The sequence below is a fragment of the Eptesicus fuscus genome, chromosome 1 (assembly GCF_027574615.1).
Source record: "Eptesicus fuscus isolate TK198812 chromosome 1, DD_ASM_mEF_20220401, whole genome shotgun sequence".
NCBI classification, from domain to species: domain Eukaryota; kingdom Metazoa; phylum Chordata; class Mammalia; order Chiroptera; family Vespertilionidae; genus Eptesicus; species Eptesicus fuscus.
The window spans coordinates 107,362,763-107,484,658 of record NC_072473.1 but is presented as its reverse complement, the minus strand read 5'-3'; the positions used below and the strand labels follow the sequence as shown (position 1 = coordinate 107,484,658).

Below are 121,896 nucleotides of genomic sequence, written 5' to 3'. Positions count from 1 at the left end.
CATGTATCTAAGTCCCCTCGTTCCGCACTCCAGCGCAGCAAACACTGATTGCTGGGCGCACCTCTGCAAGAGTCCCGCCTCTCCCCGCAGGCATCTGGGTCTCCCGGGGTTCACCAGAAGATGGGTTTCAGGGTGATGGAGAGCTAATCTCCCTTAGGTTTGGAACAAAAGCCCCTTTCCCCCGCCACCAGCCAGACCCATGCACCTCCACACCTCATCCCCTCCGATTTCACTGGGTGCGAGGCAACAGAACAGCCTTTAACCTCCGCCGCCATCTTTTTCAAACTTCTCAATTTGTACTTCTTAATCCCTTCATTTCAGTCAACTCTACTGAAGTCTAGTGCCGCCGGGAGGTGCACGGAAAGGGTTCCCGGGCCTCCATCCGGTGCGCGGTGCGCGCGTCCCGCGGAACCAGGCGCGCGAGGGCCGCGCGGCTGGGACGGGCGCTGGGTGGCCGCCGAGCTCCAGGCACCGCCATCGCCGTGTTCCGGACGTCGCCGCCGCGGCATCCCCCCAATTTATACTTCTTAATCCCTTGAATTCAGTCAACTCTACTTAAGTCTAGCGCCGCCGGGAGGTGCACGGAGAGGGCGCCTGGGCCACCGTCGGTGTGCGGGGCGCGCGGCCCGCGGCACCAGGCGCGCAGGGGCTGCGTGGCGGGGACGGGTGCTGGGAGGCCGCCGGGCTCCGAGCGCCGCCGCTGCGGCGGCGTCCCCAGCGTCCCGGGCCGGGCGGCCTGCGGGGGCGGCGGAGTTGCGAAAGTGAGTGAGTTTCCCAGGGTTTCGCCCGGAATGGGGTTCAGTGCAATCGGAGCCGGCGCTCAGCACACTCCGGAGCCTTTATCTCCTTCCTGCCAGTGAACGCCGGCCAGGTCATCAGCCGCCCCTTCCTCTCCGGTTCCATCCTCCCCGCAGGCACGTGTGCTCGTGTCTCCGCCCGTTTCTCCATACCTCAGGCTTTTACGGCTTCCCCGACTGTCCCCGTGGCCTTCTCCTTCCCCCCAGCTGTGGGCATTTCAGTCCACCAACTTTCCTGTGGTTCTGGACGATGTCCGTTCTGACCTCTAGTTGTATTTTTGAAATTGTTGTGCCCGGCTGCAGGTTAGGTGTTTAACCTATGCCGCCATCTTGGTTTCTCCTCCAATAGAAATTTTAGTTAATACTTTAGAAACAGCTTTTTGTCCAATTAAATTTTCTTGAATATTCACTTATTTCAATTAGCCAATATAAATTAATCTGAAAACTTGACTATTTTACTGTCAAATTTAATACTCTAACAACAATCTTCATTTACCCTGTAAATATTAATGCAAAGGATTATTTGCATCCTTGAGAAGGCTCTAAGCATTCCTGGTATTAGACTGGATTTAGATATAGGGCTGCTGCTGTCAGCCAAGTCTCTGTTGCCTGGGTCCCGATCGGAGCTGGACAAGTCTTTGTCGGCCACCTGGGTCCTGATCTGAGCTGGACATGGGAAGCGCGAAGCAGCCATGGGGCAGGAGACCTCCCTCAGAAGGGGCGAGTGTTCAAGCCCCTGCAATGTTGGGGGGGTGAGGATCTGTGCCCCACCTCTGTTGACCCCCAATTTCTCTCCTGATGGCCCCTCTGCGACTGTGCCTGTCTTAGGTTGTTCCTCCCTTGAGGAATCTTACCCGTCTTTGACTAACCAGCCATCCTCCAGAGCCAAGCAGGGTGATGTGAGGTTTAGTTTTATCTCCTTGGTAGCCTATGCCCCTATGGCCTCCATGCCCAGCACCTGCCTTGGGATCCCCTCGCCTGCTGGCGGGGTCCTAGCATTGATCACATATCTTGGGGAACCCAGGTTTCTTCTCCAGGGAGGGCCCAGCTCACGCCATTGTGCGAGAGACAGATCTATGGTACCAGCCACTATGAGGCTTCAACCTCAGCAGGAACACAGAGCTCAGGCAACAGCTGTGGGCAATTGGATGGTGAGAAGAGGGTCCCTCTTGGCAAAAAGAGCAAGAAGGGCTAATATAGAATGCTCAAGTGCCTTCCCAGGGGGCCTTACACACCGTGGGAGGGATTAAATCCTTTCATGTGCTTTTAAATTGCTGCCAAACATTCAAAGAATTAGTTTATAAGTTTGTTTGGTATATGCTGTTGTAAAATATCAACATTTATAATGACATTGTAGAATAATATCATGTAAGGATATTCTTTGCTCTAGGCCATGGCAATTCAATTTCAAACTGGAAGAAATAGTTACTTCGTTTTGCCCTTTTTGGGGCCAAAACCATCATAACATTTAAAGTATATTTATTAATTTTTATTTGATAAGGCTTTCCATGCAATTTCAAGTATATTAGATCTTTTTAAAAAAGATTTCCTTTAAGAAGAGAGGATAAATTTCTTGTATTACTCTGGGCCCTTGGAGTTTTCCAAGAATCATCTCTGTTAAGACCTTGAAATTTTAACATGGTAAAAAAACCATCAAATATATATCTCCATATATGATTAAAAGATTATAATACTTTTTATAATTATCCTAAGGTATCAATTAGATTTTAAACTAGTTTTTGCATAGAAAAATTTTGGTTGGGAATCACAAAATTAATCCTCTTTTTTAATTAGACCAATAATAAGCAACTTATTTTTAATTCCTAATTATTAGAGAAAACACAACATTTTATTTTCTCAAGAATAAGTTCTTATACTTTTAGGCATTTAATTACCACAACTATATTTTCTCCCAATTTAATTTGCACTTTAAACTTTTAAAGCTGGCAAGTCAAATATTTTTAGCATGTCCTAGATTAATAACACAATAACACTTCATATTTCTAAGAATAAATACAAGACATAATCAATTAAGAGCTTCAATTCTGTCCTCTAGGTTTTTTATGAGGCAAATTTAAACTTTACTTTTCATTTGCCAGTGGCTCTGGAAAACCAGGTTTGGTTTATTTGAATGTAAATTACCACATTTCTTAGCATACTAAGAAATGGGAGAGTGGGCTTCCATATAGGATCTCCACTTGTTTCCCTTCCTTCCCCACTCCCTGCTTACTTTGGGTGAAGTTTCAGGAACAGATCTGGCCAAATTTCTTTTTACGCTTAAAAGATAAAGACAAATCTCAAATTTTTTCTTTCTTTTTCGCTTTCCAAAATAAAAACTAGCACCCAATTTGGCCAAGATTTGCATTTCTCTGCTAGTTCTTTTATAATTTTTAAATAAAACTTTGAGTAACCTTACTGCGGGAAAGCAGCTAGCCTTGCCCTATCCTGCCACCTTTGAATTTCTCCGCACCAGAGGCAGCTTCAGCAGTGGAGTTTCACTTCTTATTACAGATTTTAAATTCCAAATACAAACTAAGATTTTAATTTGAACAAGAAACCACATTCTTTAAGCATGCTAACCAAAGGTCTATAATAAAGTTTACTTTATATTTATAACCTAATTCTTACCCATTAGCCTGGCTGAAAAAGACTTTCCCACCCTACTTACAGTTCGTGACTCTGCAGCTGGCCGTGGGCTTTTGTGTGCGGTGAACTTCCCTCACCTTTTTCTGGTGAATTTTCCACACCTTTCCACACTTTTCCTTCTTTCGCTCTTAGGCAAAAAATACCTTCTCCTCCAGAAGTTCCTGTTCGGGTGCCAGAATGTAGGAATCCCTTTCCACGTCCTGCGTAGTTCAGGGTTCCAGTTCAGGGTTCGAGTTCTGGAGAAGGGCCACACACAAATGAAAGGAGACTTGAAGAAATTCAATTTGGCGATATGGGGGGCCAGGCGGTAGTCCAACTCTAGTGGGAGAACTACTACTTGCTCTGGCCCTGCCATCCCTTTTATTGAGGCTTTGGGGAAAACATCTTAGCCAGGATAAACAGAAATTTACATGGGAAAAACAAAGGTGGAGGCTGCTTCAGCTAACAATGTCTCAACTAAAGGGTGAGTGGGACCAGCCCACCACCGCGCACCGGGCACACCAGAGCTTCGCCGAGCCCGCTGCCCAACGAATTCCGTGGCAGCCGCCCTGGAGCTTTGAGAAAATGGCCGAAGGAATTGCTGAGAGGGAATTGACCGACAGGAATTGGGATCAAGAAGACGAAGCCCTGCTGGGTCCTGGGTCCAGGTGAGGCCGCGCGCCCTGGGTCCGGGCGAGGCTGGGACCCGGAGGGTGAGGCTGAATCCCAGGTCTGGGTGAAGCTGCGCACCCCGGGGTCCAGGCGAGGCCACGCGCCCCTGGATTCAGGTGAGGCCGCACGCCCCTGGGTCCTGGTGAGGCTGGGTCCCGGGTCCAGGTGAGGCCGCACACCCCTGGGTCCGGGTGAGGCCGCGCCCCTGGTTCCGGGAGAGGCCACGCGCCCCTGGGTCCGGGTGAGGCCATGTGCCCCTGGGTCCAGGTGTAGCTGGAGCATGGGTCCGGGTGAGGCCGTGTGCCCCTGGATCCAGGTGAGGCTGGGTCCCGGGTCCGGGAGAGGCCATGTGCCCCTGGGTCCGGGTGAGGCCACGCACCCCTGGGTCTGGGTGAGGCCACGCACCCCTGGGTCTGGGTGAGGCCACGCGCCCCTGAGTCTGGGTGAAGCTGGATCCTGGGTCCGGGTGAGGCTGTGCACCCCTGGATCCGGGTCAGGCTAGGTCCCGGGTCTGGGTGAGGCCGTGCGCCCCTGAATCCGGGTGAGGCTGGGTCCCGGGTCCGGGTGAGGCCGCGCGCCCCTGGGTCTGGGTGAGGCCGCGTGCCCCTGGGTCCGGGTGAGGCCACGCACCCCTGAGTCCGGGTGAAGCCATGCCCCTGGGTCCGGGCAAGACCAAACCAGAGGGAGTCGGACCTGCATTACCACCATTTGTCCACCATCCAGAGCTGAAAAGTCAGTGCTGACATGTACACATAAGGAACTGGTGGACATTGAAATTGGGTCTCAAAAGAACTGTTGGTCCAGAAAGAAACTCACTACAGACTGATTCATTTGCCTGTCAGCATAACTATTATTGCTTGTCTCACATTCAGTTCTTACAAGTATATTTCTAGTAACACATTATCTCACTCATCTAGGGGAAATGATGAACAACATAGACTGATGAACAAGAACAGACCCAGAAACAAGGAGGCATCGATCGGACTGTCGGGCCTCAGAGGGAGGGTAGGGGAGGGTGGGGGTAGCGGGGAGAGATCAACCAAAGGACTTGTGTGCATGCATACGAGCCTAACCAATGGTTAAGGACAACAAGGGGGTGGGGGCATCCGTGGGGAGGGGTGTGGGATGGGAATGGGGGGATGAGGACAAATATGTGACACCTTAATCAATAAAGAAATAAAAAAAAGAGATATAATGTAAGTCACATATTTAAGTTTTCAAGTAATCACTTTTAAAAAATAAACAGGTGAAACTGAAAAAAACACACAAAAACAAACAAACAAACAAAAAAAAGCAACATGGCTTGTATGAAAACTCTAAGCAATTTAAGTGTATGTCATTACCTGTAGTGTTCTGTGTAGTAGGTATCTTATTGCTTAATCTGTACAAAATAATGATTTAGATGTCTGATTTGCTTTCACTTAAACATCACCATAGGATGTCTATAAAATCAGATATTGTTACATTAGACTAGGATTTAATAAAAATTGTGAAAGCTTACTGGCCTAACATTTCATTTTATAACATTAAGTATGGATTATGTACAGCCAGAGATATCACTGAGCTTTACTGTTATAGTAGGTAATGTAATCAGTTTTTAGGGGAAAGAGCATATACTTGTGTTTTTTGGCCTTTGCTTCAGTAAGCTTGGGTCTTTTGCAGTTAATCTACTAGATTTAAATGTTACTAAGTTTTAGCAGAGACTCTGATATGATTTTCATTGAACCATGATGACAAAGCAGACACAGATTAAGGCACAAGCTTCAGGGGCTTAGCAGCAATAGACAGGGCATGGTGTGCCTTAGGAAAAAAATGTAAAGGAACTATTAGCAGTTAAAGAACGCAGCAAAGAAAAAGTAATTCTCTTCAAACTAAATTATATTTTGATCACATGGATAGGACACTTCTAGATAGAATAGCAAAAATGTGTAAAGATATGTAAATAATCCTTTTTGACAAATTATTTTGGATAGCTAAAATAAAATAAAAATGGCTACTGCCATATCAGACTTGAACTATTATACTAAGTTGGATTGCTAACTATATCTAAAACTAGATGCCTGGTGCACAACATTCGTGCATGGAGCGGGGGGTGTCCCACAGCCCAGCATGCACCCTCTCCAATCTGGGACATCCCTCTCACAATCCAGGACTGCTGGCTCCCAACCACTCGCCTGCCTGCCAGCCTGATCACCCCTTAAACACACCCCTGCCAGCCTGATCGATGCTTAACTGCCCTCCCCTGCTGGCCCAATTGCCCCTAACTGTCCTCCCCTACAGGCCTGGTCACCCCCACCTGCCCTCCCCTGCAGGCCTGATACCCCCAACTGCCCTCCCCAGCGGCCTGGCTCCCAAAAACTTCCCTCCCCTGCAGGCCTGGTCCCTCCCAACTTCCCTCCCATGCAGGCCTGGTCCCCCAACTGCCCTCCCCTGTAGGCCTTGTCCCTCCCAACTCCCCTCCCTTTCAGGCCTGGCCCCTCCCCTGCAGGCCTGGCTCCTCCCAACTGCCCGCCCCTGCAGGCCTGGTCCATCCCATCTGCCTTCCCTTTAAGGCCTGGTCACCCTAACTGCCCTCCCTTTCAGGCCTGGTCCCTCCCAACTGCCCTCCCCTGCTGGCCCGGTCACCCCCAACAGCCCTCCCCTGCAGGTCTGGTCGCCCCAACTGCCCTCCCCTGCAGGTCCAGTCACCTCCAACAGCCCTCCCTTTCCAGCCTGGTCCCCCCCAACTGCCCTCCCCTGCAGGCCTGGTCCCCCCAACTGCTGTCCCCTGCAGGCCTGGTCCCCCCAACTGCCCTCCCCTGCAGGCCTGGTCCCCCCAACTGCTGTCCCCTGCAGGCCTGGTCCCACGCAACTGCCTGCCCCAGCTGGCCTGGTTCCCAACAACTGCCCTCCCCTGCAGGCCTGGTCCTCCCCAACTGCCGTCCCCTGCAGGCCTGGTCCCACGCAACTGCCTGCCCCAGCTGGCCTGGTTCCCAACAACTGCCCTCCCCTCCAGGTCTGGTCCTCCCCAACTGTCCTCCCTTTCAGGCCTGGTCCCCCCCACCTGTTCTCCCCTGCAGGCCTGGTCCCCCAACTGCCCTCCCCTGCTGGCCTGGTCACTCCTAACTGTCCTCCCCTGTAGGCCTGGTTCCCCCCAACTGCCCTCCCTTTCAGGCATGGTCACTCCAACTGCCCTCCCCTGCAGGCCTGATCCCCCCAACTGCCCTCCCCTGCTGGCCTGGTCACCACCAATTGTCCTCCCCTGCAGGCCTGGTCCCCCCCAACTACTCTCCTCTGCAGGCCTGGTCCTCCCCAACTACCCTCCCCTGAAGGCTGGTCCCCCCCAACTGCCCTCCCCAGCTGGCCTGGTTCCCAACAACTGCCCTCCCCTGCAGGCCTGGTCCCTCGCAACTGCCCTCCCCTGCAGGCCTGGTCCCTCCCAACTGCCCTCCCCTGCAGGCCTGGTCCCTCGCAACTGCCCTCCCCTGCAGGCCTGGTCCCTCCCAACTGCCCTCCCCTGCAGGCCTGGTCCCTCCCAACTGCCCTCCCCTGCAGGCCTGGTCCCTCCCAACTGCCCTCCCATGAAGGCCTGGTCCCCCCCAACGGCTCTCCCCTGCAGGCCTGGTCCCCCCACAACTGCCATCCCCTGCATTCCTGATGGCCCACAACTGCCCTCTCCTGCTGGCCATCTTGTGTCCACATGGGGACGGCCATCTTTGACCACATGAGGGTGGCCATCTTGTGTTGGGGTGACAATTTTCATATTACCTCTTTATTAGACAGGACATCTATATTTATAATAGGGTAATATACAAATTGGCCCGGTATGCCGTCACATAATGACTGAACAGCAGGAGGGTGGGGCAGCACGCTACAAGTGGTGGAGAGCTACAGGAGGGTGGGCAGTGGGCGGAAAGCTACAGGATGGCAGGGCAGCGAGCTACCTGTTGCGGAGAGCTACAAGCAGCGGTGGGTGGGACCACCAGCTGAGGCAAGTGGCAGTGAGCTACTTGTGCATGGATTTGTGCGCAGGGCCACTAGTTTTACAGAATTGTCAAAGACTTGATTTCAAAACCATCTGCTAGGCCACATATAGTTATCAATTTATCTGGCAGCTATTCTACCTCATTTTTTTACATTTTAGATTTTTTTTTTCTTAGTGTTTTCAGCAGTAACCCTAATCAGTGTGTAATTGGGGAAATAAAGAAATCCTCTTCTGGTATTTTACCCTTCATCAATTAATAGGTACCAAAGTGTTCAAATAATGTTTTAGACAAATCATACTTGTTAACTTCCCCTTTTTTGTAAACATTTTTATCCTGTTAACTTAATTGGGGAGATTTGTATTCCTTATATATACAGAAGGGGTAGTTAGAACACATAACTTTGATTTTGGTGTATATGGAGAGGGGATAATGGTTGAATTTCCTAGGTTTATATGAATTTAAGGAGTGTATGTATTTTGAAACATCTGCCGAGAGATGGTGCTGAAATCTATTATTATCTAGGCATTTTCTAGCTATTTAGCTTAGGTCATAAGTTAAACCTTTATATAAGGAAGGCAAAGTTTGTTTACTGCTAAACTCATTTAAATAATGTTACTAGATATGCAGTATATAGAAATTATTAATGTTTTGGTGTGTAGGAAAGGATGAAAACTGGGTTAAAATAAGAGCCAAATTAACTTGTACTGAAAGGGCACTTTTGTTTTCTGTTTAAACTTTATCTTCTTAAGATTTCTTCAGGAAGAAAGCTTGGCACTTGGGGGCAGCCATTTCTTCTACTGTAATGCCAAAATGAATTTAATTAATACCAACCCTTGAATGTACTCAGCAGCAGGACTTTCCTAATTGGGTTTTACTCTTTGTCTTTTAAAGTACAAGCAGCATTTGACCTATTTCCAATGCTCTTGGCATTTTATTGAAATAACCACTAAAAAACTATGTATAATTTAATTATTCTCTTTTGTTTTGCTTCATAAATACTTAAGAATGTCTTTTAAAGACTGTTCCTACCTCGTTAGCTAGTCAAGATCCTATGATGATCAACCTATTCTAAATAATGTTTTTGGAAAAAAAAAGACTTGAAAATAAAAAATATGTACATCTTGGGCCTTGGCTACTGAGGAGAAAAGAAAAAAAATTGAGAATTAAGTGTTCCTGACATGGGTATGTTAGAAAAGTACTATAAAAGTTTGAAATATTCAAAAAGTTCTGGCTAGCCTTGGCTGGTGTGGCTTAGTTGGTTGGGCATCATCCTGTGTGCCAGGAGGTTGCTGGTTTGATTCCTGGTCAGGGCAGATGCCCATGTTGTGCCCAAAATTCCCAGTAGCGGGTGTGCAAGAGGCAGCCAATCGATGTTGCACTCTCATATTGATGTTTCTATCACTTTCCCCCTCTTTTCCTCTCTCTCTCTAAAAAAAATAAACTATTATTTTAAAAAATTAAAAAAAATTACAGCCCTAACTGGTTTGGCTCAGTGGACAGAGTGTCGGCCTGCGGACTGAAAGGTCCCAGGTTTGATTCCGGTCAAAGGCACGTACCTTGGTTGCGGGCACATCCCCCGTAGGAGGTGTGCAAGAGGCAGCTGTTCGATGTTTCTCTCTCATCGATGTTTCTAACTCTCTTTCTCTCTTCCTCTCTGTAAAAAATCAATAAAAAATATTTTTTAAAAATTTAAAAAAATTAGAAGTACTGGCTATTATTTAGGAATCTCTCCTGATATTCTTTGCTATTTACTTTTTATGGAAATTAATTCAGTGAAACACTCAAAACTTTTTAGTGTTTCTTAGTGGTGTTTTTCCAGATAAATTCTAGGGGTAAATATTTCCAGCCACAAATAAGTAATTCTGTAACTGTGGAATACCTGTATGCTTTGTTTGTTATATCTTCCATGGAGATATGAATGAATATACTACTCCATCTGTGAACATTTTAAATGCTGAAATAAAAAATAAGAAATGTACCCCCCAAAAAGAACTTATCTACTTGTTGTTAACAGAGTGGGTTGTAGAGCCCAACTGCTGGGGTTCAAATCCTGGCTGCCTTGCCATTTTAAAGTTATGAGCCCTTGGGCCAGTTACTTAACCTAGCTGAGCTTTTTTCTTCAACTGTAAAATCAGACTTAGAATCCCTACCTTGCAGAATTACATGCAGATTTCATAATGCAAATGCTCAGCAGGGTGACTGATAATCAGTAAAAGCACTCAATAAACTTTAAGCATGTATTTTATCTCCATGACCAGAGATCGTATATTAACTACCATGCAAGCCACCGGACACTGTTCTCACTCCCCAAGCAGTATGGGTGTTGGCTTTATAATCAGACTTAGGATTGATCAGCTCTGCCTTTCTGGTTGAGTGACTACCAATCTCCACAAACCTCAGTGTCATCCTAGGTAAAAATGAGTAAGGGTTTGAAGTGATGCCTATAAAGTACCTGGCATACAGGATGTGCAAACTTTACAGTTATTATAACACTAGAGGCCTGATGCACGAAATTCGTGCACGAGTAGGCCTTCCTTCCCCCGGCTTCCCTCTGGCACCTGGGACCCAGGCTTCCCTCACAGCCCCAGCTTTGCCTGCTAGGTCATCTGATCTAATTAACACATTACACTTTTATTATCACTAGAGGCCCGGTGCACAAAATTCATGCACCGGGGGGCGGGGGAGGGAGTCCCCTCAGCCCAGCCTGCACCCTCTCCAATCCAGGACATCCCTCTCACAATCCGGGACCACTGGCTCCTAACTACTCACCTGCCTGCCTGCCTGCCTGATCTCACCTAACTGCCCCACCTGGTGGCCTGGTCACCCCCAACTGCCCCCCTGCAGGCGTAGTCACCCCCAACTGCCCCCCCTGCTGGCATGGTCACCCCCAACTGCCCCCCCTGCCAACCTGGTCGCCCCTCACTGCACCCCCCTGCCGGCCTGGTTGCCCCCAACTGCCCCTCCTGCTGGCTTGGTAGCCCCATGCAGCCTGATGCTCAGTCGTTTGGTCGCCCCTCACTAACCCTGCTGCCAGCCTGGTCGCCCCACATAGCCTGTTCAGTCATCCATTTGGTTGTTTCGGATGTGATGGTCGCTTAGCCTTTTATATATAGATAGTTGGGGAAATTATTAGACACTGGAATTGGATTGGTGGGGAGACCAAGGACAAAAATAACCTTTCTGGGGCCTGCTTCAACAAACCAGACCTGGGGAAGGGGGGGGGAGGGCACTAAAAGTTACACAGGGAATTGACCTGATAAAACGTGACAGTATGCCTCCATGCTTTTGCTTCTTGACACTTGCTACTGTTTTATTAGTCCCAAACCTCCAGCTCTTGCCAAAATGAGTGACTCTTCAGTATGAGAATGAAAGGGTCTACAGATATTGTACTGCAGCCCCCCTCTCTTGCCTGATAAAAGGGTTCAGAAGGGCCATAATGTACACAATCACATGGCCATAACTTATGCACACACAGGCACCTTGGCTAAGATTCAGGTCTTTAGATCCCATTCTAGTGTCCCTTACATTATTCCATACCGCACTTTGTGGTTGTCAGGGATTAGAGGGAGCCTTTAAAAGGCTTTACAGTGTTCATGACATAGGTGGAAGAAATGTGCTCATCCTCAAAATCCACAGGGGAGAGGACACCTAGAGAATATCCAGAGAGGAAGGGAAACTGGAGGCAACCAATGTGTCCCCTAACAAGTTCAAGGGCACCAGCCCAGGGCAGGCGGGGGAAATCTAGATCATGTCCATCACTTCACAGCTATAAACAAGGTGCTTTGATTGCATTTCAAGTTGTGTGCACACCAGGAGATATCCTAGTTCAACAGCTCCAACAGAAAGACCAACAGAATGGAATGCCAAGTGGGGAATAGCTGCTACCATTCTCATAAGCACCAGACCTCAAAGACTGAGGATAAACAGGACCTTACCTTATAGAATACAATAACTAGTGGAGTAGAACATGTTTCGAGATTGAAAACAACCTTTATAGGCAGATCAGAACACTGGTCTCACCACGCACAGTAAGTGATGTCATGGAGAGATGGGTATATAACAGTATAATCACTGCCTGAACACACTCAGACTTAAAAATCAAGTGTTTTCTCCTCATTCATGGCAAGCACCAAAGGTGAGCTTTGCAAGGGCCAGGAGAGGAGGAATGAGGAATGACTGTATAAAGGGTCCAGGGTTTCTTTGTAGGGTGATGAAAATGTTCTGGAACTAGATGGTGGTGATGGCTGCACAACACTGAAAGTACTAAATGCCACTAAATAGTGACTTATGTGAATTTCACCACAGTAAAAAGAAAGGTACTTTATTCACTGGCTTCAAGTATAAGTCAGACCATCACGGGGAAGAGTAACACAGGAAAGAGTAACAAGCATTGGAATAGGTGCAGGAAGACCAGTGTTTTGAAATTCACATCTTAATATCGCACAGGGGGAACTCTGCCAAATCCCTGAGTAGCTGGAGAGAAGCATCAGGGGATTTGTTTACTGAACTTGCTGGTTGCCTGTATTCATGGCTTGGTTAACAACTGGTGTCACCTCTATACTTCCACCAGTACATTTTGTGTTATTATAATGAAAAGAAAACTTGGCTTTATGTGCAAAGTTTATTTCACAGAGCACACATTTATATGGAGGTATAACAGAGTGTTTCAATATGTAACATTCGTGCGGAAAAATATCAGAAATATTGTTAGGATGATTGTCTGCCTCCTATATAAAAGAACTAGTGTTTGAAAATAGTTTTAAAATCTAAGGCATCAAGCTCTAATCTGTAACAAAAGGTATAGTACTCTGAATAGCAAAGAACTAAGAAACAAGAAAGAATAATTACTTCCTTTTACTAATCCAAGACTGGTGACTAGAAAGAAACATGGGCCTGTTTCAAACTATTTGTGATTCGCCAGAAAACTCACTAGCATTAGGACAACTAAATTGCATTCAAGTTTTAGTCAATAGTTTTTTGTTGTTTCTTTTTTAATCCTCACCTGAAGATATTTTTTTCCATTGCTTAAGAGAGAGAGATTGAGAAACATCGATGTGAGAGAGATATATCGACTGGTTGCCTCCTGCAGGTGCCCCGACCAGGGACGGGGTGCCAACCTGCAACCCAGGTACATGCCCTAGACCGGGAATCGAATCTGCAACCCCTCCGGTGCTCGGGCTGAAGCCCTAACCACTTAGCAACCGGCCAGGGCAAGTTTTAGTAAATTCTTTTAATCAGGACTCAGTGCATTTCAGCAAATATACATCTTGTGTGTGTGCATGTATGTGTACCTATCTATCACACGGACTAAAGAATAACACTGTTCCTGTACTCACTTGCAGCCACTGGTTAGAAAAAGGCAAGGAAATTTTTGTTCCATATCCCAAGCCTGGGTGTATACTGAAGGGCAGGACTGGAGGGTATAAACAGAAAAAGATTATATACACAGTAAACATTTAGAGGAATTAAATATTCCCCACCAGACAACAGCCAAATGCTGCTTTATGTACACAATAAAAACAATACATGTTTTTGTAGATAAACCTTAGTATGTACTCCAAAATGAAATACTGCTAAGAGCACAAAATATCCTAATTGTTCCAAGATCACATCTTCTAGGACTCTTAGCATTTGGGGGCATCACTGCTTGTGTACTCAGCTGGCAAGGTTAAAAATAGACATATATAATGGTAACATATGCTTTACTCTATTTTGCAACCTTTGGTATTGGTATATTAGAAATAATCCAACATAGCTCTTGTGAGCAATCTTGAGTCCTTCACATAACCTATTATGTTCTCTACAAGATCAAACAGGAGTTTTTAATTGTTAAACAGAAAAACATTATTTTAAGATTTCAAACATGTACTGAGAGAATATTACTCTTTCCGTAGAAATTCTTTTAGAAGTACAAGAGTTACTAGTTTATAAACACAGCCTCAATGCACACTCAAACACGTGTTGGTAGGAAAATACAATGAGATACAATGGAGATTTTTACGGGAAAACAAAACTTTTTACTAAGAACCCTTCCTTGTGGACGTCAAGATGACATGAGTGAGCGAGCATCTTCTGAGACTTGTTAAGATGACTTTTTGATGTTTTCCCGGTTTTTTAGATTGTTCTTTTCTTTGCTTGGTTCAAGTCGGAGGTGGACCTAGAAGTTGAAACCCAGAGTGGAGGATAAATTCTCTTCTAGGCTGCATGAGGTTTACATGTCCGACCACAGGGAAAAAGAAAAGAAGATTAGTAGAGAAGATGTTGTGAGCAGCAACTGGGCCCTGGTCTTCCTTCCTTCCTTCAGGGTGGGTCCGGTACCCTCAGCAGCCCCCTTGGAGTTGCTGACACACTGGTACTCTTATAAATGCTCTCAACATCCCCAACCCCCAAACAAGCCCATGCTGCCTATCAACTTCAAAGAGAGCTTCTCAAGGAAAGAAAAACAAAGGCCTTTTGGTTTTGGAAACAGGTTGAGAGGCAAATTCCATAGACCTCATAAACACTCTGCCCTAAATGATAATCTGCGTGCTGTAAAGCAGCTAGTGCGAAAAGAACCTACTTTGTATTATCTGGCAGGAAATGCAGGACATTAAACTAGAATTAAGTCATTTAATTTACTCTAAAAACGAATTAAATAGAAGAGTCTTCAGCATTAATGTAACTTTTAGACCCACCACTATTTTCTCCCTCACCTCCCAAGTTACATGGTGCCAAAGTGGCCCTGGAACAGCAGGAAGCAGGATTGTTCAATGTTAATGGTCTTGGAAACAAAATGAAGATGGGATAAAAAAAAAAAAAAAGCCTTACCTGATCAAGCAGAATCAGATTTTTCTATTTTTGTCTGGGGACTTTGGTGGAATGTTTTGGAACCTTTCAGATGGTGTTTTTGGCTATCAGGAAGGTTGCTAGAAATGAGTGGATCGATCTTGCGAGTGCTATCTAGTATCTGGTCACACACACATTCCTGTGACACTGAATGTAAATCTTCAGATGGTACCATGGTGTTGCTGGTTTCGACTATCTTTTCAGTTTTTGTTACTTGGTTGGTCATTCTTTTGATGGACAGCCTGGAAAGAGATGTTTTGGTTAGAATCTTGATTATCCCCAAGCTAGGGCTTCATCTTGAAAGCAGCTACATATTTTAACAAACTTTTAAGAAATGCCTTGGAAGTAAATGAACTTTCAGAATGATAAAATGGGAAGGCTGGAAGGGGCCCTGGATATCGCAGAACACACTGGTTTTCAAATTGTGTCCTATAAAGTCCTAGGTTCCATGGGCATGCTAATGGACTGGGAGCAGTTAAATGTGAAGGCTGCAGGAACCCTGTCCCTACTTCAAGCTGATCCATGACATGGCTAGTAAGGTGAAGTGAGGACTAATGTGGATTTTCTAGCTCCAGTGCTCTTTCCAAACCATCGCTATGTCTCTTAGCAGAGTGTTTCCATGGGCCTTGTAGGTAATGTCTTTCAAGTAATCGCCCAAAGATCCTTCCTTTCTAGACTCTGTTCCCACTCTTCTGACCTAATCTGTGACCCTCAGTTTCCCCATATATAAAATGAGGTCATTAATATCAAACTCAGAAGTGCAATGATAATTAAAATAGGTTATGTAAAATAACTGGCATACAGCAGCCACTCAATCAATGACCCCTTCCCAGATTTTATGAGACAACATTAACTAGTGTGAACAAAAGCACAGTTTGGAATCAGATGTATGTGGGTGTGGATTTGGGCTCTGCACTGGAACAGTGGGATGTTGGGCAAATAAGACCCATAATCTCTCCATGCCTAAGTTTCCTGATTTGTAAAGATGGGAATGCTAACACTACATAACAAGACTGCTGTGGATTAGTTTGTTTCTGTAAAACAAGTGCTTAAAATAGTGTTTGGTACAAGTTAAGAGCTCAGTCAATAATCTCATGTATCATTCTAAGAATGTCAATCATAATAACACCAAGTTTATTCTGAAAAGCTCGCCGAGTGACTAACCTGATACCCTTGGCCTGAGCCAAAGGGTCTTTCACTTTTTGTCTGACGTTTTTCATGTCACTTTTTAAAGATGCTCTTGTCTTTGTATAGACTTTGTCAGAATTGACTTCTAAAGACAGCAGCCTGGGGGTGCTTTTCACATTTCTAAAACTTTTCTTGAGTTTTCTGGATGAATTCATGCCATTTGTAAAGGCTAGAAAAAAAGGAGTAAGATTGAAACCGGAGCTTCAACAACAAAGACAAGAAGAACAAAGGCTGTGATGTTGATAGGCTGGGGGAGGGACCATCTGTCTGATGGCAGGAAGAATCATGGGAGTACGCTGGAGAGGCAGGCCCAGCAGCCACCAAACTACTTTTCTCAAACATGGTCCAGGCTGCTGCCTAGCACACCTGTCCCAACTTTCCTTAGAGTATAAAGGGGCCACCTTTAAGGAACTTGCCCTTTCTCCTTTGGCAGGAAACAATGCCAGGCCAGAGGATAGGACTAAACCATGCTTCTTATCCTCCTCCTGATTACCCACCTACCCAATTCTGCCTCCACCTCTTATTTTAGTCTCACTTCCAATGCCACCTCCTACCCTTTCCAGTGCCCTAAGGCAGACCCTATACCTACCTTGCTCCTACTGCTGTGTTCTCATTGCATTTTCCCAAACTTCTTTTAATGCAACCTGCTTGTGGTGGAATCATTATTTGCTCATATGTCTACCTCCCCATTGGCTATGGTTCCTCAAGGCTAAGGGCCGTGCTCTTCATCTCTGTATCCCTGTACCTAGTAGAGGGCCTGACTTTTGGGATAAAGGGTGGACAAACTGTTTTTTCAGATGCCAATTACTTTTGCCATAAAATGGTTCCTACTCATAAGGGAACCAATAATACATTTTAGAGGGCACTCATAATCATGATATGATTTTAATTTTTCTCAATGAATTAGAAAGTAGTATTCCACCTGTGGTCAATCATAGATGTCAGAGGAGGCCCTGAGCTATGAAATGTTAGTAAGCCTCATATTCAGCTGAGAAAGAGCTGCCATCTATAGTCTTTTAGCACAACCTGTAAAATAACAACAGCCGCTGCAGCAGCAGTTAATATTTATTGAGAGTTTACTACGTGTCAGGCACTATTCTCTTAGCATTACACAGATTACCTCATTGTAATCTTATACCCACCCTAGAAGAACAATAGCTTCTCCTTTTTCAGACGGGAAAACTGAGCATACAGAGAGATTAAGTAACTTGCCCTTAGCCACACAGCTTAGAAGCAGAGGAGTACCTGGATGAACCTATGCAGTCTACCTCTTAAATAGCGACTAACATAACTCAAAAGGTGCCCAGCGGTGTGGCTCAGTAGTTGAGTGACCACCCATGAACGAGGAGGTCATGCCCGGGTTGTGGGCTCGATCCCCAGCAGGGGGCGTGCAGGATGCAGCCGATTGATGTTTCTCTCTCATCAATGTTTCTCTCTCTCTCTCTCTCTCTCTCTCTCTCTCTCTCTCTCTCTCTTCCTTCCCCTCTCTCTCTAAAAAACAATAAAAATATATAAAAAAACAACAACAACTGCCCAGCCATTGTGGCTTAGTGGTTGAGCATCAACCTATGAACCAGGAGGTCACAGTTTGATCCCTGGTCAGGGCACATGCCTGGGTTGTGGGCTCGATCCCCAGTGTGAGTGTGTGTAAGAAGCAGCTGATCAATGATTCTCTCTCATCATTGATGCTTCTATCTCTCTCTCCTTCTCCCTTCTTCTCTGAAATCAATAAAAATACTAAAAAAATAACAACAACTCAAAAAGCAACCAAACCTGATGGATGCAAGTCATCAGAAGAATCTGCATCATCACTTTCGGGCTCATCCTCATCGTCTGCCTCATGCTCCTCGTATGTGTCACTACTGGATGTTTGTGCATCCTATGATGAAAAAAGAAACTTATGGTTATATCTAAATATTCAATCATCCTGACATAGTTACTTCAAAGACAGATGTCAAGGCTGGACTGATGGCTAATTTTCATCATTTCAAAGTAAAGATTTTAAAAATTTAAACTCTTTGGTCCCAAGAATCTACAGGAAATAGGACAGATGGCCCGAGTTTTGTCTTTAAGTTAGGGGAGGACACTCAAGAATGAAAGACTTCCCTGAGTGGGAACCAACAGACAAGAGCTTTGGGTTAGCATGCGGTCTCTTCCTGCTCCGAGTCTGAACTAAGCCAAGGTGGGGGCAACTGGTGAGTAGCTCAAAAAGTTCTTGGCTGCTGCTTGAGGTAAATTTCTCAGACCAATGGACTAAATGATCTTTGAGATAGTGACCCCAGAACTTTCCAAAATTATATTTCTATTCTAAATTTTCATAATTATATCAACTGGTCAAGTGTAAACAGACAAAACATTACTTTTATAGCACAGAGGATAAACAGCATAGAATCTGGAGGAAAAAGGCCTTGCATGCATGTGATCCATCAAAAGACAGGACTCTGAGGTAGGCAAATACTTATGAGACAGACCTCCAAAGCAGTAACCATACATGAAGAAACTGGTAAATTTGAGTTCATCACAGGATATTATGAGAGTGGGAAGCAAACTATACCATCGGGGCTGATATCTGCAATACATATATTCAAAGGGCTCATAACCAAAGTCGGTAAAAACTCCTACAATCAAAAGGCAGGCAACCCAATAAAAACACGGGAAAGGACTTGAAAAGGCACTTCTCGCTCTGGCTAATGTGGCTCAGATGGTTGGAGCATTGTCCCATACACCAAAGAGTCGCAGGTTGGATTCCTGATTGGGGCAGGTACAGGGAGCAGCAGATCAATGTTTATCTCTCACATCAATCTCTCTCTCTAGAAATATCAATTAAAAAAAGAAAAAGAAAAAGGCACTTCACAAAATCAAATATCCAAATGACCAATAAGCATATGTAAATCCATTAGTCATAAAAAATATTGGTAAATTCAACAATGTAAAAATGAAGACAACATTAACAAAAGACAGCCATAAAGTGGGAGAAGTTATCTGTAATACATATAACCAAGAAAGAAGTAGAATCTAGAACATTTACAGAACTATAAATTAGTAAGAAAAAGACAAATTAGCCCCAAAGATCTGGGCAAAAGACCTAAATAAGCATTTTCACACAAGAAAAAAAAAAACATGAAAGATAACTAAAGATCTAAGAAATATGCGAAACCTTTTTATCAAGGAAAATGCAATGTGCAATGTGATACTTTATTTCATTACCACCAAATTGGCAAAACTTAAAAAGAATGTGCGGCCTACCAATGTGGCTCAGTGGTTGAGCATCAACCTATGAACCAGGAGTTCATGGTTCAATTCCTGATCAGGGAACATGCCTGGGTTGTGGGCTCAATCCCCAGTAGGGAGCATGCAGGAGGCAGACAATCAATGATTCTTTCTCATCACTGATGTTTCTATCTCTCTCCATCTCCCTTCGTCTCTCATAAATCAATAAAAAACACTAAAAAAAAGAATGTGAAGCAACAGGAATTTGTATATACTGCCAGTAGGAGCACAGAGACTACCTTTGAGGTATCTGAATCCGTCTTTCTTGTCCGCTTCATAATTTCTGCAATTCTCTAAAGGAAAATAAAATTTCAAACATGAAAACAGATTAAATGCAAAAGAGTGATGATTACTCCCATTTTCCAGAAGTGGATAATATCAGTGACTGCTCCAAAGCCACACACTTAACCGACACAAGACGTTGGGTGGTAGTTGATTCTTTCCTCCAGTCTTGGTCTCAGTCACCTTTGAGTTGTGATAACTGTACTTGTTTTGGTAACACAGAAATCCAAATGATTCCTCACTCCTAATTTTGCAGACTTTCTAATGCATTACTTAGACTAAGCACATACTACTGCAAACCAATTAGAACTTTTACTGGTAAACATAATTGTAGTCTGAACAGACCATGACTGAGGCCAATGTTAATGACAAGAATGTACCACAATGATGCGACACTGTCAGAGAGTTTGTTACTAGAAAGAGAACACACATAGGAGAGCTAAGAATTCTTTTCCCAGTATACACTTCTTTCCCTGTAAGTGAGGAGAAATGCAGCTCTCTGGCCTCCTCAAGGTGATGGATCTGACAGAGGCCTTGCAGCACCTCAGCCAGGACTGGAGCCCTTCCTTGCTCTCAGATGAGGCACATGAATTACACAGAGTGAGCTCCTACTATACAAAAAGCCTGCACCTTGGCCTCTCAGAGATCTGCACTTTCTAGCCCAGGTTAGAAGAAAACCTTATTTCCACCAACCCCTACCATGACCTGACTAATTCTGTTCAAAGGAGCTTTGCTGTAATTGCCACCACTGGTCAATGAGGGATAGATACGGTCAATCAAAGGAGACCCTTTTAGGTAGGAGAGGTCAGATCCTTGGCTAAGGAAGAAAAGAGGAGAATGGGAAAACAACCATTGTCACTAATTTGTGATTTTCATATCATATGCCCAACATTGTTTTAAACAAAGAATCAAATCCCCAAAACACACACACACACACACACACACACACACACACACACACACACACAGAGAGAGAGAGAGAGAGAGAGAGAGAGAGAGAGAGAGAGAGAGATTACCTTTTTTCTTTCTAATCTTTCTTGTAAATTCTGCAACATAATTTTTTCCTGCTCCTTCTTGCGTTTGTCGGCTTCCTCCTTAGCTTTTATTTTGGCGTCCCCTTTCTAGGAAATTTATATAAAAATGTTTCATGTCAATATATCTGAATTACATCAGGCAACACTAGTTTAAAAAGTTAAAAAGTTAAATGTTATCCAGCTAAAATAATGTCACCTTTTAATTAAGAGTACCTATAACATATACGGAATGGCCGTTTTTTAAAGCATTAGCTAAAATGTACAAAACTAGGCTATTATCTTGAGGATTTAGAAGACATGTGTTACTCCCCTCCAGGACCTCAGGACTATCATTAATAGTGGTTCTCAAACCACTATAGTTTCAAAGTATGTAACTGTGTGGCTATTAACATTAACATAGCAACAGCAATCATGTCTTACACTTCTCCAAAGCATCAAGAGGAGTCTTAAAGCTACCTTCTCCAGGAATGCAAATGCATATAATCATTTATGTGACATCTAACTGATTTTGATGAATGATACACTAAAAGTGGAATATAAAATAGGTTATTGAAACTGAGCTGAGTTTGGGGAATTATTTACCTGGTAATTTGAATTTACATGGGTGAAACATTCTTATTGATAAATTTGATGACTTTAAATTTTTAGAGGTATTCGTAATTTTTATCTTATCTGTTGGGGGGATGTGGAGTGCAGGTGTGTGTGTCACCACAGAATGCAGGATTGGGAATATTCACATAGGACATTTAATCTGTGTGAGTGGTTTGGATTCCTGAAACCAAGCTGCAATATTGTTTATGTGGACAAACTAAACGGCTGTTCATCTATAATTTGCTGCTTTCTCCTTTTGTGTCCTTTGGTAAACATTCTTGGATTTTGCCAAGGGTGGCTGAGAATGACTTATAGCGATGTGAAATGTTAGCTAGACTGTAATGTAAAAATGCAGCCAGAGAAGGTGGCCTCCTTGGAGAAGCAGGTTTTTGCTTTGGGTTTCAACTGAATTTTATAACTTAGTTCTCATCCCCTGATAAAGTGCAGACTCAGCAAACCTGTAATAACACTCGCTGGTTTTCCTGATCTTGAAGTCCTTCCTTCTTTTTTATTTCCTTTTGTTGCTGTCCATGGTCAAATTTTGAAAACTTTTCTTGGCCTTCAAATGCTTTCTTTGTCCCTTTTTTCTCTTTCCTGATGACACAAATATTTAAATAACTCTTAGTATTTATCTTGGTCTCTACCATACATGGCTTGCAGTAGGTACAATTTTCATTTATACCAGATTCACTACATTTTATGTGTTGTTACTCCACAAGATATGCACAATTTCACCCTTTTAAAATGGAGAAAACTAGCCCTTGGGAGTAAGAACTATCAAGTGACGGGCTACTTTGCATCTTAAAATATGGGGAGGGGGGAAGAAGGGAGAATATCACTCCTTATATATGGGACTCTCCACTTATACATGCTCATACCCAATATCACATGGGAATGCGATTGGGATAATTTAGAGGAGGGTCTGGTGGTGCCCAGAGGAAGAAAACCCAATCAACAAAGACCAGTACTGAGTGCTTTTAAGATGCTAAATCAGCCTTGGCAAGTTTGGCTGAGTTGGTTGGGCATTATCCTGTGCATTAAAGGTTGCCTGTTTGGATTCCAAGTCAGGACATACGCCCAGATTTCAGGCTCAATCCCCAGTAGGGCATGTGCAAGAGGCAGCCAATAAATGTTTTACTCTCACATCAGTGTTTCTCTCTCTTTCTTCCTCTCTTTTAAAAAAAAATCAATTAAAAGTCTTTTAAAAGCCCTGGCCAGTTTGGCTCAGTGGATAGAGCATCAGTCTGTGGACTGAAGGGTCCCGGGTTCAATACCAGTCAAGAGCATGTACCTCGGTTGCAGGCTCGATCCTCAGCCCTGGTTGGGGCACATGCGGGAGGCAACCAATTGGTGTATCTCTCTCATATCAAAGTTTATCTCTTCCCCTCCCTTCCACTCTCTCTAAAAATCAATGTAAAAGCTATCCTCTGGTAAAGATTAACAACAACAAAAATATTTTAAAAAACTAAATTGGGCCCTAGCTGGTTTGGCTCAGTGGATAGAGCATCGGCCTGTGGACTGAAGGGTCCCGGGTTCGATTCTGATCAAGGCACATGCCTGGGTTGCTGGCTCGATCCCCAGTGGGGGGACGTGCAAGAGGCAGCCGATCGATGATTCTCTCTCATTACTGATGTTTCTATCTCTCTCGCCCTTTCCCTTCCTCTCTGAAATCAAAATATATATATATATGTAAAACAATTAAATTGGCCCTGGCCAGTGTGTCTCAGTGGTTGAGCATTGACCTATGAACCAGGAGGTCATGGTTCGATTCCCAGTCAGGGCATTTGCCCGGGTTGCAGGCTTGATCCATAGTAGGGTGTGTACAGGAGGCAGCCGATGAGTGATTCTCTCATCATTGATGTTTCTATCTCTCTCCCTTCTTCTTCCTTTCTCTCTGAAATCAATAAAAAAAATTTTAAAAAGCTAAATCAGCTTTGTTTACATGAGGGAATGAGTAATACTCTTCAAATTATAGTTTGCTGCTATTCACAATATCCTCTTCTCCTTTCTCCCAAAGCCATGTACAATATATGGAAAGTATGTGATTGTATTTAAAAACACTTAATACATAAAACCAGTCAGACAGTGACATTTCAGGGCCCCAACTGGAATGTCCTTAAGATGGAGGATCAAGAAACCTTTCGATCAAATTAGAATGCACACAACTGTACATGAGATCTACTGACCACAGGAAATCCTTCCAGCAATGGTTAATGAAATGCAGGTGTCCCAAAAGTCACTGGAAAGCACCCTTAGTAAAACATACAAAAAGCCGAAACCGGTTTGGCTCAGTGGATAGAGCGTCGGTCTATGGACTGAAAGGTCCCAGGTTCGATTCCGGTCAAGGCCATGTACATTGGTTGCGGGCACTTCCCCGGTAGGGGTTGTGCAGGAGGCAGCTGGTCAGTGTTTCTCTCTCATCGATGTTTCTAGCTCTCTGTCCCTCTCCCTTCCTCTCTGTGGAAAATCAATAAAATATATTTTTAAAAAAACACACACAAAAAAGTATACTTTCTAGGTTTACAAATTCTACAGTTGCAAGACCTTTGAAAAAGATAGGGGCTGACATCAGTGAATGCCAACAGAAACTGCTGAGATCTGGGATCCTCACATGAGTTTTAGTCTCTCTCTCTCTCTTTTTTTAATGCATTTTATTGATTTCAGAGAGCAAGGGAGAGGGAGTGGAAGATAGGAACACCAATGATGAGAGAGAATCCTTGATCGGCTGCCTCCTGCACGTCCAACACTGGGAATTGAACCCGCAATCTGGGCATATGCCTTGACCAGGAATTGAACTGTGACCTCCAGGTTCATAGTTCGCTGCTCAACCACTGAGCCACGCTGGCCGGATGAGTTTTAGTCTCTTTATGCATCTCCATAGCACACCTTCAAGGTTCATGATGCATGAAGGTGAAAGAGGTCTATGCCATTCATCTACACACCAGTGTCCTCTCTCTGCTTAACATGCTTCCTACAATCATTTCTGATTCATGTTGAAGAAAAAGTCAATCACTCTTTGAGAATTTATAATACATTTAACTTGATAAGTTTTGACTTTCAAACTTTAGGCCCAGGCATGATTTATAGCATAGAAAGGATGATATTGTACTTACCTTTGCTCCTTTCCTTTTTGTAGTTTTTCTTCTTTTTCTTTGTGTTCACGAGCAAGGCGTCGTTTCGCTGCCAAAATTTTTGTTGCCTCCTCAGCATTCATAATCCCTTGTGTGCTTTTATTACCAGAATCTACTTTAAATTAATACGTGAAACAGTTAGTTTAGGGAACTTACTGCCTCTCATTCCAATACAGAGATGCAAAACAACCAATAGTATAAAAAATGAACAATATGTATATGGTCTAAAATGTATAAAAAGCAATCTATAAGTGACTATAGAACAGATTTTGTTCAAAATCCCAACTCCTCCAATAACAGAAGTAGCCTTTTGTTTCTTTTTAACAACTACTTGTTCCAAAATGAAATAATAAGCTGCTCCCTCCTACTTTGGTTTAGCTGTTTTAAAATAATTTACTAAATTGATCCTATGGGAAAAATATTTATACTTAATACAGACATAAACAAGCTTATATTCAATCTAAATGAAGTGTACAATTATTAAATACTTGACTAAACAAAAATATATTCAGCATACATTTTAAAATTTGTTCATAATTTTTACTAAATAATTACTGTGTAGCTAACCATTGATACTAGTGTGTTACAATAGTTGATCATAAATTGGCTAACTGTAGATAACCAAAGAAACCAAGACTATCAGTAACATAAGGTGACTGCATGAAGGCTTATGATAATATTTTAGTCCATGTGACTAATTTCTTTATTTTAAATAAACAACATATGAAAATGAGGGTCATAAGACATCTAGAACAAATAATTTATAATAAAAAGATTATTTCTGTTATAAATAATTCACTGTGGAATTCCTTCATAAAGCAAAATTCCCCAGTATATTTAAAAGTAAGCAATATCCTTGAATATTAAGAACACGTGACAGGTAAAAATACCAATTTGGTACTTTTGGGAACCCAACTACATGCCAGACACCTTAAAGCCTATGCACAGTAACTGATCTATAGCTTCTAATAGAAACCCATTCAGCCATTCATAGAACCATCCACTACCAGAGCTGGAAGGGACTGCAGGGATTACCTAGATCAGTGGTCGGCAAACTCATTAGTCAACAGAGCCAAATATCAACAGTACAACGATTGAAATTTCTTTTGAGAGCCAAATTTTTTAAACTTAAACTTCTTCAATAGACTCACCCAGGCCATGGTATTTTGTAGAAGAGCCACACTCAAGGGGCCAAAGAGCTGCATGTGGCTCGCGAGCCGCAGTTTGCCGACCACGGACCTAGACTAATACACTCATCCAAGAAGTACTTTTAACACCAGTTCTAAAAATGGATTTTCCAAAACAATTAAAGGGTGGGTAAAGTAGCTCTCACAAGGAAAAATAAGCAGAGTGCCAGTGATTGGCAAAATTCTCTTTATCTAAAAGAAAGCTCGCTCCTTAAAAGTTCTCTGAATTGGAAAATAAAATAGAGCTGACCATTCCCATACTTTATTGCCAAAATATAAACTCAGTGAAGGAACCTACCGTCATAGGTCATATGCTTTTGGTTCACAGCCTCAGCGCTTTTAGTGGTTTTTTTAGAAGCCTTTTTTTTTCTCCTTCTGATAGTACCTAATACACTTTGTGTATGTAGGGTATGTTGAGCAGTAATTATTTTACAGGAAACAGAAGATTGTGCTGATTGTTTTGACACAACTGGTGAAACTGATGGTGGGCAATTCTTTTGTATTTGCCTACTGAGAAAAAGCAATAGTTAATGGGGGAAGTCTGATATGATTTTGTAATTAACATGTGCTATTTAATTATTAGTGTACTATTTCATAAAATATATTATGAGATCATGATATTTTATAATAGATGAAGGTAAGCCCTTTGTCTATTAAAGGTTTTTCTAAATATTTACATTACCATGTATACTACATTATTTCAATTATGAAACACTGATGTAAAATTTATTCTGGTAAAACACATATCAGGAACAGTTGCAAATAGCTACTTACTTAGCACTTATGGGAGAGGGTGAATCCCATACGTTTGTAGAAGATGGCCATTTAGACAATGGTGAATGGGTCGATGTGCGCTTCTTGTTTACAAGGTTTGATTTCTGAACAGATCAATACAATCAGATATGAAATTATTAGCAATAACTTTCTTCAGCTGGTTTTTCTTTTTAGAGAAAAATATTCTGAATAATACACAATGATGAAAGCCATAGAAATAATTAATTTAAAAGAAATATTTTACTTCAAAACCCAATTCTATTTGTAAATCCTAATTCATTTAAAATCATTAAACAAATTTACCCTACTTTTTTAATTTTATTGCTGAATGTTATAAATAAGTTGTTTTTATTGGGAAACCTGACTTATCAAATCATCTACACAATTAAAAAAACAGATTTTTAATAGATCAGTCAGTAAAGGTACTTGACAAACCTGTGGAGTGTCTCTCACGTTCACCTCAGGGCATGACTTGGACTCGGGGGATGCTCCCACACTGGCCTTAGGGGGCACTTCCATATTCTCTTCAAGGACTGTTTCCAAGCTTTCCTCAGGAATCATTTCCATGTTCACCTTGTGGAACACTTCCATGCGAGCCTCGGATGTTGTTTTCATGCTCACCTCTGGGTATGAGTCCAAGCTCACTTCAGAGGACGAGTCCATGCTCACCTCAGGAGATGGATCCACACTCATGAGGGACATGTCCTCGCTTCCCTCAGGTGATGTTTCCAAGCTCTCAAGAAGTGGTTCCCCACTCATCTCGGGGAATGCTCCCATGATCACCGCAGGGGCTGCTTCCATGCTCACCTTGAATGGCGCTTCCACACGCACCTCAGGGTGTACTTCCACACTCGCCTCAGGAGCCGCTTCCACACTCACCTCTGGGGCTGCATCCATACTCCCCTTGAGGGCTGCTTCCACGCTCACCTCAGGGGGTGCTTCCAGGCTCACCTTGAGGGGTATTTCTACTTTCTCTTGGAGAGGTACTGCCACTGTTGACTTGCAAAGTACCATGGTATTCTTCAATTCATCATTGCTATGGCTAAGCAAGGGCATATTTGTAGACTGTACTACAGGGCTGTGGATGCCTATGGGTGAATGAGGAGAGAAAATGAAATTCCAGTTAGAAATCTGACAAGACAGAAATGTACCATGAAACAGTATAAGAACAAGAAAAGAGAAGAGAGACTATGGTTATTAGGAAATGACAAGGATTACACATAACACAGAAGTGTTTAGTGAAATGAATCACAGGACAGAAGCATGGCAAAATTGGTACACTTCATAAGCACCACCACCAATAGAATCACTGTGAAAGCAATAATCGTTACAGATAAATATAAGATGCTTCTCCAAAGCTGATGTTTGCAATAGTCATTTCTGTTTTAATCACACTATAGTTCAGAATGATTTTCATAGAAAATTATAAGATTTTCAACACCTTTTAAAAGTAATCTAAACAATTTCTCCAGGGCCAGAGAACTCATTGTTACAGATAATTATGTAAGACATACATGCTTGTTTTAGAATAGAATGAAAAAAAGAGCATTTTTTTCTGTCCCATACTAAAAAATTGTACATTTGCAACAACATGGATGGATCCTGAGTATCATGTTAAGCGAAATAAGTCAGACAGAAAAGAACAAGAACCATATGCTTTCACTTATATGTGGGATATAAAACAAAATGCAACAAATGAACAAACATGCAAATGAAAAAACTCATTGACACGGACAACAGTATGGTGGTTACCAGAGGGGAAGGGAAGTTAAAGAGGGCAAAGGGGGTCAAATATATAGTGACCAAAGGAGACTAAACTTTGGGTGGTCAGCACACAATGCAATGTACAGATGATGTTTTATAGAATTGTATATTTGAAACTTATTAACCAATGTCACCCCAATAAGTTTAATTTTTAAAAACTGTAATAAGATGTTAATCAGAATGGGCTGGACCTCTAAGGTCTCTTCCAGTTTTCTGCCCCCCCCTTTGTTTATCTTTTTTTTTTTCTCTTCCAGTTTTAACAATCTAAATATTTTTTGCCTAATAAATGGACAAAGATGATAATACTTGTTATCAATTTTGGGAATGGGGCCACTTCATAAACTGGTGCTGGAAGTATGGATTTGCATATGTTCCATGGAGGGCATTTTGGCAATAATATATCAAAAGCCATTTTTAAAAGTACACATTTTTTTTTGTTCCAGCAAGTTCACTTCTAAGTTTATCCTTAGGAAAAAAATCAAGTAAGTGAAAATACATTTACAAGGTTATTTATAATAGCATTTGTTATAATGCTGAAACTACTGAAAATATAATCCAAATATTCAACAGCAAATTTGGACTATACTAAGATAGTCATTAACAGTAATAATATGTTATTTTTGGACATAAAAACAATATGTATTGAGTTTAAACAAAAACCAGTTATGCCCTGGACGGTGTGGCTCAGTTGGTTGGAACATCGTCCTGTGGACTGAAGGGTCTCAGGCTCTATTCCTGGAGAGGGCACATGCCCAGGTTGTGGGCACATACGGGAGGTGACTGATGCTTTTCCCCTATCCCTTCCTCTCTCTCTCAAAAAAATAAAGCAGGTTATTATCCCATTTTGTGGGGGAAAAACATAAACACAAAGAAAAACATGCAGTAAACATTTTTTAAAAGATATTTGATGATAAATTTGTGACATTATCTTTAAATATGGGCAGAACATTTTAATATGATCTTATCAAATAATAAAAATAGAACAATTATTAAAGATCGACTTAGTCCCTCACTTTTGGTAAAGAAAGCATTAATTTTTTAAAAAATTGATTTTTACAGAGAGAGAGAGAGAGAGAGAGAGAGAGAGAGAGAGAGAGATTGGTTGGTTGCCTCCCACATACGCCCTGACCAGGGATTGAACCCACAACCTGGGTATATGTGCCCTGACCAGAATCGAACCTGCCACACCTTTTGGTGTACTGGAGGATGTCCCAACCAACAGAGCCACCCGGCCAGGCAGGGCTGGAGGAGCAAACATTTTATTTACATATCCACATGTGCCAACAGTTTGTGTTACAAAAGATATAGTAAGTATAATAACTTAATTTCTATTAGCTACAGAAATTTAAGACAAAATGTTGAATTTTTTGATGGGAGTAATATATTAAACAGTGTGGCTCAGTGGTTGAGCGTGGACCTATGAACTGGGAGGTCATGGTTCGATTCCAGATCCGGGCACGTGCTCAGATCTGGGCACGTGCTCAGGGAGGTATGGCTGATTGGTGATACTTTCTTATCATTGATGTTTCTACCTCTCTCCTTCTCCCTTCCTCTCTAAAATCAATAAATTATTTTAAAAAATGAAATTAGAAATAGCTTACAATAGATTGGAGGGAGAGTGGCAGAAAATAATCTGACATACATATAAATAGACATAAACCAAGTCAGGAATTTGAAACTAAAGAAGTAAATATGCACTACTAGGAAGTGAGAGCATTTTGATTTACTTTAGGAATCAAATGAATATTGACTGAAAAATATCAAAGGGGTGGGATATATTCTGGAAATTTAAAAATGGAGAAGGGGAAAACAAATGATGGGAACAATGTGTTAGAGCTCTCCATTACTGAGGATGTCTAACTACCCACAGGCATGTCTAACACTATACGTGACCTATAAATGAGAAAATCCCCATAACCCTGAAGTCTTATTTTAGCAACAATCTTTATGTTCTTAGTTAAAAGCCAAAGAGCAGCTCAATATTATTCTTTCATATTTTAGGGAAAAAAGAAGGGTAAAGTAGGAAACTTCCTACCTTGATATTAAGTTTTTCTATACCTTTAAAATCCAGTACTTTTTACAGTATTGTGACACATTTAAGCAAGGTCAAGAAAACCATAGAGCTTTGTAATTTATGCACCACCAAAATTATCTCATCCTATAAATTACCTATTATCCAGATAACTACTCTACAATGCTAGAAGTCATAAAATAAATATGCAACATAAACTGTTGGGTAAAATCACTCATTTGGAAACTAATGATTCAGATTATTTTCATGCCTTATTGCAACAAATTAAGTGATACAACCTACTCTTTAAGTGCAAATACCAACACTTTCCAGCCTTCTACCCTATGTCTGTTACCTGGAGTATCTTTTCCAGGGATTGATAATGAAGCAGCACTTTTGCTCCTGGCTAGTGATGCTTTTGTTGGGGCGATCAGACGCATGATTAAATCATTCTCCCAAAGATCGGTGTACAGTTGCTGAACTAAATGATGAGAACAAATAAAAAGGATTCAATTTTTTGAATGCCAAGCAAAAAAGAACAATGTGCAAAAAAGAACAATGTGAACTGCTGCAAACAACTTTCTCAGCCGAAAAGTAGAGGCAATGAGAACACATACATAATAGTGAACACTGCCACCTGACTAGACTGCATTGTTAGGGAAGAGGGTACCTGAATAAAGGGGCAAAGGCCCCAGCATACCACACCACCACCAATGAAGGAATCTAGGTAATGTACTTAACAGAGTCCAACAGCTGGAGTCTTTATGGAGAAACTCACATATGGAGAAAAAGGTTGTACATGACAAAACAACTTCGCTAACAATCATACTACTCCAGTCCATTGCCAAAAGCTCCAAGGTATTGACAGAATTATTCTGCAATAAATTTTTATTCTCATAAGGACTGCTGTGACAATGGCATTTGACCAGAATCAATGAAGTGAAGAGTGTTCAGTAAGTGAATGGTTCGGTATGAAACAAAAAGTAACAATCATGTTGGACAGGAAAAAGTTAGAGGGAAAAGTATTAGAAAGAAACTACTTTAAATAAAGAAATAGTTCAGTAATAATTGTGATATCTTGCATGCAATAATCAGTGGGGAAAACATTCACAAAAGAAGGAAGTGGGGTAACAGAACAAAGCTTTGAGGTTCAAAATATGGCTGGTAATTTAGGACTTCTAAATGCAAATTGATGAAATGTTTAAAGGAAACCAAGTCCTCCAGTACAAAAGTATCTCTTCCAACATCTGTCATCTACTTTGTCAGCCTCATTAAAGACCTCTTGTTCAGATAATGATAGAATTATGTATTTCATTTAAAGACAGCTCTCCTAGCTTCAGCCAAATAAGCATGGCGCCAAAGTACATTTTTTAGTTAAAGAAGGGATATTTTGACTTCTACTTTTAGGAATGACTTCGCAAGCAACTGAATGTTGACATACATATATCTCTTTTAAACCACTATTTAAGACTGGTACTTAGAAATAACTACCTACCTGATTTTCTTTCTACTTTTTCAGCTTCTGTAGGGTAATGTAGTTTGCTATATCTTTTATTCAAAGACTAGAGGCCCAGTGCATGAAATTCATGAACTGGGGGCGGCGGGGGGGGGGGGGGTCCCCTCAGCCGGCCTGCACCCTCTCACAGTCTGGGAGCCCTCCGTGGACATCCCCTCACACCTTACCTCCCGGCTTGCTGCTCCTTCCTGCTCCCAGCAGTGAGCCCAGCTTCTGGCTGAGCGGCGCTCCTGCGCATCATAGCCACCGGTCGCTGAGCTTTTATTTTATAGACTAGAGGCCCGGTGCATGAAATTCGTGCACGGGGTGGGGGAGGGGGGTTCCTCAGCCCAGCCTGCACCCTCTCCAATCTGGGACCCCTTGGGGGATGTCCCACTGCTGGGATCGGGCTTAAACCGGCAGTCAGACATCCTTCTCACAATCCTGGACTACTGGCTCCTAATTGCTCACCTGCCTGCCTGCCTGGTCACCCCTTACTGCCCCCCTCGCCAGCCTGGTTGCCTCCAACTGCCCCCCCTTGCTGGCCTGGTTGGCCCCAACTGCACCCCGCTGCCAGCCTGGTCGCCTCTTACTGCCCTCCCTGCCGGCCTGGTCATCCCTCACTAACCCCCCTGCCAGCCTGGTGGCCCCATGCAGCCTGCTTGTTCAGTCGTTTGGTTGTCCCTCACTAACACCCCTGCAGACCTGGTCACCCCACGGAGCCTGCTTGTTCAGTCGTTTGGTCATCCCTTACTAACCCTCCTGCCAGCCTGGTCACTCACTGCAGCCTGCTTGTTCAGTTGTTTGGTCATCCCTCACTAACCCCCCTGCCAACCTGGTCATAGGCAGCCATCTTGTGAGGGTCAATCTGCATATTACCTCTTTATTATATAGGATAAGCACCCTTTTTTCTGGAGATCAAGGGCAAAGCAATATTATATTTTACAAGCTGTTTAAATATATTTTGATAGTGAGTCACTCCTTTTTTCAAATATTTTCTATATTCTCTGCACTTTTTTGTAAGAATTTAAATTTCAAATATGATGTAGAGATTCTATATCCCAAAACTTAAAAAATAGTTTACTCTTTAAGTTATCTAAAATGAAATAAAATTCTTTAGAAAATTTTAAAATTTAAGAGGGTAAATATCCCATACTACCTGACCACATCAAAGTTCCCAAATTAGGAATACATAACCTTTAATTTTGGTTATAATCTATAACATCTATTACTGAAGTAACTTATATTTCAGTTATAACTAGTATTTTTAAACAAAAATGATCATTAATATAGATGTACAATTTCAGCAACCCAAACCATTCATAGGAAAATAGTCTATTTTGTGTAGACACTTTTCCATTTCACTTGAAGTATTCTGGCTCAGAATATTGAGGAATGTCTGTTTAATAATTTCTCTTTGGGGGACCTGCCAATTAAAGTACATATTGACAATATAGCATAATTTGAAAATTCTTGAATAGATAATATAATTGAACATCAAAGAATCAAAGAGGCATAATTGATTCATTCAGGTAATTAAATCACATGTCCTTTATCATCATACTGCAAGAAATGACAAAATGATATAAATAATTATTATGAGGCAGCAACAAGCATAAGAAAAATAGACTATTTGAATCAGCCAAGATTTAAAACAGGGCTATTTAAAATATTACAGGCTAGCTTATGAACTTCATTTGAATTTGAAATGTTCATCTCTCCAAATTGAAGAGGTTTCACTTAAATTTGAAGGGATTTTATAAATGTAAGCCACTGCCAATATTGATTTTGTTTTCCCTAGAATCATTTTACAACATTCATCATTTCAAGGTGTGCAATATACTGTACCTTTAAACAAGTTATTTCACAAATTATCTTCCACACATACCTTCCTGCATTAAAAACTGGTACAAATCATTTAAAATTTACTTGGAATTGTTCCTTTAGTGAAATTTAACTAATTATTGACTTCAAAATCATCATCTGTCCATTCTCTTTACATGTCTCATTAATATGGCAAGTAGACCAATCAACGAAAGCATAATAGTGTTAGCTCAGTATACTGAAAATGTAATAAATATCTCTGGAGGAAATCTTTGCTAATTCCTCAAAGCAATTAGACAGTGAAACATAGTGCTTATAAAACAAGATACTTTAAAATAAATGTATATAAACCTTCCATTGCAATGGGTGTTATCTAATTTCGCGAAAGGACTGAGTTAGTGAAAAATAAATTAAATTTATTATATGACCAGCAAGGTGCTACAGAAAAATCTTCCCACATTAATTTATGAATGGACCTGGGCTATACACAAAAGTGCTTTGGGAAAGCATACTGAGGGTAACGGTGGTACGAGGATCAACTTTTGTTAGACCAATACAAGAAAAAATGTGATGCACGCAAACTGACAAATGAAAGACCACACAAGCAATCTTTGGAAACTGTATGAGTCCTAAAAGTACAAATAGCATAATTTAAGTATGAACAAAACAAATATCACTGTCAACGTATTAAAACTATAATATGTAGACAAACTGGAAATCTTTCCAACTAAGTTAATCACTGCTACAACTAATTATACTACTTTAAATTAGCTCCAGAATCTTTTTTTGTACTGGAATTTTATAGCAATCACCATTGTTCCAAAAACTGTCAAGGCACCTAATGATACAAAAAAGCACTTTAATTACAATTACAATTACAACTATTTCTCAATTCATAAGGTATATGAAGTATTTCTTCTTGTTAACGGCTAAGTTTGAAGGAATGTTATGGAATGTTTACCATGTTTTTTCCTGCCAAAATCACTTCTATTTTTATCCAGAAAGAAAAAGGACTTTTTAAATTGATGGGTATGCTTGCCTAATCCATTTCAATTATCAGTGAGTAGCACCATGTGTTACAAGCCAGAAATGGTCATTGACACACACTCAGATAGTGATTTTTAAAATAAGGAATACTAATTAAAAGGGCAAACACCAGGAGCAAAGAGTATGCGAAGTATTCATAGTAGATAAATTCATTGGGGTTTTAACTATAAAAGCAGAACAGGAATTACACTTGCTTGTCAACTTTACAAGGTTGTTGTGAACAAATATATATAAAGCAGATCAATTTGTCCACTGCTATATACATTGAGTGGCCAGATTATTATGATCTCTGAACGCATAATAATCTGGCCACTCAGTGTGTATATATATATTAGAAGCTTGATGCATGAATTTGTGCATGGGTGGGGTCCGGCCAGCCTGGCCAGGGGGAGGGGACATGGGCGGTTGGCCGGCCTGCCTGCTGGTCGAACTCCTGGTGGAGGGGACAATTTGCATATTAGCCTTTTATTTTATAGGATATACACTGAGTGGCCAGATTATTATGCGTTCAGAGATCATAATAATCTGGCCACTCAGTGTATATATGCTATTATTTTCCTTAAATGAGGTAATATTCATGAAACTTAATGAAAATTGAATGACTAGTTTAACTAGTCCCTAGAAAAAATTATTTCATTTATAGATTAGAAAGAATATGAATTAATTTTAAAATAAATTATTGTGCCACTTAACAGTGATGACTTTTGGTCAAAACATGTTTCACATTCTCAATGTCACTAATCAGAGAAATGCAAATTAAAACCACAATGAGGTATCATCTCACACCTGTCAGAATGGCTATCATCAATAAATCAACGAACATGTTAGCGAAGATATGGAGAAAAGGGAACGCTAGTACATTGTTGGTGGGAATGCAAACTGGTGCAGCCACTATAGAAAGCAGTATGGAGTTTCCTCAAAAAACTGAAAATAGGACTGCCACTTGATCCAATGATCCTACTTCTAGGAATATATCCTAAGAACCCTAAAACACCAATTAAGGAAGAATATATGCACCCCTATGTTCATAGAAGCACTATTTACAATAGCTAAGATTTAGAAACAGGCCAAGTGCCCACTAACAGATGAATGGATAAAAAAGCTGTGGTACCTCTACATAATGGAATACTATGCAGCTGTAAAAAAAAGGTCTCTTACCCTTTGAGATAGCATGGATGGACCTGGATATTATTATGCTAAGTGAAATAAGCCAGTCAGATAAAGACAAATATCACATGATCTCACTTATTTGAACAAATAATGAACAAAATAAATGAACCAACAAAATAAGTCAAAAGGCATGGAACAGACTGACATAACTCAGGGGAGAGGGGATAATGAGAAAAGATAAACTAAAGAACTTATATACTTATATGCATAGCCCATGGACTCAGAAAATAGTGTGGTGAAGGCCTGGAGTAGGTGGGGACTGGGCAGAGGAGGGCATAAGGGGGAGGGGAAATGGAGGACATCTGTAATACTGTCAATAATAAAATATATATATTTAAAAACAATTTTTTCAAGTAATAAAAAGAAAAACAAAATATGTTTTACCTTAGGCTACCTGAGCCCAACAAACCCTCCTGATATGATTAATACACAAGTCAGCCCAGCTGGCATGGCTCAGTGGTTGTGCATCGACCTATAACCAGGAGGTTGCGGTTAGGTTCCCGATTAGGACACATGCACAGGTTGTGGGCTCGATCCCCAGAGTGGGCATGCAGGAGGCAGCAGATCAATGATTTTCTCTCATCATTGATGTTTCTAGCTCTCTCCTTTGCTCTTTGAAATCAATAAAAATATATATTTTTAAAAATACACAAATCACTAAAAGAATTTATGCTGATATTTATATATTGATTTTATATATACATACATTGATAGTTATATTGATATATTGATGAAAATACAAAATAGTAATGACCTCTATTGTAAAACAATGTGGTAGATTTCTGTAATAAATCTAAATGTGGCACAATCTAAAGAAGTGGTACTATAAAAATACATATAAACAATTGGTTTTGTTGATTTGAAATTCAGTGGAATACATGAAATAACTACTTACTCTTGGCAACAGAATTCTGAAGACCAGGAGATGACAGTGTCATTTGTTTGTGTGATCCAGAAGTATCCTGTTCTAGCTTTTCAGTAGATATAGACCGTTTCTTGACTGAGAAAAGATAGAATTTTTACTGTACTCATATTTTTAAAAAGCATCATTAGCTGAAACAGAATGAGTTCATGATATAGTTCTATGGAGCCTAAACAGGCATTAATTAAGCATACAATGTGAGTCATTCCTTAAAAGCTATGTAATTTAACTTATGTTTTACGAAATTGTGTAGAGTTATGTCACATGTAGGATAATTTACAGTATGTTAATAGTAAACAGGGCAGGACTAGTTTATTTTACAGCATGGATGGCACTGGAGAGCATTATGCTAAGTGAAATAAGCCAGTCAGAGAAAGATAAATACCACATGATCTCACTCATTTGTGGAATATAATGAACAAAATAAACTGATGAACAAAAAAAGATCCAGAGACAGAGAAGCATCGATCAGACCATCAAACCTCAGAGGGAAGGTAGGGGAGGGTGGGGGTAAGTGGGAGAGATCAACCAAAGGACGTGTATGCATGCATGTAAGCCTAACCAATGGACACAGGCACCAGGGGGGTGAGGGCATGATTGGGGATTGGGAGGATAAAGACACATATGTAATATCTTAATCAATAAAGAAAAAAAATTTTAAAAACTATGCATTGGAAAGTGTCAAGCTTATTTATTGTTAATCATTTTATACTAATTGCAAGTTTAACTGGGTAAGATTTTGGATATACTGGATAAAATAAAGTTATAAAAGTTGCACCTATTTCTTTTGCAATCTCACAACACAGGTGAAATACTGTGCATGTCAAAACGTACATGGGGCATTTTCATTTAACATACAAAACTCAAAACCTTGTGGTAAATGCAACCTATATTAATAGACAATATTTAAACATCAGCATGAATGAACTTAAATTTTAATTGTTGTATTAATTACCCGTTTTACTTTCAGAGTTCACTGTCGTAGAGCCTTCCCATGACCATCTTTTTTGACGTTGTTCAATACGATTGCTCCGCTCCAATGTACGAGAGACAACAGCTTTGAATTTCTCCTGTTTAAAACAAATGCAATAGTATGGTAGTTTCCAGAGGGAAGGAGGTGGAGGGCAGTAAAGGGTAAAGGGAGCCAAATATATGGTAACAGATTAATAGTTTGGGTGCTGACACACAATGCAATATACAGATCATGTATCATAGGAATGTACACTTGAAACCTACATGACCCTATTAACCAATGTCACTCCAATAAATTTAATAAACTAAAACATTTTTAAATTAAATAAATGCCAAATTAATTATTAAATGCCAACAATTTTTACATATTCTTTTTAGTGGTTAGTATAATTTTGATTTGTGGGTTATAAAACAATACCATCATCAAATTTTTCTATCAGGAAAATTTTTTTTATATCAGATAAAAGTTAAAAATAGAGACATGTCTTGCCTGTCTGGTGTGGCTCAGTGGATGAGTGTTGACCCATGAACTAAGAGGTCACTGGATCAATTCTTGGTCAGGGCACATGCCCGGGTTGTGGGCTCCATCTCCAGTAGGGGGCGGGCAGGAGGCAGCCAATCTATGTTTCTATCCCTCTATCCCTCTCCCTTCCTTTCTCTCTCTCAAATCAATTAAAAAGAAACTTTTAAAAATAGAGACATGTCTCAGGTATCAATCAATATCAGTGCTTTTACTGAATAATTGGGTTTTAATCTTATAAATCTGAATTGAAGAACTGTGCTTCTCTCTGCTTATATCATTAGGAAATTTAGAACTAAAATTTGTAGCCTATTTCTACCAACTATACAAAGACTGAGGGTCCAATTTTGTGTTTACTAATCATACATTATGTTCTATTATTTTCCCCTCTGCTTGAGGGAATCAAGCATCCATAACCTGGTTGGGGCATGTATTATTTTAAATATACCCACTTATAACATTTCAAATTCTGGTGTTAATTAATCCAGTTTTAAAAAAGATAATAAATGTGTTTGTCTTGAGCTCAACTTCAATTTAAACTTCTCAGGATTACAGCTACACAAATGTCAATGTCACAGGTTAGCAAAACAACTCCATTGCCAGAAATGAGATGGTTTTCTTTACTCAGATTATTTTTCAACCCTGTGCTGTAATATACCAGGGGCTATACTCAGGTGAAAAAAAAATCAACTTCAGGACCAGGTTTTCTATTTTTCCCTGACAACCACTGTTTCTTAGCAACACCATCCTTACAATGTCCCCACCGTTTCTGAGGGCAAAGAGGGTAAACATAACAGGAAAATGGAGAATCGTCCGTATCCTCTGAGAGTAGCAATCACAACTCTCGAAATAAAATTTATTTTAAAAATGCATCTACAGGCAGTATTTTAAAATTATATTTCTACCAGAAAATTGTCCTAAATTACTTGGAAACCCAGACAGTATAATATAGACCAAAAGCAGAAATAAATCTTGTATTAGTTGAACATTACTGATTTCTAAGAATTCTATCCTGCTATTTCCAAATGCATTGATTTCCAAATGAACCTGTGCTCTCAGGTTCCTTCCTGCATCTGTGGCTCAGATATATCTCCCATTACCCCTCCTCAGCACCACAGAGTTTGGGTTTTTCCCCTGATCTGCCAGCAGCCTACTTATAGTGTCCCATGTCCCTGCTCTACTCCCCTACATCAGCTCTCTGGTGTTCTTTTTGCTTTGTCTCGTCTTTCTGTCTCTTTTCCTGCCATGTTTCTGGCTCCCTTTCTGTCTACAGTTTCATTTTGCTGCATTTTCTTCTCTTCTGTGTTATTTCTCTGATTCCTCTTTCTCTAAGACGTTATTTTTTTTTCTCAGTCCCCTGAGACTGCCTCTCTCCTCCAGGGTCCCTCCCCAACTCTGCAGTTTTCTGTTTTACTTTATTTGGTTCTAGGTCTCTACTTAGTTCATATTCATTCTCATTCATTGTCTCTCTCTCCTTTCTCTTTAACAGAGATAAGTAAATTAAGGAGATGTCTCACAGAGAAAAAGGAAGTGAGAGAAATTCTAAACAAGAGTCCATCAAATACTGGAATGTAAAAAAAAAAAAAAAAAAAAACAAAAACAGCATAAGAAACCACATAAAAAGGCCCAGAAAGACAGAGAAAGTGATAGTGGATCATGGGTGGGGAAGAAATTGCACACAAGGACAGTCCTAGAATAAGAAAGATCCACAGATGGAGGTAGGGGCTGGGAGTGAGGCACGTGCAAGAGCAACTGTGTGCACAAGGAAGGAGGAAAAGTGAGCACCAGAAAAAGACACAGAGAAGAAGGCTCATGGGGAAGAAATGGAACCAAAGAAAAAAGAAAAAGAAATGTAAAAATTAGAGCAACAGAAAAAGAGGAATATAAAAATACACATACTGAGAGAACAACAGGCAGAAAAGTGCAAAGATGAGGAGAGAAAAAGAAACTAAAACAAAGAAAAGTGAGGCACTCCAGACAGAGAACCAGAAGACAGATTAAGACTTAGTTGAGGACACTTCAGAATCACTGGAATAAAGAAAAGAGAGTATGCCAGCAAGAAAAAGAATGGTGTCACAGAGAATTTGCTGGATTCAGAAGAGTCAATTTACTCAGACTAAAGTAGTGGAATGACCTACAGAAGAAAAATTTGGTGTCAGAATCATACAGAATGAGACAGGGAGCCAGATGTCCATGTGTAAGTAATAAAAGACAAACTGAGTAAAGAAGGACAGAAAGGAAAAAGAGAGGGCATCACAAAGGCAGTGACTCATGCCAAAGACACTAACAAAGAGTCCAGAAAGGAAAATAGAGCAGTGGGCCACAAAACAACAGACAGAAAGATGGGAATGTGACAAATGAACTAGAGAGGGAGAAGGAGAGGGACACAGAGAGAGTGTGTACACGTAAGAGGGAGTCAGGTGAATGCATAAGAGTAGATTTGGCTGGGACTCAGTCATGCAATTAGAGTTGTAGTTGTAAGAAGTAAGCCCATCAGATGGGGCCTTGTCAGGGAGGGCCATACTGTGGGTCTGTGCATATTAGGAACTGGGCCAACATTGAAAACTTTCTGGTAGGAGAGAAAGCCTCTCAGAGTAAACCCCAGGCCACAGGCACCCCGTGTGTCATGTTCTGAAGGTGGACAGGGTTCTTCTCCTGGATCTGCAAGGCTCCTCTTTACCTAGGCCAGTGGGTCTCAATTCCCGGGTCTGATTGGGACAGGGGCAAGAGTCTCTAATATTGATGGGAAGAAATGAAGACATAGGATTGGTTCCCTTCCCACAGGTTGAACCAGTAAAGGCAGAGACAGGCTTTAAAAAAAAGTATTCCAGCCCTAACCAGTTTGGCTCAGTGGATAGAGCATCAGCCTGCGGACTCAAGGGTCCCAGGTTTGATTCCGGGCAAGGGCATGTACCTTGGTTGCAGGCACATACCCAGTGGGGAGTGTGCAGGAAGCAGCTGATCAATGTTTCTAACTCTCTATCCCTCTCCCTTCCTCTCTGTAAAAAATCAATAAAATATATTTTTTAAAAAAAGGTATTCCACCCAGTCAGTGTAGCTCAGTGGTTGAGCACTGACCTATGAACCAGGAGGTCGCAGTTAGATTCCTGCCCAGGTTGCCAGCTTGATCCCTAGTGGGGGGGGGGGGGCGTGCAGGAGACAGCTGATCAATGATTCTTTCTCATCACTGACGTTTGTATCTCTCTCTCTCTCTCTCCCTCTCCCTTACTCTCTTAAATCAATAAAAATTATTTTTTCAAAAAAGTATTCCAGACCCAGGTAACACAGTATATCATCTGATTAACAGGCTAGAAAAATATGTACCCTTTCTTCCTGTAATTTTTGTTTTCTTTTTTCTTCAGCGGATATTCTTCGCTGTTCATCTTTCTGTTTTTGTTCTCGCAGCTTTCGTTGTTTTTCTTCCATCTGTTTTTCATACTGGATCTTGGACTTTCTTTCTTTTTCAAGTAGTTGTATTTCTTTTGTAGCTGAAATATTCCAAATACAAGGTATAAGATTCAGAAAATATTAGTTTTCCACATAACACACCAAGGAGAAAGTTAATATATCTCATTCTCTTCCTTAAAAATAACAACATGATGGGGGGATGAGGACAAATATGTAATACCTCAATCAATAAAGAAATTAAAATAAAAAAATAACAACATGCACTAATAAACATTTATTGTATAAGTGTGGCCACCAAACAAAAATTCCAAAGAACTAAATTAGCTTAGATGACTCTCATCCTGTCTAAACCCAAATTCCAAATTAAAGAAATGTAGTTTCATACATTTGACGTTTCTGCTGATTTGAGCTAAAGTTAAGCATTAAAACAATAATTTTTAAAAAAACACATGGCCAGAATGGATTTTTTTTCCATTCAACTAGGGAACTTCTTTTAAAAGTCTCATCTATACAGGCCATATTAAGCATGCCAATCATGGCCTTTGTCACATACTACATTTTGATGTTTTCCTATATTCAATTTTCCTTAGTTTAAGCATGGAGAGCATCTAGCAGTTTAAAATAGTCTCTGGCTTAGAACTAGGAAGAAATAGTTCCTTATCAAAATAGTGGTAATTGATATTCTATTTGAATAAAGTTGGGCAATAATACTGTTAGTGGATTTGTAAGACCAGAGGAGAAAAATACACAGTTGAAAAAGCATTTTTCCAAGGTGTAAAAAGATTACGCTTTTAGATCTCAATTGATCCACAGTAACACTTGAGAAGCATAGCAATCAGTGAAAGATTCTATGTTAGGATTCTTAGCAATTTCATTTTCATGTTTAGTATTATTTTACTGAAATCCCATTCTGCTGTTTCTAAAAATGTTTAAGAGATATTCATACCTTAGTTTTCAGAAAATTAAAGCTAACAGAAATTACTACTTCAAAAATTAAACAACCAGTTAAATTTTTTTCATGGGCCTTCTTTATCTGATTTACTACAAACATTTAACCCAATATAATACATACTATAAAAAGTAAGATCTATCATATAATCAGACTAGGAAAAGTAAGGAAAAACCAATTTGGAAATATATAACCTTCATATAAAATTCATTCATTGGATTTTTTTAAAAGTCTAAAATATACCATCTTGTTGTCGTCTTCTTTCTTCTCTGCGCTCCTTGGCTAATTTTTGTTTTATATCATTTTTAAGTACAGATCCATCTATCACTAAAAAAAAAGAATATAGTTAGATTTTAATAGGACATCAAATTTTAATGATATGACACGTAACATCTTCCAAAGCATTCTAGGAATTATACCTGGTTTAAATGCTGATCTTGTATTTGAGGATTGGGGTGGAAGGGAGCTAAATCCACTCTGATTGCGTCTTTCTTGAGCCATGGCATGAGCGGCAGCAACTAAAATACAGGGAGATAAAGAAAAGGAATCACATATTAAGATTACAAACAGCTAATACAGGGGGCTGCAAAGCACAGCCAATTGTGTCTTTGATGATGAAATATAGCATTATCTTCCATAAGGGGAAGTCATGGCGGGTTAATCTAAGTCAACAACAAAGACATACTGAGTTCATGATGTTCAACAATAATTTCACAAAAAATTTAAAAAGTGTGTGCTGTGGATGTGACAGCATAACTGTGACATAAAGAGAGTTGTTAGTGGAAGTAGCAGGACAAGTTTGTGGATGAATAGTAGCTAGTGATTAATAGCTTTCAAAATGCATCAGACAAGACACTCTGCCAAGAACTAGAAAAACTGAGCTGGCAAGGAATTGGAAAAAATGTTTCGCCATAACCTGGGACTTTAGAAAGCATTTGGAGTTTATGGATATTAATTTGGAAGCAAAAGTGTCAACAGTGATATCCTCAGAGATTGGCCCAATATTAAGGAGTACATTTATAAATGACCTAGAGCAGGGGCTTTCTACACTGGCTGCAGCCACCTAAACTGCTTTAAAATAATTAGCAATGCCTGCCCCTCCCAGCCTCCACTCTCTAGGGGGTAGGACCCAGGCCTTTACAGTTGCAAAAAGCTCTATTCTGATGCATAGTGATGGTGGTGAACCACTCAAGGAATTTCCAGTGATGGTATTATTCTAGGTAGAAAAATGTCAAGCAAATAAATGTAAATTATACAATACAAATTTACATATGTCTTGTGTAAACAGGTAGAAAATTGAGAAATAAACTTCAATAAGAGGTATGGGGGTGGGTGGAAAAAGTGAAGAGGAATATAGTCAATAACAATGTGATAAGTTTATAGGGTGACACATGATTACTAGTGTTAGTGTGGTGATCCCATTGTAAAGGTATGTAAATATCAAATCACTATATTGTACACCTGAAACTAATATAATATTGCATACCAACTATTTTTAATTTCAAAAATAAATAAAACTTCAATAGGAGTATAAGGGGAGCACAATTTGAGGGAAAGTAAGAAAAACTACAATTCTAGCGTGATACACATATAATTTATTATAAAGGATTTCCTGAAACCTTTAATTCCATATATGGCTGTTTCTAAAATGCCCACAATACTGGGCATCTTCAGGAAGGATCTGTAGAACAACAATGAAAATTATTTTCTACCTTTGAATGAAAGCATAAGAAATATACTGCATACAACTCTCATTTCTATATATCAAGGAAAATATAACAGCTGAAGATGGGCAATGAAAATAATTAAGGGAACAGAGGTGCTGTCCTTGTACTCATAGAACGAACGGACTCTGAGATGTTAGTTGCCCCTGAAGAAAGATATCTGGGAGTCATTTTACAGAGTAACCTTGAAAAGTGACATCATAATGACTGCCATAGGGATCACCATTTCAAAAGGGAAAAAGGATTTTTTTTACCCCAGAGACCTAACAGCTCAGATAAAACATGACCTAGCTAAATTTGAAAATTAGACTCTTCTCACCTTCCTTAATAATTCAACTACTGGCAATTTTGTAGACCACAATTACCCTTTGAATTTGAGTACTAGTGTATTAAAAAAAATTCTTAAATAGTCTAAAAATTAATCCCTCTATATACCCCCTCCAGCTCCCAACATTTCTATGTGTGCACTGAGAAAACAAGTAGTTTTTGCATATTCGGTTTTCTTAAAAAGTCCCAAGGAAACTCCGTATTTTGTACATTTTGAGAGAAATTGTCCTTTTGGTCAGCTAAATTGTTCCAAAATATGGACTTTCCTTGTACATTTTAAGAGAAACTGTCCTTTTGGTCAGCTAAATTGTGCCAAAATATGGACTTTCCTTGGGATTTCTAAGAAAACTGAATGTGCAAAAACTACTTGTTTTCTCTGTGCACACATAGAAATGTTGGGAGTTGGAGGGGGTTATACAGGGATTAATTAAACAGAAGTAACCTTAGAATTAGCTATGGTGGGAATAATGAACAAAATCATATAAAGGTTAATGTGGTAATAACATCAAATATGATGTTTAGATCTTTATATCCAAATTCCTACTGGCAATAAATATATTCACCAAAAGGCAAATAAAGGATTAACCTTTTTTAAAAAAGAAAGCACTATTATGCTGGGGCTAAGACAGGACTACATTTAAAGAAAAAAGTGTAAAAGACATTACAAGAAGAAAACCAATCTCCTTCTGGGAAAACTTACAATCAATCATGCTATCTAGCCCAATATAAGCCTCAGAATTAAATGAGAAAAAAAACAGGTGCCACTAGGATGCTTAAGTTAAAGAATGCTTACACTTACTAGGTTTTTAAAAGATGCCCATTGAGATTCTGAAGGCCCCTTTGGACATAAAACATTTTAGCTCATTACTGACTTCATGTAGAAAATTTCTGCTTCTCTCTGGCCCTCTTCCTCAACACACACACACACACACACACACACACACACACACACACACACACAATCTGTGTCACTAGAGTTCTGCTCCATTAGGGCAAACTAAATGCAAGAAAGAACACACATGACTGGTAAAGATGGTCAACTTCCTAAGACTGCACACAAGCACAATCAACCCCAAATGCTAAATCCCATGAGATGTCAATGATATGCATCCCCATACTTATTCAGCAATTCTATACTGTCTGCCACAGAGGTTGCTCTTGAATCCCGCTCAGAATTCAACATAAAATCTGTAGCCCTGCTTGCCTATGACCTTTCCTCCCCATGATCCTTTCTTCTGTACTCATCAGAAATATTAGATCACAAAAACTACTATTTTTATTAGGTAGGAAAGGGCATAGATTGCAAAAAAATGATTGAACAGGGTTTTTATTGTTATAAAAGGGATATGGTTGTGGCAGAGAACCATACTATGATACTAACTGGTACAGATGAATAGACTTGGTGCTAGTCACTGTTATTTGGACAACAGAATAAAAAGAAGCAACTGCTACAAAGTGCCAAAACATTTCATTGACTCTGTCCCCATCAGGAAATGCTGAGACCAGGAAGGCAGTTCTGGTTTAGCATGTGATGCTTTCAAATTTCTAACATAAAACGGGCAGCAAGGATATTGGTCAACTAAGGTTCTGTGTTAAGCCTGTTTTGCATGGCTTTTGTAAGTTTTTCGTTTGAAATACTGTCAATTCAAACAACTGTCCTATACGAGATTTTCAAATACTTTTCAAAGTTCAATATACAAATGTTTTGGGGGATTATCCGGAATGCTGGTTAATTTAAATCAATGATATAAAGCAATGTCAGAGAGTTTTAGGTGTCCTTAAGCAATAAAACAAATGTGAATTTATTGCAAACTCTCTAGAGACGGAAAAGAGTTTTCTCCCGATGGAAAGTGTATTTGCTTCTGACACATTCTTTGGGGAGTTCATTCAAAGCGTTCTGAAGTAACATAAATCTAAATTAATTTTTCAATTGCAAATGAAAAAAAAAACCTCCCTATGGATTTCAGTAAAAAACCAGTAAGACAGTTTTATTCCAGCTCATACAGTAGGAAACCAGCCTGAGAACTGGCGAAAAGCAACCTGCTACACTCAAGAAATACTATCTCCCTCAGGTAGTGAAACAGTCTCGTGGGCTAAGAAATGGGCAACCAAATTTTGCAAAATTAACGATCTTGGGGAGAAAAACTTTTTGGCATTGGGATAAGTTTAGGAGAAGTACCCAATCAGTTCAGGGGTCTGCAAGATGTCCCAGGAAAGGTGACATCTTGGCGGAGTCCTGTGAAACAGGAGGTAGAGAGAGCCAAGTTTCACCCCAACTTAGGCTCCCTCTCCATCCGACCTTGACCAGGAGGGTGCCAGAGGTAAGCTTTTGGAGAGGCGTGGATTGCGACCGTGGGAAAGAATCAGAGCGCGAGCGCCCTGGGCAGAAGGAAAACTCCAACCACTGATGCCTGGAAGGGCTGCGCCCGGCCGCGGAGGCGGTCCCGGTGCACGGGGTCCTTCGGTCGCTCGCGCATCCTCAGCAGCCCAGCGTTCGTTCCGCCGGTTGCTGGGGCGCACGCCTCCCCCCCCCCCCCCCCCCCCCCACTCCCCACATCACCACCAACAGGCTGGGCTCAGGAATGTCCGCGGAGTCCGGGTTTCCAGGCCACCCCCCGCCCCGCAGCGCCCAATACTTCCGTCGCGCCCCGCTCCCTGGGTTCGGCCGTTGGCGGCGCTGGCCCGCAGTTTCCCCATCCGTCCCGGTCCCATCACAACTCCCCGTCCCGTTCCAGAGGACTCCTGCGGGGATAAGGACGGGACCGGCCAGCGAGAGGCGACTCCAGGGTAAAGTTTTCTGGCACCCACCGCTCAGCTCCAACGGTCTCCGGGCCGCGGGAACCCCGCCTCCCGCGCAGCCCGAGCCCCCGCACCCCCTCCCTCCCCCCGCCCCGAGGAAGCCGCCGCCGCCCGCTCACCCATGCGTTCCCGCATCCCCCTCAAGGATGTTCCGCCGCCAGTGGCGGCGCGTTCCGCCATCTTCCAGCAATTGATCCCTGAGCCTCTACTGTCGCTGTCGCCACAGTGCGCAGGCTCCCGGCGCGGCCACCGCTCAGGTCGGGATTCCGCCGCCAGAAGGCGTGGCGGGGCGGCTCCGCCCCCGCCCCGCCCGCCTGGGACCCCCTAAGTGGGCAGCGCTGCTTTCCACCCACCACGTGGTGACCGGCTTTGCGGAGACCACCTAGTCTAACGAAACCCTCCGGTGTGTTCCGAGCTCTCCCACCCCCATTGTCGGGGCCAGCCAGTCAGCAAGCGGCTTGGCCATCCAACATTCCTTTTCCCCTTTCGTCACGTCTACCTGGCAATGCAGTAATATTCCTTCCTTCCTTCATTCGTTCACTTAGGGAGCTTGTACTGATTATCTCCCGGATGCGCTTGTATCACGAGTTTGCTAGTCTTTGGAACACTACACAAAGAAAGGCCCAATTTGGAGGAAGAGGCTCAGGGAGAGGTTGGAAGGGAAACAGGTTTCTATGGGGTGCTAGGGGGCCGATCATGAGCAGAGACGTTCTTAAATTGTTGCAAAATGAATTATGACACTGTTAGATCTCGAAGTTGTGACTACAGGGTGCTTATGGGTCTTTTAAGTGAAGGAGAGTACTCACTGGCATTCATCCAGATATTGGAGGAGGCCCTTGGAGTTGGCAGAATGTTTTTCCCACCCACAAGGAAAAACTTCCTTGGCTGGATGTGCCTTTGAAAATACGTCACTTTCATGGGTGCTGCCTGTGCAAAGTGGAGTCACCCCCTTTATTAGTATGATGTGGCACATGGTTTTAAGGAGCCGTTTATCGAAAGGGTAGGAAACTCCCAAATGGGGCAGGAGACTCCCAATGGGGCAGGAGAGCACTTGTGAGATAAACACATATGAGCCCACTGTGTCTCAAAATTACATAGGAGCTGTATAATATGGGAGAACTTAACAACAGCAAACACTGACTCTTACTATGTACCAGGTTCTGTTCTAACTGCATTGCATTTAATAATTCATGTAATCCCCTACTATCCTCTTAGGTAGGTACCATTACCACTCCATTTTATGGATAAAAAAAAACTAAAGCAGAGAGAGGTTAAATAATTTTCCAGAGTCACACAATTATAAGTAAGGGAAGTAGAATTTGAACTCAAAATGTCTGAACACAGTATCCATAAGCTTAGCCTTGTGCCATGCTCTTTCATGAGATTTCAGATATATGGTATGTGATTCATAAATGATGAGTACCCAGAATACATAAAGATCTAAAAACACATAAGTAAAAGACAACCTCCAAAAAGTGAGTAGAAAACATACACAGGCCCTTTACAGGAGAGAAAACACAAAATGGTCAATTGACATAAGACACTCAAGCTCTTTAGCAGTCCAGAGAATACAAAGGAAAACCCCAAGGTATCTTCTTAAACCTACAGATTTGGCAAAAATTAAAGAGCAGGCAATAAATAAGTGTTGGTGAGGCTATAGATTAATACTAGTAGGGGGGAAAGTTTGTAATTATAGCAAAACCCCTGCTCCTATGCATATACAGAGAACAATGCTTTGCCTGACCTACATGTTTATTAATATGGCACACATGTGATTAGGGTGCCAGCAAAGCATATGTTCTGTACACACACACACACACACACACACACACACACACACAAACACACACACACACAAATTCAGCTTTGATGAATTTATCTGGAACTTCACAAATAAAAAACCTAGAAAAATGCAACATCACCTTTGGAGTTTCTTGCAAAAATATTGAAAATGTTGAACCCATTCAGACAAATACAAGACACGGTGGCATTTTCTACAAAACACTTGGCCTGGATGCTTCAAAATGTTAATGTCATGAAAGATTAAAAACAGACACCCAGGAAGTGATCCAGATCACAGGAAGAGACCAAGTGTAATACAGTATATGATCATTGATTAAAACCTAGATTAAAACAAAATCTGGGGCACTTATAATGGAGACAATTGGGGAAATTTGAATAAACTGTATATTAGATGATCTTATTGTATCAAATTTCTTGGGTGTAAAAATGATACTGTGGTCATCTAGGAAAATGCCCTTTTTCTTAAGAAATAAATACTGAAGAATTTAAGGGTAAAACATCATAATGTCTGAAACATTAAGTAGTTTAAAGGAAAAAACAAACAAACAGCAACCCACAGGTTGAGAACCGCTAGCAGGGTCGCCTAAGACCATCAGAAAACACAGATATTTACATTACGAGTCATAACAGTAGCAAAATTACAGTTATGAAGTAGCAACGAAAATAATTTTATGGTTGGGGGTCACCACAACATGAGGAACTGTATTAAAGGGTCACGGCATTAGAAAGATTGAGAACCACTGCTCTAGATGGTTACAAAAATGTTGATTTTACTAGTCTTTCAAGTCTTCTGTAGGCTTGAAATTTTTCAAAATAAGAAGTTGGAGAATTTTCATTTAAATCTAGAAATTTTGTCTTCAGTTTACTTGTACATACCACCACTTTGAAAAATGAAATCTGATTTGGAATTGCATATGGAGTCACCCTTCATATTGTTTTCAGTATTTAAAGCCTCTAAAGGCTCTAATCCTACCCAGGTGGGGGTGGGGAGCAGGGGTGGTGTCTACAAAAACAAAACAAATACAGGCAGCATATGCTGGGAGCTGGGTGAGGAATTAAAATGTGTTCTAAGAACTCAGCAGGATGAGAAATCATTCCTAGTTGGGGTGATCAGGGAAGCCTTCATGGAAGAATTGGCACTTGTTCTGAACCTGAGGCCCAAAAGAAAGCAAGCTCTCCTCAATTCCAGCCTTGATAGCCAAGTGAAGAGATGGGCCCATCTGAGGCCAGATATTCCCATTTTTCAAAATAAGCTGAAAATCTGGATTTTAATGTTAAATCTCTCTCTTTTTTAAATGACAACATTAAAAGTTTTGCAAAAACACGATGCAGGGCAAACAAAAATGATCAAAATATCTAATCAGTGTTCAAGTTTCCCAAGTGTCTCAATTTTTGTGTTTGAATAAAAATCCAAACAAGGTCGCCATATGACATTAATTGATATGCTTTTTAAGTGTCTTTTAATCTATAGATAAACCCTGGTTTCTCTCTAACATCTCTGATAGATAGATCACTGTGAAGTTTAGCACTCATTCATTCATTCAGTAGGTAAGTCATTCAATGTAATTTTTACTGACCACCCACTCTGTGCCCAGCAGATTGGGGAGAAAGAGATAGGGAAGGAGCCCTGTCCTCCATTGATTCTAAGTAAATCCCTTAGGCAGATGTTTCCTTGGAGTTAGAACAACTCTCTAAGGAGCTCCCTTGAGATTGTCTGTACATTTCTCAGAAAAATATTGGAACTGAAGGCTGCCAGTTTGGGGAGAGTGAATCTATACCGGAGCCAACTGAGACTCAGAGCTGGGAAAGAACCCAGGCGGCTCCTCCTTCTCCTTCCTTATTTGGACAAAAAAGAACTGGAATCTTCATTTTTTTCCTTCTCATTTGGCTTCCCCTCCCCCCCCCGCCCCCCTTAAACCTGACACCAGCAGGAAAAATATTCAGAAATCACAATCATAATAGTTCTAGGAACTTTCAGGGTTTTTTTTCTATTAGATGTGTTTAAAAATTAAATTCACATGTAATAAACACTTCGTGGACTTACCAAGTCTAACAAATTTGCATTTAAACTGCCACCACCACAGCACTGTACTAGAATTTTTTGTTTTTATAAATTTATCTTTTTTGTCGAGAGTATTACAGATGTCCTCCGTTTTCCCTCACTGCTCCCCTCCACCCAGTTCCCGCCCCACCCCAGGACTTCACACACTATTGTCTGTGTCCATGGGCTATGCATATATGCATATAAATTCTTTGGTTAATCTCTTCCTGTCCCCTCTTTCCTCTCCTCCCTTCCCCCCTCCTCCCTTCCCTTTGAGATTTGATTGTCAATGCTTCTATGCCTCTGGACCTATTTTGTTCATCAATTTATTTTGTTTATTAAATTCCACATATAAGTGAGATCATGTGATACTTGTCTTTCTCTCACTGGCTTAGTTCACTTAGATTACACTCTCCAAGTTCTTCCATGCTGTCTCAAAGGGTACTATGAGTTTTAAGCATCACAGCCTTGAGCTTAAAGGATCTTCCTCTCCATCCTGAACTATTTGTCAGATTAATCCATCAAGCACACAGTGGACACAGGGCTCTGGTTTTTCGTTCCTCCTCTCATTTCTGACTTTTGCCTTGCTTCTATTGCAACATAGCTGTGATACAGGGGGAAGAGCGATGTTTCATTTTGGACTCATCTCTTGCCAAATCTACTCACATTCTCCATTCTTTTCCTGAATCTGCACTTTTCTTCTTTCCTAAGTTACATGCTTACCTGAGTCTCTGCTCATTTCTCGATTGGTTGATGGTAGACTTCCCAAATCCCCCACTGCAGCATCATGCACTCCACTCTACCCTCCACCCTCACCCCTTACTATCTTCTATGACCCTTCAGTACTCCTTGCTTCCCTTCACCCTCCCATTTGCATGGAGGACCAGAGTGACCTTGCTTTCTGTACCCTATCCTTTCAGGGAGCCCCCGTTCTTTCCTGGGGTGTTTGGGGGATGATTCTCATGGCCTGAGCTCACCAGGGTGTGTGCAGTGAGCTTCTGAGGAGTGGAAGAAGAGGCTATCACTCCCAGTTTGGAGGGTATTTCCGTCCAAATTGTAATTTCAGACAAACCCCAGAGGGTGTGATGGGAGCCATGGTGATCTGCTTGGAGCAGTGCGTGACTCTTGGATACTTATGGGTAGATAGTAAGAGCTGTCATTTGTCCAGTGCCTACTCAATGGCAGGCACAGTGCTAAAGATTTTACACAGATCACTTCACATAATCCTCACCACAACTTTATAAGGGATCATCTATTATCATCTCATGTTAAGGATGTGGAAACAAGCACATGGAGGGAAACTAACCTGTCTCAGTTTAGCAAAGCTAGGAAGTGACAGAGCCAGGATGCAAGCCCATGCATATCTAGTACTCCTTCTATCTTGTCCCCAGATTTAACAGGTGCTGAACCCTAGTCCACTCTGAATTCCTAACCCATGTCTTCCTCTTCTTAATTGATCCAATCTCCACACTGAGGCTACTGAGCCTTTTCATACTTGCACTTTCTATAATTGGTAAGGTCTTCCTACAACTACATCTAACCCAAGGATCCATAAAGCTGTCTCTTAAGCCTTTAATATAATTGACTCAAATGATTCAATAAGAAACCATTGAGCCCTAGCTGGTTTGGCTAAATGGATAGAGTGTCCGCCTGTGGACTGAAGGGTCCTAGGTTTGATTCTGGCCAAGGGCACATGCCTGGGTTGGAGGCTCGATCCCCAGTAGGGGGTGTGCAGGAGGCAACTGATCAATGATTCTCTCTCATCATTAATGTTTCTATCTCTCCTTCTCCCTTCCTCTCTGAAATCAATAAAAATGCATATTAAAAAATAAACCATTGAAATGTGCATTTAACCTATGTCTTGCAATGGAGATAAATGTGACTTCGCTTAAGCAGCCTTCCTTCGAGAGAGGCTCAGCAGAGTCAATTAGTGCTGAGTACTAGGGACTGCCTTCAAAATGCATGTGTATGGAAAAATGTGCCACTGCTATTGCACTGTTTATTCTGCAATGAATAATTATGAATGAATGAGGGAGAATAGTAGAAACATCCAAATTACTGAAGGAAGAAGAAATGAAAATATTTTGCATGGCTACCGGATTGTTGAAAAGATCTAGACAATAAACAGGGCAAGAAAATGTCCTCATTTTGTTTTCCCCTTGATTTCAAATAAAGTAGAGCAAACATGGACTGTGCCTTCTCATTCTAAATACATGCTTGCAATATACAGGAAGTCTCAGAGGGTGCCAAAAAGCATAAAACACCAAGGAATGCCCTTTAAAGACACTTTGAAATTTCTAATAAACTTAACAATTGGTAAAATCCAGATGGGAGAAAATGAGAATAAGCATCTGGATGGTTTGTTAAAACACAGATTGCTGAGGCCCATTCCCAGAGTTTCTGATTCTCTAAGTGGTATTAATTTTATGACATGCCTCTAAGGAAATGTCTAGTGTGATGTCAATTACAGCTAAGTACTTAATATAACATTTCATTTTGCTGATGATAAATATTAAAAATTCTAATATAGATGGAGTGTCTTGTACATCCTGAGAATTACCTTTTTTTTTACTAAGGGCAGGCAGATGCTTTGCCCTTGGTGTTGCTAGTGAGCATTACATAAGGGAAGGGCCATCACATACAGGGAATTGCCTGAGGAGGTTTTAGGGAGAGAGAGATAGAAACATCAGTGATAAGAGAGAATCATTGATTGGCTGCCTCCTGCACACCCCCTACTGGGGATCGAGCCTGCAACCCGGGCATGTGCCCTTGGCTGGAATCGAACCTGGGACCCTTCAGTCTGCAGACCAACGCTCTATTCACTGAGTCAAACTGGCTAGGGCCTGAGGAGGTTTTTTACAACAATTTCCTGCAACAGAGTCTGATACAACACACTACAAACATGGTTTTCCTTCCCTTACCCCCACTATGTGTGTGTGTGCGCGCGCGCGCGCGCGCACACACACACACACACACACACACACGACAGTGCATGCTCATTCACACCTACATTTTAAAAGGAGCTAGTTAGCCCAGCCGGTGTGGCTTATTGGTTGAACGTCCACCTATGAACCAGGAGTTCAAGGTTCAATTCCTAGTCATGGCACATGCCCGGGTTGTGGTGATCTCCAGTAGGGGGCGTGCAGGAGGCAGCCGATCAATGGATTCTCCCTTATCATTGATGTTTCCATCTTTCTCTCCCTCTCCCTTCCTCTCTCTGAAATCAATAAAAATATATATAAAAACACAAAAATAAAAAATAAATAAATAAATAAAAGGAGCTAGTTAGGTGGATGAGGGGACAGTAGAGACATTTAGATCACACACAGGAAGTGAAATGCAGAAGAAACCTTTCTCCTCCTGCCCCAAGAGAGCTGTTTCCCAGGAAACTCTGGTCAGATTTAGGGCAGACCACTGCCCCTTGACCCACTATACTCAGGCTCTAGTTTATCATACTGCAAACTCAGATGCCTCTGCAGCACAGGGAATAAATAGTTTGTTGCTTTGGGTTTTGATCTAGATGTTTGAAAGTTGTGCAGATGGAAGGAATCTCATCTATATTTATATACTGCTAGAGGCCCGGTGCATGAAATTCATGCACGGGGTGTGTGTCCCTCAGCCCAGCCTGCACTCACTCCAATCTGGGACCCCTCGAGGGATGTCTGACTGTCCGTTTAGGCCAGTGAGATCGGGCCTAAACGGGCAGTCGGACATCCCTCTCACAATCCAGGACTGCTGGCTCCCAACCGCCCACCTGCCTGCCAGCCTGCCTGATTGCCCCTAACCGCTTCTGCCTGCCAGTCTGATCACCCCCTAACCACTCCCTTGCCAGCCTGATTGCTCCTAACTGCCCTCCACTGCCAGCCTGGTCACCCCTAACTGCCCTCCCCTGGTGGCCTGGTCACCCCCAACTGCCCTCCCTTGCAGGCCTGGTCCCCCCCCCCAACTGCCCTCCCCTGCAGGCCTGGTCCCCTCCAACCGCCCTCCCCTGCAGGCCTGGTTTCCCCCAACTGCCCTCCCCTGCTGGCCTGGTCCCCTCCAACTGCCCTCCCCTGAAGTCCTGGTTCACCCCAACTGCTCTCCCCTGCTGGCCTGGTTCCCCCCAACTGCCCTCCCCTGCAGGCCTGGTCCCCCTCAACTGCCCTACCCTGCCTGCCTGGTCACCCCTAACTGCCCTCCCCTGCCACCTGGTCACCTCTAACTGTCCTCCTCTGCTGGCCTGGGCACCCCTGACTGCCCTCCCCTGCTGGCCTGATTGCCCCTGATTGCCCTCCCTTGCAGGCCTGGTCCCCCTCAACTGCCCTCCCATGCAGCCCTGGTCACCCCTAACTGCCCTCCCCTGCTGCCTAGTCACACCTAACTTCTCTCTTGTGTCCATATGGGGGTGGCCATCTTTGACCACATGGGGGGCCACCATCTTCTGTGTTGGAGTGATGGTCAATTTTCATATTACTCTTTTATTAGATAGGATACTGCACTTCATTAATCAAGTTCTATCAGGGACTATATGATGTTCTAAAAGTCTTGGGTCTTTAAGATTTTGAGACTCAAACTAAAACTGTTCATACTGGTTAAAAATATCTGTCCTTGCCCTCCCTGGCCGGTGGCTCAGTTGGTTGAAGCATCATCCCAAACACTGAAAGGTCTCCAGTTGGATTTCTAGTCAGGGTACATACCCAAATTTTGGGTTCAATCCATGGTAAGGCGCTGATGGGGAGGCAACTGATTCATGTTTCTCTCTCTTGAATCAATGTTTCTCTTTCTCTCTCTCTCTCTCCCGTCTTCTCTGAAATCAATAAAAATAATATCCTCAGGTGAGGATTAAAAAAAAATGTCCTTACTGGGGCTTTTCTTGGTAATTTTCCCTTGCCAAACTCAATTGTTTGTCAATGGGCAATACAGTGTGTAGTCGAAAAACTGCACTGTAAAACTCATTGTTTCTTCGTGGCCAGCTCATAGATATATTTAGATAATGTGTATTTTGAGTGGAAAAAAAGGCTCAAGTGAACAAAGAGACCTGTATGCATACTTCTTGTGGCATGTGAGTCTATCAGAATGCATACATGGGCAGCGAAGGGCCAAATAAGTTTCAGCCTATAAGTTCTCATCATGTCTGCATGCATCTGGGGTGAAGGACTCACCAACACAGAACAAACTTCTAAGGGTCCAGTTAGCCACGCAGACAACCCTTCCAGGCCCCCAAGGAAAGTTTTCAGAGAAGACTCTTGGAATGGATTGGGAGGAAAAGAGAAAAAGGACAGTATATCCCTGTGGCCAGTGGGTAAACCGACCATATTTCTCTATTCATATGAAAGACACATACTTTGACTTTGCTTTTCTTTAGTTTCTAGATATTACTATTAAGGACAGATCACAGAATGAGAAAACTAGGAAGAACCATCAGAGCCACTTGGTTTAGTTCTCTCATTTTCCCCTGAAGCTCAGAGAGAGGTGTTGTCTCAAGGTCCTACAGCTGGAACCCAGGTCTCCTGACAACCTATTGAATACTCTTTTCTCTACACATATGACACATGTGTGAAAGGCTGTCCAAACAATCTTTTGGAGGAAGAAAAAATAAGGAAGAATTGCTGATCCAGTGCTAGGAACCATTACGTAATCCAGCTAGAATTTGACCTATATCCTCCCAATGAAACAGAAACAGAGATGGAAGGGAAATAGGAGATACCACTAAATTGGGAAAGGCGCACTTGAATGTTTAACAACAGTTACTTTTGTGAAGGCTCCAATTAGTTGGCCCCTACCTGCTGCTTCAGCTCCATTTCCCTCTATTTCCTCCCAGGAACCCTTTTTTTGCATCAGCAAAACAGACAAATGTCTTGGCTCACAAGTGCCTCTTGATCTTTACTCTTCCGCCACCCCACAGGGGTACAATTCAAATTCAGAAAAACCTGACTTCAGAGTACTGGAGCTTTGCAGAGGTATGAAGAATCAGAGCAGAGAGCTTTGTTAGAAACAGTGCGTGGTAGCCTATGTCATGGGATAAGAGTGACAAAATCAAATTACTATTTAAATCTGGGAATAAGGTTGGGAATAGGGGAGATGGGAAAGTGCTAGCATAGTCTGAGAGGCTTCATGGAAGAAATGGCTCCTAAAACCAAGCTATTAAAGTAGTCTCTATTTTTTGGATGGGAAATTCTTATTATCCCCAGAACCCTGCACAGTATTCTGTAGAAGGTTTATGTTCAATACATTCCTGTTGTTGCTTATGATATTGATTATTATGCCTGGGAATAATCAATTCAACTGAAACATACCCAGAGGGAACTGTTCAGTCTTCTGGAACTCACCAGTTATTTTCTCCTTCTGGTGGGAGGAGTGTGTATGCCAAATTCTGGTACCTTCTGGATATGTGTACACTGGGAAACCATGGATGAGGCTGACTTCAGAAGGAAGGTGTGAGAAATAAAGCACTGATTTCAATTTTAGTTCTGCAGAAATATTTGGGAAACCTGCTTGGTGATGTTTTCATGATTTAAAATGACCCAGTGCATACGCACTTGACAGGAACATGGGCCACAGCAGGCTTGACATATGCTTTCCCCCATCTCCATATGTCTCAGTCTGCTGAGAAATATCCCTGTAAGATAGCACTTTGGGGACTGCTCTCAGTTGGTCTCCTGCTATTTTCTTAGCCTATGGTATTCACACATCCTCCACTGAGCTGGAATCTGGCCCTGGGTCTATGGAATTGACATTGGATGACTGCAGGGGAAAGAAAATTTAAAATGTGAAATGACTTGTTCAAATGTGAGTCAGGGATGTGTTAGGCCTGTTTATAGAAGGAGGAAATGACATTCAAAGAAAATTGGTTCAGGGAGAAATGCTGTCATTATATAAGCATTTGGAAATTAGTAATGGACTGCCTATGAAAGTAACAGATTGGCTAACTTGTAAAGTCCCCCAATGAGCCCTTTACCCATTACAGCATGGTAAAAAGAGTGTGGGCTTTGGAGCTCAATACATCTGGGCAGGGCTTCCAGGCCTGCCACTTAACAACTATTCAACCCTCGAGTCTTACTTTACTCATCTGTAAAATGAGGGTAATAACAGTAGCTTAAAAACTGTTTTATTGACCTTCAAATCAGTTTATATAAAGGATTGAGTATAGTGCTCAATATACCGTGAGTGCAATAAAAATAGAAGTAATAACAATAGCTAATATTTTAGAGGCACCTACTATGTGCTAGACACTAAGTTATGCACTTTTGTCACATTGCCTCACTTAGTCCTGATAATGCTATGAGGTCAGTAGAATTATCCCTTAAAATATCTAACACTATTAACAATAATAATATGCCAATAGCTTAGACAGTAATAGATAATTCCGGGCTTTCTAAGCCCGCCTTTTCTTCCTCATTTTGCCCGCACACCTTTCTCTACTAGGTTTTGGTAGCCCAAAGGCTGGAGATGTTTCACCAGGTGACAGGAGAATAAAGACAGGAGGTGAAGAAAACAAGCATTTGCAGTCTAAATGCTGGTAGAGAGGTTTGCAGTGAGAGGTAAGAGAACAAGTTTTCATGCAAAGAATAATAATAGTATCTGACTATCTAACAAAGAGGCTTGTTTGGGGGGCGGGGAGAAACAACACAGGAGCCTTTACATATGGAAATCTTTTAAAACCAGAATACTGGAGCTTCACAAGTGTCTGTACTCTTGTGTTTCTGCTCTCCCCTTCCTTCTCAGCTTCCCTCACCTGCTGCAGAGAAGGCCTGTTTCAGAAAGGGACAAGGTAGGGTCTATTCCCTTGAGGTGTTGGTAAAGCAAGTCCTGCAGGCACAGATCCACTCCCCCCACCCCCCACCCCCCACCCCCCAAGCCAGGCACATCTCCTGTGGGTAAGCCAGAAGGAAGGCTCAGATACAGTCAAACATAGATGCAGCCACTAGGATGCTTGCATTCCTCTCATTCCTTACAAATGGAAATGGCTTTATTGGAAGATAGATCTTGCAAGAAGAGAACATCTCTCTGAAGAGTAAGGCCAAAGTTGAAGCCGCATCAAATGAGAATATGAACCGAAGACCATAGACTCATCACTTTATGGCAGTGATGGCGAATCTATGACACGCGTTTCAGCACTGACATGCTTAGCCATTTCTGATGGCACGCGGCCACTGAGGTGGCCGCATGCCGAGGATGAAACATTTGCTGCTCCTGAGGATGAAACATTTGTGAAATAATGTTTTTTCCTCAAAGTGACACACTACCCAAGTTATGCTCAGTTTTTTGGCGAAGTTTGACACACCAAGCTCAAAAGGTTGCCCATCACTGCTTTATGGTCAAGAGGGAAATACGGGGCCTGGAAGAACACCAGGTCTAGAAGGGGTTAACCCAGGTCACCACATTGGCCAAACACATTGCTCCACCCACATCCCAAGGACAGCTGTATTTGGGGGGAAATAGTGACTCCTAGACTGTGACAAGGTTATTTTACTGCAAACTGAATTCAAGTTTTCTTTTGGCCTCTGGAATGCCACAGCATAAATTTCATATGTTTTTCACTTAACACTACCTGTGCATAGTTCCAAATTATTTCTGAGTATGCTTCCCCCTTCCTCCCTCTCTGCCAATGTTCTGGGTGTGGTGGAAAGGAAGCACTTTCAGTCTGGGCTTCAAAATTCATGGAAATATGAGTGACAGTACTATAATATTTTGAATTGTGTATTGTTTTAAAATAGGAAAGTTAATTATATTTTCCCATAGTGGTATTTTGCACCATTCCTTTCAAAACAACATGTTGTTATAGGAGCAAGGGTTCCCAGAAGCACCAGATACAGAAAAACTCAAATTATGACTTATTTGGTATCTCAAAGACACTCAATTTTGATAGCTAGAGATTTAGAAGTATCGGCTTCCTCTTCATCTCACAAAGGAAGCAACTTAGAGGGAGTGACTTGTCCAAGGTCACACAGCTAGTTAATGGCAGAGCCATTTATTTTAAAGTTCCATTTTCAAAATGTTATTCTACACAACCAAATTAGAATCCCAGAGGGGCATTTGTGAGTGTAGAAATTGACAAAATGATTAGTTGTCATGAGGATTAAATCAGATAACATCTATAAAGTGGCATGCACAGTAACTAAATAGAACTAAATTAAAATGTTCTAGCTACTATACATTTTCTTTCTTTATATTACTCTCCACATATATTTCAGGTTTACAGAGTTGTAATGTTTCTCTATACCACATTGTAATCTCCTTTTTTCATTTAGCACAGCCTGCCTACTTACCATTTTCATGCCTAAAGAACATTCCATCTGGTTGTTAGGCTCTACTTTTTAAAGACACTGTACATTATTGAACATTTGGGTTGTTTCCAGTTTTTCACTATTATAAATAGTGGGGCTTGGAACAACTCCACATAGTTTGCCACCCTCCCACCCGCTGTGCTCTTTTGGGGGGTGTTTCTTTGGAATATGTTCTCAAAGTGGAATGAGACATAGAAAGCTTTCAAACCAGATTGCTCTCCAGAGAAATACCACAGTTTACTGTGTTTGTGTGTCACCAGTGATGGGAGACTCTATCATGGGTGGGAGTGGGGGCAGGGAGTGGTTTAACTATCCTCTCTAGGCATAGAAAAGGAACTTGGGGATTCTTGGTTGAAACTTCCTTCCTCACTAACCCCCACACCCCACCCCACCCCTCACTGCCCCTCTATTCTTGGCAGTGTTAATGCTTTCCTGGCCTTTTTCTAACTTCCTCCTTCTGCTCAGAGTCTGGGAGCAGAAGTGACCTTGCTAATACAGAACAGGATGAACAGTTTCTTTATCAATACGATGCAAAATCTAACAAAAGCAGCACAAGAAGTGTGACTATCTCAAGTGCTTTCACCAAATAAAATGTTGGAGATTGCTCAGCTGTTGTTACTCAGTGGTTGAGCTTCAACCTGTGAACCAGGAGGTCATGGTTGATTCCTGGTTGGGGCTTGAGCCCCAGTAGGGGGGCGTGCAGGAGGCAGCTGATAAATAATCCTCTCTCATTATTGATGTTTCTGTCTCTCTCTCCTTCTCCCTTCCTTGTGTGTTTCCATCATAGACTAAAGATGATTTTGATTTCAAAGATCATCTGATAAGAAAAGCCAGCCAGCTAACTGGTTTGGCTCAGTGTATAGAGTGTTGGCCTGTGGACTGAAGGGTCCCAGGTTTGATTCCGATCAAGGGCATGTACCTTGGTTGTGGGCACATCCCCAGTAGGGAGTGTGCAGGAGGCAACTGATCAATGTTTCTCTCTCATTGAGGTTTCTAACTCTCTATCCCTCTTTCTCTCATTCTCTCTTCCACTCTGTAAAAAATCACTAAAATATATTTTTTTTAAAAAAAGAAAAGCCAGCCATTTCAGAAAGAAAAGTCGAATTGTGTATGTGTATGTATATATATACCCACGTGCTTGAAATAGAATATTTGGACTACTGGACTTGGGATTCCTGTTCTGATTTCTGTCACTTAAAAATGGTCAATTATTTCATAATAATAAGTCATATTTTAAAGTGTTAAGGCCCCTTGTTTAATTTCAATTACAGTTGACATTCAATATTATTTTATATTAGTTTAGGTGTACAGCATAGTACACATTTGTATAATTTACAAAGTTATCTCCCCCCCAGTAAGTCTAGTACCCAACTCACATCAAGACTTTGTTTCCATGCATCATCTCATTTAATGCTCTTAACAGACCTTGGAGTGGACACTATTATAATCTTCATTTTACAGAAGAAGAAATGGAGACTTAAAAAGATTCTTAACTTACCCAGAGCCACACAGCTAGGCAGTGTCAGAGCTATGATATGAACTTTGATTCAAAGGCTTTTGTGCTTGAACTGTCCTGCCTTCCTTACTCTCATTTATGAGATGGTGACTTATTGCCACAGTGCTGTATCAAGATGAAATCAGGAAAAAATACCAAAGTGCTGCCTTGCCCTAAGCTTTCTGGAGAGATTCTGTAATATTTATCCTGCAAACAATTTCTGAGAAGCAGATCCCCAATTATAGTTATCCTATGAAATTTACAAACACAGTGCTCCCCAAAAGTAGAGTTGTTAGGAGAAAGACAAGACTTACCTTTGTTAATGTTGGTGTTTCTGGTGGTCTTATGCATGTTTCAAAAGGAGTATGATGAACTAGACTTGGGTGTTGTATTCAGAAGATATCCCTTTGGGGCAAGCCCATCTCTTCTGTCTCAAGTCTTATTGTTGTGGTGAATGATGAAGCTGGGGATAGTAACTGAATACGTCTCTCACTTTCTCTCCTAAGGGAGAAATCTGGAGTTAGACACAGTTCACCTCAATACCCGAATCAGAGAGTATTGGGAGACTATTAGCATTGCGAGAACTTAGATATCCTCTCATTAGATACTGACCCCTCCCATTTTTATTTCCTGAATAAAGCTTTATTGTTTTGTTAAAAAATGCATGCACTGTCCTCTTATGGGGGAAAAAGGAGGAAAACCATGTACCTATTATGTTGTATTACATTCTGTTTTGGGAGATTGTGGGACAAAATGCCTTCAGGCATATCTGTGTGTGATGCACCTGCCTATCTGTGACACACCTCTCTGAGTGTGAAGTGCCTCTCTGTCTCTTACTGCATGGTCTCTAATTCTAGTAAAACCCTATGAGGTAGATAGTGTTATTATGCCCATATTACAGATGAAGAACTCAAGGCCCAGAGAGGTTAACTAGTCTGCCTCAGAGTACAGTTACTAAATGAAACTAATCAGCATATTCACCTCCCAAAAGAAGGCAAAGGGAAATGATTGAGAGTTAAGAGACTTGAGTTCTAGTTCCAGTTCTGTCACTAGCTACGTGTATGACCTTGGGCAGGTCACTTTAGTTTTAATTCTCTGCAAATAAAAAGGTAATAGTTATTGCTTTAGTTATTTTCTGGCTTTACATTCCATGTCTTTTCCTGAAATTTGTACCATTATCTGTGATTATTTGTATTTGGAAAGGAATCGGTTCAGTTGTTCAGTAAAATAGAAATAAAAAGTATTGAGATGCTCACAAATCAAACGTAGAGATGATAGAAATGATCATAGAAATGACAGTAGAAAGGACTTTTTGTTTTTAGCAAAGCTAAGTTTTGCTGCCACCTAGTGTGAAAAAGGAATATGGCTTCGGGTCCCGTGGTGGCCAAGGCAAAAAACTACCAGAAACCATCCACTTGACCAGGTAGATAATTCATGGGATTTCACAGATATGTCAAATCGTATAGTGTTTTTGCAAGCCAATCTCTTTCTCTTGACTGAAATGAGGTTTAGAGAAGAGCTTCTCTGGGTAGTATTATTAAGTAGAAGTGACTCTTTTTTGGCCTCCTCCAAATGTGTATATACTGTGTCTTTTCCCATAGTGTATATACTAGTACTGTGTCCCCCTGAGACCAATAAAAAGTCTGAGCAGGAAGGAACTATTCTCAGAGAATTTCTAGGGCAACCATCTCATAGTACTGAGGAAAAATGTTTTGACCAAAGTCACACAGGTAGTTAACATAGGCAGGGGTGACAGTAGACTGGTCCCAGAACTCTAAAAGCTGGTCTGATCAAACCTATACAGAATGGATAAGATATTTGCAAAATCATCTTCAGAAGCAAATAGAGTTCCGGGGCCTGTATGTAAATCGATGGTATTTACATATATAAAGGAAGCCTTAGTCTTTCCTGTGGGGAGGAATGGCTGGTTGGCTGGAAACCCAGAGAAACTGATGCTGTGGGGAGTTTTAAGCACTAGAAGAAGGCTCTCTGTGCTGGGTTGAAGAAAGGGCTCACTCACTGGGACTCCAGGAGGCCTCCAGCTAGGAAATCTTAATCTTCTGGAGAGACATTCTCACCCTTGGGGGAGCTTCCATGGCTCTCAGTGCACCAGGTATAATCTTACTTTTTTCCTCTGCCGGCAGGAAAGACTATCAGACTTAAGAGTGAAAGCAGCCAAAACCGGTTTGGCCCGGTGGATAGAGCGTCGGTCTGCGGACTGAAAGGTCCCAGGTTCGATTCAGGTCAAGGGCATGTATGTTGGTTGCGGGCATATCCCCAGTGGGGAGTGTGCAGGAGGCAGCTGGTCGATGTCTCTCTCATCGATGTTTCTAGCTCTCTGTCCCTCTCCCTTCCTCTCTGTGAAAAATCAATAAAATATATTTTTAAAAAAAGAGTGAAAGCAAAGGTTATTGCAGCATAACTTGCATCTGCTAGAATGTATTTTTAAAAATCAAAAGCTTTTACTATTATAATAAATCTCTTGCAACAAACTCACTGTCCCTAGGTAAGGTGATCCATTAATTCTAGTAATGATTCTTTGTACAGTCAACAACAATAATAATGTCCGACATTGCCAAGAGCATCCATTGAATCAGCGGCCTTGCATTTATTATCTGATTTACATATGACAAAAACGCAATGAGGTAATAATGATTATGATTTTCATTTTATAGCTGAGTAAACTGAGGCTTAGAGATCAGTTTGCCCAGAGTCCCACAGCTCCCCTGACTATCTCAGCCCTTAATCACTACCCTGTACCACCTCCTACATGAGAGGATGGCCTCCAGATTCGCAAATACCAGAGAGCAGGAGGTGTGAGTGAACAGCCCAACAAGTGGACAGGTACATTTCAATCTCTAGGAAATTATTCCTGCCTTGCCACCATTGATTCCATAGTAAAAGAGTGCAGAGGCATTCTAGTAATATGACCTCTCTTTAGGGATTTGATCTGTCAGCTTGGTATGCTAGTTGCCTCTAGGGGGAGAGATTACTTCGGGGAAAACATTTTCCTTAATTTACAACAAATTGTTTGCTGGGCGGGGGTTGGAGAGGGAGACAGACTGTAGGAAGACAGGTGACTAATTAAGGGGAAGAATCTTTGATTATCTGTTGTTTCACCTTATTGGAGCAATTGCTTCTCTCTATTAACATGGATAATTAAGAATTGACTATGTAGTTAAGTGATTCAAACCTTCCTCTCTCCACACAAAATTCTCTTCAGTAATAAGCAAGCATGTGCCTAATTATACACTGAAAGGAATAAACTTCTTTCCAATGTTTGTTGTCAAATATGATCCCCTCTTCCTCCCATTAAATTATCAAACAGGTGAAAAGTATCCTTAAATAAGAATCTATTTATCTATCATCTATCTATCTATCTAATCTAATCTATTCTAACATCTACTACATATATTTGTGTGGTATGAACAGAATATACAATAGTAATTTTACTCTTGCCTCACCCCTCCCCACTTTTGACTTCTTTTTTTTGGTTCCTGAGCCTAAGAACACATTTTGTGCATTGTTTCTCTATAGTTTTTTTTTTTTTAAGGCAGGGAATAATAAACAAGGGCATTTAGAAAATGTGAACAGGAAATAGTTGAATATATACTGAGAATGGTGTTAAAAAAAGAGGAAGTGAGTCAGGGACTAAAGGAAGCTTTGTGTTCAGAGGATCATCAAAAAGTAAAAGATCCTCTGACCAGTGTCCCAGTTAGGTTCCCAGTCAGGGCACATGCCCAGGTTTCCAGCTCTATCCCCAGTAGGGGATATGCAGGCAGCAGCAGATCCATGATGTTTCTCTTTCATAGATGTTTCTATCTCTCTATCCGTCTCCCTTCCTCTATCTCTAAATATCAGTAAAACACACACACACACACACACACACGTGTGTGTGTGTGTGTGTGTGTGTGTGTGTGTGTGTGTGTGAGAAAGAAAAGATCTATTTTTTAAAAAGAGAGAGAGCCCTGATCGGTGGCTCAATTGATTGGAGCATCCTCCCATACACCAAAAGGTTGTGGGTTCGACCCCTGGTCTGGGTGGATGCAGAAGACAACTGATTTTGTTTCCTCTCTCTCTCTCTCTCTCTCTCTCTCTCTCTCTCTCTCTCTTTCTCAATAAACATATCCTCCAGTGAGAATAAAAAATAGTAAAAATTTTTTGAAAAGAGAGAATTTTCAGCTGTGTCCCAAAATAAGCCCAAGTTGCAAGTATATCACAAGTTGCTCTCCAAGGGTTGAGATTATGTCTTTTATATCATTAAATCCTCCAAGTTGTCTTGCCTCATTTTAGCATGTTTTAGCTGCTTAATATTTAGTGAGTCAAATGGACATTGTAATCAGGTTCTAGATTTCAAGAATTAAGTTGGTTTTTGTTGTTGTTTTTGTTAAATGGCAAAAAGAAATAATAAACTATGGAGATTTTATTTCAGAGTGTGAAGGGGAGACTGTAACGATAGTAAATGTTCTCATCTCATTTTATATGAATCATAACCGTAATAATGCAGCCAGCAGCACAGATGCACAGTTCTTTTTTAAAAAAATATTATTTTATTGATTTTTTTTTACAGAGAGGAAGGGAGAGGAATAGAGAGTTAGAAACATCGATGAGAAACATCAATCAGCTGCCTCCTGCACACCCCCCACTGGGGATGTGCCCGCCCTTGACTGGAATAGAACCTGGGACCCTTCAGTCCGCAGGCCTATGCTCTATCCACTGAGCCAAACCGGTTAAGGCAGATGCACAGTTCTTTAGCGACTTGGTACAACCGCCTTCTAATCTAGCTGTACAATTCACTGAAACAATTTTTTAATGGAAAAAAAGAAAACTGCCTCTCGCTTCCTCTCTCTTTTGCATGTGCATATGAATGTGTGTATATGTGTATGTGTTTAATCTAGAAAAGCTAGTATTGAAAATAATTTTTATAATTAGGGCAATTCTAACTACCAGAAGTCTGTTGTCACTTACATGTTGTGGTGTGTGTGAAGTTCCCACAGACACCCCATTATTTTGGCATAATTCTGGCAAAGACATATGAAAAGATGTCCAACCTCATTAGTCATTAAGAAAATGCAAATGAGAGCCAGGTGAGACACTGCTGCATAACAACCAGGATGGCTAAAACAAAAACAAAGCAAAGCCAAAACTGATGCTCTCAAATGCTGGCAAAGATGCAGAATATTTAGACCTGTGGTATATTGCTGATGAGATGAGAACTCTTCAAGGAAAGCATATAAAAATGTGTGATGATTTGGTCTCTTGTCTAGAAAGGAGCTTTTCTTGTCCGGTGCTAAAATATTGTTATAAGCAGATCCTGACAGGGGCAGTAGCTAAAAGCAATAGTGGCCATGTGTTAGGTGGTGACTAAATCACTCCAGAATAAAATGGAGAACCCTGGAGAAAAACTATGTTCATGATCTCAGCCCAAAGCCTGCTTCAAAGAAGGCCATTTATTTGAATTCTTTCTATAAAAATTACATACTTCTGGAAATCTACTTTCCACCATTGAGACAATACATATCTTTCAATTTTTAAGAAATGTATTACTGCTCTAGATCCTTTCTAATAGAAAGGAGTTTGTACAATTAGAGAAAGAGAAAGATACAGCTTGGTGACTATGTGGTATAACTTTTCTTTTGCAGATGGACCTAATGAGGCCCAGAGGAGAGGAGAAATGGTCCTTGGTCTCATTCAGAGCTCCCTGTAATGACTGTATCATGCTGCCTTTTAGTCCTCTGGTTTGTGTACCAATTTGCTATGTTCCAATTTGGTCCCAGCAACCTGAGCTTCCCAGGATTTGCAACTCTTGGAGAACACCACCTGATAAGGGGATGCATGTGGTCATAGGATTTACTGTACCTTTCATAATCAATACTGATTAATTCCCTCCATTAATGGCTTCTGCTTGCAGCAAGAGTAGGGCGCCTCCCCAGTTTTGGCATTTTCCTGACAATTATGAATTGCAGTCAAGGTTACCATCTTATCTCCACCTGACTCAAATCACCTTCCTGGCTTGGGAGCTCTGGGCAGCTTACCAGACAGATATTACTATGGTTGTGTTTGCCTGAATACTTGCCAATTTGGTTAATTGTAGGCAAGTACAATGCTCTCTGCCTTTTACCTCTGGAGGAACCCTGTCTGGAGGTATTTGAAAGAGAGAGCATCCAAATAATCTGAATAAATATACCTTGTGTTACAGAGGGTAACTAAATCAAGCTGCAGAATAATCTAAAGTAATGATTACTGTGTATTAGCAAGAGTCGATGTTATTACCTAGTAGAATTGCTCATGTGGTGTTTTTTTTTACTAGAAAATTGCCAGTGAATGCACAATTAATGGGATTGCCATCTGGTTGATTTTATTCTGGTTAGTTTGGTTGAATACACCATGGACAAGAAAACAATCCAGCTGACTATAGTCATTTCTAATTGTTCTGACAGAAGTGATTGATTTAGGTCTTTTTCACTCATGGAAACAGACTTTTTATTTTGGTATGGCTTTTGGATTCCTTTCCCTGGATAAATTATTCAAAAGTTCATTTTTTTTTCTTAAATAATACACACATCTGCCTGAATGCTGAAAGTTTATAATATATCACATACTTATATAATTAAATGATGAAACACTCTGAAAATGATCTTTCTCTTCACCTCAGTCTTGCATCATCTCAGGGATGACTTTAATATCTATATACCTTCACATAAAGAATACTCTAGAACTCCCAGCAACCCCTAGTACTTACAGGGGCCTACACAAATGAGGGCCCCTGAAGTTTACCCAAAGCTTCATTAGCTTTATGGTATACTTCCTTTACAGAGAACCTATCTTAGTTTTGAGTTATTGAATCATTAATGCATCTATTTTATTGATATCTTACTCCCCTAGTAGACTAAGTTCTATGAGAACAGGGACCATGTCTAATTTTGTTCATTATTAAATCTTTAGTATTTAGTGTGGTGCCTGGAATAGAACAGGTGCTCAATAAATACATCTTTGCTTAGCACAGTGCCTGATGGGACTCAGTGCTGGGCTGAATGAAACAGTTAAAGAGAGTAAAGAGAAGCCCTACCCTTTCTAAATTTTCTGTAGGCAGAATACCAACCTCCAAATAGTTGATATAAACAAAGATGTCTGGGCATATTTATGAGAGTAGGGGAATGGGGAAGGAAGCAAATAGCATGCTTAGCTGGCCTAGACTGGTCGAGGCTGACCTAGACTGGGAAGTTAGGGATATTAGTATGAGTGGGGCTAGACCCGTGGTCATATTTTAGTGTCTGTCATTATTCCTTTAAGCCTCATGGGGGATGGACTGGAGGCTGTGCATAATAGCAAATCAAAGGGAAAAGGTGCAAGGAATCAGAGAACAGTCAGTGAGCATCATTAGACTGAGCTAGTAATGATCATAATAACTGCCATTTACCAAGTTTCAGGCCCCATGCTCAATACTTTCCCATATATTATCTCATGCCTTCCTCATAATGTGTGAGAGATATATTATCTCCATTTCATGCTGTGGAAACTAGAACTCAAGTTGGAACAGAATTTGGCAGTGTTCCCACTAAAGTCCATGGCATTCTAGCCCTGGTCTTCCTGGTTTCAGATCCAGAACTCCCTTTTAACCACTATACTATTCACTTAAAGAAGACTCTAGAAAGATGCAGAGCCTCCTGTGAGTAGGGGTCAAAGTAGCTTACAGCGTGTACTTGATAAGTTAGTTGTGAGAGAACCAGACAAGAAAGATATCTTATCCATTTGGGTAGGGGAACTATGGGAGCTAAATTTGGCTTGAGTCATGACTATGGCTGGAAGTAGGGTGGCACCAGGAAAGGACAAGACCAACAAGAATGAAAAGGAAATATCTAGCACCTAGGAGAGCTCCACGTTCGCATCTCAGTGGAGCAAAGCTGGACTTGGCAATGCTATTGGCCCTCTATTTTGCCTAAAGAGCTTCCCTATCTATTCAGAGATGTGGCTGGGTGGCACACGCTGCTGCTGCAGGAAGCTTAAAATGGGAGCTGTGTGTTAAGATCAGTCGTGGGCCAGACTTCTAAGGTATAGCCCAGCTAAGCTGAACATAGCCCTTGCTCTGAATTCTTGAGCAGGGGAAACAGCAGTGACAACTGTGGGAACAAGCAGCCCTGCTTACCTTGGCATTTAGCTATAAAGCAGGCCATCACTGGAGATGGAACCAGTAACATCTGCTTTTCCTGGCGCTTATTTAACTCATTCTAGATAAGCAGTTTCTCCATGTTCTTACTCTTTAACTACTGTAAGTGATGCAGAGGAGGAGAGAGAGATCGAGACTGAAAGAGTGAATTTGAATTAATTTACCACTGGGTGAAATGAAAATGTACTGAAGTATAATGGAATTTCATTAACTTTGGAAATGATGATGAATGCTGTCCAAATAATTCTCACTAACACATAATTCATAGCTGAAAAGAGAGCCAAACTCTCCTAAAAAGCACATCCATTTATGCCCTCAAATTAATTTGGTGTGTTATTCAGTATGGTTGACAGGATAAAAGATCTACTATGAAATGTAATCATCTATTAAGATTGGGAATCTATGCATCTTTTTAGTTTATTAGATGATGGTAGCTGATAACAAATGGCATATTCAGAGGCAGACACCCACAGTCCTCATTCTCATAATTTGAATTTCCTCAAAGACATCATTTCAGACATAACCACAGAGAAGTTAGGATGATCTTTGAGATCTCCATAGCAACCATGGCTCAATTCATATACATACCCCCCAAAGCAAATTAAAATCAGTTTAACAATATTTAAATGGGGTCAGGAAAAGGCCCATACATTTTCTGACAGGCTGTTTTTACATTATATGCTTATGTAGTATGTAAATTCTATAGATTATATAGATTATATATCCCCTATCTAATAAAAGAGTAATATGCAAATTAACCATCACTCCACTACAAAATGGTGGCCCCCCCATAGCCAAAAGATGGCAGCGCCCAGTCCCCTCAGCCCCGCTGCTGGAGTGTCTGGGCCTGTCTGCCGGAGGGGGCAGATCCAGCCTTCCCGCCCCGCTGGTGCTGCAGAGGTTGTGCCTGTTAGCCCATTGGGGGTTCGTGTGGACCAATGGGCGAAGCTGGATCTGCCCCTAGACACAGCAGACAGAGCCCAGACAGCAGGGCTTGGGGGCTTCCTTAGCACAGAGGCGGCGGGAACACCCACAGGCCCAGCAGACAGAGCCCAGACAGCAGGGATATATAGCAGGGTTTGGGGGCTTTTTTCGCAGGGTGATGGCTGTGAAGCCCCAGGCCTGGCAGACAGAATCTGGACAGCAGGGCTTGGGGGCTTCCTTAGTAAGGTGGTGGCGGGAACACCCCCAGGCCCCACAGACAGAGCCAGGACAACAGGGCATAGGGGCTTCCTTAGTGTGTCAGTGTGGGCGAAGCCCCCAGGCCTGGCAGACAGAGCACACTGCAGGGCATTGGGGCTTCCTTCACATGGCACATGGTGGCAGCAGGCAGAGAGCAGACAGCAGGGCATGGGGGCTTCATCTCCATGGCTGCAGTGAAACCCCCAGGCCCCGCAGAGAGCAGAGAACCACGGGAGTGGGCCTGAGCCATCAGTAGGACATCCCCTGAGAGCTCCTGGATTGTAGAGGGTACAGGTTGAGCTGAGGGACCCCCGTGCATGAATTTCATGCACCAGGCCTCTAATATATATATATATATATAGGCTTCACTTAGTGTAATACTATCTATCCTATTCCACAAACTTTTCATCACTTAATGTCTTAAGACATAATCTCTGCATTAAAAGCTGCTATGCTTTTTGTATACTCAGGAGAGTGGTAATGGTAGAAAGACCTTTTAATCTTTAGATCTAACATGAACCCCTACTGTGGTTTGCAGAGAGACACTATTATTAAGTAAAAGGGTAGCTACTGGCCCAGTTTCCACAAGTGGGACTATGAAGCTTCAGAGGATAGTCAGTACCTCACAATGGAGGCATAATGACTCTTTTACCCATGGGTCCCTTCAGCCAATTGGAGAACATCTTGGTCTGATATGTAAATAGTAGTCAGGAAGACTTCTGGAACACAATGAACTCTTTCCACAAGATGGACTGCACTCTGTGGAGATGGAGGTGTCATAGGGTGCTGGAGTGGTAAATAAGTACACTGGCTTCTGATACTGTGAATGTGACTAAGTAGGAGGCAGCCATTGACTAGTTTCCACCAACAGGAGACCTTAGTTTGTCAGACCATGAACACCTCATAATGGAGGCATTATGGCTCATCCCTTCTCCCTCACCAATCCTCATTGGTTCTGGAACCACTCAGAGAGCACCTTTTGCTGAGATAACAACGTCAGGGATGTCTTCTGCCTTCCTCTATTTCTTCACCTAGAGCAGGGTACAGTGTGCAAATATGGAAGTGCTCGGGAGGAGCGCTACCTTTTAAGGCCATCCCTATTTCTCTGAACTCCCCTACCCTATGATATGTATGCTGAGGCCTTTTAAGGCCATCCTTATTCCTCTTAACTCCCCTACCCTATGATATGTATGCTGAGGTGGGAATCAAGTACATTGGCTTCTCAGACTACAAATGTGCTTAAGTAGGAGGCAGCTATTGGTCAGTTTCCACCAATGGGAAACCTTACGTTCCCAGGCCATCAGTGCCTCAAAATGGAGGCTCCTCCCTCCCATGGAATCCTTCAGGCACTTAGAACTTTGCACTGACACATGAATAGTTATGTCAGGGAATGTATCTCTCCCTCTGGATAGCTTCCATTAGCAGAAATGCAAATACAGAAGGCTGTTATTAACTAGAAGGTCAATGATGTCTCTTTTGATCCCATTTCCTCCTCCCTGTCCCATTGTATTCCCACCCAGCCTCCCTGATTCTATTTTGTGGTGTAATCGATTCCTTACACCATACTACCCAGGTAACCCTTGTTGAAGCACTTGTTTCTATTATTCTTATACCTAGGGATATATGTGCAGTTACACCAAGTCACATTTAACTTATTATCCAATATATTTTCTAAACATATATCTAAGTTTTTCACATTCCAGAACTTTTGTAACTTGCTTAGTGTTTGCAAAGGAGCCCCATTCTGCTCATTAGCAGGCATTCAGGACCCCATATGATTTGTTGCTTGTTAGCCATCAGTTTCACCTATTTCCCAAGGCTCCTCCCCATCATCTCCACTCTAGGTAGTTTACCTAGACCTAGTGTAGGTATTAATGTTTTATCTTGGTCTAAAATGCATGTTACTTAATCTCCACTCATACAAATGTCACTTACCTTTCAAAGTCTATATCCATTATCCCCTTTGAAGCCTTCTAACCCTTAGTTAATGTTCCCCCTTTGCTTTTAGTTTGAATTGAGATCCAATATCAGAACTGGATCTTTACCTTGCTCCTGGAGTAGGTTACCTATTTAGTACCATTATTCCTTTACCCTCTATTTCTTACTTTATTTAAACACTAGTGGCCCAGTGCATGAAATTCATGCACATTAAAAGGGAATTAATTAGATGAAATATTTTAATATTGCTATTTGCCCTTTCTCTATAATAGAAGTGTTAGAGATGAAAGAAAATTAGTAAAATGTATATGAAAATCTTCCTCCTGTCAGAGTCTGGGGAGCACCTCGGGACCCAGAGTCAAGTCCCAGCCCCCCCCCCCCTGCACTCCTCGAAATTGTGTGAGACCCAGCCCCAGCCAGCCCCACCACCATTGGGTGAGATCCAGACCCGGCCGGCCTCACCCCTGTCAAGCCCTGCCGGGCAGGGGGCACAGCCTCAGGTCCCCTGACACACCCTCAGGTCCCCCTGCCTGGTGCCTGGGCGGGGGACATGGCCTCAGGTCCCCTGGCCTGGTGCTGAGGTAGGGGGAGCAGCCTCAGGTCCCCCAGTCTGGGGCGAAGGGTGTGGCCTGAGGTCCCCTGGCCCGGTACTGGGGAGGGGGGCACGGCCTGAGGTCAACCATCAAGCCCAACTGGGCAGGGGGTGTGGCCTCAGGTCAACCGTCAAACCCCGCCAGGTGGAGTGCACGGCCTGAGGTCCCTCGGGCCAGTGCCGGGGTGGGGGCGGGGCGCAGCCTGAGGTCCCCTGTCAAGCCCCGCCAGGTGAGGGGCACGGCCTGAGGTCCCCCGTCAAGCTCTGCTGGGTGGGAGGCATGGCCTGAGGTCCCCCGTCAAGCCCTGCTGGACGGGGGGGCATGCCTTGGGGTCCCCTGGCTCGGTGCCAGGGCCAGGGGCATGGCCTGAGGTCCCCCGGCCTGGCACCATGGTGGGGGGCACAGCCTTAGGTCTCCTGTCAAGCCCTGCCAGGTGGGAGGCACAACCTGAGGTCCCCCATCAAGCCCTGCTTGGTGGAGTGTGTGGCTTGAGGTCCCCCAGCCTGGCGCCAGGGTGAGGGGCGCAGCCTGAGATCCCTCGTCAAGCCCCTCTGGGAGGGGGGTGCAGCCTTAGGTTCCCCGCGCTGGCCTGGTGACATGCAGCCTCAAGTCCCTGCTGATCACTTGTTATGGGAACTCTGCCTCCACTGTGGGCCCAGCCATCTTGTGATGATGTGAGGGTTAATTTGCATATTACCTCTTTATTATATAGGATTGTTTAGATTTATATTTTGAATTAATTCTTATATGTTCTTTCCATTTTATGGAGCAAATACAATAAATAATAAACAGTCTCTCTTAAAGAGTTTTACCTCTAAGCCCTAGTTTGATCATTCTTCTACTTGTTCTATGTGTCCTATCCACCATACCTCCCATTACCTTGTTCTCTCCTTTCAGCCAAGTGTGCTTCTTCTGATGGAACTTCATTGATGTCAAGCGTAAGTAATCATCTAGTGGATGGATGAATGTTGATAATTCTCTGGGTATGCGCTCTGCCACGAAGGAGGGTTTCTGATGTCTTCAGCAAGGCTCTTTACCAGTGTCTGAGCTGTCCAAGGGACTAAGTCTGTATTTATACCTGGCTCCACCCAAATTGTGTGTTAATCAACCTATTATGAGCTGGCCTGAATTATGACATAAGTGGACCAGGACTAGCTTATATATTTCAATAACTGACTGCTTTTCAAGGCAGAAGAAACATATTTATGCATAAGCACAAAGACTGGTACAATAACTGTTTACCAGAAAATTTTTCTAGAATTTTAGATTCACAAGCCTACTTCCATTTTTGTTCATAAAGAGTGTGAATGGGCTCTAGGAATACTGCCTTAGTTACATGGGAATAATCAGAGGTCTATTTATTTTAGTCTTTCATTAGACCCAGTAGCCAAGACATATCTTCCTTGTGTAAGAGCTATAACAGTAGTAGTAAAACATGTAAAAACTTCAGTTAGTTTAGTTCAAACTTAATCTTAATGGTTGACTATGCTGTAAAACCTCTTGTATTTAAAGAACAATGGTTACCACTTTTTAGTTTATTACCTATCTCCTATAAAGTGTTCTCTTCTAAACATCACTGTCCATTGCTGCAACACTATAAACCCAGCCTCTTCCCTTTGCCTGAAAAAGGAACTTGATAATTGCTTATCTCTTAAAAAAATCCATACACTGCACAGACCTTCTAGAGATTCCCTTGAGTAAAGCTAATTTAAGTGTGTTTGTTAATTGTTCATACATAAGAAGTATTTGTTCATACACAAAAATTGACAAATAGGCTATGCTATCACAGACTTAATTTACTCTTAAAATATGAACTTCTAACATAAATTCAATAGGTTAGATGGATTAATTGGTTGCCCTTGCCTAGACCTACCAACTGACAGAAAATAGAATGATATTTATATTGATCAAGTACATAGTTTTAGGTTAATCTGACTTAAAAATTCTTTGAAATACAGAGGTTTTCTGACCTTAACTGAAATACTTATAAAAATGGACAAATTGAAGAACTTTTAGATGCTGTTAACTAACTTAAAAAATATCTATAATAAAGGTGGAGCATCATTCAAAACACAAAGACCTAGAATCCTATGATAAAACCACTATGCTAAACAAGCTTTCCTCAAGATAATTGCTCTCAGAGGAAGTAATATATTTCTCTAAGACTGTTTTTTATGTATTTTTATTGATTTCAGAGAGAGAGGAAGGAAAAAGTAGAAAGAAAGAGACTGATTGATGAGAAAGAGAAACATCCATTGGTTGCCTCCCACATACACCCCAGCCTGGGACTTAACCAGCAACCTGGGCATGTGCCCTGACCAGGAATGGAACTGATGACCTTTTGGTGCACTCAGGTTGAGAACCGCTAGCAGGGTCGCCTAAGACCATCGGAAAACACAGATATTTACATTATGATTTATAACAGTAGAAAAATTACAGTTATGAAGTAGCAATGAAAATAATTTTATGGTTGGGGGTCACCACAACATGAGGAACTCTATTAAAGGGTCGCGGCATTAGAAAGGTTGAGAACCACTGCTCTAGTAGGATTATAATGACTTCAGCAAGAGCATTTTGTTGATGTGTGGTCGAGGTCCAGTTTTTACAAGACTAAAGGTTTAGTTTAATACTGTGAGGGAAACAAGCACCAGCCGGAACCTGTAAAAGGGAATCTACCTCCTGAAGTGCTTAAAGGAACAGTTATTAAATTTTTGCCAGCAGGTTTAGGTAGGGGGTAACAGGCACAGCAGTCAGTTAAATTTAGAGCAGTGGTTACAGGAAAACCACATAAGAGAGTTTTGTTTTGTTTTATTTTATTTATTTTTTTTAAAATTTCTTTATTAAGGTGTTACATATGTGTCCTTATTCCCCCATTACTCCCCCATCCCCCCCTCACGCCCTCACCCCCCTGGTGTCTGTGTCCATTGGTTAGGCTTATATGCATGCATACAAGTCCTTTGGTTGATCTCTCCCCGTTATCCCCACCCTCCCCTACCTTCCCTCTGAGGTTTGATGGTCTGATCGATGTTTCTCTGTCTCTGGATCTGTTTTTGTATTATTTTTTTAATCCTCACCTGAGGATAGGCTTTTATTGAGAAGGGGAGAGAGGGTAAGAGAGAGAGAGAGAGAGAGAGAGAGAGAGAGAGAGAGAGAGAGAGAGATAAATATCGATTGGTTGCTTTCCATATGTGTCCTAATCTGAGATCAAACCTGCAATCTAGGTTTGTGCCCTGACCAGGAATCAAACCCACAACCTTTTGGTGTATGGGACGATGTTCCAACCAACTGAGCCACTTGACTGGGGCTTGTTTTATTTAAAGTGGTAGAAGGAAGCATAGGGAAGTAAAAATAATTGGATGGATACAGGGATGTCACATTAGTGTTCTAGAGGGCATCAAAGTAGGATAATAGGCAAGATTAGCGGAAGAGTAAAGGAACAGAAAAGGGCATTGAAAATTCAGAAAATTAATCTTGTTCTGTCATCTTGGACAGAAGCTGTCCACCTCTGACATCAGCAGCCTCTGGAGGATTCCTAACAATCCAAAGTTTAAGTTGTCCAAGTGGAATGGATGTTGGTAATCAGGATGAAGTAATGGATATCTTTTGAATTGGAACCATGAATCCAAGGATCTGTACCTTGAAGCTGTGCTGCTGTGGCAGTTGTTAATAGTACTTGATACATTCATATCTGTTGGAATTCAAGAGTAGTTCTTCTCCAGTGTCTTTTAGAAAAGACAAAATCTCCAGGATTTAGACATGTAGAGGCTGTTTAGGTAGATATTTTGGAAATGTGGCTTGTATCTGTTGAAGACAAACCCAGAGATATTGTATGAATCTCTTGCATTAACTAATCATATCTGTTTGCGATAGGGTAGAATCTAAGGTTGAGAGTGAAAAATTCCAACCACATAAAAACCTATAGATTTATTATTTTATTATCTCACTAGAGGCCCGCTGCACGAAAGTCATGCACGGGTAGGGTCCCTAGGCCTGGCCAGTGATCAGGGCTGATTGGGGCCTTCCAGCTGTCAGCTGGGGCCTCCCTTCCCCAGCTGCCAGCTGCTGGTCGGGGCCTTCCTTCATTCTGCACCACCCCCTGGTGGTCAGTGAACGTCATAGCGATCGATTGATCTCCAGTTGAACTCCCACAGGGAAAATTTGCATATTGGGCTTTTATATATATAGATTAGTGGCCCAGTGCATGAAATTCATGCACGGGGGGGGGGGGGCGGGAGGGCTCCCTCAGCCCAGCCTGCACCCTCTCTAATCGGGGACCCCTTGGGGGATGTCTGACTGCTAGTCAGACCTACACTGGCGGGTCGGACATTCTTCTCACAATCTGGGACTGCTGGCTCCTAACGGCTCACCTGCCTGCCTGCCTGATCACCCCTAACTGCCTCTGCGTGCCTGCCTGATTGCCCCAAACCCTCTGCCTGCCTATCTGATTGCTGCTAACCTCTCTGCCTGCTTGTCTGATCGCCCCTAACTGCCTCTGCCTGCCTGCATGATCGCCCCTAACTGCCCTCCCCTACTCCTAATGGCCACTGCCTTGGCCCCCACCACCATGGCTTTGTCTGGAAAAAAGTCGGATGTCTGGTCGACCCAGTCTAATTAGCATATTATCCCTTTTATTAGTATAGATAGATTATATAGGATAGGGTTACTTAAATGGGCGGGGGGGGGACCTTTTTCAGCAGGAGGAGATACTCTTGGCAGACAAAAATACAGAATCCCTATATCTGGACTGATAGCCAGCCATATGCACTATACTGTCAAACCGGTCATTAAAAAATTGAACCACTTTCTTGCCGAAACCGGTTTGGCTCAGTGGATAGAGCGTCGGCCTGCGGACTCAAGGGTCCCGGGTTCGATTCCGGTCAAGGGCATGTGCCTTGGTTGTGGGCACATCCCCAGTGGGGGTTGTGCAGGAGGCAGCTGATCGATGTTTCTCTCTCGTCGACGTTTCTAGCTCTCTATCCCTCTCTCTTCCTCTCTGTGGAAAATCAATAAAATATATTAAAAAAAAAAAATTGAACCCCTTTTTTACACATTACACCAAACAGTTGTTGTCCTTAAAACCCCTCCTCAGCCCCAATCTTAGGTTCTGCCTTTGCAGTTCAACCAGATTAGGTTCTGATTGGTCAGTTTCTATGCCAGTCTGTGTCAAAAGCTCCACCTCCTAGGCAGCCATTGGCTCCTCACACTTCACCCAGATTTAGTTCTGGTTGGTTGGTTTCTATGCCAGTCAGAGAGGGTTGATTTTACAGGCATTAAAACTAATAGTAATACTTTAGGAAATAAAAGTTTTAGGGTTTCTGGGAACTTTGCTAGTTTTACTTTTAGAATTCCATTAATTCTCCCAATTTTTTATGAAAACTCTGGATGATAAGGACGATGGAGTTTTGGAGTAAAAGGGAGAAGTTTACAGAGCTCCTCAGTAACAGTGCTAGTAAAATGATTTTCCCTATCACTATAAAGGTAAGTTGGAATTGTCCAGGTTGGAAGAAACAAAATCAAGATTTTATTATTGCCACAGTTAGGACCTGTTGTAGAATTGTGTACCCCAAAAATTCATATGCTAAAGACCTAATCCCCAGTACCTCAGAATGTGGTCTTATTTAGAAAGTGGGTCTTTGTAAAGTTAAAATGAGATCGTCATGGTGGTCCCTAATCCAATATGACTAGTGTTTTTATAAAAACGATAAATTTGGACACATAAAGGGAAATTGATATAAAGAAGCATGGGAATAAGACAGCCATATACAAGCCAAGGAGAGAGGCCTGGAACAGATCATTTCCTCACAGTCTCAGGAAGAACCAACCCTGCCCACATCTTGATTTCAGACTTCTAGTCTCCAGAACTGTGAGACAATCAATTACTGTTGTTTAAGCGCCTCAGTTTGAGGTACTTTATTCCAGCAACCTTAGCAAATACAGGGCTATAGCCCTCTGACAGGAAAAGCTTTAACCCACCCTGAAAATAAACAGTAACCAGATATAGCCATATCCTATTGAGGAGACATTTGTCCTGAAGTGGTTCAGAACAGGCCTCCCCAAGATGTGCTGTGGGAATCCCTTTCCACGTCCCGAGTGGTTCAGGGTTCCAGTTCAGGGTTCGAGTTCTGAAGAAGGGCCACACACAAATGAAAAGAGACTTGAAGAAATGTAATTTGGCGATATGGGGGGGCCAGGCGGTAGTCCAATTCTATTAGGAGAACTACTACTCTGCTCTGGCCCTGCCATCCCTTTTATTGAGGCTTTGGGGAAAACACCTTAGGCAGGAAAAAACAGAAATTTACACAGCCCTTAGGCAGGAAATAACAGAAATTTACATGGGACAAACAGAGGTGGAGGCTGCTTCAGCTGACAATGTCTCAACTAAAGGGTGAGTGGTTAGAGCAATTAAGGTTGTTGACCAGCCTTCCTGGCTCCTGTCAACATCTCTCTTTTAGTGAAACTGATTGGTTTCCAGCAATGTGCCACTTTGGCATGTGAATTATTTTGAGCTGAAGGCAACAGAGACCTTGCAGGTTCAAGAGACACTTTTACCTCTTTCTTAAAGAATTTAAACTATAGACCTTGTCCATAATAAGAGTTACCACAAATAATATTTTATAATCTATCTACAAGGCAGGGAAAATTTCTAATTACTGAACATCTGCTCTTCTTATCATCCTGCAAATGACCTTCCTCCGCTCTGAAACCATGAGGTGTCTCACCTCATCCTTAGCTCAGAATGTTATCTATACCTCATTTTCCTTTCCTGTCTTTGATCCTCTCAAGTATGTGGGGGTCTTTGATTATCATATATATAGATTTTCTGTATGTATGTATGTATGTAATTAAATGTGATCATTTTGTCTTGTTATTCTAATCTGTCTCATAAAGATTTCATTATTAGACCAGCCAAAAGAACCTAGGAGGGTAAAATAAAGTTTCTTCTTCCCCCTCAGTATAAAGTATATTTGGAAGTGTTCAATGGTCCTTCAGGCATTGGTTCTGTCCATCACCCACCTTTACAGTAACTAGGATTATGTTGTTAGCAGGTAGGGAAGGTTTTGGAAACAACTTTGACAACACCTCTAAAATTATCTCAGAAATGTTAGTGTAATATCATGGCCGGTTTATCTCTGCTGTTGTGGATAACATCATGAGGAATTCTTGCTAAAATACATTTAAAAATATTTGGCGAGAAGAGAGGAAAAAATGGCGACGGAATAGAGTCGGGTTTGGAGTCTGTTCCTGGGGCGGAGAGTCGGAGCAGCAGAGGCTCGCAGAGGGAGTGTATGTGGGCAAGCCAAGGGACAGCTAAACTCCAGGAGAAGGCGGGGGAGTGCTGGGCAGTGTTCCTCTGACCGCGCAGCACCCACAGGGGCTGGGTCCCCTCCTGGAGCTGCGGGCTCGCCGGGCGCCTCGCCATCTTGCAAGGAAAGGAGGATTTTAGTGGAAACCTGACTTTCCGCGACAACTGCAAACACTGAACTGCTGGGAGCACCAGACCACCGGTCCCCTATCAGCGCAAACATTTGGATTCAAAGAAACTCTTCACTGCACCACGGAAAGGTCAGATTTTGTCTGAAATAAGCTGCGGTTTCTAATCCCCGCGGTGGGTGAGGGAAGCGCTGGGTGAGGGAAGTGCGGCAGCCGCAGGACCGGCAGGAGCCGGGAGGTCTGTGCCTAAAAAAATCAGCGGCAGTTGGAACTGCCGTGATCCGTGAATGAGGAGGGGGGTCTTCTGAGCTGCTAACAGAAGTGACCTCTTGAAAGCAACTCATTTTAATCTGACGAGGAGGGTCAGACTAAGAATTTTCAAAGGAGTGCAGGCTCCTTAGTCTGGGGCACAGACCCACGGTCCGCACACTTGGGCTCTTTCCGACTCTGATTGCTAAGCCCAATACAGAGGCAAACCCAGGTGGAAACCCTGAAAGACTGCAGGGGGAAGGTGTTTTTTCGGAACCTGGGGCCAGAGCTGCGTGTGACCATCAGAGAGGCAGCTCTGAGGCGCAAACCTCCACAAGCTCTGAGGCGCACACCTCCACAAACCACCGGTAGTGAGTGCCATAGAGGGGAAAAAAAAAAAAAAAAGAGCTAGAGAGGCCCGGAAGTCAATTCAGAAACACTGCCAGCCAGGGGCTGAAACGCTAATTGTCTCTGGTGTAATCAAAAATAAATACGAGAAATTAAGACAGGGCTGGCTTAAAAAGCAGGACTGGCTTCCAACACTGAGGAGCCCTGGAATGAAGCTGAACTGAAATACTGCCCAGACTGGGAAAAAGGCGTACCAAACAGAATAATAGAGGAAGTGAATGACAGCCGCTACTGCACATTTTAGTCTTCCTATTTTTTAATTTTCAATTCTTTTTTCAATTTTTTAAATTTTTTATTCTCATATTTTTTTATTTTCATTTTTTGCATCTTTTACTTAAGAAACTAATATTTTTTTCTTTTTCCTCACTTGATTTTCACCTTTTTAATTATTACATTTTTATTTTCAATCAGCACTATTATTACTATTATTTTACTTTTTTTTTTTTTAATGTCATTTGATTTTCTCTTTCTTTTATTTTTGGATTAGTGTCCTACATTCGATTTGCATCTTTCCCTTACAATCGCTTTACCCTATCTCAAAGCTAACATTATGCCATCACTCTCCTCCTAATCTTTCCCCTTTTGGTCCCCAGTTTATCTTAACCCTTTCTGGCTTTAGATTTTCCCTACTTTTTCAGTTTACTCCCTGCTAAAACTTCACCCTACTTATATATCTAATTCCCAACCCCCTGCTCCAAATCCATACAAACCTCTCTCTACGCTACCTTTAAAAAATTATTTTTCTCTCTGGCCTTTTGTTGTTGTTTGCTTGAATGTTGATTAGATTGAATTTTTATGCTTTTTTATGAGATTGTTTTGATTATTCTTTTTGTTGGTTTGGTTGGTTCTTTTGTTTGCTTTGTTTTTGTTTGTTTTTTACTTTTGTTTTCCCTTGCCTCACTTGATATTAGCTGCTGTTGCAGTTTGTATTAATCTCCAGGCTCGTGTTGCTGGAATTTGCTGGGAATAGTGGTTGTTCTAGTGGAGTTTACTCCCCATATATATATAGTTTGTTCCCCTTTTCTCTCTTAGTATCATTCTTGTCTCTCTTACTTTTTTTTCTTTTCTTTTTCTTTTCTGTTATTTCTTTTCTTTCTTTCTGCTCTTTTCCCAAGTTCAGATTCACACTCTTTGTTATTGTTTTTTTTTTCTTCGTTGTTGTTCTTTCTTTTTACTCTCCCTCTTCCACTCCTATTCCCTAATTTGTCTTTCTCTGGTGGTTACCTTTATTGGAGGTTATTAATATCGTGAATACAATTCTGTTCAGTGCCTTGTCTGTTGTGCCTGGTTGTGTTGTATTTTATACCTTTAAATCAACGCCAGAGAGAGAAATCTATATAACCAGACATCCGGAGAAGAGAGACCATGGGGAGACAAAGAAACAGCCCCCACAGGAAAGAGAAGCAGGCATCACCAGAAAAGGAAGTAAACGATTTAGAGGCAAACAACCTATCAGAGAAAGAATTCAGAGAAATGGTCATAAAGTGGCTGAAAAGGATGGAAGACAAATTCGACAATATGAGTAAGAACCAAGAAGAAATGAAGAAGAACCAAGAAGAAATGAAAAATGACATCGCTGCTGTAAAGAACTCAATAGAAAGCATCAAGAGTAGACTAGATGAAGCAGAGGACCGCATAAGTGAGCTAGAAGACAAGATGGAAAAAAATGCCCAATTACAACAGCTTCTAGAAACAAAAATTAGAAAGATTGAGGAGAACGTAAGGGAACTTCGGGACAATACAAAACAAAACAACATCAGGATAATTGGGGTGCCAGAAGGAAAGGAAACTGAGCAAGGAATAGAAAACCTGTTTGAAGAAATAATAACAGAAAACTTCCCTGATATAGGGAAGAAAAAACCTACACAAATCCAAGAAGCTCACAGAGTTCCAAGCAAAATGAATCCCAAAAGACCGACGCCAAGGCACATTATAGTTAAGTTGGCAAACACCAACGACAAAGTAAGAATCTTACAAGCGGCCAGAGAGAGACAGACAGTTACATACAAAGGAACCCCCATCAGACTAGCAACTGATTTCTCAACAGAAACTCATCAGGCCAGAAGGGAATGGAATGAAATATACCAAGTCATGCAAAGGAAGGGTCTAAATCCAAGAATATTGTACCCAGCAAGGCTATCAATCAAAATTGAAGGTGAAATCAGGAGCTTCAGAGACAAAAAAGGACTAAGGGAGTTTATCACCACCAAACCAGCAATGAAAGAAATGCTAAAGGGTCTGCTGTAAAAAAAAAAAAAAAAGAAAGAAAGAAAGAAATAGGAAGCAAAGAAGGTACACAGGGGTATAGAATAAAAATGGCGTCAAATAAGTACCTATCAATAATAACTTTAAATGTAAATGGACTGAATGCCCCAATCAAAAGACACAGGGTAACAGACTGGATAAGAAAACAAAACCCAGATATCTGCTGTCTACAGGAAACCCACCTCAAAAAAAAGGATGCATACAGACTGAGAGTAAAGGGATGGAAAAAGGTTTTCCAGGCAAATGGAAATGAAAAAAAAGCTGGGGTTGCAATACTTATATCTGACAAATTAGATCTCAAAGTGAAGGACATAACAAGAGATAATGAAGGCCACTTCATAATACTAAAGGGAGAAATCCAACAAGAAGAAATAACTCTGGTAAACATATATGCACCCAATACAGGAGCACCAAGATACATTAAAAAACTCCTGGAAGATATCAAAGGAGAGATTGACAGTAATACAATCATAGTAGGAGACTTCAATACCCCACTATCACCATTGGACAAATCCTCTAAACAAAAAATCAGCAAAGAAACATCAATCCTAAATGACTCACTAGAACAGATGGAATTAATCGACATCTTCAGAACATTTCACCCCAAAGCCACAGAATATACATTCTTCTCAAGTGCACATGGGTCATTTTCAAAGATAGACCATATGTTAGGACATAGGCAAAGTCTCTCCAAATTCAAGAAGATAGAAATCATATCAAGTATCTTCTCAGATCACAGTGGCATAAAACTGGAAATCAACTACAATAAAAACAACCCAAAGAAATCAAACACTTGGAGACTAAACAGCATGTTATTAAACCATGACTGGGTTACCAAAGACATCAAGGAAGAAATAAAAAACATCATGGCAACAAACGACAATGAAAACACAACAATCCAAAATCTATGGGACACAATGAAAGCAGTCCTGAGAGGGAAGTTCATAGCTCTACAAGCCTACTTCAAAAAACAAGAAACAATGGTAATAAATTACCTAACCCAACAACTCAAAGAGTTAGAGAGAGAGCAACAAGATAAGCCCAGTGTAAGCAGAAGGAAAGAAATAATAAAGATCAGAGCGGAGATGAACGACATAGAGACCAAAGAAACAATACAAAAGATCAACAAAACCAAGAGCTGGTTCTTTGAAAGGATAAACAAGATTGATGGGCCTCTAGCCAGGCTCACCAAGAAGCAAAGAGAGAGGACCCAAATAAACAAAATCAGAAATGAAAGAGGTGAAATAACAATAGACCCCGACGAAATACAAAGGATTGTTACAAAATACTACGAACAACTCTATTCCAACAAACTGGACAACCTAGAGGAAATCGACATATTCCTAGAAAAATACAACCTTCCAAAACTCAATCAGGAAGATTCTAAACAGCTCAACATGCCAGTAACTATGGAAGAAATTGAAGCAGTCATCAAAAAGCTTCCGGCAAACAAAAGCCCGGGGCCAGATGGCTTCACAGGAGAGTTTTATCAAACTTTCAAGGAAGAACTAAAACCTATCCTCCTCAGACTATTCCAAAAAATTCAAGAGGAAGGAACACTTCCAGGCTCCTTCTATGAAGCCAGCATCACCCTAATACCAAAACCAGATAAAGACAACTCAATGAAAGAGAATTACAGGCCAATATCCCTCATGAACATTGATGCCAAAATCCTCAACAAAATTCTAGCAAATCGGCTCCAGCAGTACATCAGAAAGATCATACACCATGACCAAGTAGGATTTATTCCAGGAATGCAAGGATGGTACAATATCCGCAAATCAATAAACGTGATACATCACATAAACAAATTGAGAGATAAAAATCACATAGTCATATCAATAGATGCAGAAAAAGCATTTGACAAAATCCAACACCCTTTCTTGATAAAAACTCTCAACAAGGTGGGAATAGAAGGCTCATACCTCAACATAATAAAAGCTATTTATGATAAACCCACAGCAAACATCATACTCAATGGGCAAAAACTAAAACCATTTCCCCTAAGAACAGGAACAAGACAGGGATGCCCACTCTCACCACTCCTGTTTGACATAGTACTGGAAATATTAGCTATCGCAATTAGGCAAGAAGAAGAAATAAGAGGCATCCAAATTGGAAAAGAAGAAGTGAAGCTGTCCTTATTTGCAGATGACATGATATTGTACATAAAAAACCCAAAAGATTCCATCAAAAAACTAATAGACTTAATAAATGAATTCGGCAATGTAGCGGGATACAAAATTAACGCCAAGAAATCTATGGCTTTTCTATACACCAATAATGAACTTACAGAAAGAGAGACTAAAAAAGCAATCCCATTTACCATCGCACCAAAAAAATTAAGATACCTAGGAATAAACTTAACTAAGGAGGTAAAAGACCTATACGCAGAAAACTACAGGACACTGAAAAAAGAGATAGAGGAAGATGTAAACAGATGGAAGAACATACCATGTTCCTGGATTGGTAGAATCAACATCATTAAAATGTCCATACTACCCAAAGCAATCTACAGATTCAATGCACTCCCCATCAAAATACCAACAGCATATTTCACAGACCTAGAAAGAACTCTCCAAAAATTCATCTGGAATAAAAAAAGACCCCGACTAGCCTCAGCAATCCTCAGAAAGAAGAATAAAGTAGGTGGGATCTCAATACCAGATTTCAAGCTGTATTACAAAGCCACTGTTCTCAAAACAGCCTGGTATGGGCACAAGAACAGACATATTGATCAATGGAACAGAATAGAGAACCCAGATATCGACCCAAACCACTATGCTCAATTAATATTTGACAAAGGAGGCATGAACATACAATGGAGTCAAGACAGTCTCTTCAATAAATGGTGTTGGGAAAACTGGACAGATACATGCAAAAAAATGAAACTAGATCACCAACTTACACCATACACAAAAATAAACTCAAAATGGATACAGGACTTAAACATAAGACGGGAAACCATAAAAATACTAGAGGAATCCACAGGCAACAAAATCTCAGACATATGCCACAAGAACTTCTTCACTGACACTGCCCCTAGGGCAATGGAAGCTAAAGAGAAAATTAACAAATGGGACTACATCAAAATAAAAAGCTTTTTTACAGCAAAAGAAACCATCAACAAAACAACAAGAAAGCCCACTGCATGGGAAAACATATTTGCAAATGCTATCACTGATAAAGGTTTAATCTCCAACATCTACAGGCAGCTTATGCAACTCAGTAAGAGGAAGATAAATGATCCAATAAAAAAATGGGCAACAGACCTAAACAGAATATTTTCAAAAGAAGACAGAAGGAAGGCCAAGAGACACATGAAAACATGTTCAAAGTCACTTATTATCCGAGAGATGCAAATCAAAACAACAATGAGGTACCATCTCACACCTGTCAGAATGGCTATCATCAACAAATCAACAAACGACAAGTGTTGGCGAGGATGCGGAGAAAAAGGAACCCTCGTGCACTGCTGGTGGGAATGCAGACTGGTGCAGCCACTGTGGAGAACAGTATGGAGTTTCCTCAAAAAACTGAAAATGGAACTCCCATTTGACCCAGTAATCCCACTCCTGGGAATATATCCGAAGAAACTAGAAACACCAATCAGAAAGGATATATGCACCACTATGTTCATAGCAGCACAATTTACAATAGCTAAGATTTGGAAACAGCCTAGGTGCCCGTCAGCAGATGACTGGATCAGAAAACTGTGGTACATCTACACAATGGAATACTATGCTGCCATAAAAAAGAAGGAATTCTCATCATTTGCAGCAACCTGGATGGAATTGGAGAACATTATGCTAAGTGAAATAAGCCAGTCAATGAAAGAAAAATACCACATGATCTCACTCATTTAGAGATAGTAAAGAACATTATAAAGTGGTGAACAAAAAGATAGATACAGAGACAGTAAAGCATCAAACAGACTTTCAAAGTACAGGGGGAAAGTTTGGGAAAGGTGGGGGAGTTATGAAATCAAACGAAGGACTTGTATGCATGCATATAAGCATAAACAATGGACGCAAAACTCTGGGGGGGGGAGGGGATGTGTGGGTGGGTGGTGGGGGGGGTAATAGTAAGATATGTACACATATAATACCTCAATAAAAATATTAAAAAAAAAATAAAAATATTTGGCACTACCAGTTAGCCATACTGAGAGTAACAATGAGCTTTCAAATTTTTCCATCTTGAGAGACACAAATTGGTTCACTCTCATTGTAGTAAATAATAAATATCCTAATATATAAAAACCCAGGGTCCATAATGACTGACCAAAGGCTCCACCAAACACCGGAAGTCAGTCCTGCAGTCAGTGCTGGGTTGCCATGGTGACCCACCACTGACTGCTGAGGGGGCTGTGGATCAGGCCCGGAGAGAGGCCTGAAGAGAGAGGCAAGTTCTGATCCACAGCCTCTGTAGCAGCTGTTGATCAGCAGTTGCCTCTCTCTTTCTCTCCTGCCTTCGCCATCAGCTGCGCCTCTGTTTCTCTCTGGGCTTCCACTGGGGCTGCTGATCATCCCTGCCTCTCTGATCAGGTCAGGTCCAGAGATAGGCCTGGAGACATTGACTGGCATAGAAACTGACCAATTAGAACCAAATCTGGGTGAACTGTGAGGAGCCAATGGCTACTAGGAGGCGGAGCTTTTGGTGCTGACTGGCATAGAAACTTACCAATCAGAACCAAATTGGCCAGCAAGGGAGGGCAGTTGGGGATGAGATCAGGCCAGCAGGGGAGGACCATTGGGGGTGAGATCAGGCTGGCAGGGGAGGGCAGTTAGGAGTGATCAGGCATGCAGGCAGAGGCAGTTAGTGGTGATTAGGCAGGCAGGCAGAGAGGTTAGGGGCAATAAGGAAGGCAGGCAGAGGGGTTAGGGGCAATCAGAAGGGCAGGCAGAGGCAGTTAGAGGTGATCAGGCAGGCAGGCAGGTGAGCGGTTAGGAGCCAGGGGTCCCAGATTGCGAGAGGGATGTCCAAATGCCAGTTTAGGCCCAATCCCCGATTGGAGAGGGTCCAGGCTGGGCTGAGGGAGCCCTCCCCCCCCCCGTGCACAAATTTCATGCACCGGGCCACTAGCAGTGTTAATAATATGCTCTCATCATCATCATCATCATCATCATCATCATCATCATCTATTAACAATAATATCCAACACATATAGAGCTAAGGGCTTTGAATGTATTTTCTCATTACACTAACCACAGTCTTATGAGGGAAGGTATTATTATTATTATTACCATTTTATAAATGAGGAAACTGCAGCAAAGGGATGTTCAGTACCTTGCCTACAGTCACACAGCTAGTCATGTGTCAGAGCATGTATCTGACTAGTGAGATTCAGCGGCAATGCATTCAGGTCCCCTCCCTGCTGCAGGGAGCTTCTCTGTAATAAAAACTTTGCTCACCTCTTGGTCCATGAAACTTATTCTTTGATTTCATGAGATCACAAACCTGGACTCGACTCGAATTTTGGTATCAATGTAGAGCCATTGAACAATTTTGAGGAAGAGAATGAGAGAATGATGTGATGTGCAATGTTGTTTAAGGAAGAGTGTAGGAGAGGCTGGGATAAACAGGGCTGTGTTCCTTCTGGAGGCTTCACCAGATAATCTATTTCCTTCCCTTTTCCAGCTTCTAGAGGCTGTTTGCATGTCTTAATGGACAGCACCTTCCTCCACCTTCATAGCCAGAAGTACAGCGTTTTCAAATCTTTCTCTCACATCTGCTTCCATTGTCAAATCCCCTTCTCTGACTCTGATCCTCATGCCTCCCAATTATAAGAGCTTGTGATGACTTTGGGTCTACCTGTTTAATCTATACTAATAAAAGCCTAGTTGGCCCTTGCGTGTGACGTCATCACATGATGGCCGTCACAAGATAGCTACCACAAGATGGCCACCACAAGATGGTCGCATGCACAGTGGATGCGGGGGGCCGTTGGCTGTTCCACGTGGTGAGGCCTGGGGGTCCCGTGGCTCTGTGTGACACGGAGGAGGCTGGTCCCAGTGTCTCTGCTGCCTTGGGTGGAGGAGATGGGTCGCAGTGGAGGAGGCTGTTTGCAGCAGGGGAGGCCGGTCTTGGTGTCTCTGTCACCTCATGTGGAGGAGGTGGGTCGCAACAGAGAAGGCAGGTCGCAGCAGGGGAGGGCAGTTGTGGGAGATCAGGTTGGCAGGGGAGGGCAGTTGTGGGCGATCGGGCTGGCAGGGGAGGGCAGTTGGGGGCGATTGGGCTGGCAGGCAGAAGTGGTTAGGGGCTGATCAGGCAGGTGAGCAGTTAGGAGCCAGTCATCCCGGGTTGTGAGAGTGATCTCCGATTGCCAGTTTAGGCCCAATCCTGCAGTCAGATATCACCCAGGGGGAACCCATATTGGAGAGGGTGCAGGCCGGCTGAGGGACACTACCCTCCTATGCACTAATTTCAAGCACTAGTCTATGATAATCTCCCCAACTCAGGATACCTAACCACATCTGCAAAGTCCCTTGTGTCATATAAGGCAACAGGGTCTGGAGATCAGGAAATGGGCATCTTTGAAAGGGGCATTATGTAGCATTTCATGCCTGGACTCCATTAAACCTTCTCTTTCTCAAGCACCTTACAGAAAAATGGGTGTTCATCAGCTGTAACTATTTAAGTTTTCCTACTGGTACTTGGTGAACCTCTAGTGGAGATAGCATATGGGCCAATTGTGGTACTCTCCATTACTCTCCCTTATTGCTCACAGAGGACCCTGAAATGAGACATGGTCATTGACTTCAGAAATCATCCACTTGGGGCCCCTGATTAGGCTGTTGCTGAGCTCAAAATTAACAGAACCTCAAAGGAGCTTAATTCAAAGACTTTCATTAAGTTTTTTTTTTTTTTTTTTTGGCTAGATCCCAGATTGCAAGGGATCGGGCCTAAACTGGCAATCATACATCCCCCAAGGGGTCCCTGATTGGAGAGGGTGTAGGCTGGGCTGAGGGAACCCCCCATCCATGCACGAATTTCATGCACCAGGCTACTAGTATTCATAATAAATCTGTGCTCTACTAGGGTACTACCGCTTATGTAGAAATCAGCCTTATAACCTTGAGAAGGCCACCCAGAAGCCTCCTAGATGAGGAAAACACAGGTTATTCAAGAGAACTTCCAAGAGTGATAGCTAATTCCACTTTTATGCCTACACTATGAATTGCTGTTCCCATAATGGGGATAATCTTATATAATAAAGAGGTAATATGCAAATTTTCCATCACTCTAACACACAAGATGGCCACCCCCATGTGGTCAAAGATGGCCTCCCCCATGTCAACACAAGATGGTTGCCACAAGATGGCCGGCAGAGAAGGGCAGTTGTGGGTGATCAGGTCTGCAGGGAGGGCAGTTAGGGGTTACCAGGATGTCAGAGGAGGGCAGTTGGGGGCAACCAGGCATGCAGGGGAGGGCAGTTGGGGACAAGCAGGCTGGCAGAGAGAGCAGTTGGGGGGGACCCAGGACTGCAGGGGAGGTCAGTTGGGGGGGACCAGGCCTGCAGGGGAGGTCAGTTGTGGGGGGACCAGGCCTGCAGGGGAGGGCAGTTTGGGGGAACCAGGCCTGCAGGGGAGGGCAGTTTGAGGGAACCAGGCCTGCAGGGGAGGGCAGTTGGTGGTGACCAGGTCTGCAGGGGAGGGCATTTGGGAGTGACCAGGCCTGCAGAGGAGGGCAGTTGGGGGGGACCAGGCCAGCAGGGGAGGGCAATTAGGGACAATCGGGCCAGCAGGGGAGCAGTTAGGTGTTGATCAGGCTGGCAGGGGAGTGGTTAGGGGGTGATCAGGCTGGCAGGCAGAAGCGGTTAGGGGTAATTAGGCAGGTGGGCAGGCAAGCAGTTGGGAGCCAGCAGTCCTGGATTGTGAGAGGGATGTCCGACTGCCTGTTTAGGCCTGAATTTTGTGCACCAGGCCTCTAGTAAAATTAGAAAGCCAGTCCAAATTTTGTCTCTGGTGCTAAAAGAAGTCATAAATGACATATTTCTTCCCTGGAATCCCAACAAACTAGTCTAAATTTTTTATCTAGAGTTGCCATGGACAATTACAATGCCCTTGATTTCCTTTAGAGCAGGGGTGAGGAAGCTTTTTTCTACCAAGGGCCATTTGAATATTTGTAACATAATCCTCTGGCCAAAGAAGATTATCAACTTAAGAATTAGCCTGCTATATTTGGTCAAGCATTTATTTTATTTATTTTAATTTTTTATATATTTTATTCATTTTTTACAGAGAGGAAGGGAGAGGAATAGAGAGTTAGAAACATCGATGAGCACACTCCCTACTGGGTATGTGCCTGCAACCAAGGTACATGCCTTTGATCGGAATCGAACTTGGGACCCTTGAGTCCGCAGACCGACACTCTATCCACTGAGCCAAACCGGTCAGGGCTGGTCAAGCATTTAATTAACTCACCTTAAATGCTTTGGTAGGGTCAGACCAAATGATTTTGTGGACCTTATGCAGCCTGAGAGCCAGACGTTCTCCATTCCTGGTCTACTCTGTCAACATCAATGCATCTTCCTGCTTCCTTTTTAGTCCTTTTAGAATCAATTTTTAGCATAGCAGCCTGAGTGATCCTATAAAAACATGTCAGGTCATGTTATTCTTTTGTTCAAAACTTGGCCATGACCCAGATCTTGGTTACTAGACACCATTATCCACTAAATGGAGCCAGCGATCCTAAGAGAAATGGTGTATTCTAGGTCTGAGGCAGGGAAAATGCAAGATAAAACTGGAAAATCTTGTGTAAGAAAATAAGAAAGTGCTCAAAGAATTATGGGAATATGTCAAAAGGACACAGAATCCAGCTTGAAAGAGCTCTTGTTGGACAATTTGTTTCATCTAGGACAGTTTGAGCATAAATTAATAGTAATAGATTATATCCTACTGAAAACAAGAACCCATGTGAATAAATGAATGAATAAATGAATGAATGTGGGAGAAGGGAAAACTCTTTCTGTAGAAAGCTGACTAATAAATGTAGGAAAAATGATTAAAATAGAATATTGCCATTTGGCAACTATCAGGCAAATATGAGCAATGACTGCTAAAACTATTAAAGGTTTGAGGAGTGCTATACAATGAATGTTTGTGTGTCCCCAGCCTCCAATTCATATGTTGAAACCTAATCTCCAATGTGATTGTATTTGGAAGTGAGGCCTTTGGGAGGTGATTAGGCCATGAGGATGGAACCTTCATCAATTGCATTAGTGCCTTAAAAACAGACCCTGGAGACCTCCCTCATCCCTTCTGCCACGTACAGACACAGCAAGAAGACGGCCGTCTGTGAACCAGGAAACAGGTCCTCATCAGACATCAAATTGTCCAGTACCTTGATCTTGAAATTACCAGCCTTCAGAATTGTGAGAAATAAATATTGCTTAAGCCATCCAGTATATGGTAATTTGCAATAGCAGCCCAAATGAACTAAGATAAGGAGGAAGAGGTTATTTACAGACTCTAAGTATTTTCCCACAGATCACTTACAAATTACAAATCAAAAAATTATATTTTTACAATGAAGAAATCTAGTGGACATCATCCCAACTAAGGGATCAATTTAACATTCTCACTAATGGGATAAATTGACATCATGTGTATCGATGCCCCGAGATGGACACAGCATCACTTCTGTGGTATTCCTGCCAAAAAATATATAACCTGAACTATGAGCAAAGATAAGACAAACCCAAATTGAGGGACATTCTATAAAATAGGTGGCCCATATACTTAAATAATGTCAATTCCAGCCTGGCCAGTGTGGCTCAGTGGTTGAGTGTTGATCTATGAACCAAGAGGTCAGGGTTTGATTCCCTGTCAAGTCACATGCCCGGGTTAGGAGATCAATCCCCAGTAGGGAGCATGCAGGAGGCAGCCAATCAATGATTCTCATCATTGATGTTTCTATCTCCCTCTTCCTTCCTCTCTGAAATCAATAAAAATATATTTAAAAAATTTTTAAAAAGTCAATTTCATGAACATCTAGGAAAGATTGGAGAACATTTCCAGATGAAAGAATACTAAAAACTGATGACAACTAAAATCAATGTGTCATTCTAGATTGGATCCTGGATTAGAGGGGGAAACCACAATAAAGGACATTAGTGAGGGAGTTGGCTGAATGTGAATAAGGACTGCTTAGGAGATAGTACTACATAAATGTCCTAATTTTGGTAATTGTGCTGTGGTTATGTAAAAAACACTCTTGCTCTTAGGAAAATGCCCACTGACGTATTTGAGGTAAAGGGGTATGCTATCTTCAATATACTCTAAAATGTTTCAAAATATATATGTAAATAGAAATAAGGCAAATGTTGCAAAATGTAAACAATTGAAGAATCTGGATAAAGGATGTATGAGAGCTCTTTGACAACACTTCTATAAGTTTGATGTCATTTCAAAATGGAAAGTTTTAAAAAATGCTGCATTGGTTCCCCATTTCTCCAGGGTAAAGCCAAAGTTCCAAAAATGGCCCACTAGACCCTGTGTAATTTGGACCTCCATTAAGTCTTTTATTTCATCTCTCAGTGTTTTTCCTTAGTTCACTTTGCTCCCAGCACACTCACCTTTAGTACTGTTTCCAGAAAGGCTTCAAGTGCCCTGTAGTGCTCTGTCTGGAATGCTGTTTCTTCAGGTGTCCCCATCAATCATTCCCTCATTTCCTTCAGGTATCTCTTCAAATGTCATTTTATCAGTGAGGACATACCTGATCACCTTATTTAAAGTGCTTTCTCCACCCTCTTCCAAAAATTCTTTCCCATTTCATTTTTCTCTGTGGCATTTATCACCTTCTAACATATGCTTTATTTTTCTTGTCTATTGTTCACTTACTCCCATCAGAACATAAACTTTATGAGAAGAGAGAGTTACCTATTTTGTTCACTGCTGAATCCCTAGCATCTTAGAATGATCAAATATTCCTGACCAAATCTTATATAATAAAAGCCTAATATGCTAAATGCCTGACCATTCCTTTGACTGTTTGACCAATCGCTATGATGTGCACCGACCACCAGGGGGCAGATGCTTCAACTGGTAGGTTAGCTTGCTGCTGGGGTCTGGCTGATTGGGCCTGGGTGAGATGGGCTGGACATGCCCTCAAGCCCTCCCATGGTCCTTCCCTGGCCCCCATCCTGCACCAGTGGGGTTCCTCGTCCTCGTCTGTGCCCTCTTGTGCAATCTGGGACCCCTCGGGGGATATCAGAGAGTTGGTTTTGGCCCAATCCCTGCAGGCCAGGTTGAGGGACCCCACCAGTTCATGAATCCATGCACCGGGCCTCTAGTAAGTTGTAAAATAATAACTATTAATGGCTAGTACTTATAAATTTATTATGCACCATGCAGTGCTCTAAATGCTTTATATATATCATCTCATTTATACCATAAAAGCACTATAGATGGATAGCTTTATCATCATCATCATCATCCCCATTATCCCCATTTTGCAGATGAAGAAGCTGAGGCAGTGAAATGAGGGAACCCAGTTTGTATTCAGAGTGTATTTTATTAACTACTAGTAGCCCTGCACATGAATTCGTATGCCAGTAGCTCTCTAGTAGCTTGCTGCTGTCCTCCAGTAGCTCTCCGCCCACTGTCCTGCCCTCCTGTAGCTCCCCCTGCCCCTTCCCCCCAGCCCCCCCTCAAAGGTTGCTGCCCAGTACCCTCCTGTAGCTTCCAGCTCACTGTCCCACCCTCCTGCTGATCCTTGATCTGGTTGTTACATGGTCGGTCATTACGCTTCATGGCGTAATGACCATTTGCATATTACATCTTTATTATATAGGATTATGCTGTGCCACTTCTCTTGTGGTGTGATACTTTTTATATCAGGTTTAAAAGTGTACACATTTATTTGATGTTTAAGAACTTACAGTATTATTATACAAAATATGCCCACATGTGAAGCAAAAGTATGAAGGTATACATGGTAATGACAATCAGCAAGGAATCAGTTGGATGGTAGTGATTAAGGTGGCAATCAAATATAATCAAAATTGTCCTTGAAAATCTCTTAAGAAGTCATAAACACAGATGATTTTTCCTCCAGCATCAGATCCTTTATTTGCTTCTATGGTTGGTCCTTGAATTCAATAGCAAGCCTGTGGTTGGGAGCCATGATGTGTAGAAACAATCAGATTCCCAAATGACCTGGAAAGGAAAGAGGGAACAATGAGAGCCTGGAACATCACCAGATTAAGTGTTTCTTCTAGTGTCAGAAAGGGAAACAGAGTCTCAACAAGTTCAGCCTTCTCACTCTCTCTGTGGGAGGACACATAAATCAGTAGAGCCATATGGTGATCTAGACCTTTGAGTTTCCAGGGATGGAAGTCTCATGACATCCCGTGATAGCCTTTTCAGCTGTTTATCAGATACTATGGTCAATAATGACCTATTTATGTTTAACTCACATCTCCCCCTGTAATTTCAGTCCATTTCCTATTACTCTGTAGATAAGAAGAACATATGGTCAACATTCTCTGTATAACCTTCCAGAGAATGGAAGCTACCCATTGAAGTCCTCTCTCCTCAGGTGGCATTTTCTTCCTGACGAATAGCTCTAACCTCTTCCTTTTTCTGCACATTTCATTTTCCAGTAAATTATTTCATTTGATACATTGGATTTAAAAAGTAAGCACAGTATTTTTCTTTGGCAAAGCAACACATGCAAATAATTAAAATTCTAACAATACAAAAGTATATGCAGAGAAAAGTAAGGTTCCCTCCCATCCAAGGCCTCTTAGTCTCCTTTTTAAAAAATGAGCTATTGTCACCAGGATCTCCATTCAGAGAAGAGGCGACCGGGCTGATCAGGGGAAGGCGCCACACCCATCACCCCACTGCTGCTGCCACTGCTGGCCGCTGCAGCCGCCAAGGTGTTTTCATGAACATGGACTCTAGTGCCTTCACCACGAAAAAATGTTTGTGTCCGCTCATGGCCTGCTCAAGCCATGATGCAGCGGCTCAGGCAGGCCCCCCCGTCTGTGTCTGCTCCAGGCCTGCTCATTCCATGCCATGGTGACTCAGCCAGGCCCCCCTGACTGTGTCCGAGCCCACCAGCTCCTGCCTACAAGTGCCTCCGTTGGGAGCAGCCTCTGCCTCAGAGGCAGCGTGATGTTAGCACTGGGCAGGCCTTCGCGGGCCTCTGCTGGGGGTGGAAGTCCCCGCCCCCATCTCTGCCCACAAGCTCCTGTGCACGTTCAGCCTGTTGACCCGTTGTGACTGGGACACCGTTAGGACCTATTAGCATATTACCTCTTTATATATATAGATTGATTAAGTGTTCTCTGTGTGCCTGGCAGTGTGTGAACCTTTGAATGAAGCTCAAAGTGTTAGAGGGGGAGGTGTGGACAGATCAATGAGCAGGCATGGTGTGAAATATAAACCAATGACAGGGAAGTGCCAAGGTGATTCTTGGCAATTGCCTCACATCCCCTTGTCAGCTGTGTTACCCCATGTGAGTAACAGGCCATAAAAATAAGCCTGGTGACAAGTGGAAAGGGGAAGCAGTGGAATTCTGGGCACTGGAATCCAATGCCAGGTACTGGGCTAAAGCCCTTTATACACACTGTATCACATAATCTTCCCAGTGATACAAGGTAAGTGTCATTATGTACATTTTACACATGAGGGTACTGAGGCTCTAGAGATGTTAGTGGAACAGGCCCTAAACCACACAATTGAGATTCAAACTCATCTATCTTTCTGCAAATCTGGACTCTCACCCACCACACTGATAGTTTTTGGGCTTTGAGTGGGTAAGTGGTGATTCTGAGACACTCTCCTTCCCTTCCCCACCTGAAGAACTACAGGCTTACAGATAATAGTTTGAAAGAGTCTCTTACTAGACTGCATTTTTCCATTTAAGGTGTGAGATGGAGAGAAAAAGGTATTGGTCTTGGAGTCAGGAGCCCACAGTCCTAGCTCCTGCTCTGCCTCTCATAAGCTCAATGAACTTGAGCAAGTTGTTCTACCCTCTGGACCTCAGGGTCCTGATCTTGGAAATGCGGAGGCTGGTGGGGAACATCTCTTGATACTTTGATGAGATTTGATATTTCTATCATCTCCAAAGGGCTATAATGACACCATCTGGGGCTAAAAACACAACCTCCTCTGACGCAAAACCAGTTCAATAAATCTATTTATTTTGAAGGCAATTTGAAGAAAGGATCTGCAGTGAATATAAACAGCTGGCTTCACTTTACTGACAGTGTGAGATGTGACTATATTAATACTTCCTCGGACTCTACTTTTTGCTCATAGTTCTGAACACTCCCCACTCCCCATTTTCTCAATAAAATGAAATGAACCTTAGTTAAGTACCTGCTTAATACATCAAATTGAATTAAAGTGATAATCAAGTTAATATAATCCTTAATGAAAACTGGAAAAGAAAACTCAAATTAATGAGTTCTTGCAGGTATATAATAACTTGAGGACTTTGCCCATGCTGATTTCATTCTCAGGAGAGCAGCCCCATGACGTACTGCAAGACACAAAAAAAAGGATTGTCCCTGGTCAATAAGCCCCATAAAGCTAAGAGCAGAGAGGGTGGCTTGATCCAGAAAAGGAGGTGACTGAGGCATTGCCAGCAGATAATGAGCCTCCTGCTTTTTGCTCGTTCCATTTTACGTCAAATGTAGTGCTTTAGAGACCAGGTCTGCTCATTTGTAAAGCAAACTCTTCCTGTGGACTCCACAGTGACACGGGGGTGGGAAGTTAAAGGAGTCCAGTTCTCAGGTGAGTGTTTTTCTTCTCTTCTTCTTACCCTCCCACCCTTCCTTCTTCTTTACCTCCATCTTTCCTCCCTTCCTTTAATTTTTAAAAAATTATAAAAGTAATAAATATTCATCATAAAAGAACCGAATTGCATATAATTGATGAGGTATAATATAAAAGTCCTTAATCTCCATTCTTTCACTTCTTTCCCTCCTTCCCTTCTTCTTTCATTTTTAAAAAATTTAAAAAGTAATGCATGCTCATTGTAAAATAATCAAACAATACTGAATGGTATTAGGTATAAAGGAAACCTTTTTAATCCCTATTCTTCCTTTCTAATTCTCTCATGCAATTCCTTCCTGTATTCCCTCTCTTTCCCTAGCCCTCTCTTCCTTTCTTTCTCTTTTCTTTCAATTTTTAAAGTTATATAGGTAATATGTGATAATTTTAAAAGAATCAAGCAGTACAGAATTGCATGGTACATAAAATGAAAGACCCTGCCCCCACTCTCCTTCCTCAACCCACCCTTTTATGCCTGATAGACATATAGACTTATCTTATTCCTTTTTTTAAAAAAAAATATGTTTTTATTGATTTCTTGGAGAGAGAGGAAGGGAGAGGGATAGAAAGAAACATCGATGAGAGAGAAACATCATAGATCAACTGCCTTCTACACACTCCCTACTGGGGATGGAGCCTGCAACTTGGGAATCTAACCGGTGACCTCTTGATTCCTGGGTTGATACTCAACCACTGAGCCACACTGGCTGGGCTTATATTATTCTCTTTAATGACTGCATAGTATTCTGTAGTGTGGAAATCCCATGATTTACTTTTTGGGTGCCAGGTAAGTTTCTGAAACATACCTTGGGATTGTTATAAAAGTTTAGAGGAAATGTAAGAAAAATATAAATTGGATTGTTTGCTGTTGAAAATTCCATTTTATAGATAGTGATCATATCCATTTCTATAGCACTTTATACTTTGAAAATTGCCTTTTAAATATCACATCATTTGATCCTCTATAGCAGCTTTTGGAAATAGGCAGATTATTATCTCTATTTTTACAGATAAGGAAACTTAGGTCCAGGGAAATGAAGGAGCAGAAATACAGCCTTACAGCTAGTTACAGTTTCTTATCTGGTACTCTTATAGCACTGTAAATTTAAGTTGCATTTCATCTTGCAAGTCATAAAAGATTTAGATATCCCCTTACTTCTAAGTTTGTAGTTTAAAAAATCCATCCAAGTCATACAAATTCCCTTATTATTCTAATGAGAATGGCATTTGAACACTTGGTAAATGTGAAGAGCCTTATTAATGGCTGGTGCTCAAAGCAAGTCCAAGATTCATTTGGTTTCCTAATTGACTTCTGTTACTTTAAATATAAAGTGAGTCTATTCACTCCAAATCCCATTTAGAAGTAGAAAGAAATACAATATGATGTATTATCCTATAGGAAAAGAAGTGTTTAAATCAGTGGTAAATCATTCAGAAGTGTATTTTATTTAAAACCAGAAAATGCCCATCATCACCCTACTGCCAAGCTTCTGTAATATGTTTCTGTAGTATTTGGAGTTTTAACACTGTTTTGGTTGAAGAAAGGGGGTTTGCAGTGTGTTTCCCAAATAAGCAGTTTTCTTTACAATTATTTAAAGAGAGAAGCTGGGTGAATGTGATGAGATGATCTGCTTTAAAAATAGAAGTGATTTCATGAGTTACTTTTACCAGTAAGTTCTTTTTGTGTAATTCTTCCTTCAAAAAGTTTAGGCTTGTTAAAACTGTTAAAACCAGAGTTGTTGTGTTGAAGTTGTATACATAAAGGTTGAATAAAATCAAATTTTTAAATTATGTATTTAATGTCTGATTTCCCAATGAGGGCAGATATCTCTGTCTTGTTTTTCCAGCACTGTATTCCCAGTGTGTAACACAGTGTCTTCTACATAGTAGGCACTCAAAAAAATTTGTTGAATGGTTATGCAAATAGATCTAGGCTGCATAACTCAGGCAAGTGTCTATATTGTGGCTGGCTGTCATGATTTTAAACAATCAGAAAAATCCTTAAGTGAAACGGGAAGAAGGTAGTAACATACACCTAGAAATTGTTTGTTCTGAATCTGAGCTAGGCATATTTCTGACTTTTTAAAAACAGGTTTAGACAATGAAAGGACATATCATGTATCAGAGGCTTTATGGATTGATTCTCATGTCCAGTTTTATCTTCCTCTCAGGTAAGAAAATAGATTCTTATTATCTCTTTCAATGTCTCATGTATAGCAGGTTACAGAAACACCCATTTGAAAAATTGCTGGGCTGCCTCTCAACAACTTCCTTTTGGTCAGTATGGCTGTAGGACAAGTTGGAATTTCAATAAATGAATCCATTCACTCAGGATTGTGCATGGGCTCAAGTGGATAGCTTGGACTACTATTTGTTTTAAAAGTTTACTTTGTTGTTGACAGTATTACAGATGTCTCCCATTTTCTCCCCCTTTTTGTCCCCACTCCACTTTTTTATTTCTTGATGTAACTGAAATGCCATTGGATGGTTAATGCACACCTAACTGAAGCTTTGCCTTTTCTCTTGGGCTCTTTTCTCTTATGCACAATGTTTTATTTAAATCTATCTGTAGCATTATGAAGCCATCTTTCCTTTTTTATTTTTAATATATTTTATTGATTTCAGAGAGGAGGGGAGATAGGTAGATATGTAGATAGATAGATAGATAGATAGATAGATAGATAGATAGAAACATCAAAAATGAGAGGAAATCATTGATTGGCTGCTTCCTGCACACCCCACACTGGGGATCAAACCCACAACCTGGGCATGTGCCCTGACTGGGAATTGAAACTTGACCTCCTGGATGAAACCATCTTTCTGTCTCCATTATATGTACTGTATATGGCAGCAATCATAGACTATAGATGAGGAAAATAGGTGTTCCAAAAACTGGTCTCTGATTCACATACAGGCATGTGTTCTAGGGAGGCCCAGACCTTGCCTTGATTCTGTGACAGGAATGAAATAGGTTCTGTCTTTGTTTCTATTATGCAGCAAGTAGATGATTAAGACCTTTCAACTGAAGGTAATTTGGTGACTTAAGAAAAAGTTTGTCTTGGAAAACTGCAATGTCATCCACATTAACTTGAGTTGATGCCATTCTTTTGTTTTTTTAAAGAATGAGCAATCTTTTATTTTTTTAATCCTCACACAAGGATATGTTTTTATTGATTTTTCAGAGAGGAAGGGGAAGAGAAAGAGAGAGAAACATTGATGTGAGAGAGAAACATGGACTTATTGACTCCCATACATACCTTGACTGGGGATTGAACCTGCAATCTTTTGGTGTATGGGACGATGTTCCAACTGACTAAGCCACCCAGCCAGGGCCAGTTGATACCATTCTTATTTATCATATCAGTCTTTAGCTAAAAGGTCATACATGCCAGTGAGTGACAATTCCTGATAAAATATACCTGGGGTTTAATTTGAACAGCCCACAGATTTAAGAAATAATTAATCTTCTGGAAAAATAGCAAATCATCACCATCAATAACAAACACTGACTGGCTTCCTGCTTTGTGCAGGACCTGATAGGAAACTATCCTACCTTATAATAGAGAAACATGCAAATTGACCGCACCTCCGCTATGCCCACGATTGGGCCTGCGAGAGGCTGGGGGCGGGACTCCGGGTGGCCTATCCGGCCTTTGAGAAGACCAAGATGGCGGCGCCCAATCCTCTTAGTTCCAGGGGTCCCGTGGCGATGCAACCCTGGGGGGCCATGGCCGGGCCCAGCCAGGCGCTCCTGGGGGTCCCGGGCGGCGATCGCCACCTGGGGGGGCGTGGCCGGACCTAGCCAGGCGCTCCTGGGGGTCCCGGGCGGATTGCCACCCTGGGGGGGCATGGCCGGGCCCAGCCAGGCACTCCCGGGGGTCCCGGGCGGCGATTGCCACCCTGGGGGTGTGTGGCTGGGCCCAGCCAGGCGATCGCCACCCTGGGGGGGGGCGTGGCCGGGTCCAGCCAGGCCACTCCCGGGGGTCCCGGGCGCGATCGCCACCCTGGGGGGGGGCGTGGCCGGGCTGAGCCAGGCGCTCCCGGGGGTCCCGGGCGGATTGCCACCCTGGGGGGGCATGGCCGGGCCCAGCCAGCCTTTCCCTGGGGGTCCCCGGGGAGATCGCCACCCTGGGGGGGGGCGTGGCAGGACTCGCCCAGGACCTCCCAGGGTCCCTGGGAACATTGCAGGCATGTGGTTGCTGAGACCCAGACCAGGCCTCTGGCCACAGATTCATAGCTTTGCGGAGACCTAGGGCAGGGATCTGCCTCATCTGCAGAGAGACAGAGGTTCTGCAGTGCCCCCAAGACGTGGGTGGGCCCAGCCAGGGATCAAGGGGTATGGAAGGACTCCTGGCAGAGGGGCAAGGACCCTCACCCCTGAGGCGGGGGTTGAGGGGTGCAGCCACCTCAGTGAAGGGGTGCTGCACTGCAGGGTACTGGACTGACTGACATGATTCAGAGAAGCTCCCAGTGCTAATGGGCCTTGCTCAGGCGGCCTTCACACTTCAGAGGCAGTGACTACTGCTCCTGCCTTCACCCAAAAGCAAGCTCGCTACACCCTGCCCATAGCAGAGCATCCTAGGCAGTGAGTGGGAAGCCTTCCACCTGCTTCGGAGAAGGGGGGGCAGTAAAGAATGGGGGGAGAGGAAAGAATGTGGAGCATCCGCAATGAAGAGGTGCTTGAGAAAGAGGCTCAGAAGCCTGACTGGAAGGTTTTTTCTGTTTGCTGGGCCGCTGCCCCTTAGGAAGAGCAAAGAGCATGGCTCTGAGGGCTTCCTGAGTCAAGTTCCACAGCCAATTGGAATTGGCCTCAGTTTCCTGGTCTGTAAAATGGATGAAGCGTGTCCCAGTGCCTTCGCTGAGCTTTGATGGCCAATTGAGATACTATATAAAGAAAATGAGGGAAGAAGTGAGAAAGAAAAGGAAGGACAAAAAACACAAAAGAAAGATTGAAAGGAACCTGTAAACCCATTGTCACTTAAATAGGGAATATAGTCAGTAGTGTTGTAATGATGGTATGATGCCAGGTGGGTACTAGAAATATCAGGGAACACTTTGTAAAGTATATGATTGTCTAACCACTATTCTGTAACTAATATAAAACCTGAAACCAATACAAAATAATGTTGAATGTAAAGAAATGAAAATTGGAGTGAAATTTTTATAAATTTCAAAGTTTAAATAAAAGCTGTAAAGGAAGGGGAGAATAAAAAGTGTTTTTCATTTTGCCACTTCATTAAAAAGACAGTTGTCTTTATGTGGTGCTTTTATACTTTTCTAAGTCATTATCTCATTTTAATTTCCGGGCAACTTAAAGACAAGATAAGTATTCCCTCCACTATTCAAAGAAAGGAAATCTTGGTGTCTGGTCCTAATGATTCAATCGTCAAGCCCTTATTGTAAAGCAGGATTAGTAAAATTTTCTGTGCAGGGTCATATCTATACTAATAAAAGCCTTGGGGGTGATCAGGCCAGCAGGGGAGGGTATTTGGGGTCAATCAGGCCAGCAGAGGTGCAGTTAGGGGTCAATCAGGCCAGCAAGGAAGCAGTTAGGGGGCAATCAGGCAGGTAGGTGAGCGGTTAGGAGCCAGCAGTCCCGGATTGTGAGAAGGATGTCCAACTGCAGGATTAGGCCCAATTCCACAGGAATTGGGCCTAATCCTGCAGTTGGACATCCCCCGAGGGGTCCCATATTAGAGAGGGTGCAAGCTGGGCTGAGGGACACCCTCCCCAGTGCACGAATTTCGTGCACCGGGCCTCTAGTGTTTCTTATATTAAAGCTTGAAATGGGACCTATGGGACATAGTGGCAACTCATACCTGGCCTTGACTGCCTACCAAAATGTTGATTTATCTGTTCCCTGCCTGTTTCTTCAAAGACAAGAAAATACGTTTTCTCCATTCCATTAAAAATAATTATTAATATTTTAATTACAGTTTTGTACATTATTATACTAGTTTCAGGTGTACAACCAGTGATTAAGCATTTATATAACGTATGAAGTGATTACCCCAATTAATTTGGACACATCTGATACCACACATAGTCATTACAATATTATTAACTATATTCCCTATGCTGTACTTTATATCCCATGACTATTCTGTAACTACCAATTTGTACTTCTTAACCCCTTCACCTTATTCCCCTAACCCCTACCATGTGGCAACCGTCAAAATGTTCACTGTATCTATGAGTCTGTTTCTTGTCTTCTTGTTCGTTTATTATATATTTTTTTAGATTCCACATATAAGTGAAATAATATGACATTTGTCTTTCCCTGTCTGACTTATTTTCACTCAGCACAATACCCTCTAGGTTCATGTTGTTACCGATGGCAATATTACATTATTTTTTTTGTGGTCAAGTCATATTTCATTGCATATATGCACCACTTCTTCTTTATCCATTCATTTATTCATGGACACTTTCATTGCTTCCATATCTTGACTATTGTAAATAATGCTGCAATGAACATATGGAACCATATAGTTTTTTGATTTTATGTTTTGGGTTTCTTCAGGTAAATACCCAGAAGTGGAATTGTTGGGTCCTTCATTATTTCTTGTTATAGCCTTTGGTTTAAAGTCTATTTTGCCTAGTATAATTATTGCTACCACAGCATTTTTTACTATGTGGCTTTCAAAAAATTTTAGATAAAGTATTTATTTAAAATTTTTAAAATTATAATTTACATTCAATATTATTTGTAATTGTTTCAGACCAATATCTCTAATGAATATAGGTCTAAAATTCTTTTAAAATATATTTTTATTGACTTTTTACAGAGAGGAAGGGAGAAGGAAAGAGAGTTAGAAACATTGATGAGAGAGAAACATCCATCAGCTGCCTCCTGCACGCCCCCTACTGGGGATAGAGCCTGCAACCAAGGTACATGCCCCCTACTGGAATCGAACCCTGAACCTTTCAGTCAATGGCCCAATGCTCTATCCACTGAGTCAAACCAGTCAGGGCTGGTCTAAAAATTCTGTACAAAATATTGGCAGACTGAATCCAGCAGTATATTAAGGGGATTATATATCCTGATCAAGTGGAATTTATTCCAGGAATGCAAGGGTGGTTGAACATATAAAAAAATGATCAATGTGATACATCACATTAATAGATTATGGGGGGAAACCACATATATATATATATATATATATATATATATATATATAATCTAATAAAAGAGTAATATGCAAATTAACCATCACTCCACTACACCCACAAGCCATGCCTACCAGCCAATCAAGAGTGAGTATGCAAATTAACCCAACCAAGATGGCTGTGGTCACGGAGCAAGCAGGAGGCTTGGGTTTTCCTGGTAATGGAGGAAGCCAAGTTTTATGCACACCCAGGCTGGCCTAGGCCTCCACTCAAGGCTACAAAGTTTCAATTATAGAAGATAAATAAATCCCAACAAAAATGGCGACAGCCAAGGAGCTGGAGAGAGGAGGAGGCTTGAGTTGCCCCGGCGATGGAGGAAGCCAAGCTTTCTGCACACCCTGGCTGTCCTAGGCCTCCACTCAAGGCTACAAAGTTTCAATTATAGAAGATAAATAAATCCCAGATACCAGGGCCTCCACTTGGGTCACCAGGGGGCATGGCTGGCCTGCAAACCACCACAGGACCCTCGCCCAGGCCTCCCCATGCCCCAAGGGAACCCCTACCCTGATCCGGGACACCCTTCAGGGCAAACCAGCTGGTCCCCACCCATGCACCAGGCCTCTATCCTATCTAATAAAAGAGTAATATGCAAATTGACCATCACTCCAACACACAAAGATGGCTGCCCATGTGGACAAGATGGCAACCACAAGATGGCCAACAGGGAAGGGCAGTTGGGAGGGAACAGGCCTGCAAGGGAGGGCAGTTGTGGGCGATCAGGCCAGCAGGGGAGGGTAGTTAGGGGTGACCAGGCCGGCAGAGGAGGGAAGTTGGGGGCGACCGGGCCTGTAGGGATGGGCAGTTGGGGGGGACCCAGGCCTGCAGGGGAGAGCAGTTGGGGAGGACCAGGCCTGCAGGGGATGGCAGTTAGGAGTGACCAGGCCTGCAGGGGAGGGCAGTTAGGGGCAAACAGGCTGGCAGGGGAGTAATTAGGCATCAATCAGGCTGGCAGGGGAGTGGTTAAGGGGTGATCAGGCTGGCAGGCAGAAGCGGTTAGGGGCAATCAGGAAGGCAGGCAGGCGAGCAGTTGGGAGCCAGGAGTCCTGGATTGTGAGAGGGATGTCTGACTGCCCGTTTAGGCCCGATCCTACTGGGATCAGGCCTAAACGGGCAGTTGGACATCCCTCGAGGGGTCCCATGCACCAGGCCTCTACTATATATATATATATATATATATATATATATATATATATATAAATTGATGCAGAAAAAGCAACATCCTGTCATGATAAAAATACTCAACACACTAGAAATAGAAGGGACCTTAGTCAACCTGATAAAGGCCATCTACAAAAAACTTACAGTTAACATCATACTTAATTGTGAAAAGCTGAAAGCTTCCTTTGAAGATTAGGAACAAGATCAGAATGCCAATTTTCACCACTTCTATTTAACATTACATGGAAGTTATAGCCAGAACAATTGGACAAGAAAAAGAAATTAAAGGCATCCAAACTGGAAAAACCCCCACTATCTATTCATAGATGATATGATACGATCTTACGTATACACCATCCTAAAGTGTCTGTAAATAAGATAATTAAGTTAATAAACAAATTCATCAAAGTTGCAGGATACAAGATCAACACACAAAAATTAGTGATATTTCACTGCATATCACTAATTCATTTCTAGCAATGAACAATCTGAAATGAAGTTAAGAAAAAAATTTTGTTTATAATAGCATCTAAAAGAATAAAATATGTAGGAATAAATTAACCAAGTTAGCGAAAGCTTTCTACACTAAATCAATAAACATTGCTCAAAGAAATTAAAGAAGGTGTAAATAAATAGAAAAGATTCCGTGTTCATGGATTTAATATTAAGATGGCTAATATTTCCCAAACAGATCTGCAGATTCAATGCAAACTATCAAAATTCCAATGGCATTTCTTTTTTTGGAATTGCAAGGGACTCTGAATAGCCAAAACAAACTTGAAAAAACACACACAACACAACAAAGTTGGAAAACTCACACATCCCAATTTAAAAACTTACTACAGAGAGTTCTCTGTTACTTCACTTTTCTCACTTTTTGGTGATTTGATCCATTCTCCTGTGTCTGGTGATGGCCCTTTGTCAAGGCAGGACATGTTCCCAGTGGGGTTGCTGGGACCTGTAAGATACGCGAGCCTGGCGCTTTCAATCAATGGAGGCAGGAGCAGCAGCCACACACAAACCGCCTGCCCCTATCTGAGGAGCAGCACCTGTGTGAGCAGCCCACCCCCTTCTGAGGAGCAACACATGCATGAGCCGCCTGCCAACATCTGAGGAGCAGCAGCTGTGTGAGCAGCCCACCCCCTTCTGAGGAGCAGCAGCCACACGAACAGCCTCCCCACATCTAACGAGCAGCAGCCACACGAGCAGCCTCCCCCCATCTGAGGAGCAGCAGCCACATAAGCAGGCCGCCCAAGTCCAAGGAGCAGCAGCCCTATGCAGTCTGCACTGGTCCAAGGATTAGCACCCACATGCAGCCTACACTTGTCCGATGAGGAGGAGCCAGGTGAGTGGCCTATCTCTGTCCGAGGAGCATCAACAGCACAAGCAGCTCACTCCCATGCAAGGAGCAGCAGCCACATGAGCAGGGCCCCCCCGCCCCCATCCGAGGAGAAGCAGCTGCACCAGCAACCTGCACCCATACAAGGAGCAGCAGCCCTGCAAGCAACCTGCCCCTGTCCAAGGAGCAGTGGCATCACTAGTAGCCCATCCCATCTGAGGAATAGCAGCAGCACGCAGCCAGCCCCCATCTAAAGAACAGCAGCCATGCGAGCAGTCCGCCCCTGTCCGAGGAGCAGCAGCCACATGAGCAGCTGGCCCCCGTCCAAGATGCAGTGGACATGAGCAACCCTTCACTATCCGAGGAGCAGCAACCTCATAATCAGCCCACCCCTGTCCAAGGAACAGCAGCTATATGAGCAGCCTCCCCCACCAGCCAGAGGAGGCACCACTGCTGCGAACAGCACCCACCAGAGGAGCCACTGAGAAATGAGAATCAGCTGCTACTGTAACTGCATGAGGAGCAACCGCAGCCAGAGAAGCCACTGCCACCTAAGGAACAGCCCCTGCACAGCTTGACATCTAGATCAGTCGGTGAGACCAAAAATGGGTAGATAAAGATACCCCCAAAGGAAAGAAAAGGAGGAATCACCAGAAAATCACCTAAGTGAAACAGAGGATATGCAATATGTCAGAAAAAGAATTCAGAATAAGGGCCATACAGTTCATAAACCAGATGGAAGAAAAAATCAACACCTTATGTAAGAATCAAAAAGAAATGGATGAAAAAATCAACAACTTATGTAAGAATCAAGAAGAAATGAAGAGTGATATAGCTGCAATAAAAAACACCTTGGAAAGTTTCAACAGTAGACTAGGAGAAGCGGAGGACCGAATTAGCAAACTAGAAGACAGGGAAGAAAAACACAGGCTAACTGTATTGCAACTGGAGAAAAAAATTAAAAGACAGGAGGAGAGCCTAAGGGAGCTATGGGACAACATGAAACGAAGCAGCATACGAATAATAGGGGTGCCAGAACAACAGGAAGAGGAACAAGGGTTAGAAGAACTATTTGAAGAAATAATGTTAGAAAACTTCCCTGATGTGGCAAATAAAATAGTCACACAAGCACAAAGAGTCCCAAACAGGATGAACCCAAAAAGACCCACACCAAGACACATCATAATTATGATGGCAAATATTCAGGACAAAGAGTGAATCTTAAAGGCTGCAAGAGAGAGACAGAAAGTTACATACAAGGGAGCTCCCATTAGATAATTAAATGATTTCTCAACAGAAACACATCAGGCCAGAAAAGAATGGAAGGAAATTTACAAAGTGATGCAAACCAAGGGAATGAATACAAGAATACTCTATCCAGCAATGTTATCATTCAAAATTGAAGGGGAAATAAGTAGCTTCACAGACAAAAAAATGCTAAGGGAATTTATCACTACCAAGCCAGCAATGCAAGAAATGCTCAAGGGACTGGTATAAAAAGAAGAAATAAAAGGTAAGAAGGAAAACAGACACAAAAAATAAAAATGGCTACAAATAAGTACCTTTCAATAATAACTTTAAACGTAAATGGACTAAATGCTCTAATCAAAAGACATCGAGTGGCTGAATTGAAAAAGAAACACGACCCATATATATGCTGTCTACAAGAGACCCACCTCAGAAAAAGGGACTCATACAGACTGAAAGTGAAGGGATGGAAAAACATCTTTCAGGCAAATGGAAATGAAAAAAAAGCTGGGGTAGCAGTACTTATTTATGACAAAATAGACCTCAAAATAAAGGCCATAACAGGAGATAAGGAGGTCCACTTCATAAAAATAAAAGGATAGATACAACAAGAGGATATAACCCTGATAAACATATATGCACCCAATACAGGAGCACCCAAATACATAAAAAAAACTCCTGGAAGATATCAAGGGAGAGATCGACAACAATACAATCACAGTGGGGGATTTTAATACACCACTGACATCACTGAATAAATCCTCTAGACAAAAAATCAGCAAAAAAACAGCAATTCTAAATGACTCACTAGATCAGAGAGACCTAATTGATATCTTCAGAGCATTTCACCCCAAAGCCACGGAATATACATTCTTCTAAAGTGCACATGGGACATTTTAAAAAATAGACCACATATTGGGTCACAAACATAGTCTCCCCAAATTCAAAAAGATTGAAATCATATCAAGCATTTTCTCAGAACACAATGGCATAATATTAGAAATAAACTACAATAAAAACATTCCAAAAAATTCAAACACTTAGAAGCTGAATAGCATGCTATTAAACAATGATTGGGTTATCAATGAGATCAAAGAAGAAATTAAAACATCCTGGAGATGAACAATAATAAAAACACTACAATGCAAATATTATGGGACACAATGAAAGCAGTCCTGAGAGGGAAGTTTATAGCGCTATAGGCCTGCCTAAAAAAACAAGAAAAATGGTAATAAATCATCTAACTCAACAACTCAAAGAATTAGAAAGAGAGCAATAAGAAAAGCCCACAGTGAGCAGAAGGAAGGAAATAATAAAGATCAGAGCAGAAATGAATGACATAGAGACCAAAAAAACAATACAAAAGATCAATGAAACCAAGAGCTGGTTTTTTGAAAGGATAATCAAGATTGATGAACCTCTAGCCAGGCTCACCAGGAAGCAAAGAGAGAGGACCCAAATAAACAAAATCAGAAATGAAAGAGGAGAAATAACAACATACCCCACAGAAATAAAGGATTATTAAAAAATATTATGAACATGGATTGGTAGAATCAACATCATTAAAATGTCCATACTACCCAAAGCAATCTATAGATTCAATGCACTCCCCATTAAAATACCAATGACATATTTCACAGACCTTGAAAGAACTCTCCAAAAATTCATCTGGAATAAAAAAAGACCCCGAATAGCCACAACAATCCTGAGAAAGAAGAATAAAGTAGGAGGGATCTCAATACCAGATTTCAAGCTGTATTACAAAACCACTATTCTCAAAACAGCCTGGTACTGGCACAAGAACAGACATATAGATCAATGGAATAGAATAGAGAATCCAGATATTGACCCAAACCAATATGCTCAATTAATATTTGACAAGGGAGGCATGAACATACAATGGAATCAAGACAGTCTCTTCAATAAATGGTGTTGGGAAAATTGGACAGATACATGCAAAAAAAATGAAGCTAGATCACCCACTTACACCATACACAAAAATAAACTCAAAATGGATATAGGATTTAAACATAAGACGGGAAACCATAAAAATACTAGAGGAATCCACAGGCATCAAAATCTCAGACATATGCCAAAAGAACTTCTTCACCGATACTGCCCCCAGGGCAATGGAAGCTAAAGAGAAAATAAACAAATGGGACTACATCAAAATAAAAAGCTTTTTTATAGCAAAAGAAACTATCAACAAAACAACAAGAAAGCCCACTGTATGGGAGAACATATTTGCAAATGGTATCACTGATAAAGGTTTAATATCCAACATCTACAGGCAGCTTATACAACTTAATAAAAGGAAGATAAATAATCCAATAAAACAATGGGCAACGGACCTAAATAGAATCTTTTCAAAAGAAGACAGAAGGAAGGCCAAGAGACACATGAAAACATGCTCAACGTCACTAATTATCCGAAAGATGCAAATCAAAATAACAATGCGGTACCATCTCACACCTGTCAGAATGGCTATCATCAACAAATCAACAAACGACAAGTGTTGGCGAGGATGTGGAGAAAAAGGAACCCTCGTACACTGCTGGTGGGAATGCAGACTGGTACAGCCACTGTGGAGAACAGTATGGAGTTTCCTCAAAAAACTGAAAATGGAACTCCTATTTGACCCAGTAATCCCACTCCTAGGAATATATCCTAAGAAACTGGGAACACCAATAAGAAAGGACATATGCACCCCTATGTTCATAGCAGCACAATTTACAATAGCTAAGATCTGGAAACAGCCTAGGTGCCCATCAGCAGATGACTGGATCAGAAAACTATGGTACATCTATACAATGGAATACTATGCTGCCATAAAAAAGAAGGAATTCTTACCATTTGCAGCAACCTGGATGGAATTTGAGAATATTATGCTGAGTGAAATAAGCCAGTCAATGAAAGAAAAATACCACATGACCTCACTCATTTATGGATAATAAAGAACATTATAAACTGTTGAACAAAAAGATAGATACAGAGACAGTAAAGCATCAACAGACTGTCAAATTACAGCAGGAAGGTTAGAGAGAGGTGGGGGAGATAAGAGATCAACCAAAGGACTTGTATGCATGCATATAAACATAACCAATGGACGCAAAACTCTGGGGGGTGAGGACATATATGGGAGTGGGGTGGGGGGAGCAATGGTAAGATATGTACACATATAATACCTTAATAAAAAAAATAGAAAAAAATACTATGAACAACTCTATTCTAACAAACTAGACAACCTGGAGGAAATAGACACATTGCTAGAAAAATACAACCTTCCAAAACTTACTCAGGAAGATTCTAAAAATCTCAATAGGCTGATAACTATGGAAGAAATTGAAGCAGTCATCAAAAAGCTTCCAGCAAACAAAAGCCCAGGACCAGATGGCTTCACAGGGGAGTTTTACCAAACATTCAATGAAGAATTAAAACCTATCCTCCACAGAATATTCCAGAAAATTCAAGAGGAAGGAACACTTCCAAGCTCCTTCTATGAAGCCAGCATCACCCTAATACCAAAACCATATAAAGATAACACAATGAAAGAGAATTACAGACCAATATCCCTCATGAACATAGATGCCAAAATCCTCAACAAAATTCTAGCAAATCAGATCCAGCAGTACATCAGAAAGATCATACACCATGACCAAGTAGGATTTATCCTGGGGATGCAAGGATGGTACAATATCTGCAAATCAATAAACGTGATACATCACATAAACAAATTGAGAGATAAAAATCACATAGTCATATCAATTGGTGTAGAAAAAGCATTTGACAAAATCCAACACACTTTCTTGATAAAAACTCTCAGTAAGGTGGGAATAGAAGGATCATACCTCAACATAATAAAAGCCATCCTACATAATAAAAAGGTAATATGCAAATTGCATCACTCCACTACGCCCACGATTGGGCCGGCTGGAGGCGCGGAGGGCAGGACTCAGGGTGGCCGACTGGCTGGTGGTAGGAGCGGGGGTCGGGGACTCGCGAGTCCCCGACCCCCGCTCCTACTGCCGGCCTAAATGGCTGGCGCTGCGGAAGGACCCATGGGGCCGGCGGAAGACACTGGTGGCAGAACTCGGGGTGGCCGATTGCGTGGCTGCCGGCACCAGTTTTCCGCCAGCAGCAGTTTTCCTCTGGCCACCCACGGATCGGAGCGCCTCCCGATCGGAGTTCCTCTCGGGGTGGCCGATTGTGCTGGCGGGAGGCGCTCTGATCGGCGGGTGGCCAGAGGAAAACTGCTGCTGGCGGAAAACTGGTGCCAGCAGCCAGGTGAAGGAAAAGTCTATTGCAGGAAACTTCGTGCAACTGGCTTCTAGTATATGATAAACCCACAGCCAACATCATACTCAATGGGCAAAAACTAAATCCATTTCCCCTAAGAACAGGAAGAAGACAGGGATGCCCACTCTCACCACTCCTGTTCAACATAGTGCTGGAAATACTAGCCATTGCAATCAGACAAGAAGAAGAAATAAAAGGCATCCAAATTGGAAAAGAAGAATTAAAACTGTCATTATTTGCAGATGACGTGATACTGTACATAGAAAACCCGAAAGACTCCATTAAAAAATTATTAGATTTAATAAATGAATTCGGCAATGTAGCAGGATACAAAATTAATGCTAAGAAATCTATGGTATTTCTACACACCAATAATGAACTTACAGAAAGAGAGACTAAAAAAGCAATCCCATTTACCATCGCACCAAAAAAATTAAGATACCTAGGAATAAACTTAAATAAGGAGGTAAAAGACCTATACGCGGAAAACTACACGACACTGAAAAAAGAGATAGAGGAAGACATAAACAGATGGAAGAACATACCATGTCATGGATTGGTAGAATCAACATCATCAAAATGTCCATACTACCCAAATCAATCTATAAATTCAATGCACTTCCCATTAAAATACCAACGGCATATTTCACAGACCTAGAACAAACTTTCTAAAAATTCATCTGGAACAAAAAAAGACCCAGAATAGCTACAGCAATCCTGAGAAAGAAGAACAATGTAGGTGGGATCTCAATACCAGATATCAAGCTGTATTACAAAGCCATCCTGGTATTGGCACAAGAACAGACATATAGATCAATGGAATAGAATAGAGCATCCAGAAATCGACCCAAATCACTATGCTCCATTAATATTTGACCAAGGAGGCATGAACATACAATGGAGTCAAGACAGTCTCTTCAATAAATGGCGTTGGGAAAATTGGACAGATACATGCAAAAAAATGAAACTAGACCATCAACTTACACCATACACAAAAATAAACTCAAAATGGATCAAGGATTTAAACATATGATGGGAAACCATAAAAATACTAGAGGAATCCATAGGCAGAAAAATCTCTGACATATGCCAAAGCAACTTCTTCACTGATACTGCTCCCAGGGCAATGGAAACTAAAGAGAAAATAAACAAATGGGACTATATCAAAATAAAAAAGCTTTTGCACAGCAAAGGAAACCATCAATAAAACAACAAGAAAGCTGACTGCATGGGAGAACATATTTGCCAATGATATCAACAATAAGGGTTTAATCTCCAACATTTACAGGGAACTCGTGCAGCTTAACAAAAAGAAGATAAACAACCCAATCAAAAAATGGGCAACTGATCTAAATAGACACTTTTCGAAAGAAGACAGAAGGAAGACCAAGAGACATATGAAAACCTGCTCAAAGTCACTAATCATCAGAGAGATGCATATCAAAACAACAATGCGGTACCATCTCACACCTGTCAGAATGGCTATTATCAACAAGTCAACAAATGACAAGTGCTGTCGAGGATGCGGAGAAAAAGGAACCCTTGTGTAGTGCTGTTGGGAATGTATACTGGTGCAGCCACTGTGGAGAACAGTATGGAGTTTCCTCCAAAAACTAAAAATGCAAATCCCATTTTACCCAGTTATCCCACTTTTAGGAATATATCCCAAGAAACTAGAAACATGAGTCAGAAAGGCTATATGCCCCCCTATGTTCATAGCAGCACAATTCACCATAGATAAGATTTGGAAACAGCCTAAGTGCCCATCAGCAGATGAGTGGATTAAAAAACTGTGGTACATCTACACAATGGAATACTACGCTGCGGTAAAAAAGGAGTTCTTACCATTTGTAACAACATGGATGGAGGTGGAGAACATTATGCTAAGTGAAATAAACCAGGCAGAGAAAGATAAATATCACATGATCTCACTCATTTGTGGAATATAATGAACAACATAATCTGATGAACAAAAATAGATCCAGAGACAGAGAAACATCAATCAGAACGTCAAACCTCAGGGAAGGTAGTGGACAGTGGGGGTAAGGAGGAGAGATCAACCAAAGGACTTGTATGCATGCATATAAGCCTAATCAATGGACAGAGGGGTGGGGGCATGAATGGGAGGTGGGTGGTAAAGGGGAATAAGGACACATATGTAATACCTTAATCAATAAAGAAATTTTAAAAAATCCAAAAAAATATTAAAAAAATAAAAATAAAAACTTACTACAAAGCTATAGTAATAAAAACATAGTAAGTTTTGTAATCAAAACTTTGTAATAAGCATTTTTGCATAAATATAGATGTAGATTAATGGGAGAAAATTAAGAGTCTAGGGAAAAAACCCATTGATGTATAGTCAATTAATTTTCCTCAAGGATTTGAAGACCACTCAAGAGGGAAAACAGCTTCTTCAACAAATGGTGTTGGGACTAGATATGTGAATATACATGTAAATGTATGTAAAAAATTAAGTTTGACCCCCACATCACACCATATATAAAAATTAACTCAAAATGAATGAAAGACCTAAGTGTAAGAACTATAACTATAAAACGCTTAGAAGAAAGCATACAGGTAAATCTTCATGCCCTTGGATTTGGCAATAGATTATTAGAAGTGACACACAAAAAAACAAGCAACAAAAGAAAAAAATTAGATATTTAGGCATCCCTGTTCATAGTAGAGTTATTTACTAGTATAATAGCTAAGATGTGGAAATAGCCTAAATGCCCATCAGTAGATGAGAGGATAAAAAAGCTGTGGTACATTCACACAATGGAATACTAAGCAGCTGTATAAAAGAAACATCTCTGACCCTTTCAGACAGCATGGAGAGACCTTATGCTAAATGAAATAAGCCAGTCAGAGAAAGACAAATATCACATGATCTCACTTATATATGGAATCTAATGAATGAAATAATCTGACAAATAAAATAGATCCAGAGATATGGAAGCATGCAACAGACTGAGGATTCTCAGAGGGAAGGGGTGGGGGGAGGAGGGAAGAGATCAACCAAAGAACTTATATGCTTATATACATAACCCATGGACACAGACAATAGTGGGGTGAGAGTCTGGGGAAGGGACTGGAGTGGGGAGGAGGGAGTCAATGGGGAAAAAAGGGGAACACCTGTAATACTTTCAATAATACAGATAAATTTTAAATATACGTAGATAAATTGAACTTTTTTGTTCATCAAAGGGCACTATCAAGAAAGTGAGCCTTGGTTGGTGTAGTTCAGTTGGTTGAGCATCATCCTGTGCACTGGAAGTTTGCCAGTTTGATTCCCAGTCAGGGTCCATGCCCAGGTTGTGGGCTTAATCCCTGGTGAGAAGCATGCAGGAGGCAGCCAATGTTTTGCTCTCACATTGATTTTTCTCTCTCCCCCTCTCTCTTCCTCTCTCACTGAAAACCAATAAAAAATTTTTTTTCAGAAAGTGAAAAGACAGCATATAGAATGCGAGAAAATACTTGCAGGTCATGTATTTCATATATCTATATCCAGAATATATAAAGAGTGCTTACAACACAACAACAAAAAGACAAACAACCCAATTAAAAATGGGAAGACCTAACCGGTTTGGCTCAGTGGATAGAGTGTTGGCCTGTGGACTGAAGGGTCTTAGGTTTGATTCCAGTCAAAGGCACATGCCCAGGTTCTGGGCTCGATCCCCAGTAGGGGGTGTACAGGAGGCAACTGATCAATGATTCTCATCATTAATGTTTCTATCTCTCCAATCAATAATTCTCTCTCATGCTGTCTCAAAGGGTAATCATTGATGTTTCTCTCTCTCCCTCTCCTTTTCTCTCTGAAATCAATAAAAAATATTTTTTAAAAATGGGCAAAGGACTTGAATAAACATTTCTCCAAAGAAGATATGCAAATGGCCAACATGCACATGAAAAGATGTTCGACATCATTACTCATTAGAAAAATGCCAATCAAAGCCACAATGAGATACCACCTCACACCCTCTAGGATGGTTACACATTAAACCTCAGAGGGAAGGTAGGGGAGGGTGGGGGTAAGGGGGAGAGATCAACCAAAGGACTTGTATGCATGCATATAAGCCTAACCAATGGACACAGACAACAGGGGGGCGGGGTGAGGGCATGAGGGGGTTGTAGGGCCGGTAATGGGGGAATAAGGACACATATGTAACACCGTAATCAATAAAGAAATTAAAAAAAGATAAAAAAACAACAACAACAGAAAATAATGTGTTAAAGAGGAGGCAGAGAAATTGGAACCCTCATACATTGCTGGTGGGAATGTAAAATGGGGCCGCCACTATGGAAAACAGTTTGGCTGTTACTCAATAAGTTAAGCATAGAATTTCTATATGACCCACTCCTAAGTATAATACTTAGAATAAATGAAAACGTGTGTTTTAACAAAGGGAATGGCACAGATGTTTATGGCAGCACTGTTCATAATAGCCAAAGAGTATAAACAACCCAAATATCCAGTAACAGATGAATCAATAAACAAAATGTGGTATATAAATACAATAGAATATTATGCAGCCATAGAAAGGATTAAAGTACTAACACATACTACAACATGGATGAATATTGAAAATATTATGCTAAATGGAAGAAGCTAGACACCAAAAGCCACATATTGTTGTATGATTTAATTTATATGAAATATCCAGAATAGACACATCCAAAGAGGCAAAAAACAAATTAGTGGCTACTAAGGGCTGTAGGGAGGAGGAAATGGGGAGTGAGTGCTTAATGGGTACAGGGTTTCCTTTTGGGGTGATTAAAAATATTATGGAACTAGATAATGGTGATGTCTGTACATCATCATGAGTGTATTAAATGCTACTAATTCATACACTTTAAAATTATTAAAATGGTGAATTTTATGTTATATGAATTTTCTCAATATAAATAAAATGGTGCCTGGCATTCCTGGAGCTGTAACACAGACATTTAAATGAGGTTTATGATAAGTTTTTCCTAAGGTGAAAAACACTTATGGCATAATGTTAAGTAAGAAAAGCAAATTTCTCGTACAATATGATTTCAGCCACAAAGAAACAAGCAAAACCTGTACACAGAAAAAAGCAAAAGGAAATGTACCAAAATGTTAATGGTGGTTATTTCTGGGTGGTGGGACTCTGGTGGACTTTATTCTCATCTTTTTACTTTCTATTACTTTCACTTTTTCTACTAAGAAGCATGTACAGTATCACTTTTATAGTGGAAAAAACACACCTCTTTTTTTAAAGTGCGGAAAACAGTAAATGTAATTTAAAAGAAGAAGGATAGAGGTGAAGAGACACAGAAGAGAGAAATCAAAACAGAACATGCTTCAGGGGAGCAATCATGCAATTTGGACTTAAAAATTGCCAGGAACAGATGGCAGGGTTGGAGCAAACATCTGCAATGGATAGTTAAATCATATGCAAAGACACAAGTGGCCTTTGAAACAGACCCTGGGGAGGCATGGCAGAGAACACAGCTTTCCTGACCAAACAGAAGGACCAAGCCTCCTGTCTGCCTTGTCACAGTCTGATCTCCCCGGAGCCCTGCTGGGGGTCCAGAGGTTGCAGCAAGGCTCAGTGCAGATGTGCTTGCATGTGTGAGTGTGCAAAAGAGGTAGTGATGGAAGAAGAGACTTCTAAGGATGATAATGGCAAACCAAACAGATGTTATTCACATGGGACTTCACAGTTTATAAGCATTCCTACATATATAACCTAAACATTAGTTATTATTACATCATCTTTCTTCTTTTTTTTTTTTTTTGGTCATTATTGCATCATCTTTCTTAACAGCCCTGTGAGGTAGGTAATTATTATCCCTGTCTGACCATGGAGGAATGAGACAGAGAAGTGATGCGAGTTTACTTATTTAACATTCATATTTTACTCACTCTATGCCAGATAGTTCCCTAAAAACTTTTGCATGCATTAATTGCCCATGTTCATACAACTAGTAAGGGGCGGAACTAGGATTCAAATCTGGCTTTTTGGATTCCGCTACTTCTGCTCATTTTTATTTATTTTTATTTTTAAAAATACATTTCTTTATTGATTTCAGAGAGGAAGGGAGAAGGAGAGAGAGATAGAACCATCAATGATGAGAGAGAATCATTGATCGGCTGCCTTCTGCACGTCCCCTACTGGGGATCGCCCCTGCAACCCAGGCATGTGCCTTTGGCCGGAATCGAACCCGGGACCCTTCAGTCCGCAGGCTGACGCTCTATCCACTGAGCCAAGCCGGCCAGGGCTCTGCTCATATTTAAGCAGAACTTACAGATATGCCTGCAGAATCTCAAGGATAGCCATAAGTGGTTCTATCTATCTATCTATCTATCTATCTATCTATCTATCTATCTATCTATCTATCATCTATCCATTTATCTCTATTTTTCTGATTATAAATGTAACACATGGTTGTATAAAATTCAAATATTACTAAACAAATAATGTAGAAAGTAAAAATGCCCCTAAATCTCACACCTAAAGACATCATTCTTAACTGTTCAATGTGTACTCTCCCAGATTTTTTCTATATGTATGCTAACACATATTTTTCTCTTATTAAAAAAATAAGACAATACTATATTTATACTTATGTCACTCCAATTTCACATAATATAAAGCCTTGAACATCTCTCCATGACTATATAGATCTACCTTGTTTTTTAAATAGTCCATTGTATAGAGGTAATAATTGCTTAACTAGCCACTTATTGATAGACATACAGATTTTCCTATTTTTCTCAATTACAAGCACTACTGCGATAAATATCCTTGTACTTGCATCTTTGTATACATGTATATTTGTTTAGAATAAATTGGTAGAGATGGATTTAGTGGATCAAAAGCATACACACAATTATACACAATTAAAATGTTCACAGATATTGGCAAATTGTGCTTCAAAAAAGAGAGAGAGGCTGTATTAATTGGTACTCCCACCAACAGTGTATTAAAGTGACTTGTTTCCCCACAGGCCCATCAAAACTTGGTATTCTGTCTAAAATGTTGTCATTTTAAAAGGCAAAAAAGGCTATCTTGTTGTTCTAACTTGTATTTTAAAAATAGTGAGGGGCCATCTTTTTACATTTCCTATCTAGTAAGTTGCTTGTTCATGTCCTTTGGCAACTGGTTTTATATTAATAAATTGCAGAGAGGAAAGACCCTTTTAGACCACATAAGATTATGATACATTCTCTTTTAAGGGATAAATAGCCCCTGGAAATTTATGTTCACCATAAAACTCATTCTTAAATGTTGTATGTGATGTCATTTTGGAGGGCTGAACAGAAAAGCCATGTTAACGAACCATAATCAAGCCTTGGGTTTCATGATTATCACTTTGTGGGGATTAACTCTTGATTTATTAGCCACATGAAAGATGATAATATAATCACATAAGCCAGATAGAGAAGTAAACATTTGCTCATCTGCCATGGACAGTCTAGAAATAGCTCCCTGGCAGGTGAATGGTTTAAGTTCTGGCACATGGGTGTGTGTATATATGTGCGTGTGTGTGAACCTGTGGGGGCCAGCATGTACTTGTTCGCTTTTGGATGATATTCAATGGAGGAATGATACTATACTATAAGGCTACAGAATGTCTAGAAGCAACTCCACTGTTTCCTTAAGTCCAGTCTTCTCCACCATCAGCACAGCAGTCCTGAAGTGTGGGTAAAGTCAGTGATAATAACATCAAGATTGGATTTTATCTCATTTTTTCAAATGTTCACTTATTCTTAGAGGAACAATATTTACTTCTCTTATGGATTTTGAGTAG

At 41.6% G+C, this 121,896-nt stretch overlaps 1 protein-coding gene across 6 annotated transcripts; it reads right to left on the bottom strand.

Annotated features, from left to right (window-relative positions):
• Positions 1–14,000: 14,000 nt before the first annotated feature.
• On the bottom strand, positions 14,001–47,530 carry MAP7D3 (MAP7 domain containing 3). 6 transcript variants are annotated; one of them, XM_054717607.1, is made up of 18 exons: positions 47,393–47,530; positions 42,843–42,941; positions 42,667–42,750; positions 41,391–41,554; positions 37,530–37,644; positions 36,548–36,652; positions 30,472–30,597; positions 26,777–27,429; positions 26,342–26,445; positions 25,866–26,077; positions 24,363–24,495; positions 21,708–21,843; positions 20,641–20,745; positions 19,582–19,635; positions 17,846–17,951; positions 16,049–16,241; positions 14,867–15,126; positions 14,001–14,259 (listed from the first exon to the last, which is right to left on the bottom strand). In XM_054717607.1, the coding sequence occupies exons 1-17, from the start codon at positions 47,451–47,453 to the stop codon at positions 14,871–14,873; spliced, it is 2,706 nt and encodes a 901-aa protein (XP_054573582.1). In that variant the 5' UTR covers positions 47,454–47,530; the 3' UTR covers positions 14,001–14,259; positions 14,867–14,870. The 6 variants fall into 6 exon arrangements, with proteins under 6 accessions (XP_054573582.1, XP_054573588.1, XP_054573592.1 ...); XM_054717613.1 differs by having other exon boundaries at positions 14,001–14,216; XM_054717617.1 differs by having other exon boundaries at positions 24,363–24,492.
• Between the last annotated feature and the right edge of the window lie 74,366 nt (positions 47,531–121,896).

Coding starts and splice junctions, on each gene's coding strand:
- MAP7D3 (XM_054717607.1), bottom strand. CDS start 47,453: ATGGCGGAACGCGCCGCCACTGGCGGCGGAACATCCTTGAGGGGGATG. Junction 42,751..42,842: donor AAGATCAGCATTTAAACCAG/GTATAATTCCTA, acceptor CTTTTTTTTTAG/TGATAGATGGATCTGTACTT. Junction 24,496..25,865: donor AAAGCATATGACCTATGACG/GTAGGTTCCTTC, acceptor ATTAATTTAAAG/TAGATTCTGGTAATAAAAGC.